General features: G+C 35.2%; 5 protein-coding genes across 7 annotated transcripts; 2 read left to right on the forward strand and 3 right to left on the reverse strand.

The window, feature by feature from the left end:
* Window positions 1-471: 471 nt before the first annotated feature.
* LOC137407996 (transient receptor potential cation channel subfamily A member 1 homolog) lies at window positions 472-34,579 on the reverse strand. Its single transcript, XM_068094385.1, has 17 exons — window positions 34,488-34,579; window positions 33,613-33,699; window positions 31,800-31,913; window positions 28,888-29,012; window positions 27,038-27,295; window positions 23,947-24,062; window positions 23,637-23,747; window positions 22,921-23,000; window positions 17,950-18,119; window positions 16,839-17,001; window positions 12,258-12,377; window positions 9,728-9,928; window positions 8,484-8,663; window positions 7,710-7,778; window positions 6,822-6,932; window positions 5,629-5,793; window positions 472-1,487 (listed from the first exon to the last, which is right to left on the reverse strand). Exons 1-17 carry the CDS (start codon window positions 34,563-34,565, stop codon window positions 1,431-1,433), a joined length of 2,205 nt encoding a protein of 734 aa, XP_067950486.1. The 5' UTR covers window positions 34,566-34,579; the 3' UTR covers window positions 472-1,430.
* Window positions 34,580-36,797: 2,218 nt separating this feature from the next.
* On the forward strand, window positions 36,798-77,761 carry LOC137408468 (uncharacterized). The gene is made up of 15 exons (XM_068095007.1): window positions 36,798-36,915; window positions 46,356-46,515; window positions 46,688-46,825; window positions 47,663-47,807; window positions 48,503-48,676; window positions 52,933-53,107; window positions 55,067-55,176; window positions 58,023-58,158; window positions 60,755-60,887; window positions 62,791-62,946; window positions 64,246-64,359; window positions 66,712-66,840; window positions 69,856-69,983; window positions 73,571-73,719; window positions 77,285-77,761. The coding sequence occupies exons 2-15, from the start codon at window positions 46,366-46,368 to the stop codon at window positions 77,392-77,394; spliced, it is 1,947 nt and encodes a 648-aa protein (XP_067951108.1). The 5' UTR covers window positions 36,798-36,915; window positions 46,356-46,365; the 3' UTR covers window positions 77,395-77,761.
* Window positions 77,762-78,358: 597 nt separating this feature from the next.
* Window positions 78,359-84,255, reverse strand: LOC137407997 (uncharacterized). The gene is made up of 6 exons (XM_068094386.1): window positions 83,995-84,255; window positions 83,549-83,653; window positions 83,209-83,392; window positions 80,987-81,130; window positions 79,089-79,219; window positions 78,359-78,587 (listed from the first exon to the last, which is right to left on the reverse strand). Exons 1-6 carry the CDS (start codon window positions 84,132-84,134, stop codon window positions 78,359-78,361), a joined length of 933 nt encoding a protein of 310 aa, XP_067950487.1. The 5' UTR covers window positions 84,135-84,255.
* A 14,349-nt stretch (window positions 84,256-98,604) lies between these two features.
* On the reverse strand, window positions 98,605-110,777 carry LOC137408518 (uncharacterized). Its single transcript, XM_068095074.1, has 7 exons — window positions 110,566-110,777; window positions 106,244-106,394; window positions 105,774-105,878; window positions 105,439-105,622; window positions 101,605-101,748; window positions 99,811-99,941; window positions 98,605-99,298 (listed from the first exon to the last, which is right to left on the reverse strand). Exons 2-7 carry the CDS (start codon window positions 106,381-106,383, stop codon window positions 99,070-99,072), a joined length of 933 nt encoding a protein of 310 aa, XP_067951175.1. The 5' UTR covers window positions 106,384-106,394; window positions 110,566-110,777; the 3' UTR covers window positions 98,605-99,069.
* Window positions 110,778-111,055: 278 nt separating this feature from the next.
* LOC137408558 (uncharacterized) lies at window positions 111,056-128,992 on the forward strand. 3 transcript variants are annotated; one of them, XM_068095130.1, is made up of 7 exons: window positions 111,056-111,196; window positions 119,419-119,569; window positions 119,912-120,016; window positions 120,188-120,371; window positions 124,182-124,325; window positions 127,237-127,367; window positions 128,512-128,992. In XM_068095130.1, exons 2-7 carry the CDS (start codon window positions 119,430-119,432, stop codon window positions 128,738-128,740), a joined length of 933 nt encoding a protein of 310 aa, XP_067951231.1. In that variant the 5' UTR covers window positions 111,056-111,196; window positions 119,419-119,429; the 3' UTR covers window positions 128,741-128,992. The 3 variants fall into 3 exon arrangements, with proteins under 3 accessions (XP_067951231.1, XP_067951232.1, XP_067951230.1); XM_068095131.1 differs by having other exon boundaries at window positions 111,089-111,206; XM_068095129.1 differs by lacking the exon at window positions 111,056-111,196 and adding an exon at window positions 118,200-118,404.
* Window positions 128,993-144,179: the final 15,187 nt, after the last annotated feature.

Consider the following 144,179-nt stretch of genomic DNA (forward strand, 5'->3'; position numbering starts at 1 on the left):
ATAAAAGTCACTAAGCTCTACTAACAAGAGACAACTGACTTTGACCAATAACAATGAGTTTAGCTCTTGCTTATATGTCACATGAATTCATGGTCCCAAATGAGAGATGCAAATGAAACATGTTAATTTTTTAACTGACAAAAATCAACTGGGAAGAAACCATGAATCCAGGCGGCTATAATCTGTGGGGTTATCTTTGGTGTGAATCCCTAACAAGAATATATGTTTCATATTACTTTTATTCAATTTACTTGTATTTTGCAATGCCTTAGGGAGTCCTGAAATCCATATTTCTATGATGATATCACAAACATACAAACCCTACAGAGTGCTCAACCCTGTATGTATTGCAAGTATGTATGTGATGATGGTATGATTTACAAAATCCTTTCATCACTTGCTGGCAGTTGTCACATGTGCAATAAACTAGCTGGTATCAGCTTGCATTGAGGAACAAAATAATCCAAAATATGACATACAATTATTGTATTTTGTATGCATATCAAATATAGTAAGCCAATAAAACAATTGAACTGCATGTTGTTACAATACTTGCAGTTGGACTAAAAAAAATGTGCATAACATTATACAAAAATAAGACACGTAATATGCATAATGTACCTTCTACTAAGTAGTTGTAAAATGCCAATAAGCGCATAACATGTTTTATCCTTGAACTAAAAAGAGAAACAAGCTTAAAAGAACAGAAAGTATATTATAAATGTTAATATGAAGATCAAGCAGAATGACCTGTAACTCATGATAAACTGGCAACTGTGAAGTTGAGATAAAATTTGAAGAGACTCAATAAAAATCAGCAGTAAACATCATATTTGTTTTGTTATAAAATACAACTCATAATCAACTAAAATATACAACTACTAAACAAGTATATAGATGCACAATGAAAACATGTGTACTAGAACTACAACAATGAAATGAGACTGCATAGTGAAGATAAAACACACACTTGCATAAGCATGCCAATGCATATTGTACAACAATGCAATGATGAGAGAAAATTTGCTACCCAAAGGTGAGCAAGATAGGTAGGACCAATAATCTATTTTCAAAAATTACAGACATGCCAAGCAACTGAATGCGATGTTGATTGCAGGGTTTTCAGCAGGTAATGGATGACGTCTGTCTTAAGGCTAAGCACATGCTCAATGTTGTCAGGATTGCAAATTTGAGATAGCCTAAGGCTTAGTGTCTGGTAAAAAAATATCTTCTACTTCTATGGAAAGCAAAAGCATTTTTAAAGAGGTACAGTTTCTAAAACCCGATAAAAGTGTAAAAAAACTAGAGTAAATGTTGCTGAATCTGAAAAATAACTGCTGACAAGCAAAACTCTAAGTCATTTAAAATTGAAACAGGTGGAAATATCTACAGTAGCTGATGATCTAAGTGAATAGAACCGAGGACAGCGCTCAAACGCCAGTATTTTTACAGGAAGAGAGTCTGTTGTGATCAAGCAGCTTCACCATCTACAATTCAAAGAGATGTTAGATAAAACAAAAATATGCTGCAGACCGTAATGACCAAAATACAGAAAATGATTAAAGTTAATTGAAACACCAGTCCTATCAATGATATATCAATGATATATCATTGATATATCATTCATATATCAGTATGATATGTATACATAATACTGTATATCATTGGTCCTATCACCAAATAAACGAATTTGGGCTCAACCCTTTTGATTAACAAACAAACAAACAAACAGAAACAGATGAACATGATCACTATTACGTATCCATAAGGGAATTGAAATGTACACGCACGTTCTATTTAGAAATGATACTATTGCGAATAGAGGAAGCAATGATAGCAAAACATGCATAACTAAAACAAAAAATTGTAAAATAGAATTTTGTAAAAGACCAAAGCAAAAGTAAGACCAAAATTATCCTAAAAAGGAATTAGACACCATGTACCCTAAGTAAATGAATAAGAAACTGAAAAGGCATGAGGAGAGGTTAGGTAAAAAAACTGTCCTTGACAATGGTAACATGCTTGTTAAAACTACAGACAAGCTTTTAGCATGATTCAGGTAAGAGCGATCATTGCATCTTCGCTAATTACTGATTAGCCTGGAAAAGATTACTAAAATGGACATTTTAAGAGATGCTTAATTAATAAGGTAGACAAGTACTATGAAAGATAATAGTGTTAGTTTATAAGATAGACAATTATTATGAGAGATACTAGTGTTAGTTTATAAGGTAGACAAGTACTATGAGATATACTAGTGTTAGTTTATAAGGTAGACAAGTATTATGAGAAATACTAGTGCTAGTTTATAAGGTAGACAAGTATTATGAGATATGCCTGTGTTAATTTATAAGATAAGCAAGTATTATGAGAGATACTAGTGTTAGTTTATAGGGTAGACAAGTATTATAAGATATACTAGTGTTAGTTTATAAGGTAGACAATTATTATGAGAGATACTAGTGTTAGTTTATAAAGTAGACAAGTATTATGAGAAATCTAGTGCTAGTTTATAAGGTAGACAAGTATTATAAGATATACTAGTGTTAGTTTATAAGGTAGACAAGTACTATGAGATATACTAGTGTTAGTTTATAAGGTAGACAAGTATTATGAGAAATACTAGTGCTAGTTTATAAGGTAGACAAGTATTATGAGATATGCCTGTGTTAATTTATAAAATAAGCAAGTATTATGAGAGATACTAGTGTTAGTTTATAGGGTAGACAAGTATTATAAGATATACTAGTGTTAGTTTATAAGGTAGACAATTATTATGAGAGATACTAGTGTTAGTTTATAAAGTAGACAAGTATTATGAGAAATCTAGTGCTAGTTTATAAGGTAGACAAGTATTATAAGATATACTAGTGTTAGTTTATAAAGTAGACAAGTACTATGAGAGATACTAATGTTAGTTTATAAAGTAGACAAGTATTATGAGAGATACTAGTGTTAGTTTATAAGGTAGACAAGTATTATGAGAGATACTAGTGCTAGTTTATAAAGTAGACAAGTACTATGAGAGATACTAGTGTTAGTTTATAAAGTAGACAAGTACTATGAGAGATACTAGTGTTAGTTTATAAAGTAGACAAGTACTATGAGAGATACTAGTGTTAGTTTATAAGATAGACAATTAATATGAGAGATACTAGTGTTAGTTTATAAGGTAGACAAGTATTATGAGAGATACTAGTGTTAGTTTATAAGGTAGACAAGTATTATGAGAGATACTAGTGTTAGTTTATAAGGTAGACAAGTACTATGAGAGATACTAGTGTTAGCTTATAAAGTAGACAAGTACTATGAGAGATACTAGTGTTAGTTTATAAGGTAGACAAGTGTAATCAGAGAAACTAGTGTTAGTTTATAAGGTAGACAAGTATTATGAGAGATACCAGTGTTAGTTTATAAGGTAGACAAGTATTATGAGAGATACTAGTGTTAGTTTATAAGGTAGACAAGTATTATGAGAGATACTAGTGCTAGTTTATAAAGTAGACAAGTACTATGAGAGATACTAGTGTTAGTTTATAAAGTAGACAAGTACTATGAGAGATACTAGTGTTAGTTTATAAAGTAGACAAGTACTATGAGAGATACTAGTGTTAGTTTATAAGGTAGACAAGTATTATGAGAGATACTAGTGTTAGTTTATAAGATAGACAATTAATATGAGAGATACTAGTGTTAGTTTATAAGGTAGACAATTATTATGAGAGATACTAGTGTTAGTTTATAAGGTAGACAAGTATTATGAGAGATACTAGTGTTAGTTTATAAAGTAGACAAGTACTATGAGAGATACTAATGCTAGTTTATAAAGTAGACAAGTGCTATCAGAGAAACTAGTGTTAGCTTATAAGGTAGACAAGTATTATGAGAGATACTAGTGTTAGTTTATAAGATAGACAATTAATATGAGAGATACTAGTGTTAGTTTATAAGGTAGACAAGTATTATGAGAGATACTAGTGTTAGTTTATAAGGTAGACAAGTATTATGAGAGATACTAGTGTTAGTTTATAAGGTAGACAAGTACTATGAGAGATACTAGTGTTAGTTTATAAAGTAGACAAGTACTATGAGAGATACTAGTGTTAGTTTATAAGGTAGACAAGTATTATGAGAGATACTAGTGTTAGTTTATAAGGTAGACAAGTATTATGAGAGATACTAGTGTTAGTTTATAAGGTAGACAAGTACTATGAGAGATACTAGTGTTAGTTTATAAGGTAGACAAGTATTATGAGAGATACTAGTGTTAGTTTATAAGGTAGACAAGTATTATGAGAGATACTAGTGTTAGTTTATAAGGTAGACAAATACTATGAGAGATACTAGTGTTAGTTTATAAAGTAGACAAGTACTATGAGAGATACTAGTGTTAGTTTATAAGGTAGACAAGTGTAATCAGAGAAACTAGTGTTAGTTTATAAGGTAGACAAGTATTATGAGAGATACCAGTGTTAGTTTATAAGGTAGACAAGTATTATGAGAGATACTAGTGTTAGTTTATAAGGTAGACAAGTATTATGAGAGATACTAGTGCTAGTTTATAAAGTAGACAAGTACTATGAGAGATACTAGTGTTAGTTTATAAAGTAGACAAGTACTATGAGAGATACTAGTGTTAGTTTATAAAGTAGACAAGTACTATGAGAGATACTAGTGTTAGTTTATAAGATAGACAATTAATATGAGAGATACTAGTGTTAGTTTATAAGGTAGACAAGTATTATGAGAGATACTAGTGTTAGTTTATAAGGTAGACAAGTATTATGAGAGATACTAGTGTTAGTTTATAAGGTAGACAAGTACTATGAGAGATACTAGTGTTAGTTTATAAAGTAGACAAGTACTATGAGAGATACTAGTGTTAGTTTATAAGGTAGACAAGTGTAATCAGAGAAACTAGTGTTAGTTTATAAGGTAGACAAGTATTATGAGAGATACCAGTGTTAGTTTATAAGGTAGACAAGTATTATGAGAGATACTAGTGTTAGTTTATAAAGTAGACAAGTACTATGAGAGATACTAGTGTTAGTTTATAAAGTAGACAAGTACTATGAGAGATACTAATGCTAGTTTATAAAGTAGACAAGTGTTATCAGAGAAACTAGTGTTAGTTTATAAGGTAGACAAGTATTATGAGAGATACTAGTGTTAGTTTATAAGATAGACAATTAATATGAGAGATACTAGTGTTAGTTTATAAGGTAGACAATTATTATGAGAGATACTCGTGTTAGTTTATAAGGTAGACAAGTATTATGAGAGATACTAGTGTTAGTTTATAAAGTAGACAAGTACTATGAGAGATACTAATGCTAGTTTATAAAGTAGACAAGTGCTATCAGAGAAACTAGTGTTAGCTTATAAGGTAGACAAGTATTATGAGAGATACTAGTGTTAGTTTATAAGATAGACAATTAATATGAGAGATACTAGTGTTAGTTTATAAGGTAGACAAGAAATATGAGATATACTTGTGTTAATTTATAAGATAAGCAAGTATCATGAGAGATACTAGTATTAGTGCTCAAGGTAAATAGAAATTAGGAAACAGATGAGGGCAGCTCTTAAGAAAAACAGTTGCTAATTAAGAGGTTAAAGTGTTCTCACCATCTTTTGCAGCTGAGACACCTGATCAGTAATCAACACCTCAAACTTATCCTGCTTTTCTGCTAGCTTTTCTGTTTTTTTGGCTAACTTGTCTGTTGTTTTAATAGACTGGTCAATACCTTCATGGATTTTATCTTGTTGATCCATAACCGCTCTGATGTCAGCCTAGTAATAACCAGAGTCAGCCAAAAAAATCTTTTATTAGCAAAAGCCAAAAACAGTTTCTTTAACCTACAGAAAAGTTATCACTCTTTTTCTATGAATTCAGCAGCATAAAAGAGTAACAAAAGATTTCTGAGAACTACAATCCTATAAAAGAATTAGATATTACAAACTTGGAAAATAAATATATAACTTCAGAAATGTAATGATGCAAATGTGCAGAATGAGGATACAGTTTTAGAAACATCAACAACAGAACTTTATGCCTATATTCAGGTGATCCGATATTGAATGTTAACCAATTTTTGACTAACAAATATACTATTTAAGTGACAATGGGCCTGATAATTATGATGATAAGCCTGAACTGGCTTTGTACTACATCTCACTATACTGTTTACACCATCGTTTAGTTTTTCCAACATGGATGGGTATAAATACACTTTTCCTACTACTAATCTCAACTCTATCTATAACGACCGCGGTAAGGGTAGCCCAAGTAACTCCTTTCTCATAAGCAATTTCCATTTTGAGCCAGACCTTACATTATAAGCTGACTAAAGCATAATAGATTTCATGACAGAGAATAAACCTGCAGGCAGAAATTTAATCATGATCTGTAGCTTTTTCAAATATAATTTAGACATCTATTTGAATATTAATCATTCCGATACGCTGATGAACAGCTTATGTACTCTATTGAGAGTTACTAGACAGGGAAAACTTTGTTGAAGTGTAGAACTAGAAAATGAGTCTGTGGGTTAACAAAAATGGTCAGTGGAAAAACTATACAAAAATGGTCAGTGAAAAAACTTTACATGCAACAGCTAGTAAACTAGAAAAAATGAAATACTCCATATGATCTATTTGATTGGTATGGCTTCAACACATAGACTGCACAGAGTTTTGGTGTCAAAGTACAAACATTGCTACTCCAAAATGTATCTTGAAAAACTACATAGCATATTACAATCATAGCCATTGCTATGATTCTTTTAGCTATTCTACAAAAATAAATTAAGTGGACTCACTTGTTTGCACTTCAGCTTGACAGGCTTTTTAACCTCTATCCCGGCCGTAGAACATGACCTTTTGGCGACGAACCAAGGGAGCTCAGTCTCCAAGGTCAGAGCAATACTTAGCTTCAAAGAGCAAGAGTTGACACAACTCAAAACTGACCTAAATAACTCAAGAGTTGACTTAAATAACTTAAAACTAGTTAAATACTGTCATGTAATGAAATGAGACGGCATACTGAATAAAGACATCGTTTCTAAACACAAGTATTGGCTGCAATATAACTTGACTTCCTACCAACAGTTCTGGCAAAAGTTAGAAAGCAAGCAATTTTTCTCCCATGGTAATCATGTTTCTTTTAGAAATTACTAATTTTGCATTCAAAGTTTTTGAAGATTTCTGCACAACTTTATTAAACTCATGAAATTTGATCTATACAAAGTTTTCAAATTATAATTTTTTCTAAGCCAGTAGCCAATTATTTATAACAAATCACTTTATCATTATTCTGACAGAGACACACAAGTTTAATACATTTCGATCCATTGATCCAAAAGAAAAATCTAATTGATGTCTATGGTTAGAAAGATAATGGTAGCATCTCAAGGCAATTTAAAAATCTAAAAAGCTGCACTGTGGTATATGTTTAGCTGATTTTTCACAGCTTGCTAGCAAAATTGACATAATTAAAATTTTTGCGTACTACACAAATACGTTTCCTGATTTGAGATTTTACACTATCCTGATACACAGACACTTAATAACACCGTGGTAATGATGCGCAGCATCTTAGATGAATTAAAAATTATGTGGGTTTTTAACAGCGCTATTCAAACTTTTAAATAATTTGGAAATTTGCAAACACATAAAAAAGTAACAAATACGCTTGACAGAGAACCAACCCGCATAACTTTAATAGTAAGTTTTGCTCTACTTTGTAGCTCCTTGATGTCGTCTATGGCGAGAGCGATCTGTAAAAACATAGAGCCATCTCAGACTCTGAAAAAGGAAACACAAGTACTAACTAGTTATAGAAATAAGATATAACTGCAGCAGTAGCCACCAAGTTTCTGAGATAGTTGTCGTTTAATTGCTGCTATAAAGCTTCTAACAATTGAGATTTTTATGAGAATATTAGGATCTAAATGTTTCTGATAATGGTGTTGTCTCCCCTACTAAATAATGCGGCATCACAGCATAAGTTACTGATGTGTCAAACAAGAACTAAACTTTGATGCATAAACTGTAGCCTGGTTCTTCACAAGCAATTATTATTAATGCCAGTACCAAGCATGTTCAACCTTACATAATCTAGACATCAGTTTAACAACCCAATGTAAAAGTTTAAGTTAAATGCAATATATTTATAAGATTTGGAATACCCATGACTCCTTTCATTTAAAAGCCTCAGATTTTCCAAGAACATCAGCTCATGTTAACATTCATAAAGCTTCTAGAACATCCTGAGGATGAGCCAAGGTTCAACCTACCACAATCAAAAGCTGAATCTTTCCAACGATTAGTTTCCATTTAATGATACAAACTAGTCATATAGTGTATTAAAACAACTAGTACTACAATAAACTGAACTCTATTGCTACAAAAATTAGTATTACTTCAGACACAGACAAGGCCAACACTGAGGCAAAGCTACTGACTCGACCAACAGCACTTACCAACAAGTTCATTACCAGAATGGTCATGAAGATGATAAAGAGTGTAAAGAGAATGTAAGTTGTGACGGGGTAGTAGATCTGAGCAGCCTCCTGTTCATTAAACACAGAATCATAGTCAAACTCTCCTGTCATCCACACCATAGACTCGAAAAGTGACTTTTCGATTGTGGTGAATGATGGCTGTAGAATAAAATCATGTAATATTTATATACATTTCAATAAAAGACACTGAAGTATTGTAAACACGTAAGTTGAAAGAGTTGAAAAAAAAGTTTGGAATGTTTGAAACAAAACTAAGATGAGCTAGACTACCTTCACGAAGGTAGTCTAGAATCAAATAGGCCACCGGAGGCTGTTCATTGAGAGAGGTTAAAAACTTCTAATTCATTTTTCTGACCAACTCCAGTCAGATGATAGCCTAATAAAGCTAGACTAATTTTCATATTAATCTGGCTGAGAGAGAAAGAGAGCGATTTGTTGTTGGTGGAACCATAGACTTCTAGGCAGCAGCTCCTCGTTACTAAAGGTGATATATTTCACTCTATGAATCAGATTGAAGCTGAAAAATACTGGAGAGACATTAAGAAACTTTGGATCAAGCTCATGATATTTACATTTGCAAGAGATCTATAGAAAATAACAAAAATAATAAGTAAAAATAAATAAAAACAAAATAATAGAAGTCAGTTTAAATTATAACTATCCAAAATGTAGAGCGATTGCAACAGAAATTATCCCAAATTTTATTGCTAACTGTATAATAAAGAGCAAAAGTAAGAAATACATGTAGATACCATTCCACATAAAATTTGAAGGTACGAATCGACTTATAGAGCTTGCTTATACAAGATGGTTTTTAAAATGTTGGATGTTGCTTCGGCTTCCGTGTACTTTTAATAAAAATAATTATTATGAATGCATAAGCAATAAAGGTACTCTTTCAAAATATTCAGTGTATTCAACATTTGTGTCTGCTGATAAAACTGGCTTGGTATTTACCGGTAAACTTTGTAATGAAAACTATTAAAAAGCTATTATCTAGTTATGATGTCACGAGATATCTATTAATTACGGGGTATATTTTTGATCGAGTTGAATATTGACTTAATAAATCAGACGATTGCAAGACAGAGCATTGAAAAGTTTAAATAAAAGTCTGTTGAAGTTTCACAATCGCTTTACTTGGCATCATGTCAAATTTCCTCACAACATCTAACCATTGTCGAAACTACGCTAAAACTCACTGAATTGCTCAAGGACATGTAGAAGCTTATGGCAAAGCCAATCATCAACCACAGGAGAGAGCAGGAAACATTTATGAAGGTCTTGAGAGTGTGAACAAACATGACTATGTATATTCCAAAAGATTCATTTGGCTGTGAGAACAAGGCGAACTCGAACCATGCAAAGAACATGGCTATAATACCTGCCGACCACTGCCAACGCTACAAAAACCAAACAAACGTGTCATGAGAAAGTTTCGCACACAAATGACCATTTATATATAGAAATCACAATGTTTATTTTTTTTGTTAAACTCTGTGTCCAGTTATGACAATTAAATCTAGCATTGAAAAACCTGCATGGCACAGGATTTGATCTTGGGACCTTTTGAGATAGAGGCGGCGAACTTAGCAATTAAAGGTTGACTTGCAACAAAAATCACATTACCGTTATTTACTATAAAAAGATTCACCATGTCTTACTCTGTTGAGTTGTATGTGCAAAATATGTAGAAAGGTGATTACAAGCTCTTAAAAGCTCAAAAACGGACAGAAAATCGCAACGACACGAGACCGCCGTAGTTTGGATTCGCTTTCCAAAACGGCTCAAATGTGATGTAGTTGTGAGAGATGGTTTCTGTTTACACTTTCTTGCAACCTTATTCGTCAAAATGTTTTCACAAATATACTTCACGCATTCAATAAAACTATGTCTATTGTTCTTACGCGTCTGTTTTATCGTCATTGTAAAGCTGTCACTTTTAGCACTGATATCTTATAACTTACCGTGAAAAATCGTTAAACTTTTTAACCTTAGCTCGAAGGAGTACATATCATTGTCTGATAATCATGATGAGCCTGTTGTTCACCTGTGATAATCGAAAAGTGCTGCAAAAATTATTTGCGAAGTATTGGGTCACATGATCAGATTACGACTTGACGATTGAATAATGCCGAAACAAAACTGTAAAGTAGCGAGCATCTATATTTGATACGGGGTCTTCGGTGAAACCCGAATTGTTTGTCATAAACAAATACTACGATAAGTTTTATCTTGAGCTTTGTAGTGGCCTTTCAATTCACGTGAGAACATACGTGACGAGACGATAACCAAATTTCGTTTCTACGTCATCGAAATAAAGATATTCCGTGAGAAAATTTGTGACAAGCCGATAACCAAATTTCGTGTCTACGTCATCGAAATAAAGATATTCCAATCTACGGCGGCTTTTCGTTTTTGAGCTTTTAGGAGCTTGTAATCACATTTCCACTTATTTGGCACTTACAACACAACAGAGTAAGACATGGTGAATCTTTTGATGCCAAATAACTGTAATGTGAATTTTGTTGCAAGTCAACCTTTAAGCTACATGGAATAAAATGGATTCATTGGGCAAATAGTCATTCCACTGGTTACGATACTCGCCCTTAAAGCGCTTGCTAGGGGTTAATAACTAGCACTGTTGACGACTGTCAAACTGGCTCGAAACACAGGTATTGTTTTAGCAAAGATGTTGGTAAAGATCTAGCTTTCCAGATAGGTTACCCAATTTCATTAGGCAATTATTCTATTACCAGTGCAACGCAGCGAAATCTGCTAGTAAAGTATAAAACGATAGTAATCTTTACTATAATAAGATTCGTGTCAGTACATATGTTTTTCTATCACCACGGTTTGTGTTCAGAAAAAAAATTCAATTTTTTAGCATCCTAACTCATGATATTCAGCTTAGCATCCTAACACTCCAGCACTTGCACCAATAGTTGTGCGCATAGTTTTTCTCTGTAATTTATTGGCACATCTGATGGTCTCTAACAGCACTCTAGACTGCCAGGGAACTAGTATGCTTAAAGTAAAACTTGAATATTCTTATCCCAGCACTAATCAGTCACAAGGCCCAAGCTTGATCAATAAAATAAAGAGAGCACAACTTCATAAACAACACATAATTTTAAGAGATCCACAAGCAATATTATTTACTTTTTCCTTGTGATTTATGAAATAACTGCACTATTATTTTACTATCCTACTATATAAAACTCCTCTGTAGACTTGGATTTAAGTAAGTTCATGTACCCAGGCTATATTTATGGTTTTGGAGAGTGAACAATATTTCTGTTTGTAGCCTTAAAAATATATTACAAAGTATGACTAAAAATATAATACTATAATATAATATAATAAAATAGTATAAATATATAATAAATGTAATAAATATAATAAAACTATAATACTAAACTAAAACTTATTTAAAGCAATTTTTCATTTAGACATCCTGTAACTATACAGATTAATCTGTATAGTTGATTTAGCAGGGAGAGCATTTAAGGTTGGAAGCCCTTATTGCTCCCATCCAAGGGAGCCTTTTTTTATAGCAAAATAGCAACATTTCACTTATATTTCTCCTTAATATAATATTGAAACATCCTGGTGAACAAATCACCTCAAACGTCCAAAACAGCCACAAATAATAAAAAAATACTGATACTTTTTGATAAAATCTACTGAAACTGTGTGCAAGTTCATTTTTAAGAAAGTCTTTAGGCTTACCTCATTGTAGATACTAAAAAGAACAGGAGTAAGAAATATTGAGCCTGAGATGAGCAAGACCCACGTGGGTATTTTCCTTAATGTGAAATAGCTCAACCTCAACCTGCTCATTCGTAAGACCTACAAACAATCAGAGAGACACGTATTAAAAAGGATATTTACACTCTTGGGCATTATGTGACACTTACGTGGCATAAAAAACCTTTCACAAAGTAGTGATGAAAAAATAATTTAATCAAAAATCAATATTTAAAATGTGTAAATAACACCAATTAAACGGTATGTGGAATTAGTAACTAAATTCATAGTGTCACTCAGCATTTCAGTAATACTTGAAATGGATGTAATAAATCAGTCTTCTTTATGTGAAAAGATGATGGAAAGTCTGTAAAATCTTCAATGGAAAACTGATATTAAAAATTAGACGATGTACGACAAAATTGCAAAAATGATTCTTTTATCAATATCAAAGTTCAAAACAGAAATGTATGTTTTATCATTTTTTAGGCGCTGCTCGAAAATTGAACAGTTAAACAAATCAAATTGAACTATATAGTTCATTTTAAACTTCACATCTTTCATTTAATGGTTGAGAAGATAACTTCTACAAATGACATTTTTAGTCTGAACTATATAATAGGAATATATTCGAACAAGAAAACGTTTACTAATGTTTGTTATTTGAAATGTTCAGCATAGCATGACTATGAAGCCTTAGATGATGGTGTAGAACGATTGGCAGCGCTGGTAAGCAAAATAAGTGGTATCACAAAGTGTATTAAAATTATTATTCGAAAGATTTTCTAAACTTTATGTGCAACTCATTTTTGAGGGCAATGACACGTCATGATAATGCTATAGCCTATGTTGCTAGCGCTTGCAACACTCTAACTCACTGCAGTCAAACCTGAACTCGTAACTACCACTATGTATGAACTATTTGACTGACCACATCAATTCCAAAAAATCTATGTCTCGAAATTCAATGTCATTTTCATTGTACATTACACTATAAATGACATCTGTATTAGTGATTAAACAAATAAAAAGCTAAACTCTGTCAAAGTACACCATCTAAAAGAAGGGAAGAGGTTGCTGGATATGCTGTTTTGACAGGCTGCAAACTAGTTGCTCTCTTTGCCGTTTGCCTAAAATTGAATAGTAAATCTTAAATTTTCAATTACCATTAAATTAATTAAATTTCAAATTCAGTAAAACATCAAGTTATTAGACGTCTTATAATTTCAATAAAGAAGGATGGGTTGATGAATTGAACATTTACACCTCTGAATGAGCAGAATCGTTGAAAGAAACCAGTTGTCATATATTTTATCTAGTAGCATATCTCTGCACCAGAACTTTGATCAAGCTGAAAGTATTAACACTACCTACGAGTCTACGACACCCTGGGTAAATTTGAAGCCCCACCGATGTTAATAGGTTGTACTGCTGTGGGTTATGAAATTTCCAAACTTTATTTCGTGATTTATCAATCATCTCACTATAAAGAAAAGTTGATCAAAGAGAATAAAGACATTTCCAGTCTCACTGTTCACTCCAACATCTCAGCACTTAATTCAGTGAACTTTTATAACACTTCAAGTAGAATACTTTTGAACAAACTTACGAATTTTCATGTTTTCTTTTCTTACCATGAACAGATATTACGCTGGCTGAGTTCTCAAACCAGTCATGTGGGACACAAAGCAAAATTCACAAAATGGATGACAAGTTTTGGTCTTCTGTAATTCCATTTTAATATTAGTCAGAATTTTCAAAATCCAGTAAACAATATCCTGACAAAGATGACAATGAATAAGTAAAATATTTTTATCCTATCAGTATTCATTGTGGCTAAAACTACTTTTCATAATTCCAGTTGACTGGTTTGTTTACAAACTAGTTTAGAAGTTAGAGCACAAAGCAGCCAACTGGTATATCATTGATGTATAACAATGCGTCTGAAGATGCACAAGCGCATAGAATTACATTGGTTTATAATAGGTCCTATATAATAGTTTACAAATACTGTATTTGCTTTCTCTAGATGAACAACCAGGTAGTTTTACGACATTAAGGTACATAAGCTCAAATTTATGATGGTAACCTTAGTCTATTTTAGGAGCGAATTCACGTATGATTTGTCTGTTTCTGCCAAAAAAGGAAGCATTGACTCGAGATCTTTCACTTTTGCTCCAGCTAACGTTATCACCCTTTTTGTCTACTGGAGCATTGGCTAATCTGATCTCAGATGAAGATCCTCTTGACAGGGTTTTACTTATAACAGAATCTAATTTTAGACTAGGCTTATTTGTGTGCTCACAATGAGAAATATTTTGAGGTCTAGCTGCGCGGTAAACAAGCTTCTTCACCTTGGTGTAGCATACCATATTATCATGCCCTGTTTTTGTCATTTCACTATACATTTTGATGGGTTTTTTCCAAAGGTGACTTCTATGGTTTTTGTGTTTGGTTTTATATTGAGTAGGTGGCAAATAACATGACATTCTTTTAGTTGTGTTGGTACCAACATCCTTGCAAGGTTTGCTACAATATACCATGTTTAATGATATATATAGAGAAGGAGAACTGATAATAATACGAGCACCATTTTTCGGTATTCAAAAGCAAGATTAATTATTGATGACGAAAAATGCTGTAAAAGTTTAGGTTTAGTTTTTTTTAAATAATATGGTTTAATGTACAAAACCTACTCACCTAGATATTTGGTTTAAAACTTCACTTTTTTCAATACAATTTTTGTTTTGCCTTTTATTTGCAACCTATATGCTTGTTCAAATCTTGCAACAAAGCAGTGTTGAGTTGTGAGTTACGTATATGCAACAAAGCAGTGTTGAGTTGTGAGTTGCGTATATGCAACAAAGCAGTGTTGAGTGTTGAGTTGCGTATATGCAATGAAGCAGTTTTACAATACACTATGTGCAATTTCTGTCTGAAACCAAGACTGCAAAGGAAAAGGGTATTTCCTCACAAAAAAACTTTACTAATTACTGATAAAAATAAAACAAATTCAATTAACATATCTCAACCGGCTTAGTAATAAATTTTTCAAGTTTCATCAGGACTTTACGAACACCCAGCACATAGTCTGTATTGAAAAAGCCAGTTGACTGGTTTGAGCTTTAACGACATTGTAGAATAAACCCATTTAGCTGATTTGTATAACTGAGATCTCAGAGAAAAACAAAAACTAGGCAAAGAAAATTTGTTGATATATTTGTAACCCTATAAACACCCAAAAACTGTGATAATCTCAAATTTTTTCGTTTTCGCAGTTAGCTGATTTGAGAACTGAGACAACGATTAACCAACTTTACAGAAGAGCAAAAGAAGGCCTTTACTGCGCTAACAAAAACAAAGTGCTTTGATGCTCTTTCGTATTGCTGTTTATCCAATTATTTACCACGGATTCAATCAGCACTCTTATGTCTGCCCGCAGTTAATCATGAAACTCAAACTGGTGGTTCAAACACAACGACTGCAAAATGTCTGGGAACATGAAAGAACAACTTGAAACCGTGTACTACAGTAGCAATTTTACTTTAAGAAGTGGCAGAAACGGAGAGAAAGATTAAAAAGCTACAAATAACATCAATTACTTCAGATAATCTTAAGGCTGAATTCATTAAGTATTAATACGGGCATCAAACAATTGGCATCATTGAAATAAACTACTGCTAAGAAAGTAATACATAAACATATATATCAAATCATTTGGATAGTAAACCGCTAGCCATGCAAGAAATCGTTGTGCTCAAGGAACAAGGAACAAGCTGCACATCTCATATAATCACCAAGGAAACTATTGGCCAATACTACAGTGGGTTCAAATTCAGAAAGTAAATCATATAGCAATCAAGCTAAGCCTTTGACTTCAGATCTTATCCTAATGACTGTTTATCAACATATTCCACTCACAGCTTCCAAGCAACCAGCTCAACCTAAACAGCATCAACGTGTGGTTTTAATATGGCCCAACTCTGCTCTACATGGACCATTTAACCAAGTCACCATTGATAACGCTACTAACAAGCAATATGAATCAACTATTATTAAACTCATAACTCATTATGCAATGAAGTCAAGAAATCTTGATCTAGCTCCAACCACAGAACATTGCAAAATGAGTTATGGATCGTCAGATCATTGATCTCTTTGATTGATTATCCTGCAGGCTGACCCTAAATTCCAAGTCGCACAAAGTGAATGTTGTCATTGTTAAGGGTGTGCCGCTTGATAGAAACACGAATGTATCAAGGTCACTAATGGAAATTCTTTCCTAAGTTTTTGGGACAAAACATTTCTAAAGATGACTATGACATCTAACGATAGTGCCCCACAGGAATATCTATTTATTTTCTTGACTAACCGTTATGAGTGCACAACTCTGAAAAATATTTCTGATTAAAATTAAATAATTGTCAATAAAGTAATATAATGGGGTTGGTACTTCTCCATTCATATTCCATAAATTAGACGAGCTGTCATCAGAAGAGTCACCAAAACAGTCATGTCAATCAAGTGCAGACGCTGATCAATAAAGAATTCATATAATCTCACCTCAATTAAGGTATTAAATGCAATAATAGAGAAGCCAATGATGCTGAAGTAACTTGCTGCCAGATTTTCATAGGATAATTCAGTATTCTCATATTCCTCTTGGGCAGAGTAGCTCATGTTAATTGCCGATAGGTTTGTAGAGTCATTAGAAGCTAAAGACAGTCTACAATAAGCATACCATAAGATAACTAGGGGCAGATAATCACTAGAGAAATATACCTTAAACATAGTGAGGGTAAAAGCAAAAAATAAAGAGATGTAGCTACCATAAACATAATAATGTTTTAAATAGAGATGTCATAGATATATTTACCTTAAACATAGTGAAAGTAAAAGTAATCAATAGAGAGGTACATCTATGTTAAGCATAGAGAGAGTACCAAATAACAACAGAGATGAAACTACCTTAGACAAAGTTGGAGTAAAAGTAGGAAATAGCGAGATATGCATACTTCAAACATAGCAAAGGTACAATTAGTGTCTAGAGAAGTTTTACCCAAACATGGAAAAGGTACAGTGAAAACATAATTCAAGGAAAACTAGAGAGATGCAGTCATCCCGAATCTGTTGGGAACACAAATAAGATCTATAGCCACCACTGGTAACGAAGGTGCAAGAGTATGGAACAACGTACTCGGCAATAAAGATGAGCTTACACAAAATTTAGGTAGATTTTATCGGAAAATACCAGTAATGTTCTTTCAAATGCGATTGCTTTTGATGTTTGAAGTGATCTGACTGCCAGCATACTTTAAGAATCAAATCGACAAAACACAATCATGGTTAAAACCTTTCGAATATACCGATATCTTTCTTGGGGTTTTAACCGCGATGAAGTTGATCTTGAAACATCCTGGCAGTCAGATCACTTCAAACATAAAAAAATCGCAAATGATGGAAAAATATCGATAATTTCTGAGAAAATCTACTAAAATTTTGCATCAGTTTATCATTAACTAATGGAGTAAATGGAGTGAGAGCATATTAGGGGTAAAGAGAAAAGATGGAAAAGATAACAACTCTATGCATAGCGAAGCTAGTTTTACAATTTGGAACAGTTAACTTGCAATGCATGCCATAAACATACCATCTTACCACAGAAAGGTCTTACCCTTCATAGGGGGAAGGCAAAACCAGAGCAATCAAAGTCATGCAGAACAAAAGAGTAAGTTGCAGACGAATTTGCATCTGGTGGAAGGGGCCAGCCAAGAGGAACCATTTACGATTAAGAAGACTGGTTACTAACGGATGAGCTAGCAATCTCTCCTCCTGCCCCTCTACCTAAGCAAAATACAGGCCAAGTTCCAAGACTAGGCAGCAAATAGATAACATGCAAACTGTAAACAGAGGTACGATTTACTATGATTGACCAAGGTAGAATATGTCATGTATGACTATGACTCACTACTACTGAATCTACAAATCTCTGAGCCGATACATCATTGTACTTGTTTCTATCATAATGAAAAAATAAAAATCTCTTTTAGCTGATTAGTAATATATTAATTTAGTTTTTACATAACATTGAGGTTTATAACTTTCAATAGTTTTTAAAATGTATGAATTTGTATAAATATATTTCTCAAAGTATGTTTTATGTCATATGTCTGTCTGCATTCCGCCCATAGCTATTAAAATCTTGATATTTAAATTCCCCATTCTGATGAATTTGAACTCACAACGGACCAACAAGTTTCCTATCCGGACGCTCTACCACTGAGCTACAACAACATAGTGATCAGAAATGTTTTCGTACACTGAATAGACCACGTGCATGCTATTTATTTTAGCCTTGCGTCCTTGAGTTAATGTTTCTCTGAGAAATATTTTGAGACATGAGTAGACGCAACGCAATGCTTATTTGTCCTTTTTTTGTTAGGGCTAATTTATTCGGGTCCACGATGTCGACAATAATTTATCTCAAACTTAAAAATTCTGCGCTTTGTGTACTGAGTATAGACAGTGGAACCTCGGCTTTTGGACGCTTCGGTTCTCAACCAACTCGGTTTTCGACCAAAGATTTTGAGATTGGTTCATCTCGGATCTCGAACATAATCTCGGTTCTCCACCAAACCGGAACATGCGCATTGGAATTGAAACTGCTCTGGAAACAACATGGAAACATTCATTAATAAATGGAAAAAACATTTACGCTTCATAAATTCTTTACAAAAGGGAGAACCATCTGGGACGACGTCTCCTTTACTAAAGACATTTGCTAAGGAGCTAACCCCTCCAGTTGAGTTACCCTAAATTGTTTTGGAAGAGGATCCTCCTTCAATGATGTGAAGTAAACGTGCCATTGCTGTTTATTTTTCATTTTTCCTATGATTTTTGATGTAACTGATCTGTTGCATTTTTTTGCTGTTTTATTACCAACTTTTGCCATTTTTGTTATTGTATCTTAACCTTTAAAGATGTGGTTGCGTCAAATTGGAGTTGATCTTAAAAGAAAGCATTTTTTCTCTCTATCAGTTGATATGTTGTTTTTTGTGTTACGCAATCTCATTGCCAAGATATTTGAAGACTAAAATCGAAAAAATCTGATCGCGGTAAAAACGATCAGGCCACAAAAACGTGCCCAGATTTGCCCAAAATGATGTCACATGTTATACAACCTGTCTCTATCTCTCGTATTCACATTGGCTATTTGCAATAAAAGTCTAGTCCTACGCGGCTCTATTGACATATATCTTATTTTGTATTTGCTCCTGTTGGCTCGAATAAAATTTTAAATCCAGCTACAGATGCATTATTATGAATGTTTCAAAGGCATCAAATAACGAAAATTGAAAATTTGTTCTACTCACTTTCTCCAAATGTTGTGTAAACATTTGGGTACCGACTACCAATTCTACCGGTCTACGGTAATTCTGTCAAGCAAACTATGTAGAATAAGGTCTTTGTATCAGCACAGTTCTGCCGCTACCCATACTAACGATATACAGCCTCCCATAAGTCCCGCCCACCTTATTTCCGTTGCCTATCCTTGGGGCGAGGCTGTATATCATTGCCTACACCGACTACTAGTTTCTTACTACCGTAAGTAAGCAAGCCGCGTCTTTGAAAAGAATATACATAGGGATAGAGTTTTAAGGATGAGAAGTCTGCTGCAAACTGAATTTGAACTCGCATTCTCCAGTTCTGTGGACATCTATATACTATATCCAATTCACTACAATATTCTGCAAATCATGTTTTGCATTATCTTCAACAATATTATTTTATTATATAATTTTTACAAGCAAAATATTTTCATCTCGGCATAAAGCTTTTATTAAAAATATTCATCAAGTCGTGGCCACTCACATAGTTTTAGCTGATACAATAAGACAAGATCATCTACTCTAACAAACTCAAACAAAACATCATGGTTTATGCAGCACACATTAAAGTCTCTTTCCCCTTTATGGCAGTTTCCACACTGACAAAGCTGCTTCGGCTGGTGGGACGACATAAACATTCTGTAATCAGTAAAACAAATGCAATAGATATATGTCATTCATAGATATGTCATTCTAAAGCGTATCTATTGAAAGCTTTCAAATTGGGAGTTAAATAGATTGTGAGTGTAATTTTAAAAACGAATAAACGTTTAACAAAAGCACAAGTACGCCAAGCCAACGATTCGAAGCTTTGGTTCTGGAAATTAAAGATTTGCATTGATCAATCGATTTTCTCCACTTTCTACAAGTGAAAAGTGAACATCTAATGTCAAATCATAAATCTAATTTACTAGATAAAGCTGCCACAGAAAATTTGAAGCAAATGTAGCTAGGTAAACCAATAAAAAATATAAAACAATGATTAGTGATAGCAAAAAGCTATAATTTTATCAATTAGTACATGTATTAATGAGTACTAAAATATTACCTTTAGTATATTCATCAATCTAAGCCATTGTATAGCTAGATGCTAAAGATTAAAAAGAAGTCGTCAAGAACTCACTGTACATACGTATCTTGCACGCGCAGGAAATTACATTTTAGCCTCAAACAGGGAAATATAATCTGAATGTAAACTCAACAGGAAACTCTATAGGAGACTCAAAGTAAAAGATAAATTTACCTCCATTCTCCGAGCTTCCTCCGTAGAACTTTAACTACCTGATGCCAAGAAAACTTGGAGTCACCTTCGCAGTAACTTTACAGCAATTTTACATTTACATGTATGTTGTTCACCAATAAAACGTGTTGATCGAGTAATTCATTAAAGTATCGATGTTAATTAATTTAGTAAATATCGATGTCCATGCGATTTAATAATAGAGTAAAATCCCTAAATTTGAGATCACAGACTACACGTTTTACGAGTGATAACATTTATTACGACCTATATAAAAAATTCGCGCTGATGATTGGCTAAGGAAGCGACCTCATATTTATCGCTCGTGGTTTCTTTTCAGATATATTGCTTGTGACGTCACGAAAGAAGCACCCGCTGAAACGTGAGCTTTTTAAAAGAGGGCCTCATTCAAACGAATATATCTTTAGACAGGGTTGGTCTACAAAGACAAAAATGGCATCAAATTGTAGCTGATGTTTTAGCCTTTTATGGGTCTTAATTTCATTAAATCGAATTCTTTGACGCAACCACATCCTTAATGTTTTTGATGTTTTAAGAGCAAAACATACAAAATTTTTACTTTTGTTTTCGTTTTCCATCATCATAAATAGAAAACTTTTTATTAAAATTAAGCACGATCTCCATGTATATCTACCCATTTTTATTGATAGTATGCCTTATACAGTACAGTTTATGGTGTGAAATACTTTACCAAAGTTGTTTTCTCACCTTGCAACAGATTATAATTTACCTATATTTATTCTCATGGAAAAATCGTTTCGGATCGTGAAACACTCGGCTTTTTAACAACCTTCTGGAACGGATTATGTTTGAGAACCGAAGTTCAACTGTACGTTATTAAAAGATATAGGTTGCTGAAAATCATAAACAACTTTAATTTACAGTGGTTTAAAAACGTTTACAGTTGTTTTATTTATTTTTAACTTAATTGTCCTGCACAAAACCTTTTTCTCATGATATGAAGTTTGAAAATTACAGTTGTTTGACAAAGTTTGAAAACCTTTACAGTTGTTTTCATTATTTCTTTTAATTTATTTCAACTACACAAAACACTTCTCTCATGATATGGAGTTTAAAAGTTAGAATGGCAAATGTTGTTATATGTTAAATACAAACCACTCTTTTATCTAAAGAACTTTTTATTACCTGGAAAACGCCGGGTATCACAGCTAGTATGTGATTACTTAAATGATTATCATTGCTTTTAGTGCTGTAGAACCAATTAGACAAAATACAGCATAGAAAATGCAATATACAACTTATATCAACATTTGTTCCAACGAGGTATGATTCAACATACACAACATAAATTGGACTGGACTAAATTTGTGTGTTGAGTTGTGTCTGCACTTTGATAGGTCACCTACTGACCAATAATGTTGTGCAGCCTAAGTAACATGGAAGTCCATTTTTTATTATAATTACGCAAAAATAAATTTATTGCAATGGCAGAGATACACTTAGCAAGAGTTAAATATCCAACAATAAGAGGGTGACAAAAATGGATTAAGAATAGAAACTAGTTGTTTGATTGCAAAGAGAAAAACAGCAAGATATACTGCTGCTTGAGCCAAAGTGTTCCCCCTCCCTGGAAACTACACGGATATAAAAACACCTTTTTTATTGTTAGCTACACTTTGTATCCCTCTCTAACAGCAAACCAAACAATGCTGCAGCCAGCTGAAGCACAAAAGTTGAAAGTAAGCCGATAGAGTTGTATGAAAAATTGTAACAACCAAAACTCATCATACCCATACATTAGATTAAACTTGATTCATTACTGTAATTTTTTGAGACTTAGATCTGATTGCTCAAAACACACTTCCTGTTGATTGGGGAGTACAAGTGACTCAAATGACAGCCCGCTGAATTTATGTATTGTAGCCTGTAAGCCTTAGTCAAAGACAAAAAGAATAGACTATAGAACTATAGACTTTTTCAGGTACATTTAGACAGCAACCTTTGACTTCTAAGGAAACTGAACGATTCAACTCACCATAATGGAAAGAGGGTGGTTGTCTCTGACTTTGAGTCGGTTATTAAGATATCTGTTTATGTCACTAGCGTGAGCTTGGCCTATCAATATATACACAATACTATACAATGCACACAGATATATCAGAAGTGCTGAATCAGCATTCAGTCTAGGTAAAGAGATATGTACATCCCTTAGAATACAAGTCCTGCGGCAAACTTTATCTGACGGCTTACTCTATGAAACTCAGGCTTTAGAGCCATTTTCAGCATTGTATAATAAAAAACCTAGATACTTGCCATGTAACATACACACATGTGATATAATCAACCTTTCTCCACTCACTTACCATACAGCATTATGTAACATACACTCATGTGATATAATCAACTACCGAATTACCACTCTTCATCATGTAACACACACTCAAGTGATGTCATCAACCTTTTCCTACCCAATTACCACACTTCATCATGTAATATACACTCAAGTGATGTCATCACATTTCTACTACCCAATGACCACACTTCATCGTGTAACATACACACTTGTGATCTCATAAACATTTCTCCACCCAATTACCACACTTCATCATGTAAAATACACTCAAGTGATGTCACCAACTTTTCTCTACCCAATCACCATACCTCTTTATTTAACATACACACCTGTGATCCAACCAACTATCCAATTACCCTACTTGATTATGTACCATGCACAATTGCAATGTCACCTACCTTCTACCACCCATTCACCAATAACTAATCGATCCTCCAGAAGCCCATAGCTGTATACTGTCAGTGTCTCACCACTTGCTACACATTTGTCGAACACCTTTTCAGCGACATCTATTAAAGGAAAACGTAGTGTTTTACCGCATGTGTCTTCAGCTCAAAACAGCAACAGATACTAAAGCATGTAAAAATGCAGGTCATAAAACACATAATCAGGAATCAACTGAAGGTGTGATCCTGTGTATAACTAATCTAAACTATGAAGTATCCGCAAAGTAAGCTTAGGTAGTGGATGACATCCTATAAAACCTACCAGGCATATCGCGGATTAGCTTTCTCATCGGAGTTATGAGGACTCCATTTTCAAGGTAAGCATGTGTCATAAGCTTCTCCCACTTTTCTGACTCAAGCAGCTTGAGAACCACCTTCCTATAAAAATACATGTAAAGAGCTAAAACAAAAACAATATGTATACCAAGCTTGGGAAGAAGGCTAGTAGGAATAGCCAATAGGAAATCTAGTTTTCAAGAAGAGTGAATGCTTATCATAGGTTAGTGGTAGCCAAAGCTATTTTATCATAAATTAATTTGTTGAGGCTAAAGTGCACAAAATCAAAGCATGCATGCACTCTACTAGTCAAAAAATGGTATAGCAGAAAAATAAAAATTTATTTTCCAACTCCTACGGTTTTTGTTTTAGTTCCATTCCATTCGTATGTTTGGGATAAAATCAATGCAACACTTATAATATTTTTAGAAGTAGGTAGTCACGAAACAATGTATACTGGCTAGTGAAGTGTATACATACATAAAAGAAGTAAGTTAATGTCTAGCAAATCATATGATGGCTCTTTCATTACCAAAAGGTATTTGTCAACACATGGGACCCGGGTTACAGCGTAACTGCCTTGTGTTTTTTTTTCGCCTTACAATGTGTAACGGGAAGTTTTTCCGGCCACTTGTCACGTCATTATACCTGCCACACGACATTTAGATTCTCCTCTGAAATTGAAATTTGAACGGCAATGCTCAGGCTTTCTTCTCAAATTATTTTGAAAATTATTCCAGCAAGGTCAGCTAAAAATTATAGCCAAGCCGGAAACAAGTAAAAAAATTAGGACGATGACAAAATTAAAGTCAAGTTACTAAACTATTAAAACTTACCTGTAAAAGTGTGTGTTTAATAAGCTAAATTTAATTAAGGGAAACTCAAAGTTGATGTTATGTTACAAAGCATCACAAAAGTATAGTGTCCCGAACACATGGCTGTCCTAATCTCTCTCTAAGCGATTAGTCACTACGACTGTCTCAAAAGTGAAAACTCTACACAATGCTGTATGTAATAATGTCACATATTTTTGCAGATCATACCTACTGATTTAATCATAACCCCTAACCTACCACTAAACCATAACACAACTACTACTAACCTACTGCTGGACTGCTACTAGACGTCTACTAAATTACTTTACTACTGCTATATACTATGTAGTACACATGTTGTTAGTAAAATATACAGAGTATGTAGAATACATGCTGTTAGTAAAATATACAGAGTATGTAGTACACATGCTGTTAGTAAAATATACAGAGTATGTAGTACACATGTTGTTAGTAAAATATACAGAGTATGTAGTATACATGCTGTTAGTAAAATATACAGAGTATGTAGTGAACATGTTGTTAGTAAAATATACAGAGTATGTAGTAAACATGTTAGTAAAATATACAGAGTATGTAGTGAACATGTTGTTAGTAAAATATACAGAGTATGTAGTAAACATGTTGTTAGTAAAACATACAGAGTATGTAGTAAAAATGTTGTTAGTAAAACATACAGAGTATGTAGTGAACATGCTGTTAGTAAAATATACAGAGTATGTAGTAAACATGTTAGTAAAATATACAGAGTATGTAGTAAGCATGTTGTTAGTAAAATATACAGAGTATGTAGTAAACACTCTGTTAGTAAAATGTACAGAGTATATAGTAAACATGTTGTTAGTAAAATATACAGAGTATGTAGTAAACATGTTGTTAGTAAAACATACAGAGTATGTAATGAACATGATGTTAGTAAAACATACAGAGTATGTAGTGAACATGTTGTTAGTAAAATATACAGAGTATGTAGTAAACATGTTGTTAGTAAAATATACATAGTATGTAGCAAACATTTTGTTAGTATAATGTACAGAGTATGTAGTAAACATGCTGTTAGTAAAACATACAGAGTATGTAGTGAACATGCTGTTAGTAAAATATACAGAGTATGTAGTAAACATGTTGTTAGTAAAGTATACAGAGTATGTAGTAAACATGTTGTTAGTAAAATATACAGAGTATGTAGTAAACATGTTGTTAGTAAAATATACAGAGCATGTAGCAAACATGCTGTTAGCAAAACATATACAGAGCAAAGCAGCACACATCTTCATTGCTAATAGATTACTGCTAGACTACCACAAGGCTACTATTAAACTGCTACTGAAGCTTTAATAAACTACTAATAAACTACCACTAATAGACTACTGCTGTAGTACACCATCAATAGCATTGTACACTTATAAGTACTAACATATTAATGAACCTGTCAAGTTAATCCTAATAAAAAATCAAAGAATTATAGGCTGGATTGCTGTAATAGCCAGTCTTTTACTCACACCCAACAAAGTACTAGCATGACTAACTATTACTAACGAAAATATACTCAACAAGATATTCGGATATCTTTTGCTTACAGTATCTAACAATGTGAATGCAGTTATCCATGAGGCAGGTTATCTGATACAGGATGTATATAAAGGTAGTATGAAGTAGGTAGGGAGTATGAAAGATAAAGTATTTTTTACAAATCCCCGAGCCACTGGTGACAAAACTGCACAATATTCAATATTAGTCCTCATATTACTAGTTAATTTAAAGCAGCCATTATGGAAATGTCTCATGTGCATCTGATATAATAATTGCAATTTTTTTCTCATTTCCATAAGTAATCTCTTGACAAAGATTTAATTTTGGAGTTGGATTTTTCAGTCAGCTATCATTAACACCCGAGCTAGCAAATAAGGACAGCAACCACAGCCTACCAGTCTAGACCGAGTGACTTGCAAACCACAAGTCTGGTTCAATTCCCCAAAAAGGTTATTGGTTGGGACAGCAATTGCTCTCTGCATTTGGGCATGCCTATAGTCATCGAGGTCTTTTACACGGCTACCAAGCATGATATTATCATGATTTTAGTTTTTCTGTTCACAGTTTTAACTCCTACAAGAAACTATTTAAAATTTTAATTTTTTTAACTACTAAGGTAGTTTAAAATCACCTTTGACTTGTTCACTCAAAGATGATGCTGCAGAAACAGCATACAAAGACTTCAGATGACAAAACATGAAGTAAGCAAACCTGTGTCCATTATCAATAGCGAGATCAATGCTGGTAAGCCCCTGGTTGTTAGCAAGACAAGGATCAGCTCCTGATTTGAGCAGCAAAGTCACGCTGTCGATGTGTCCAAACTGGCAGGAGAGATGAAGGAGACTTTGTCTCTGGCCCAGCTCTTCACCGAGTGATCCCCCTTTTATTAGGAGACACTCCAGAGCTTTCACAGCACCTTCTCTAGCAGCAAGTTCTAATGGTGTGAGCCGACCCAACCAGAGGCATGTTCTACAAATGCAAAAAAATCTTACTGTAAAATAAGAAACAAACTGGTAATCTAACTATTCTATAGTTTTTACTATTCACCATTTACTTTTGTCAAGTAAATATTTGCATTTGTCTCCCTTACCTTGATAACTGTTTATTCAATAATCATTGATTTGTCAAATCAAATCAATTCAAATTGAATCAGATTAGTTTACACCAACACAAACTCAGACTATTTGGGTATTTCTTGTTTAATAAAAGTGGAAAATTTCTCACACTGTATCTGTACAAGATGCAAGTGTGCGTTAGTAAAGATTATTTCATTTGCTCTATGGGTCGCTGACTTTCAAAATACCTAGTATCCCAGCAGTTTGTGACAATGGCAGCAAGTACAAGTAGAGTGAGACTACATTATTAAACAATACACAAAAAATGAATGAGAGTGAGTTGCATGCCCCTGCTATTTGGTCTGCACTGTTCTTCGCCCGACTAAAAACTCGTGAAACTATTTCTTAAACAGAAAATGCTTACCCGCATTATATATGTAATCTTTTAAAATATTGTTTGATAAGTAAATTACAAATATGTTTGCAACCAAAATTTTTACAAACTTGTGGCCAGTGTTTAAAATTGAACCTTTACCACTTTGAAAGTTTATCTTGTATACACAATCAAACCACCTGATCCTGGACCTTATTAGCAACTTTATACCGACTATGAAAGCACTTAAAAGAGCATTTTGGATAATAAAATTTCTTTTAAACTGAATATCATATTGAAGCTCAAACCTTGTCGAACTCAATGAAAAAACAGAAACCAAATCTAATAAGTAGTTTCCTGTTACACTCTTACATAGAAGTAATATTTTGGAGCTAAATGAAGAGAGATAACAGTTGGTAAACACTGAGCTTAAAAGAGTGTATATTTTTTATGAATACAAAACAAATAATTCTAGTGTGAAATTCTTGTCATCGAGTAGAATAAACTTTGTAGTCTTGTCTCTTTTTTATATCATCGCTAAAAACTTCAATCAGTATGTCATTAGAAACTAATGCTCTGAAGGCAGCCATTTATCATTTATCTGTCAGTTAGAAGTCTCCTCAGTATTTTGGTGATACTTGAAGAAACGCTAGCCCAATCAACTTAAAACTTGGAATGATGTTGAAATGAACATCGTGCAAAGTCCCTTAAAGCTACATTAACCGCAAGTAGGTAAAGCACTAATGTTCTGTCAGCTGGCATTTTCCATTTCTCGATCAGTTAAAAGTGCTCTCGGGATACCGGCCATAGTTCAAGAACTAACAGTCCAATCAACTTGAAACATTGGAATTTTGAAACTTATCCTGTGTGAACCAAAAATATGAAAACAAACTGAAACCGCGAATCCGAGTTTAATCGGGTGTGGAATCAGGGAAAAGCATTTCCTCAAAATATCTCAGACTCAAGTTTTGAAGTGTTAATACTAAACAGGTTTTGATATGATCTTTCTTGGATTGATTTATAACTCAACTACGACTGTGGTTACAGACACGTGCCCGGAATTTTATCGCAACAACTTTATGATTTATTTGAAAGTAGATATTAGATCAATAGAACCCGCACTGTGTGCTTACCTAGCGTTAAGGTTGGCTCCTCTTTGAATAAGTAACTCCACCACATCTGCATGGTCACCCGCCACAGCAAGATGTAATGGTGTAAGTTTCAGGCTGTCCTGGTCCTCAAGAATTGACTCGTCCAGCTGCAACAACACCCTCGGAAATGGTCTTACCATAACATGTAAGCCATATGACCACTGATGGCCTATATGAAAAGTTTCTTACTATCAAGATTAAGTAAAAAACATTGGATTTAATTCAGTCTTTTAAAGATCTCTTTTGGAATAGTCAATACAACCATATTTTATGGATAAATATATTTCTTAAGCAGCCATCTATATGCATTGCATCAGGTCAAGAGATAATAGATGGTAAGATGGCTAAGAGACAATTTATTCTACAATAAATAGCACAGCTTTTGATAGGTCAAAGCCAATATGTTTCTAAGGCTTTAAAATTGACTAGATTCAGGTCAATTCTCATCAAAAAATTAACATTCAATTTTCGATTCTTTTGCATCATTGATTGTGTAAGAAATTTTTTAATTCAATATTCAAGTGAAATACCACAATTTAATTCTCAATTATTTAGCCATCTTAATTTCAAAAGATCATTCCAATTCAATTCGCCTAAAAAGACAAAAATTATTTTTTGCCAATTTGACACATGCCAATTAGCTAGTCTGTCTTCAGCTTTTGTTCTGAATAGAAGTTGCTCACCCACGCAAGTGTAGTTAGATAACTCCTATGCAAAACAAAGAACTAAAACAAAACATTGTTGGTTACAGCTGCAATATATTTTATATCACAGGACAGGTCCACAACTTAAACAACTAGTATGTTATGTCAATGTGCTTGCCAGTTGCATTTACAAATCATAAGTTTGACTAGACTAGATATAGTGTAATAATAATATAGAATGACGGCTGTTGTTAGTTAATAAATAAATATTGAATAAATTACTCAAGTTACCAGACTACTTATCAGGTAAGGAAAATACCTCACTAACAAACCACGAAACTGAGAACAACCAATCAGTGAACTAACTAACCAACTGAAGCAACTGTATAGGATAGGATCTGATTATTGAATGAAATGATGTTACATTTTTTGCATGACAGTCAAAACAGTATAGCTAAGCTTATTGCCAGTGCAAAAGCAAACAATAGAACTAAACTACCATGTTAATTAGTACAAGTTATCAATGAGGAAAATATGAGCGGCGATATCGAGGTCTAATGGAAACGCTTGCGGCTGGCAACACTGGACTACTTTGACATATTCGGTTCAGCATGCATGCAATGACAGATTGGTTCACTTAGGATATCACTGCTTATGATGGATTTTTGCCAACGCAATAATAATCACAAAAGTAAAAATAATAAAAGGTAAGCATTGATGGATTTTGACTGGAGACGCTTCACTTATTGAAAACAGAGAATCAACTCAATTTGTGTATGATGACTGTGAAGAGAGCCAACTTAACTGGTACCATGTGCCAAGTCAATTATATTCTACAGTAAGTGAAATATACCAGAGAACTATACCATAAAACGATTGAACCATAATCAATTGAATTAAATTCTTTTGTGAGTTGAGCCTTAAAGCTTGCTCGAGCAAAGATGTTCACTTGAGCGCACATCTCTGGATCAAAGAAACTAGACAAATCGTAAAAAATCACACAGCGTATGTGAAAATTTAGAGAAAATATCAGCATCGTTAAAAACTGGCAAAAACAGATTGCTGGTAGGCTGGAATGACAAAATTCTTCAGAAAAGGCAACCATCACGCAACCTAAACATTAGCCAGTCTACTTGCTTTCGCTTGTAGTTGCTCCAAACAGAATTCTTTAGTTATGTCTTGTTAATAATTGGTGCTCAATGCAACACCTGGTAACTATTATCAAGTCGCATTTAAATTCATGGTAAAAATAAATTTTAGAATTTTGAAAAGCCAAGTTGAACTAGTTCAGTATGTAATACTTGCACCTGCTGCAATAAAAACCTGGGAATTCGATACGATGATCAAAATTACGAAATAAATAAAACTACGAGACAGAGAGTGTAAATCAGTATCATTGAAGATTTTAGTCTAAGAAGTGGTTTATGGTTACAGAGCACGATTTATATGTTTGTGCAGCTGATTACAATTTATAACATTGGCAGCGATGTAAGAACCAAAAACATTAGTGAGTTGGTGTCATCACAAAAACATTCTAGTAACCGTGCTTATCATGGCGCTGGATAGGCAGGTGTGCTGACCCTTTTCACAGTTATAACATTAATTAAAACCAATCAATTGAGAACTCAAATTGTTTCAAGCAATTGATTAGACGCAAGAGTCAATAGAATGAATCTAAATTGATACACATAAGTCAATGTAATAGCTCTATTATGGATACCTAACAGTCAATAAATTGAATAGAATAACTCTATTATGGATACACAAGAGTCAATATAATAACTCTATTATGGATACACAAGAGTCAATAGAATAACTCTATTATGGATACATAAGAGTCAATTGAATAACTCTATTATTGATACACAAGAGTCAATAGAATAACTCTATTATAGATACACCAGAGTCAATAGAATAACTCTATTATAGATACACAAGAGTCAATAGAATAACTCTATTATGGATACACAAGAGTCAATAGAATAACTTTATTATAGATATACAAGAGTCAATAGAATAACTCTATTATGGATACATAAGAGTCAATTGAATAACTCTATTATTGATACACAAGAGTCAATAGAATAACTCTATTATAGATACACCAGAGTCAATAGAATAACTCTATTATAGATACACAAGAGTCAATAGAATAGCTTTATTATAGATAAACAAGATTCAATAGGATAACTATATTATAGATACATAAGAGATTGTAGAATAACTCTATTACAGACATGCAACACTTACATTGAGGAAGTACTCAACGACCTCTATTTTTCCATTGAAGACAGCTACATGAAATGGTGTTAGGTTGTTTTTCATTGTTCTAGCACGCACATCAGCATCTTCTTCAACCAATTGCTGGAAATCATAAATCAAAAGTTCACAAGCCAATGTGTAATTCAAGTTGAATACAAGGACAGACATAAAGATTCTTAAAAAGTATTGATGATATCCTCCCATTGCTTCTATAGAAACTCCAAATGAGGAAATAAGCGGTTACCAAGACAGAAACTTATTGATAAATATCAGGACGAAAGCAATTGTGCCACAAAAAATATTCGAAAAAATATTAACTAGCACATTCGATGCTCTAACAATATCCATGCACAACCACTTGACATAAATATCCCAAACCATTGAAAATATGAATTTCCAGCTGATAAAACTGTAAAAAAATGTCTATTTACCTACAGAGCGCACAGTTGTAAAGAGAAAATAGCAATTCTCTCTAGCACCATGTTGAACAATGGCAATATTATGACAAGAGCATTCAACCCATGAATAACAAGTTACCATACAAGGCAAAAACAGTATTATCTGACATGTTATATTTGAGATTGTTGTATATTTTATTATTAACTATAACAATTTCTCATATCGAACTTTAAATAATGTAGCATATTTGTAATCTAATGAAGAAATATTCTAATTTGCCTTCATAGGAAATGCGACAACATTCAGTTTTATGCATTTGTGGTAATGATGACTAAACAGACCATCATATATGAGTTATTCAGCAAACTGCTAATGAAGTATTAACCGTGAATCCCCAACACGCAGAAACCGCTAGCGTCCCATCATTTAACATCTGAAGATTTATTGAAACTTTGGCTATGCTTTCCAACCACTACAAGCTTCAAATAATCATCAAGGTTCGTGTAGCCTCTCAATCTAAACCTCCTTTGATGTATATCACTGTTAAGCATTTTAGTGATAGAAGCAAATCGTGTTCTGTTGCAGTTACAAATCATTTTAATAATTAGCAAACCCCTTCCATTTCAATTATTTCTACATTTAAATAAAACACAGTTGAACAAGCAGAAAAGAAGAACAATCAACTAACGCCCATAAAGAATTAGGAAGCAGGCTTACAAGTTCTCACTGATCTTAAGCAGCTACGCATATGCATAACTAGCAACAAGAGGCCAGGGGAGATAAATCTAACTTTAATTTATGCATTACTAATCAAGTGAAATGATTATAGCTTTTTTAAAAATTGTAATTTGATAACTCGTGCCAGAGAATGAGATTTTAGTAGGTTAGATTCATTTTGTTTTATTAATAAATCAAATTGTTATGAAGAGTTTGTACCTTAGCAGAGAAGCAAAATAGCATTTACATAGAGATTTAGGCATATTCAACTATCTTCATGACTTGGAAATGACAAAAACTAGAGACGGCGCTAATTACCTTGGCCTTCCCTAATCTTTATCATTTTCTTACTTACATGTAAGTACAGTAAGAGAAAAGACGATATGCTTACGGCTAACTATGGTATCTCGCTATTCAAATCGAATTTGAGAACTTGAACTGATTTGACACTTCAAGTTATTTGGAATTTCTTACGTAAAATGAAGCAAAATTTACATAGATTTTTAAGTTAAATGGAATTTATGTATGAGGTGTATGTTATAGGAGCGCCTATCGCATTCCATTTTTAATACATGATTAAAAAGCAGTAGGTTTACCCAATAATTTTTAGAGTTTAAACCTTGGTTTTCAAGTGAAAAAACTTCAATGCTTTTGCAAGCAGAAATGACTGCCAATTTTGCCTCACCTTCACAAGGGCGCAGTCACCCTCTTTTGAAGCTGTATGTAGGGGAGTAACACTAGCATCTTTTTCGCCATTTTCGTAAAGACCAACCTGACATAAGAACAACAAGTAAGAGAAGTTCTCACATAAAATGAAACATACTTCTTACTGATAACCAAATACAAGCACCTTGATAAAATGTAAAAAGAGAGCCATAGCTCTTGTTCATTACCTACAATTGTGTTTAATTATTACAAATATGAAATCCTTATTACAACAGCGCTATTTCCACGTAACAACTTTTTTCATGAAAGCTGTGATTGAAAAAGTATTTGGTAGTTGAATTTTCCATCTTCTATTTAAAAGAATTTTAAATTTGTGTAAGAGGTGTTAAAACTTTTATAATTCTGAAATGAAATAAAAAAACAAAATATAACGATACTTTGTGAACACCATTCTAGATATAAGGAGAATAGTGCAGTCATTCAAAGACTATAGTGCAGACTATATTCAAAGACATCGCTTGAATAATTTCAAATCAATTAGTTATGTTACAATCAAAACAGTTGTAAGGATGCAAGAAAGACTAACTGGAAGCGAAAGTGTTGTGTTAGATGGCTGTGTTAACTGTGTCTTGTGAAAGATGGGTGTGTTAACTGTGTCAAACCAAGTATTCAAATATCAGAGTAGTTAACACCTTTTTGACCAAATAACTCTGAAATACAAAACCAATTGGATAAATATGAACTTAGTTTTTTTCAGTTCGGATATAAAAAATATCGAATGCACTGCTCAGCTGACTAATTGCTTTTGTTCACCAAATGCTCTTTTTGTTCTCAAAAATATCAAATCTTTGTTTTGCAAAGACGAAGAAATATCATGTTTAGAAGATATCTTACCTGCCTTTGAAACTTCTGGATGGGTATAATTGAGATGGACTCGGGTATCTCACAGAGAAAGTTTTCTGCTTCAGCCATTATAGGTCTAAAGGTGTTTCATCATCAGGAATATAAACAAGGTTATTTTTTGAAAATCTTATATAGCCTATATACTAGCTATATCTATACATATATATATATATACATTATATATATACATCATATATATATACATTATATATACAATATATATACATAACATATATACATTATATATATATACATTATATATACACATTATATATATACATTATATATATACACATTATATATATACATTATATATATATATACATTATATATATATATACATTATATATACACATTATATATATACATTATATATATCATATAATAATGTATATAGAGTATGAGTGTGTAGACATACTGTAATAAAATAGAATAATGGGGGTCCTACCACACAAAGTTGTCGTCAGAATAGTCACTTTTAAAATCACTGTTGTCACTTTTAAAATCACTGTCGTCACTTTTAAAATCACTGTCACCTTTTTCAAGTTGGCAACCAAATCAACTTTTTTCTTCACATTCGTTATTTTAATACAAATATCTATTCTGGTGGCACTGGGTTGCGTTAAAAATCTGAAACTCGCTCAGTTTGAACTTCTGCTAACCAAAAGCATGGCTCAACCAGCGACCTTCACAAACTTATTAGTGATGTTTGGGAGCGTTGCCGATTACTCCGCGAAAGGTGACAGCCGTGTTAGGTTTTTAGGGCTATATTTCTTGCACTGAAAATAGACCGAGATTGTCTTTAATAATCACTGTCAGTCACAGACTTGGAAACGGATTTGCTGTCAATGTCGTGGTTTTTCATTGCTTTAATTTTTTGGCAGTCTATAAATGCTGGGCCAGATGCTTCAAACCATAACTTGACCAAACTCGGTTGACCGTGGTGATTTATGAACAAATAAAAAGTTAGTTAAGGTACGGCTACACGTAACAAAATTTCTGTTGGTTCTAACCAAAATCACGAAATGATTGAAACACAGAATTATTCTGCGCTGCTAGAATCGTGCTAGCGAGCACGATTCCAGCAGCTTTTGCAATTAGAGAGAGACGTATGATGACGTCCAACAGACGTATAATGACACACAATAAAAGTATAAGTGCAATTCAACATAGTACACACGATGCAACTGCTTAGATTGCGTTATTGAATGTATTTATTGTTTGGACGCTATAGCTACAAATTGTTTATTTTTTAATTATATTTCCTTTTTAGCAGCAAAAGTTTTGCGGTAGAAAATGTTGACATCTCTAGCGCAATCAAGTCGGTTGCATCGTATTTACTATGGTAACTTTCTGTAATATTTTTCTTGTGTGTCGCATTATTTTCTCGGACTACATATATCTTAAAATTTGCTAGAGTCGTGCTCGTTAACCAGTAATAGCGCGACCTAAACAGTTACATCGTGTGTTCTATGTTGAAATACTTATGTATTTTTATTGTGTGTCGCGATATATGTCTTGGACTATACTAATTGCTAAAGCTGCTAGAATCGTGCTCGCTAACAATTTGTTTAATCTGTTAATTAAAAGCGTTTCGTCGACGAACTCGGTGGGCATGCACAGCTCAAATAATTCTTTGAATTTCGACCGATTAATTCTGCGTTTTTCGTGATTTCGGTCAGAACTCAGAACCGACGAAAAATTCGTTACGTGCAGCCGTACCTTTAGTAATCCTACTTACAAAATCATCGTCACCTCGTCACCTACATTGAAAAATGGTCGTCTCGTCTGTCACTTTTTAAATATCCCTGTCGTCGGGTCGTCAGAATCGTCCCAAAACATGGGAGGACCCCCAATAATGTATATAGACATCATATACATATGATGTCTTCAACAGACCTAACAGTATATTGAATAAAATTGCTTAAAGCGTTGATATGTAGTATAATCTGCTGGCAAGCATCGTGCGCTTGAGCAGTGGCATACTCACTATTCGTTCACTTACTCGGTTTGTAAGCGTAAATTGATAGAGCTTGCGAAGCTTTTAATCGGCCGTTTATATAAGTGCGTTAGCCAATAACGAAGCACAAGATAAAACATCTTTTTAATGACCAATGGTACACCGTCTACCAGTTTTTTATTACCGCAAAGTATATTTATGGAATCGCTAGAATTATATTAGCTAGATTTCAGGACAACTCAATTCATTACCCGTCCCATATTTATTAATAGTTTTAGAGTTTCCGGGCCGTTTGTTTAAAAACGTGAATCGGTGTACTTGCGAAATTCTGTTAGGTCAATGTGAATATAAGATGTGATTTTGCACTAGCACTAGAATTATGTGAACGGAGCAGGATTGGAAGAAACCACAGTTTTTATGAAAAAACCGAAAAGAACCAGGTTTTTTTGGTTTAAGCCGGTTTGTATGGTTTTTATTATTTTACCAAGGTTTTTGCAATTTTAAGTCTAATTAACATCACTTACTATACCTGCATGATTGAGTATTGAACATACATATGTGGAATCATCTGTTAAAGATGGTACTGTGGGAGTTGTTATGGGAAAAAGAGAAAAATTATGGAAATTTCAGAATGTGTATAAATCAAACGTGATCGATGTAATACAGAGCAGAAATCTTATCACATAAAGTGAATATTTTACATACAGCTCTATGTATACGTAGGAACTTTAATCCCAGTGATTAGTCGTGTGGTAGTGTAGAGCAGAGCATAATGCAAATGCATTGTGACTGTTTGGAGCAGTGGCAGATGACTCAGCTTCTATCACCTGAATATTAGCATCACTGTCTAAATTGGTGTTTTCAGCTTGACATTTTGCTACGTGAGCTTTAAGCCTATCTGCGCGACCTCGCGTTACGACAGCACACCTATTAAATTTTGCCTTTTAACCTTTGCCTTTTGCAGTTCAAGTGACAAACTGCCAAACGGGATCCTGCTTGCGAGGCATGTTGAAAGTTTGAGGCACAACTTTTACTTTTCAAAAAACTTGATAAACTGAATTCTAACAATCCAACTACTTTGGCTTGTGCCCAATAAATGAAATATTAGTTGGCAAACTTGAAGCTTGCCCAAAAGGATTTTATTGTTTTGATTTCTAATTATAAGTAATCATTTTTCACTGGCCAGACTTGAGAAAGTATTCATTCATTATTAGAGACAATGATTGGATTAGTATATTTCACATGGTTTTTATATTTCATCAGTAAAGAGATCTTCATATCACATGATAGAACCAGTTGAAAATGAAATTCACCAAGTCATTGTTGTGCTAGGATTTCATGTAGTTTCGGCTTGAGCTCTGCCATCGCTTTACTACTGTGTCCTAAATAAACTTTCACAGCTGATAATTACATATAATGGCATTTCTACCGCACATGAACCACTAGGAGCTTAAAATATTATGTTTTTCACAAAAAATAATAAAAAAACCATAATAACTGGTTTTTTCATCCTGGTTTAAACCGGGTGTAAACCACTCGGTTTAAACCATTGATTTAAACCGAGCCAACCCTGGCACGAAGTTACGAAATTCGTTGATTCGATAATCTTTTTAATATGGTTAAACAGGGGTTATCTTTGTACGCTCTAAAAATTACTGTTGTTATGTTCAGTTTTGGAAGACCTATGTTATACATAGGTATTTCACATCCACACGTACATCATTGTTGCGGATAGAATTTTATAATTATTATTTTGGCATATTGCGGTTTTGTATATTATTTCGGAATTTATTGTTTTGAGACATGCATACTGCTAATATATTAGCGGGCATGTGCACGGGCTTGTTTGGATTTGCCATGCCCGAAAAAGATCCCCAAATAAATGCTAAAGAATAAGGTTCAACTGTACCTTGCGTTTGTAGACTAAAAGACTCAACCTCACTTTTCATATCATAATTACACAATCATTGTTGAATTTCCTCTGCAATCTTATTTTATTTTTCACAATGATTTGTTTGTGCGCTTTTTCTTAGGCTGTTTGAACTACTTTATAGCTTCGTATTCATTTGTATAGTCTAGTATAGTCTAGTATAGTATAGTCTAGTATAGTCTAGTATAGTCTAGTATAGTCTAGTATAGTCTAGACCAGACTAGTCCAGACAAGCATAAGTAACAAATTAGTCGTTAGTGAATAGCTACAAACTTTTTTTGTTTGTTTTATATTTTTGTTCGACTTGATCTGACTACGGGTAAGCCTAGTATTTGAAAAAAGACATTTAATATTCAAAGATTAGACATTTAAAAAAAAGACAATTAATATTCAAAATAGGAGAGCCTCCATACTTTACTGAATTTTCCTTATTCTTTTGGTCATTCTTAGTGTTAAATAGCTTGTAGGTACCTGCTTATTTCAACCCTGCAGAATAAGACCACCCGTTGGGTCCTCTATTGTTTTTATGTCCCAAAAAGCAATGAGATCACAATAAAGACGTTAATCCTATACAGGGCACCCTCAGGATATGATGTTGATCCGTTCCAGGGTTGGCATTGTATGGTGAAAAATTCGTATGTAGGGGTATAGAGACCATTGTAATTATACAATGCAAACTTCCCCTGGTGGAATTGTCAAAATTTTATAAAAAGTGTACATATTGAAAATTAGTAACAAAATAGTATGTTAACTTTAGTAATTATAGTTACCTATAGTAACTGTATTGCATTTAGTGTATTTTAATGGTTATAATCTGCAATAGAATGCAACATTATAATGTGGTGTACCAAATGCAGTACGCATGGTAAGAAGTTCTTACCTTCAAGATGTATGTACAATATAAACTTTGAATTCATTTCAAATAAGGTTAGCTCATTAAAACACACACTTGAAGCTAATTTTTAGTATGTATTTTTAACTATTTTACTAAATTTCAACTTTGTATCACCAAAATTTTATCACTTATCAATTTTTCTTTGCGCTTTCAATATAATACTTAGCGTGTCTCGTTAAAAACTTTTTCAACCTAATTCAACAAGAAAGGCCGAGCGGTGCAGTTATCGAAAGCAGCCTTTTGCACACTTGGCTATCAAAAAGAAAAATGAATTTATATTTACTATACAGTACGTACATACCTTTGGAGTAACGTGACTTGAGCTGGTACATGTAGTGAGTAGAGCTGAGGAGGCAGACATATCAATGCTAATTCTGTTACTGTACACTTGACAATAAATTTAATACGCAATGAAATGTAATTTTTTAGCAGGCTTAAAGAAGTTGTCTAATTCTGTCCAATTTTTTTCCTGGTTTTAAAAGAAAAGGTTTACCACTTTTTGGGTCCTGAAAAGCAGAAATGGCCAGGAAGACACAGCTTTCCTACTGGTGCAGAGAGTGCTCTAAGAAAGCAAACATACTAGGTGCAATGTAGAATATAGCTTACTTGATAACCTATTGAAGATGCTCACTGTAAATGATGGTGCATTGCAGAAAATTGCTAGCTAGCTAACGCTTGTAAAAGGATCCAGAGAAGGTTGTACAGTAGTTTGTTTTGTGTGAAATGTGCACAAGAGTCAATGTAACCATACATACAGAAGTTTGTACGTATTTATACCCTAGAGGACAGGGCTTTAGCAAGTTCTAGAAAGTAATATGGATGCGTCAATTATATTGAGTAGCTAGTTATATATGAGTTACATACATACGATGATGTGTATTTACGTAGTAGAAAACAGGCCCGCCTGCAAAGACATGGTTAAACAAGAAAATAAAACATAAAATCAAATTGAAATAAATAAAACATAAAATGAAATGAATAAAACATAAAAACCATGCCACACAAAGAAGATAAATAATTATATACATTATACATGCATTGTAAAGTATTGATTTTTAATGTACCAGTCCACATCAGTAAATTAAATACTTGAGATTGTTCTGCCGATGTAGGTTTTTTCTGGCTCTGCTACTTCCTCGCCACTACTAAATGGTTGCTTCTCTTGACTGCTGATTTCGTGCATGGCCTTCAACTTCTTCAAGTCGTCAGTCGGAAGCTCCTCCTTGTGCTTGCTTTAATGGAGTTCTTGTTTTTAATAATAATGGCAATTGTTGATTGGTTGCGACCATATTCTTTGGCAATATTAACAATACGGGTGCCTTCTCCCTATTTATTTATGACCTCCAACTTTGTTGAATACGAAATCATTTTTCCTTCGTCTTGTAACACTTGTATCGGTCTCAGATTCCATAGCTAACAAATTAAATATACGTGTAGATACTAGTAGTTATATATGTATGCTGAATTAAAGTTTGTAGTAAAACGGAGCATAACGCTAAAAATGAATATTTGCTCTTGTTCATGTACTTTTCACAAAATTTCCCATGTGAAATGCTGACTTGAGAGAAATCTGTCATCGTGTCTTTTCTAAACATTGTGAAAATGTTTTTGGCGAACCGCATTTCAGCATCATTGTTATTTCGACGTACGTAATAAGCATACCGACTGCCAAATTTAAACTCGGGCAAACATTTTCTTGAATTCGTATGGTGAATTGAAAGTCTAATGATGAGGTGAAAACTTCACCATGTTCAACTTCGTAAGGTGAAAAAATCGTATATCAGGTTAATTGTATTCTGAGGGCGCACTGTACTGTCATAATCTGATAGTCTTAACACCGTCACGCTATTGCCATTGACCTTGACTCCTAGTAGTGTCTCACCATTGCCGTGGACATTGTTACACTACATAATACCTCTCAACACAATTACAAACCAAGCCCCTTCTCCTAGAAAAAGCCCACCTCAAAAGATCTTAATTTATAATTTCAGGTATTATAATTTCTAATAAGTCCAGACCATTCAAGCTACTAGCTACATATTTCCAAATTAAAACTACAAAATTTACCTCTCCTATACTTCATTTACTTATCCCACGACCAAACGAGCGGATGCGAAGTTTGAGAGTTTTTATGATAAATAGGAGTACTGAACTCGTTTCATTTTTGCCGATTTCAAAGTAACTGACATTTTAGACACCCTTGAGTGCTTTGGTATTTTAACTGATGTCCAACGCAGTGTAAGTAAAGGAAATGACAATGATTTTTTTCTAACGATCCTTATGAGGTTGTTACAATATTTAATTATAAGTTTGGATGACTACAGAACAATGGCTATGTAGTACAGATTTTCTAAAAATCTATATAAATATCACAACTTCTTGATATTGCTAGCTATGACGTTTTGAAATGTAAACAAATTTGTGCATTGGTTTTGTATTATTACTATATAAATAATATTGGTTATTCTAATAATATCAGTGCATTTTACTTCTAATATTGGCCAATATTGCATTTCTCCTATTGCAGGGGGAGAGATATAAACATATAATCTTTTCCTTTCATTATTGCTATTTGTTGTATATAATAACACCCAGTACATTACAGCTACCATTGCAGTCATCCTATTGCACTGCAGTGCCATTTGACTGCTAATATTGCATTTCTCAACCATCAGTACCCTTTCTTTTTTCCAATATCTCTTTGACAGTGGGCTGTATGACAGTGGGCTGTATGACAGTGGGCTGTATGACAGTGGGCTGTATGACAGTGGGCTGTATGACAGTGGGCTGTATGACAGTGGGCTGTATGACAGTGGGCTGTATGACAGTGGGCTGTATGACAGTGGGCTGTATGACAGTGGGCTGTATGACAGTGGGCTGTATGACAGTGGGCTGTATGACAGTGGGCTGTATGACAGTGGGCTGTATGACAGTGGGCTGTATGACAGTGGAATTTTTAGTTTATACTTTATTTGCTCACTTTGGATCCTCAAATTCCATCAAATTTTTTCTGTTTCCAACTGACCCATCATCATCTTCGCTTCCCAAGAACTCTTCATCTGCAGCTAGGTCAAGCCTCAGACTCCTCTTGACCAGTGTAAGCATGTGTGGTACTGATATGCTTGCTATTTTCAGACAACTCTGGAGACTCAAGAAATTTTTCTAGGGGATTTCCAGCAAAACCAACACTTTCACCCTGTCTTTTTTCGCGTTTAAGGTCTTCTAGCCGGAATCACCCTCCGGGCTTAGCTTGCGAGAGCCAGGTCTAGCAGCCTTTTTCACTTCAGCACAGGCGATGGTAGAAACACCATTTACTGCCGGCCTAGCCTTTGCAGATTTAGCTGTCTTTCACTTTGACTATCCCCAAAAAGAGATCTACCATGCCTTGGAGGGTGACAGATCTCTCCTATTCTTCTCTCAACTCCACTTTCTTTTTCTCTAACTCCCATCTGTTCCACAATTCTGTGCTATTATTGCTCTCTCTTTCATCAAATATTTTTCCTTTTTCATCAAATTTACTCTCATCTAAATTTGCTCTCAGAGGTTGTAAGTTTCTACTTCGTTCAAAAACTCACTAACTTTAATCAAGATTGACACATTCTAAACTTCTTCTCTGCTCCTCACTACACCGGCATACTTACCACAAAATTGAGAAGCCAACAAACTTGGTTTGTTCTCACCGAATTGCTCCACTTTTTTTCACTTCCATTTTTTCACTTCCGTTCTATAGAATCTATCACCTCGATTAGGGCACTCTAAGTAATGGGGTTCAAAATTCTTGGACCCTCTACATTTTATTTTCTAATTGCGATTTCTAGTCCAGTGACCACTTTTGCTACACTTACTACAAAATTTTTAGGACAAAGTACAGCTATATGATCTCTTTTGGAATTACATACCATGCACCATTTATCACCTTCATTACCCCAGACCATCTTTTTATCTTTCCCAATATCCTTGCTATTTGCTTTCTCACCACTACCACTAGCTTCTCCTCGTATCTCACTTTGTCTTTTTTGGGCCCTTCAGTTTTTAGTTTAGATTTCGATTTAACCACTGCCCCCTACCCACAATCTTAATTGTTCATGCACATTATTTTCATTTGATTTGTTTGCAACAGCATTAGCATTTAAATAATATAACATATTCAGCTCAACCTTTCTCTTACTCCATCTCCCATACCTCGGGACATCTACATTCTCTTCTACAGGCTACAAGTTTCTAGTTTCAGTAATATTGACAGCATCGTCATTAGTATCCCGACTTGATTTGGTTTTCAAATCAGTATCATCAACATCCTCCTCTAAATATCATTATCATTTTTAAGTCTGTCTTCAATTAGGCGAACTCTTCTAGGCTGTTGTTATCGCGATCCTGTTATAGAAAAAAAATTTCTATTTCTTCTAACTTAACTATTTTCCTAATCTAACCCAGTAACTGCAAGAGTTATGTCCTCTTTTCACTATTTCCTTTATCCCTAGGAATTCCTGGTGTCTTTACCGAAAATATATTACAGGGACAAAGTTTTGGTAATTTACCAATTCGGATTTTCACCACTTTTCTTTAACTACAGACTTCTTAAGTAAATCATTTTTCTCAAATTGTTCATAATTTATATCACTGTTATTCGGTACACCTAGACTAGACCTAATTTGTCTACTGAACATGAGTGTACTACGTGAGTACCCAGCCAATTTTGTTTAGAGTCTCTTTACAGTTTACACAGAGCTTTCTGCTAACCCATTAGATTATGAATATTTAGTGTTACTGTTAACTGCTTGAACTCCATATGGTTCACAAAGATTTCTGAATACGTTACTGCCACAACATAGTTCATTATCAGAACAAGCCACCCTTGGTATACCAAAATCTGAACATGTTCTTTTTATAACTGAAATAATTGGGTTAGATGTTTGAGTAGCTATTAGAATAACCTCAATCCACTTTGAATAATAGTCATTAACAAACAGCATTAACAACTATAATTCATGTTCAAATACAAAAATATCAGATCCAACTACTTCCCTCGGATTAGAGGGTAGTTCACTAACACCCATAGGTTTTTGTTTGATATCCATGTGCATAATACGAAGATTGTAATCATCCTACAAATTTTTAATACAATGCCTAAAAGCAAGCCCCAAAGATGCTGCTGGGCTCTCCTACTATATTTATTAACACATTGATGACCTTTATGACATTTTTAGATAAGAATGTCATATAGATGTAAATGCAAGAGGAGTAAAACAGTAAACCGTTGGAAATGCTCAACTCTTTTCTTCTAGAAAGTCTACTTATCTCTCCATCTAGGTTTGCACTTGACTCTGGCCAGCCATTCTCCACGTATTTGATCACAGTTTTACCTACTTCATCATCAAGCAAAGCTTGTCAAACTTTCACCACAAGATTTCTCAATTTTCTTAGAAACTCGTTAAACCGGCAGGACAGAACTATTGTCATCAGATTCACTTTATACTCTCAAATTGTCTACTTCAATTTTTTTTATATCTTTTCTTGTACCAGTGATAGTATACTCGGACTCTCCAACCAAATGTCTAGCTTTCAGTTTGTTAGATAAGTGATCCCAAGTCAAATCAGTCCCTTGCATTAACTTTTTCTTAGCATTAGACTCACGCGAACCATTCACTGCTAAAGCTACATTAAAGTGTTGCCTCAAATTTGCATTACTAGCACCAAAGTCCATGTCTCTACTCAACTGTTTCACTCTTGCCAAGTACTTTCTCTTTTTCTCCCCAAAGCCTGTGAAATCGTAAGAAATTTCATCTTCACAAAAAGCTCTTCTCTCATGAAGACCTCTCAGCAAATTTGAACCAGTCAGATAAGCATCAGCTGACTGGTTCGCAACATCAATCCATTAACTCTTTAGTAACTCCATTCTACTGCTACCAATAGCACTAAATAAAGCTAACAGTTGGGTCTTTCTTGCAAAAAATAGAGCACCACCATCGGTATTACTCATACGCAATGAAATAAGCTCACATGCAACCTCGAACTCACTTGGCCAACTCTTGAAATAACTAGAAAAATTTTCGCTATTCAGTGTCAACCTAAAGAAAGCACTAACGTAGAGTTGTCCAGCAGCTATTTCTGCGAACAACTATCGATAATAGTAATCACTTTTACCTTTTTAGACAACCCCATGAAACCCAATTGCACTGCTACAATAACACTACCGATACAATATAACAACACAAGCCTATAAATAATGATAATTACCTACACGAACTACACTACGAAACACAATAATATTACCACCCCTCAATTGATATACGTAATAAAACAACACAATATGAAATTTATTAACAATGCTAACGTTCTAATAGTGACTGCTGACGACGCCTTTTTAAATACTGTGCTGGTACCTACCTGTTTCAACATTGCAGAATAAAGCCGTCCTTTGGGTCCTCCATTACTTGTGTACCATTAGTCCCGCAAAGTCATGACGTCACCATGAAGCTTTTAATCCTATACTGTTGTAATCTGATAGCTTTAACGCCATTGCGATATCACTATTGACTATGACTCCTAGTAGTGTCTCACCATTGCTTTAGACACTGTTACACTACATATGACCTCGCAGCTCAATTGCACACCACTTAGCTTCTGTATCATGTGTAAAAGTATTTATGGTAGCTATTTGATGTAGGTCGTAAATTCAAATCTTATCTATGCGTTTGTACATCATTCAAGCTATAGCATAAAGGTTTATGATTTACTTTGTTTGTAAATGTTGTGTGACACATCTTTAAAGCATTACAGATATCAACTTTGTTACCGGTTCTATTCAAAGTAAGTTAGATGAGAAAAATAATAAAGAATAGTTAATTAAAGTTATGCCTTTTCTCCCGAAAAGGTTTTTTGCATAAAGCTGTGACATAATATGGATTGGTAAGGTCCTACCCGGTGTTTGGTATAAGGTGTAGTCTATTTCCTTGGAAACTGGAAATGTAATGAATTGTCAGGCATATTGGAGATGCGATTTGAGTATTTTAGACAGCAAATATCTGATAAAACAATTATGCATATAACTCGCTCTCATCATTTATTTTGAAGGTTCTATAAAATGTTTGATGTTAAGTTTTCACCGAAGTTTGCACGGTTGAGGGAGTTATTCAGGAGTGCATGTATGGAGAATAAGGTTATAGATGTGCACAAGCTTGTCTCTCATCTTCTTCAGCTCTATGTTCCTGATGATCAGCTCTTCATAAGTCTGGTAAGCTGCTTTACGACCAAAAGGAATGCATACACAAGTAAATTGATGTACGAACTCAGTCCCAGAACGCATTAAGCTCGCATGTCGAGGTATTTGAATATTTGTCGGTCTGCTATAGTTTGGTTGTAAGAGTTTATTAATTGTTTCTTATTTTCATGATACGTTTGTTTAGTTTTTCTACACCAGACAAGAGCTGTGGAAAGACAACTGCTCATTGTATCGGGCACTCAACATTCCTTCCTTTTCTCTCCTTCCTGAATACTTCCTGCAGCTGATAGAGTCTCTCAGGTTGCAAAGGTTCTACCAACAGGTGTAAAAGTTATATAATCCACTTCCAATTCCTTCTCATATTCTATCATGCAAATGCTTCTATCACTATTATATACTTATGTTCCATTCAGGATTTTATTTGACTCAATTTGAACTTGTCATGTAGTGTATTACTAGCCTGTATAAACAGGACCTTGACAACAAACATATTTGAGAAAGAGTGTAATGTAACCTCTAAAGGGCTACTGACAATAACATTTTGTTATGCCGACAGCTTTAATAAAACAAATATTGATAAGAGCTATAAGAATGTAAATAAAAAATTAACATATTTTAATCCGGCAGCAGTAATTAAACTATATTTAGATAATGATAAATCGAAAACTTAAATTAACTTCTCTGGTGTTAATCTCCATTCTCTCATTTTTATGACATCATTTTGTTGTCACATTTTGAAAATGAGTATTATTTTCTGGAACAATCTAAATGTTAAAATACAACAAAATAATATCTATGAGAAGATAAACATGAATTGAGATATTATTACTCAATATATATCATATGAATACAAAATGAGTATAATGGTATGGTGAAAGTTGTATAAAAAATAAAGATTGGTTGGCAGGCATTAATTCAACTAATTAAAGTGCACTAATATCAACATTATAAAATACTATCATAATATATTTTCTAACAGTGTGTTGCCACTCTATTTCTATCTGAAGCAGCAACCACCATCAGAGCAAGGCATTACTGCCAACAAACAGATATTTTACATGTAATGAAAGTTCAAGTTTACTTCCTGTCCGCTTTGTTTGCCAACTTGTAACACTTTGACATGTAGAAAAGTCAAAGTGCTATCTTTTATATGTTTCAGCTATTCCAACTACCAGTAACTGTGGCTCTTCACCTCATCAACATTGTTACTGAAGGAGAGATCAGCTATTTGTCACAGACTACAACCTTAGAGCTCATTGTACAAAGTCTTTTGGATAATAGTTCTTGCAATGACCTCTCTATCGGTGAGATACTTGTAAATTGGTTATATTAAAGTGACGTCTGATGCGGGTGAGAGGTTAGCTTCTTTCTTACAAAAGAGTTTAGTGTCGGTTAAAATTTCTGAATTTTAAATTTCTTGTTAGTTTTTGTGAATTTAATGCCTATTGTAAAATGTTAATTGAAATTTCAATTTCGCAACATTTCATTTCAATCACGGTAGTTATATTAAAATCTTGTATTTACAGTTTAAAACAATGAAATAATGTGGTGGTGGAGATGAATATTTAATGGGAACTTAGTAAAATCTCTCTCTAGTAATTCGACAGTAGAGAACTTGTGGGTATCCTAAACTGTTTGCTCCTTTTTCATATTACAAGTGGGAGTTTTATTCTATACTCTACAACTTTAGGTTTCAAGTAACTATAGATTCTCTCAGCAGTTGTATCTGAAACCCTTTTTATGAAAGGTTATGTCTTAGCATGTCTTTATCGCTTGAAAGGTAAATTCAATTTCAGGTTGTATCTCTCATACAGTTTTTGTATAGACCTGCTTATCAACTCTCTTTTTCCTAATGATTATTTGTTGGCTTCATCGCCTTGACTCCTTGTCTATATTATCTGTATTCAAGTACAGTTTGACTTACGACAGTATTTTTTGGATACCATGGATTGTGTTAGTAGTTCATCTGAGCTCTTCACGTGAATGTATTTGTTTGTAGTGCAGTTGTTGAGCAGACTAATAGCAAAGGCCAAGATATCATTGGCTCAGCTCTTAGACTCTGTTTGGTGGCTATCTGATGGAGAACTTAAATGGGAGGGTGAGCCGGTCTTGGCTCGTTTTATTCGGCTCAGTGGTGAAACCAACCATCATAAACACCAAATTTCTCACCAAGGTCGGGTTTTTACATCTTTTATTAAAATATTTGGTTTTTTGTTTCTCGAATTGCTCATTTGTGCAACGGAATTCAAACAATATCAATGTTTGCTAAAAAAAATTGAATAAATCGTTCAGTTTATTTGCCGGATGGAGTTGTGTGAGTCATTTGTACCCAATCAACAATTTTATATTCCCAGAATGCTTCAGGATGGTCCGAAAAATCCCAGAAACGTTTCATTGTAACTTTGTCACAAGATTATTTGTAGACACCTTTTCAACGTTCTAGTAACATCTTTGGAAATGCGATGGTGGAAAATATCTTCCACAACATTTCAGCGTTGTTGTGAGAATTATGCTGTTGTAACGTTCAGCAAATTATTTTTCACAACATTCCTACAAAACTGGAAAAACGTTACGTAATATTTACAAATTTTATTATTCCTTCCATGATGTTGCTTCAAAAATATTAGCTGACATCCCAGAAACATTGCGTGCAGAGCATTGATGAGATGTAAATGTATAGACATTTTTAAACATTCTAATAACTCTGTACAGAGTTTTCCTCTGACATCGCTATAATGTACATAACCTCCTCACAACATTTCTTCCAAGCTTTAATATATGTTTACATTAGCTGTACCACCCGGCGTTGCCCGGGTAATAAAAAAGTCTTTGGACAGAAATTTGATTTGTATTCAACATATAACAACGTTTCCTATTCTTACTTTCAAACTACATATCATGAAAGAAGTGTTTTGTGTAGTTGAAATAAATTAGGTGAAAAATAAAAACTACTGTAAAGGTTTTAAAACTTTGTCAAACAACTGTACCTTTCAAGCTAGTAGCCTGGCGTGTTGCCAATAAAAAATTCTACTAAGCTAGTTCATAAGGCTAGGCTTCCAATGACGGTAAGCCATGACTTTGCATCTGCATTGTTGTCCAGCTCCGCTGTGCTAATAATAGCTATAGCCGGAAAACCGACAGATATACGACGACACACGGACATACTTTGAGAAATATATATATAGAAGGTATAAGGATAAATGTCTATATAGTAGCATATTCTGCTGGGTGTGGTACCATTTACAAGTGTTTTTTAGTGATATTTTGAGCTCGCTCTATAGTATTTTATTGTTAGTGTACCATATGATATAATAAAATAGAGATAGAGAGAAAAAAATTATAATGTAGCCATTATAATCATTTGTGAAATGTTTATTACAGTCGAATGCAATAAATATCGCACAATAATCCATTACGCGTTCTAATGGAGCCTGGTCATTTTTGCAATATTTGTAGCGAAGCGCAAAAATTGAAGTTTGTAATGACCATTATTTTTCTGGGCGTAAATCATTTTAAATTAAAAAAAATTTGAACATTCTAGATTATTAAACATTAAATTGCAACATTCTAGCTAGAATGTTACAGGAATAGACTTTGCTAACGTTATCAGTGTTTTTAGAAAACATAGTTATTGAATGTCCCAGCAATGTTCCATGAAGGGTACTTGGGAATGTTTGAGCATAAACATTGATTTAACATTGACATGCAATGTAACTGCAGCATTATGTTGCGACATCATTTTTACTTTCAAATGAATGTCATAATACTCCAAAATGTCCTGCCTCATAATATCCCAATATTGCCCAGGTTACTTAGAGGTTTGCTTGAACTGTGTGAGTTATATGTGGAACATTACAACAGTACATTCGCCAGTAGTCTGCAAAAAGTTTTAATTGGTTTTACTCTTAATAATGGAGCTAAGCTAAAGGTCTTTCTAGAGACTCTCAGGATGTTGTAGGTTAATATCTAATGAAATAAAATACTTTTAGATGTAAATAATGAATAGAATAGTATAATACTATAATAATATATATTATATATAGTAATTATATATTATAATAGTCATAAATATAATATTTTTATTGTACGATAATATATAGCAATAATTGGTAGAATAATGTTATGGGCAGTATAAAAAGGCAAACAATTTTAGTTTGTATATGATTTGTAATCCCACGACCACACGAGCGGAAGTGTGGGAGTTTTTATGATAAATGCATGTGCACACAACTTACGAAAATTATTCATCAACAATGAGACGAACCCTTGGCTAGAAATTTCATCAACAAATTTAAGCATCGGAATGTAAAGTCGTTAAAGTATAATAACGATACAAAACACATTTAAACCTATTTAAATATGTTGCCAAGTCTTTGTAAACCGTCGGTATTATCTTTAAACTTACCCATCTGATCGGATTATACACAAATAGACAGATTAATTTGAACGAAAAATGCTACAAAACGCTTGAAAAGCTCGGTTTAATAAAAGTTAAGACCGAAAATTGAAACGCCAATAAAGCCGTGCGACAGATAGTAGAACTATTTAGCAGTGCGCATTCCACGAGAAAACCGTGCTCATTTCATCAGTCTATGGCATTTTTAATTGTAATCGAATTTATTCGAAGGTTTTTGTAATAAACGTAGACCGTTTGAGGCGTAGACTGATTTACAGGTACGAAATTGTGGTACACAGTTTATCAGCCTGTGTTTTTGGTCCAATCACCGAAGGTTTCATTATTTGAAACGTTAGCCGAAATTCTTTACAACTTATGTACAAGCTAGGGCCGAACTACAACGCCCCTTCATGACGAGAATATCTTTTATTTTGCTACAGTTTTATACGCGTGAATGCTACTACTCGCTTTCTGTTAAAGATCGCTTATCAAAACCATTCTACATTCAACCCAACCAACTTTCAAACTGTGTATAGTACACAGTAGCACATTTTACTTCTAATTTTGCATTTCAGAGTTATAATAAACATATTTCTTTATTGTTGTTGAATTACATACATTACAGTAAATGAGGCCTACAGCTTTATAACACTTTTATAACAGCTTTTATTTTGCTGCAGTTTGCAGAAATCTTCGAGACGCGTGAACGCTCATAGGTTTTCTATTATTGCTGTATTACTATATTAATAATATTGGTTATTTTAATAATATCAGTGCATTTTACTTATAATATTGGCCAACATTGCATTTCTCCTATTGCAAGGGAGAGATATAAACGTGTAATATTTTCCTTTCATTGTTGTTGTTTGTCATGACCAAACACTTTTTAAATAAGTTTTCTAAAAACATATATAAATACCACAACTTCTCGATATTGCTACCTATGACGTTTTGAAATGTAAACAAAATTGTGTATTGGTTTTCTATTATTACTATATTAATAAAATTGATTATTCTAAGAATATCAGTGCATTTTACTTCTAATATTGGCCAATATTGCATTTCTCCTATTGCAGGGGGAAAATATAAACATCTTTTCCATTCATTATTGCTGTTTGTTGTATATAATAACACCCACACCCAGTACATTACAGCTACCATTGCAGTTATCCTATTGCACTGCAGAGCCATTTGATTGCTAATATTGCATTTCTCAATCATCAGTACCCTTTATTTTTTTGCCAATATCTCTGGCCATCTCTTTGGTCGTGGGCTGTATGACAGTGGAATTTCTAGTTTATAATACTTAAATTTAAAAAAGAAATCGTGTTCAAGGTGTCAAGCAAGGCTTTATAACTTCATTTGTAGTATATCCAAGTTTAAGTATCTGTAGAGATGACAGAGTTCTATCTATAAAATTGCTTTAAAATTCAATTAGTTTTTGAACGATGAAATGGAAATATAAACATGCCCAACATGTTATTGTATATATCGTACATGTTATCATACATATCGTCACATATCATACATGTTATCGTACATATATATCGTACATGCTATTGTACATATCGTGCATGTTATTGTACATATCGTCACATATCATACATGTTATCGTACATATCGTCAAGTTATCAGCAGATTTAAGCTGTATGATATGTAACATTATTTAAGGAAACTTTGTAATAACTTGTATTCACCTAGATTCACTGCCTTTTAGTTCAGACAGGTATCATTTAAAGGATATTTTACAGGATTTTTTATATCATTACTTAGTGTTATAATCATTACTTAGCATTATAAAGTGTTTTTTTGTTTTAATTATGTTTTGTTAGTAAGAGTTTCTTTATTCGCGATTAAACCCAAATTCATATACTATTTACAATCACATTAAACTAATGTTTTTTATCAAATGAATAGACATAAGAGTCAACTTTCAATCTACATGAAAAAGGTTCTATCAATGCAATACATGAGAGTATATGTCATTATATGTCATTCTCTAGTCTGATTTTAATAGCTTATGGCATATCTAGGTTGTGTATGGGAAGAAGAGAGTGACACTGACAAGCGAGTCATTATGGAGCACGCAAAGGCGCTCATTGCTAAGCAGCATGGTCAGTGTGATAAGGAAGCATGGAAGCACTTATTTGCTGACCTTCTTGGCAGCCTATATCGTGCTCAGCAGGATGTAGACATCTCACAAATATGGTAATTGAAGTAATAATTATAAGGGTTTCCTGTTCTGACTAACAGGAAATTTAGCCGAGTGTGTAACTTTACTTTGCGTCAGTATTGACAGGGTGGTATAACTCTACCAGTGACAAAACTTCTTTATCATTGCTTGTTTTGTTGAATTAGCTTCACTTATTATCGTTCTGGTAATGACATACAGCAACATATAAAATATATTGTATTGTTTATTATGTCTGGCTATTGTCACTAATTTTCACTATTTTCAGTCTGGCTATAACACTAACCGGAAGAATGATGACTCGAACAGGTTTTATTCCTTGTATATATATTGTATATATATATATATATACAATATATATATATATTGTATATATATTGTATATATATATTGTATATATATATTGTATATATATTGTATATATATATTGTATATATATTGTATATATATATATTGTATATATATATATATATTGTATATATTGTATATATATTGTATATATATTTTATATATATATTGCATATATATATTGTATATACAATAAAGTATGGGCTAAAAGTCAGCATAAAGTGCTCGATACTAAAGTAGAGCTTACTATAAATTTGGTAAGAAATTTATTAAAATTTGACTAAGCATAAAAATTACTAAAAGTTTCATATTGCACAAAAGGTGTGTAGCACTCATCAGATAAGATGCTTAGGCATTTTATCTGATGAGTGCTACACACCTTTTGTGCAATATGAAACTTTTAGTAATTTTTATGCTTAGTCAAATTTTAATAAATTTCTTACCAAATTTATATTGTATATATATATTGTATATATATTTTATATATATATTGCTTATATATATATTGTATATATATTGTATATATATATCGTATATATATATTGTATATATGTATTGTATATATATTGTATATATATTTTATATATATATTGCTTATATATATATTGTATATATATTGTATATATATTTTGTATATATATTTTGTATATATGTATTGTATATATATTGTATATATATATTTTATATATATTGTATATACATATTGTATATATATTGTATATATATCGTATATATATTGTATGTGTATATTTGCTGTTTATACTAACATAGCTCAGTATTATAAAACTACTATAGCTAGCGAAAAAGTTGGCCTTTTCTTAGGAACTATAAATTAAGTTTATTAAGTCAATAACTCAATTTAAGTTACTCGGAAAGGCTCGATTGGTTTATTTTTGCCTATCTGACATGATGAGTGGCTATTGCATTCAGCAGTTTTTGCTCATAGAGCTGTTTTTATTCGATATAGAGCTGACTCCAAAACATTTTATCTTGAACCATATTTCAATTACATCCATCCATGCCGTATCATCTTTGCGGTTATTTTTTACTTTTATTGTGTTTATGTAACCTCTCTCCCTTGTATTCCTTCACTGCTCTATTTTTCACTTCTTTTTCTTCCTCTATTGTTCTTTCTTTTTTTTTCTCTCCTGTTCTAAATCTCTTCTCTCTCATGTGCTCATAGGACATTTCTCTGTGTCTTTATGGTGTAGCTGTAAAACCTCTTTTTATAACAACCATAGAGCTTGCCTCAGGAGAGTTGTCATAGAACACCTCTCTGCACAGTCTAGTCCTAGAACACCTCTTTCTATTGTAGCCATGAAGCCTTTCTCAGTGATGTGCCATGGAACATATCTCTATAGGGTTACCATCGAGCTTATTTCCGTGGTGTGCTCATGAAACATCTGGTTATAGTTATACTATATAGCTTATCTGGGCAGTGTGGCATAGAAGCCTTCTCTATAGTATTGTCATCAAACTTTGTCCGTAATGTCTCTAGGTTAGCATATTTAGATCTGATTAGAGTACATATTCTGATGAAAGATTTAGCTATGCCAGCATTACACTTCAACTGTATATTTCAGTCGAGGTTAATATATGCTGCCTTTGTCAACAGATTTTTATTTTAGTCAAAGCCATTGCAAGATAACAAGAAGGGTCAAAGGTTATCAGTTGGTATTTGTCGAGGATGAAAACTTAAAGACAGAAATTCAAAGTCTTTTTGAAATTTTACGTGAAGGTAAAATTTCACTTACTCTTTTAAATTATTACTACTCACAACTAAATGTTCACTCAGATTCAGACTCGTAGCTCTTTATCTCATCTCCCAATAAACCAGTTATTTGGCGTTTTTGTAGTTATTTGGTGTATACCTTGTTGAACCTTGGTGTATATCGTGTTGAACCAGCTAGTGTTATACGATTACCATAAAGTCTCTATTTGAACTCCACCTCTATTTGACTGCCACTATAGGAGAATATTTGAAAAATGCAGAGCCACCCTTTAATTGAATGCCACTTCCATTTGACTGCCACTTTGACATTCTGTGATCTTTACGAACCCATAATATCAATTGATCAGTAGAAAAGTGTCCACTAATCGAACTAATGATGACTCGGTTACATCACAAACAATTGATTTATTCGTTTTTTCTATTTGTATCAAACTCGATTTCCAAGCTCCAAAGCTTTTCGTTTTTTGTTAAAACTTTATCATCAACACCAAAGAAGTAATTAATAATAATATGTATAATATAATAATATAATAATAAATGTGTCAGGCTAATAGTAGATCCTTGTTTAGCGGGGGCTTGATGCTTCAACGTACGTGAAAAATGGTTTACATTTACGATTGTTATATGAATGACGAGTTTTAGGCTAAAGGTTGTGTTTATTGCCCATGCGGCTGAACGTTTATCGTTACATGTAATAGGTGTGAAATAAAACACATAAAAGTTTTGCTCTGCTAAAAAAAAATTTTGGACGATAATATCGTCAAGTTCAGCTGTGCAGAAAATTAGTTGAGGTCAGATGACATTGTGGAAAGTAATGAAAGTCCAAAGATGTTCGTTCCACCGAAAACAACAATTGGAACGCAGCTAGCCGAGCAAACAATGCAAATATTTTTGTTTTGAAAATATTAATTTTTGTTGCTACATGTATTATAAGTATCGTTCGATTATGTCACTTGTTTATGAACATATATATTTGTAGCATTTGATAGATTCTTATAATATAATTTATTAATTTGCAGATTTATAGCATATTATTTGATAGCATCATTGCGGTAATCTGAAGACAGCTTACACTCGATTGAGGCTCATAACTCCTCTTCTATTGTACATAAAAAGCCAGTTTTGACTGCAAACTATAGCAAACATATCAATGAGTGTAATGAGCTATCATGCAACATTGTTAAATATTCATAACTATGAAGTAAAAATATGCCTTCAAATTTAGAAGAAAATAAAGAATTGAAAGCTTTAACAAATTGCAAAGCAGGGCACTGGCTATAACATCATCACAGGTTTATTGCAAGCAGTAGATATCAACTGCTAAAGATATTTCTCGGCTTTTCAATGCATATTTATTTAGAGATCTTTGACAAGTTGGAGGTGAGTTAGCAGATTTATTGCATCTAAAGGGTTAATGTCGCTCCGCCCGAAGGAGAGTGTAAAATATAGGTGACATTCGCTTCACCCGTAAAGGGTTAAATCTATCTTCTTGAAATTCTGACAAGCTTATTTAAAAAATACTACGCCAGCCTCTATTTGATTACCACTATAAGGAAAGGGTTGGAAAATAAAGCGCCAGGCATTTAAATGGAGGTTTTACGGTATATTAAATATTGACAATGTTCTTTCTGACTTCGTTACTCCTTTTTGTCTGTCAGCAGCAATAACATCTCTTAGTTAATGATCGAGATGTGAACATGTAATCTGCTGGAATTCATCTTTAAAATTGTTGGCTACTGTTCCTTCTGCTCAGCCTTTTGCAGACGTTATGGTTCTTTCTGCAATGTATTACCTCATTACTCCATGTATAATTGCTCTGCCTAGTTCCTTGTTTATGCCTTGAGATTACATCCCATCTAAATAAAATATGTGCCGTATCAGCCAAATGCAAATGAGCGTGCACCTCAGAATACGCATGCTAAACACCTTTGAATTGCTGCTAGTGATTGCTTAAGTATACAGTATTCCATGTCCCCGCTGTACAATTAATACATCTAATAAGGTTTGATATACAGAATGTTACTAGTTATTGACTTTTGAATGTGTCAGCTTAACTTAGATGGAATTTAAAGGTGTCAGGTTTTATCAAGTAGTGTGGAGGTGGTCACTGCAAATCCAGTCTTGTTCAACAAAACATTTCGTAGAGGAAACACAACTCCAATATATCTAAATGAAGCCACTTCGGAATGAAGGGCGTCAAGTTCAACCTCTTACCAATACAATCTTCCACTCCCACCACACATCATTTAGAATCTTTCTACCAGTTTTATCAACTCTTTATGCTGAAACACAAAAGATTAGTTATATTATTTTAAAAATAGCGATGATATGAATAATGCTACATTTTATTAGCTTGTATGAAGTGTTTGAAGCTAAAACATTAAACGGGAAAGGCTCTGGAGAATATATGTGACGACTCACAGCCATCTTATATAAATCAAGCTTTTGGCGAGGCAGAAACAGATATTTCCAAATGAACCAAGTATGATATAAATAGCACAGCTCTAATATAACTATCACATAAGGCAGTTTTGTTGGTAGAGCCTATAAAAACTGACAAATGATATTCAAGAATTGCCCCATTCAGGTTTCATATGCTTTGAGAGTTATACTATGATGAGAGGTCCCACTTGGACACAGAGTTGTTATGCTGCATTGGTTGACTCCTCTTTGGCTCTTCGGCTGGCGCTAGGGTTTTTATTTCAGACAAATGAGAATAGCACTTTGTGGCATCAACTTATGCAGACTAGCAATAACAGGTGGCATCATTGATTCATGTTTGGATGAATTGCTAGATTGCTTATTTACTAGTTGTTACTCCAGTTACTGTAGACTTGTGTTTCTGCTTTTAGCCTCAGATCTAGTGGTTCACAGCGACACGTTCACATTCTTTGTCATCCACCAAGCTTTGTTCGATACTCACCAGCCTGGTGTGAACTATCTCAGTTACATCACCAGTAATATCTTCACATTTGTCGGCAGTCAAAGGTATGGCATTGAGACACTGAGGCTTGTCCTCTAGAAGCACATTGGACGCCAGTAGAATAACGCTGTCAGAATGCTGTCATTGTTTTTAAATTTAGGTTTGTTTTGAAAAAAATGAGATTCTGAAAGATATTTTGATTTGAGGAAGTGCACTTTTTAGTGAAAACTATCAAAATTACAAACACTAGTGCACTGGCAGTCCTATGCACTATGAGAGATTGTCAAGTGTAGTAACTATATGTACATTTATTTTATGATGCAGGAAGGTGGTTGACTGGTGCAGATTGTAGCTCACAGGGCTGGGATTTATAATATCTGGGTTCAATTTCTGTATGATGCAGTTTTTTGTAACACTCGTATTAGGCACAGATGAACGGACCCAGCTTTGATTACAGTAAAGATTATTAGAAAATAGTACAAGGATTTGTCTTTCCTTCTTGTGTAGAAAGTCCCAACAGTATACATAAATCATGTAGTCTGATCATGGGTTTACTTTTTAGCGTTTTTGGGTTTTAAAATATTTCTAAGTTTTTGGCGCTCTTTTAGATTTCCTACCCATGCGTACCTTGAACCATAACTGTCACGAACAACTTTTATCGTATTCACTAGGTAAATCAGACACGCTGATTCCAATTTTGTACTCAAAATAAAGATTAGTCCACTAACTTTCCGAGTAATGAAGGCTTTTTTACAGCGTTTTAATATCGGTCTCGAAAACAACACGATCGGCATAACAAGCTCCACCCATAAATACGTGACGTAACCTAGCTTTTTAGGAACAGAAGTTACGTAGAGATGTTTAGACCGATTTAGAATAATAGATATGGGTGTTTTAAAATCCATTAATATCTAAATTCAGCCTTAACAATAATATCAGTCTTTTCTGAAAGGTAGATGAGCTATTTAACATTGCATATTTTAAAAAAGCGCAATAACAGCGCTAGCTTGTGATAAAACCGCACTTTTTGAGCTCATTTTTCTCGGCGTCCAGCCCATTTAAAAGTCATGTAACAAGCTACCAGCAATTTTAAATAGTTTATATACCTTTCATAAAAATTTGAAATTATTTTACAGGCTGGATTTAGATAATAATGGGTTTTAAGACACCCATCTCTATTATTCTAAATCGGACTAAACATTCCTAACTTCCGTTTCTGAAAAAGCTAGGTTTCGTCACATATTTATGGGCGGAGCTTGTAATGCCGATTGTGTTGTTTTCGAAACGGATATTGAAACACTTTAAAAAAGCCTAAATGACTTTGAAGGTTAGTGGACTAATCTTTATTTTGAGTACAAAATCGGAATTAGCGTGTCTTATTCACCTAGGAACAACGATAAAGTTGTTCGTGACAGTTATGGTTTAAGGTGTATGCATTACAAAATAACAACGATTGTTTATTACCAAATGGGATAATTACTCACCTAGTCCATATGTACATCCAGAAATTTTGAGTTATTTTCTACATGCCATTTTTAGTGATAGTTGATCGATACATTAGTTACTGTATCGATCAGCTGTGAGTCCGATAAACACCAAACACGATTGCACTGAGGCTAGTATTCAGTTATCGCTGCCTATCAGCTTAGCATATTTGTAAAAATCTCAGGCTATGGGTTATGCTGATACATTGTCATGCATGTCCTTATTCACTGTCAGCAGAACTCACCTGGCTCAGTTACTATGTACCCTTGTATACTCAGTTACTATGTACCCTTGTATACTGAGTTACTATGTAGCCTCGTGTACTCAGTTACTACGTAGCCTCGTGTACTCAGTTACTATGTACCCTTGCACACTCAGTTACTATGTACCCTTGTGTACTCAGTTACTATGTACCCTTGTATACTCAGTTACTATGTACCCTTGTATATTCAGTTTCTATGTACCCTTGTGTACTCAGTTACTATGTACCCTTGTGTACTCAGTTACTATGTACCCTTGTGTACTCAGTTACTATGTAGCCTCGTGTACTCAGTTACTATGTACCCTTGTATACTCAGCTACTATGTACTCTTGTGTACTCAGTTACTATGCACCCTTGTATACTCAGTTACTATGTACCCTTGTATATTCAGTTTCTATGTACCCTTGTGTACTCAGTTACTATGTACCCTTGTATACTCAATTACTATGTACCCTTGTGTACTCAGTTACTATGCACCCTTGTAACTCAGTTACTATGTACCCTTGTGTACTCAGTTACTATGTAGCCTCGTGTACTCAGTTACTATGTACCCTTGTATACTCAGCTACTATGTACTCTTGTGTACTCAGTTACTATGCACCCTTGTATACTCAGTTACTATGTACCCTTGTATATTCAGTTTCTATGTACCCTTGTGTACTCAGTTACTATGCACCCTTGTATACTCAGTTTCTATGCACCCTTGTATACTTAGTTACTATGTACCCTTGTATATTCAGTTACTATGTACCCTTGTGTACTCAGATACTATGTATTGTATGTGTATTTCTTTACTCAGTTCCTTTTAATCATGTTTTTATTTTCTAGTTTACTTTTAATACTTGTCATATTTTTTGAGTTTAATTTAAATTTAAAGAATATAAACTGTTATTTCATCATTTGCTTTTATTCAGGTCCAGGGAGCTACTTCTCTCTCACAAAGCTGAGTTGCTCTGGTCTCAGGATCAGATCGAGCAACTTCTGGAGCATCTTGACTCATCTGATAGACTAGAGATCTCTCAAGAGGCTCTTATATCTTTAGAGAAGGTCTGTGTTAGTTCCAAATTTGCTGTACTCTGGCCCTCTGCATGTTTTTATTTGCGACTAAGAAGTACAAGTTCTGTACACTAGTCAGTAGTTAGGAGTACAAGCTCTGTACACTAGTCAGTAGTTAGGAGTACAAGCTCTGTACACTGGTCAGTAATTAGGAGTATAAACTCGGTACACTAGTCAGTAGTTAGGAGTACAAGCTCTGTACACTGGTCAGTAATTAGGAGTATAAACTCTGTACACTAGTCAGTAGTTAGGACTACAAGCTTGGTACACTAGTCAGTAGTTAGGACTACAAGCTTGGTACACTAGTCAGTAGTTAGGACTACAAGTTCTGTACACTAGTTTGTAGTTAGGACTACAAGATCCGTACACTAATCAGTAGTTAAAAGTACAAACTCTGTACACTAGTCAGTAGTTAGGAGTACAAGTTCTGTACACTAGTCAGTAGTTAGGAGTACAAACTCCATATGCTAGTCAGTAGTTAGGAGTACAAGCTCTGTACACTAGCCAGTAGTTAGGAGTACAAGCTCTGTACACTAGTCAGTAGTTAGGAGTACAAGCTCCGTACACTAATCAGTAGTTAAGAGTACAAACTCTGTACACTAGTCAGTAGTTAGGAGTACAAGTTCTGTACACTAGTCAGTAGTTAGGAGTACAAGCTCTGTACACTAGTCAGTAGTTAGGAATACAAGCTCTGTACACTAGTCAGTAGTTAGGAGTACAAGCTCTGTACACTAGTCAGTAGTTAGGAATACAAGCTCTGTACACTAGTCAGTAGTTAGGACTACAAGCTTGGTACACTAGTCAGTAGTTAGGACTACAAGCTTGGTACACTAGTCAGTAGTTAGGACTACAAGTTCTGTACACTAGTCAGTAGTTAGGAGTACAAGCTCTGTACACTGGTCAGTAATTAGGAGTATAAACTCTGTACACTAGTCAGTAGTTAGGACTACAAGCTTGGTACACTAGTCAGTAGTTAGGACTACAAGCTTGGTACACTAGTCAGTAGTTAGGACTACAAGTTCTGTACACTAGTTTGTAGTTAGGACTACAAGATCCGTACACTAATCAGTAGTTAAAAGTACAAACTCTGTACACTAGTCAGTAGTTAGGAGTACAAGTTCTGTACACTAGTCAGTAGTTAGGAGTACAAACTCCATATGCTAGTCAGTAGTTAGGAGTACAAGCTCTGTACACTAGCCAGTAGTTAGGAGTACAAGCTCTGTACACTAGTCAGTAGTTAGGAGTACAAGCTTGGTACACTAGTCAGTAGTTAGGACTACAAGCTTGGTACACTAGTCAGTAGTTAGGACTACAAGCTCTGTACACTAGTCAGTAGTTAGGAATACAAGCTCTGTACACTAGTCAGTAGTTAGGAATACAAGCTCTGTACACTAGTCAGTAGTTAGGAATACAAGCTCTGTACACTAGTCAGTAGTTAGGAGTACAAGTTCTGTACACTAGCCAGTAGTTAGGAGTACAAGCTCTGTACACTAGTCAGTAGTTAGGAGTACAAGCTTCGTACACTAATCAGTAGTTAAGAGTACAAACTCTGTACACTAGTCAGTAGTTAGGAGTACAAGTTCTGTACACTAGTCAGTAGTTAGGAGTACAAACTCCATATACTAGTCAGTAGTTTGGAGTACAAGCTCCATATACTACTCAGTAGTTAGGAGTACAAGCTCTGTACACTAGTCAGTAGTTAAGAGTACAAACTCTGTACACTAGTCAGTAGTTAAGAGTACAAACTCTGTACACTAGTCAGTAGTTAAGAGTACAAACTCTGTACACTAGTCAGTAGTTAAGAGTACAAACTCTGTACTCTTAACTACTGAAGTGATTGCAAGTTCAAGCACTTTATAGTCTACTTACTAGTCTGTAATAGTTTTGCTTGCAGCTGGTTGTTGAAGCCTTATTGAGACTCCCCACTAGCTCTCCTCTTATTCAATACGGAGCTCTCAGTCAATTCTCTCACTGCTTTAATAAAACGCCATCTGCAACTTTGGCCAACCTTTCCCTCAACAAGATTCAACCTCAGAGCCTAGATGAACAGGTGGGTAGGGCTTGATGGATGGTTCTTTTGGCAAGATGGTCAGGTGAATGAATGGGAATGACAGAAAGGTTCTTTCAATCGCCCCCCCCCTCCCAGTTGCGCTATATTAGCAAGATTCTCAAGCTAGAGTCTTTGAAGTAGAGGTTTTCACATATACTTGTTTCTTATGGTGTCAGGGATGTGAAGTTAAGTTTAGAATAGATTCAAGGCTACTGTAGTAAAGTATTACACTTGATTTGACCGTAGCAGACCAAGTTAATATGACTCTGATTTCTGGTTGTTCGTAATATTTGGTTTACCAAAGTCGGGAATCTCTAACCGGTTGAAAACTTTTGGTTTCAACCATCATCTTTCAATAACATGTGATAACATAAGCCTCTGTGGTGAGGAGTGTGGTAATTGTTCTCTTGTGGCTTTCAGATTCAACTCGATTTGACTCAAAAAGAACTCATAAAGATTGTTATTTTTTCTACTTTCATTGTTTTAGTTATCTGAAAGAGGCTGTCTCAAATGGCTGTTGTAAAAATCTCTAGTTAGAGTCTGTTCAATGATGTCATAAAATTGCAGCTGAACTGTTTCAACAATATAAAAGCATTTTGTCGACTTCAAATATGTGATGATGCCTTAGATGACTATGCTGGCTAAATATAGTTAGATATAGTTAGATCTTGTAGAGATCACTCTTAAAACCAAATATGTTTTTTTCCTCAGTATATTGAAGATGACTAAAATGGTTATTTCTCAGTTTACTGGTTCATTATTCATATACAGATCTACTCAATATGTTTACTAGTTTTTTTATGTGACTAGATTTGAAATTTCATATAAAATTACCAAACCTATTAATGGTCGGGTTCCAAGGAGGAAGGGCACTAATAATAAAGCTACAGATGTGGAACCTGGGCTATTCTGTTAACTTTATAAACACTGTATGATATATATTATGGTTATTTGTTATAGCAGTAAGCCCTTTTTGTGGTTGCTGCATTTGAAGATGAGAGGTAGCTATTAACTTTATGGTTCATTTATGACTGATTTTAACCATTTCATTTTTTATTATCTACTGAAGACCGACATGCAGAATCATTGGGTGGTTTACGAGTGATTGCTGATTTATATTTTTAAGAATTTCCAGCATTCCTTAAACTAAAAAAATTTTTTTAATTTGTCAGCGTCCTTAAACTCAGCTTTTTATAGCATTTATTTCACTAATTGTCATTCAAAGTATCTCAATACCATAATATTATATACGTTGTTATCATTCTGTTGGTTTTATTCATTCTATTTGATTTTTCACAGGCTATCTGTACCCTTCTCACAGTCATGCTCTCTCTCAACCCAAAAGATGTTATCAAGCTATTTATCGGGCAGATTCTGAGATCCAAGTCCCAACTCGCTGTCGTCATGTCAAAGGTCAGCTAAACATTAATTTAATAAATCTGTTGTTTGTGTGGTTGTTGCTACACAAATCTTCAACTACAAAGCTGTGTGATTTTGGTTCACTCAGTCTAAGAAGATATTTGTAGTCTCAAAGTTTTTGGTGACTTCATGTTTAATGTTTGCTCTCTGTTATAATACAGAATAGGAATTGTCTACACAAGGCCAGTATATGCAAAGTCAGCATGCACTAGCTCAGCATATACTTGGTGAGCATACACTTTGTCAGAATTGTTAATGCTTTTTGAGCTCAGGTACTGAACAACACTCAACAGAGTCTTTAAACTTAACAGGCAGTCACACTTGTTTACATTTGACAATTACATTGTTTTGCTGGTTATGACATCATCACTGAAGAACCCACATGCTCTGTTCAATGTTTTACCTCTTCAAGTGGTAACTCCTTGTTGAATTTGAGTACATATGGACATGTGTTGATAATACTATCAAAGTACAATAGCTTAGGTGTTGGCAACATTGTTATATGACATGAAAAGTTCTTATAGACATCGTTCATGTCACAGCAGTCGTGTTCAAGTTCAGGTTATTGAGGTCAGAGCTTGCTTGAAATAATGCTTAGTGCATTTTCACCTCGCAAAACATTGCATATATGAACAACTGGAGATAATCGCAAAATTGTCAAGCACCCACGTTCATAAAAAGACAATGTTTTATCTTTATATTTGTCTCAGTATTCAGGTTACGCATTGTTAAAATGTTTTACTTTGTGAAGCGCTCATGATTTATAATCTGACCTAATTAGATTTACCTTGACCTATTTCTATGACCTTTTCCATAAAACCCAAAGTTCATCAGTTGCAGTAAAATTTATAAAAGTGAAAATCCACTAAGCGAGCTGAGCTGCCAGTAGTAATTTTAGACTACTAGCGTATTGTGAACAAAAGTGGAGTAAAACAGTTTGCAGAGAAATTCGAACTGGCATATAAGCGCTTCTTGCACCAAGTTTAAATTCTCTTCAAAAGTGCTGCTTTGTGCAGCTATTTTTGTACGATATAAACTTGTTTACTAGTCGATCTGATGATTTTTTAGGGCTCTACCTCTAGGTTTTTTTGTATTCATTTTGCACTATATAACTGTGCAATAGTTTGTTAACATTTTTTTCAAACTGCTTTCTTGTTATTTTAATACTTTTAACAGCAAAATAAACTTGTTAGCATTTAAGCAATATGAACTAACAGACAGTTGTATTTATTTTTCTAGAAACATGTTTTTTGTATTCAGCGCCATTTAGTTTTCTATAAGGTTTTCCAAGTCAGGTACTATTGATCATATTCTGTAGTTGAAAGAGTTTTAATGATATGTTAGTTTGTGCTAGCTTGAAAAGATATACCAGACTAAGGCCCAGAACAAAATGATGCATTTTTGAAGGAAAGAATTGCGGCACTGAGGCACTTGGAGCAAAGAGTAATGGGACTGTCGAAAGGCTAAATACAAAACCACTAAAAACTTCATAATGGTGCATTAATATAAGTAAGATCTGTGAAGATTAGCAGCCGTTGTGCAGGCCATTGCACTCGTGATTACCAAATGGCTGGCTGGCAGTTAGAGCTTCGCCATAGGATGATATGAAGGACAACCAGTCTAGTGCTGCACGATAAAGCGATATAATTTGATGTGATGATATATTTCAGTGGATGATTTTATATTGGGTCAGTTTTCAAATCGATATGATTATCCAAGCTGATATTTTATTGAAATATCGACATATTTTATTTTGCGAAACTGGAGTTGTCTGTTCTCCTTTTTGTGATGAGGGGACAACTGCTGTTTTTCAACCGATATTAACCCATACCCTCTCATATTGTTCGTGTTAAAGCCTAACACTATATATCGAAAGAAGACAACTCCAATGTTAAATATTTTTCGATATTCCATATTTAAAGACCAAAAAATCAAATGCACATGCAAAGATATCATGCAGCACTAAACCATTATTCAATTGCTCTCGTGCTAGAGTAGACAACCTCTGACAAAAAAGCCTGAGGCAGACGACGGTGAAAAAACCACCCCAGTACCCTTCGAAGAAACTTGTTTTCATGCATCTACAGTATTGACTTTTGCATAGCTAGGCTAATATTCACACAGTACTCAACATATTTTAATAAGAATGTTGCAAATGCCAAAACTACAGTAGCTGTCCTTAAAATGACAATATTTGTAATATGGCTAACATGAGAAAGTAACTCAAAATATCTCCACTCGTGGTTGTAACAAAAAGTAACAATCAACCAGTTCTCAACATTATTCTAACAGCACTCTGTAGTCCTTGACTTGCTTGTCTTATCTTACGCGGAGTAAACTTTGTAGGTTTTCATGTCTGTGATGTGCGTGTCTATGCTGCCTATTGATGTGTATGACGAGCACATGAGTGAGCTCGGTCTTTCTCAAGATCAAACGGATGATGTACTCTCCAAGTGTATTCTCTTCCTACCGCAAGTACGTTAAAACTAAGGCTAGCTTTATTCATGAGGATTCTTTCAAGGGGAATTTAACAAACTTTTAGTAGATTTTATCAGAAAATGTCTGCATTTTTCTACCATTTGTAATTGTTTTTGATGTTTGAGGTGATCTGACTGCCAGGATGTTTCAAGATTAAAATCAATCAAACTTGATCACTGTTAAAACGCTTGAAAGAAAAATACATGCGAAATGACATCATTAGCTATTATTGTTGCGATAGTTGATATCAGCTCTTGCAGAGTTATGCGCCTCTTTTTTTTGGTCTTTTTGCAACTATAGGTGTCCTAATTACACTTTTCCTTGATCTGAGCGTTGTAACTCTAATCAAGTTTTATCGATTTTAATCTTGAAACTTTCTGGCAGTCAGATCACCTCAAATATCAAAAACACTCTCCAATGATAGCAAAAAACTGATATTTTCTGATAAAGTCTACTAAAATTTTAAAGGTTGACTTTCAACAAAATTCACATTACAGTTATTTGGTACCAAAAGATTCACCATGTCTTACACTATTGTGTTGTAAGTGCCAAATATGTGGAAATGTGATTACAAGCTCTTAAAAGCTCAAAGACGAAAAGCGGTCGTAGATTGGAATCTTTTTATTTCGATGACGTAACCACGAAATTTGGTTATCGTCTTGTCACGTATGTTCTCACGTGAATTGAAAGGCCAATAAAAAGCTCAATATAAAACTTATCGTAGCACTAGTTTATGACAAACACTTCGGGTTTTATCGAAGACCCAGTATCAAATATAGATGCTCGCTACTTTACAGTTTTGTTTCGGCATTATTCAATCGTCAAATTGTTCTCTGATCATGTGACCCAATACTTCGCAAATAATCTATGCAGCACTTTTCGATTATCACAGGTAACCAACAGGCTCGTCATGATTATCAGACAATGATATGTACTTCGAGCTAAGGCTAAAAAGTTTAACGATTTACAAAAACATCAAAAACAATCTCAAATGATAGAAAAATACGGACACTTTTTGATAAAATCTACTAAAACTTTAAGTAAGTTCATTTTTAATTTATTTATTGATTTTTTCATACTTGGGCCACTCATTTTTTATTATTAGGTTCACGGATCCGCCGACGGAGATAAAAACTACCGCTGAAAAAATAAAAAGTCTATGTGTACTTATATTTTTATTTGAACCGCCGAAACTTGCAATTTGTTGATTAATGTTTTTTTTGAAAACGTAACGTTAGCTTTCTTGTAACCAGGGCCGTATTGTTCTATGAGGCAGCCTCTGCAAAATTTCAGCACCCAGAACGGCCAAACGGTGATTTTCTTGTTGTTTAGTGTCGACAATGCTCGGACGAAAGGTGCGAACGTATCGTGCAGAGCCCGTTTTCAGGATATTACTAGTGGTTGCAAACCTAGCGAATCCATTTCGACGCCATTTTTCCTGCTAAGAAAGGAATGGAAAACAGACTTATCGGTTTTGTCTGTTCTGGATTCACATATTTAATAATAATGATTAAGCTGAAATGTGCTAGACGCTGTTGAACTGACGAAGAGTTTTGATTTTGACGACTGCCATAAATTCTGGACTTTTAAAACGTTTACTTCCACTTAAGATGAATATTTTGATAGTTATGGGAAGCCAATTAGGGGATAATGTAGAATAATTCTTGGTTGGCTTTACTAGCCTTATTGCAGTTTGACGAATTATTCTGACGATAGTCACTTGACTGATTACAATTTGCAAATTGTATTTGAAATGTTTTCTTTATCATTACTATTATTGTTATATCGACGCTGTGCGAAGCAGCCGTGTTTAGAGGTATCTTGAAACTTTCAAGAAAAAAAGAAATTTGTTGTGAGCTTTCTTCTTATTGCTCATATATCGAGTATGCTTTACTATCTTTACGTGAAAACATCTACTTCGTTGCAAGGAAATCAACTCGGTTATTTTCTGGGGCTGCATACATGTAACAGCTGATTTAAACTTTTTGTAATTTTGTGTGTTTCTTTTTTAATATCTGCTTGACAAGCTCTAGTCACGTAGTATATGTCTATAATTTGTTTGTTTAGTGATCTATGTTATTATCTATATTTGCATAGAAATATTTATTTGTATAGTTTTTTGTATATATATAGATATATATATATATGTGTGTGTGTATGTATGTCTATTTTATTTTCTAATTTCGACATTGAAAATTTGCCATTGAAAAAAATGAAAAATCAGACATTGACACTTTTATTTTTATTTTTATTTTGACCGACATACTCTAAAATGTGTTGAAAAAATCCGTGAACCTAAAAATATAAAATGAGTGGCCTTAGAATTCAGTTGTTTGGTTGGTCAGACTTCCTGTAGCAGTTTCATGTCAATAATTGTATGCAGCCAGTAGGTGGGGTGATGAAGTGTGCTTCATGGTTGCTGTTCAAGACTTGGAGAAGGAATATCGTTTTTCTTTCTGAAAAGCTTCATTTTGGCTATGGTTTTAAATGTCAGATATGCTTTTCATGTTTGGTTGCAGTGATGTTGTGTTTTTACTTGCATTTGTTTGGACTTACAATCAGTTTAACTGGAAAAAACTGTTGAAAGTATGCATAAAACTGGTAAACTAGTTCATCATTCTGAACAGAGTAGCAATAATTGTTGTTGATGGCAAGTCATAAAAACGATACTTTTGGATGAGAAATGCTTGGTTTCCTACCTTTAAGAATAATGAATGATTTATGTTATTCATGAAAGGTTGGTATAAAACAATTCAAGCTTATAATTTCCAGTGAATTTTCTATGTATTGCTTGTGCTTTTTTGTAATGAATTACTTATTTTGCTTGGCACTAATAAACCCAATTTCTTGCATTGTAAGTTGTTTCGACTTGTGGAACAAACAGATTGACGTATGTAAAGACAGCATTTTTTCAACAATGCACAATTTTGTGTTTATCAGAATCCGCAATCTGTGTATAACTCCAGTTTTTCAACCACTGTATCACTATTCATGTCATACATATTGTTTCAGTTTGCCTGTCCTGTCAGCTCAAGCATTTCTGAGGCCTGCATGCAGCGATTCAACCTTGACAATGAATATCTAACAGAAATGATGACGAATATATATTCCTGCTTAGACACAAATAAGGATATTAACGTGTGAGTTTCATGACTTCATAGCACTTGTTTAGGATGCACTCTACATGTTGAAGCAGGTCTAACAGAGACAAGGTTTATGTAATCTATGAAATATTGGATAGGCAAATCAATATCTTCATAGAGTGATTTTCACTTATTTAGAATGTCCATGCAGGAGCTGCAGTTCTGCGCATTCTTGTGATTGGTTCATTATAATGATCGCTATGTGCGTGCGTGCATGTGTGACTGACAATCAAATAGGTTTGCTTGGAAATTTGTGTCATGCTTAGCATATTTTTAATTTTTGTTTAGCTCGTCAGTGTTATTTTCTTAAATTGGTTAAATTCTTAAATAGTTGCTCAAATGTTAAAAACAGTGTAGAAGTTATGATTTTATCAGTCCTAGAAACATAATCCAAGTTCAAAGTTTTAATCTTTACGATTCTCATGATTCGTGTATTCTTGAATTATTTTGGAGGTAGTTGAGAGGTTTTAAGCAGTTTTAGAACACTTGATTTAGCAAAAAGTAGATAAAGCAGCTAATATAATTTTGTTTCATAGTAAAACTAGATGTACTACCCCGTGTTGCCCGGGTAATAATAAAGTCTTCGGACAGAAGATTTATTTTTATTTCTATTTTACACACTGTATACAATATTTACCATTCTAACTTTTAAACTTCATATCATAAGAAAATATTTTTAAGCAGTTCAAATGAATTAAGAGGAAAAAGAAAACAACTGTAAAGATTTTCAAGCTTTTTCAAAAACTGCAACTGTAAAATTTCATACCATGAAAGAAGTGTTTTGTTCAAATAAATTAGGAAGAAAAATAAAACTGTAAATGTGTTTAAATGTAAATGTGAAATCATTAGCAAATAATGGCTAAATATAGTCTGTTTAGCTATGATTACAATGAAAAATTATTTGGTATACGATTATATGATTTTAGTCTGTTTCAATGTTGGCATCATAAGGTGAAAATATCGTATAGACGTATAAATTGCTATAGTAATTATCTAATGCAATCACTGCCTGTTAAAAGTCATCAAAATCATCATCATTAAAAATAGTAACGAAACAATATGTTATAATGCTAACCTTAGTAACTATAGTTACCTACAACAACTTTGGGTCATTTTGTGGGTACGATCTGCAACAAATTTAACATTACAATGTTCTACGTGCTGAGTTCTTACCTTCAAAACAGTGACATAAACGTAACATACGTAACAATACGACAATACGTAACATAAACGCTGAATCTAACTTATATGAATTTAGCTTACTAAAAACATACTTGATAAAGGTTTTCGTATGCATTTTAGTAAACTTTTAACTAAAATTCAATCGCTGTTCATCATCTGTTTGCGAACCATTTTTATTTAATCGGATGACGCCGAACTAAGATATAATCGCCAAATTTTAAATGTCGAGAAGGATTATTCTTGATATCATTTTGCAGAAAAGAAATTAGCCCTAGTACGGCGAAGACGAAAAGGCATCATGTTTCATAGAGTTAGTAGAATTTAAACAGCAAGTATGTAAACTACGGAACAGATGATTTTGTAATAATGCAATTAATACAAACGGAGAAAACCAATAAATATCGTTATTTCATCGTAATCGGTACAACAATCGCTAAATTTTAATTTCGAGATGATTTATTGTTGATATCGTTTTGCCGCAAACAATTTAGCCCTAGTACGGCGAGGATGGAAAAGCATCGCGTTTCATAGAGCTAAAAGTAGTAAGAGTGAGCAATTGTATGAGTTTTCGTGGTCTTGCGGTTCAAGTGTTAGATCATCAAACTGCACTCGCCATCTCTGAGTTCAAGTCCAGCAATATGTGGAATTATAATCCCAAAGTTTTAATAGTTATAGCTGGACAAACCAAAAATAGATGACCGATGACAAACTTTGAGAAATATATATATAAACACAGTAGAAAATATTTATGAAATAAAAACTATAACAGATACCTTTAATTATAATATCAAATTATAGAAAATGTTTAGCCAGAATGAATCATAGAATACACAAAAAGAGCTCAAAAAACATCTGGTGTTATCAATTTCATACAGTGACTCTTCATTGATCAGTTATATTCTACTGAATGCTCTTAAAAGTCCACTGGCATTCTCCGACAGTTACTCAAATACTCAAGTAAAACTTTTTTGTTCTTCAAAAGTTGAGAAAGTCTCTGTATTGCACAGTTATTAGTCACAGAACTGAATGTTTCCTGACTTCAGCTGTCAACGTATAACTAAGTTTGAATTAATCAGCTCTCTAGCTAAGCTATGACTTGACTGCAGCTATGACTTGACTGCAGCTATGACTTGACTGTAGCTATGACTTGACTGCAGCTATGACTTGACTGCAGCTATGATTTGACTGCAGCTATGATTTGACTGCAGCTATGACTTGACTGCAGCTATGACTTGACTGCAGCTATGACTTGACTGCAGCTATGACTTGATATCTAGTAGCTATGAACAGCTTTTAGGGTTAGACTGGCTGCACGTACGTGCATAACCCAATAATCAACAAATTTAAGCTGCCCTTAAAGCACATAAATTACATAATTTTTTTATTGTATATTTCAATACATCAGAGTCTTGGCTTTCGAATGAGCTATTGTTTGCCATGGTGAGACAGACATTGGTTGGTGTTTATAGGATTTCCCCAGAGCTCTACCGCGAAAAAGTTTACTGACATAGTCTCGAAAATTGTGACATCACAATTCTCATATTAGTTGTTGTGTGCTCTTACCACTTATTTATCAACTACGATAATGACACTAGTGGCAGGCGAAAGTAGGACAACTTCAGAAAACGAATGAAGATGACAAAGGAATCAGCGTCATTAGTTCTCCATATACATATTATTTCTATGATAAGTACCTCACACTCCAAGAACCATACTATATTTTCCCGATGATATTATGCACTAGCTATTTATTTTTAATGTGATGTTGAGGGTGACAACTGAGACTAACTAATTTCAAGCATTGCGTGATCTCGCGAAAGTGCGATTGACATTTAGTCCTAGGTCCACGCAACCGCAGGTCATAATTTAATCGATGTGATTTCATTACCTTTATCAACGACAGTACATTTATTGAAGCATAATTAATTAACCCAGAACATGTGTTTGTATTGGTCGGACGTTAGCACATTGTTGATTATCTAGAATCTTAGTTTATTATTAGCGCTCTCCGGGTTTAACAGCACCGATTGTCACAGAAAAACGCAGCCTCAATGGCAGCGAAAGGGATCGACGACCTAAGGCTAAATGAGAATTACGACGTCACATTTTGAGTACCTGAACCAAGCGTTTTTTTGCAGGACATACTTTTGACACCCCGTTTTTCATAGTTCTATTATTCTTTGTGTATTGATTATAGGCTCATTCGAAAGCCAAGACTCTGATGTATTGAAATATATAATAAAAAAATTATGTAATTTATGTGCTTTAAGACCTAGTGCATAACACAAGTAGAGATTCTGTAATCTTAACTGGTTTTTTGTATGAGTTGTTCACAGTTTTAATCAATATGGTATCTAATTGTTAAAGTGCAGTTATACACTTTGCTACTACTGCTACTATAGGTATGAAGTGAGAATGCTTTCTACAATTGGTCTTTTTACCCTGAGTGTCATAGACTCACAACTTATGACTGGTTCAAAAGGGCAGACTAGGCTGGCTAGGCTGGCGCTGAGGCTTCTCTCTTCTCCTGCTCTCATCCGATCTTTCTCAGGTATGACCTTTCCTCCAAATGTAAACTTGCTTTGTTGAGCAATGAACATCGGTGTTGTCATTCTAGTGCTCAGGTTAGCATATAATAACTGTTTTAGTATCTGGTTTGGGATGTGTGGATGGCGACAATGAATGTGTTCTCGTAGGTTGAGAGTTGCTTTATTCGTTTAATTGTGCCCTCTATACAGAAAAATGATGTTCACAAATGTTAAGAAAATATACAGGACGATTAATAAAAACCAAAAACAGGCAAAGGCATTAGTTGAACTGAACATACATGTATGGTACCAACACTCGCAATAGTTGGGAGATCCTCTCCAAATACTAGCACAACTTCCCCAGAAAGTGAGATATTTTAGCTGTTGTGATAGATAACTTACTGTTGCTGAAAATAACAATGAGGCTCATTTTAGCACGTGTCCAAAAGTCATTAAAAAAGTTCAAATTACATGTAGTAGAAAAATTAAACTTACTGTTAATGCAGGTGTTCTCACTCTCAAGTGATCCTCACAAACTAGCTAATGAACATTGTTTGACTATAGACTGCTTATATTAGCTGAAGTGATAAATAATCTCACAGTTTTTGATGAAAAGCCTGGCTTGTTAGTTTGAGCAGAGATAATACTATTGCTTGTTGTAGCAAACCTGAAACAATAACTTCTTTAGAGAATGACTAACTTTGCAAATATGATAGGAATATGCAGACCTGTATGTATTGTCTCTTTGTCTTTGAAGGTCAGATACATTGATGTGATATACGATGACAGTAATACCTGGTTACCCAATGAAAGAAACACATTGAGCTTTCATAATTTATGAATGAAGAATTATTTATGTATACTTGATTGGGTGAAATGAGTAGTCCTGACAGGAAAGGACAACACCATTTTTGTTGTTATTCATTCGATCTGAAGTCAGCTTCATTTGATATTCAAGTGAACTCACAGATTTCGTCGGGAATAAAACAGGACTTTAAAACTCGCGGTTAAATTGCCAGAAATGGTAATGGGCATTATGGATGTCATTCTTTAAGTGATGTGGTACAATAGCAGCTGTTTCAAATGTGTCAACTTTTAGGCGGTTACAAAATTTTGTGCAAGCAATAAATGAAACGAATAGAATGTTAATCAATATAGGGTTTAAACTCATGACACTAAATTTATAAGTCTGGCATTTATTAGCTGAGACAATCAGCCGTGATAAGAATCCTCTGAATAAGTGTGCCAATCTTGATTCTCTATGCATTGTGAGAGAAAAAGTGAACAGAAGTAAAAGGAAAATTGTCAATAATAATGCAGGTGTATTTAGTAGTTAGCTAAAGTAGGAGCAGACAACTCTACGAGCAACATGGCTTGCATTTTATTATTGTTATACATGCAGTTTTAGCCATACATTGCTTCTCAGCAATGTTGACCCTTTGCCGGGCAAGTTTATTTTCAGAGTTTCCTCCCCTGTGGACGAATTAATTCAACGGAATGGATTTTGTTTTGGGCTCACAAATTTAGTCATAACTCAAAAACTGTTGATTTGATCTTTGTGAACTATGCATATAACTCGATCAGTAGAAACTTTTCTAACAAAGAATGCTAATAATAACTAAATTACTTCAACAAAAATTCCCTTTTTTTAAGAAAAAAGTTCTTCGAAAACATTGTCGATGCTTTGGGTTCACTATTTTAGTCAGAATTCAAAAAATGTTTGTTTGGCCTAAGCATAAAAACCTAAGTTTTATGCTTAGTTTTTATGAACTGAGCATAAAAATGATCAGTAAAAAAATCTCTACAAAATTATAATAATAGTTATTAGAGTACATCAATATAAAAAAACTTTTTAAAAAGATGGTTTGGTCAAAATTGTCTATTCTTTGCATTCACTATTTTAATCATAACTCAAAAACCATTTGTTTGATCTTAGAGGAACTATGCATAAAAATGCTCAGTGAAAAGTTATCAACAAAGTAATAAAAATAATGGTTAAATTACTTTGGTATGAATTAACATTTTAGAGATTTAAATAACTGTCCATGCTTTGTGCTCACTGTTCATGTCATAACTCAAAAATTATTTAGTTGATCTCCATGAAATATCCATAAAAGATGATCAATCGATAGTTCAGTACAAAGTGATATAAACAATGACTAGTTTACATTTAAATATGCATGAACTTTTCAGGGATGCAGTTGGTTTCACCGCATTTTCGAATACATTATTTTCGAATACGAGGCTTCTCAGTCCTAGAACGTTGTCAACATCTGCATCTTGCCAAAGTTCATTTGTAAAATTATTAATAACTGGAAGCATATCCGCATTTAAATTATTATAATTAGTTTATAACCACTGCAACAATTGGTTATATGCATCACTATTCCCTACTAATGGGTGTGGTTGCTGCGATAATAAATAAAATCATGGTCCTGAATACTAATTGTCAGAATCATAGCTACAGTCCGAACCAAAATCACCTGCGTGTCAATCTGATCCATTGTCTTCAATTCCGTCCATATGCAGGTTCACAACTTCATCTGAAACCGTGAATCGTTTGGATAAGTCATTACAATTCTCTTCAGTAGTGGTGTACGAAGTACTAACACCTGAAGAAGCCATTTTTATTGCTTGCCAAAATACGTGTTCAAACTCGACAGCTTTTTTTTAGGTTTTGCTCAAAACTTGGAAAGTAACACTATTGAGATTAGTAAGAATTTCATGGGTCTAATATGTGCTTAAATAAATAGTCCCTTGTTTGACTCAGTCTGATGCTGAACATGTATGCAAAAGCGATTTTAAAAAACGCTAACCAAGGTGAAATTAATATCGCTATCCCTGAATTGTTTGTTGCATATTTTAAAACTTTGAACGTAACACTATTGAAATAAGCAAAAAATCTATCTGTTTAATATATATATACAATATGTATTATATTTCACACAAAATAAATTTATGTTTGACTCAGTTTGAAGCTTCAATGTATATGAAAACTGATTTTAAAAAATGTTAATACAAGTGACATAAATGACACACTGCTCGTGGGAGGGTGAAAATTTTGTCGATATCAACGATGTTACGCCCTGTGAAGGGTTAATCAATTATGAGTTCTCCTTATAATAAATATTGAGATAGCATTAACACTTGCGTGTCGCGATGTCAAGTTATATGGTTTTTCGTTCTTACGCTGTAATGGCATAAAGATGTGATTGTTTTTGAAATTTACAAATTCCCAACAATGTACAAGCTAGCAAAGTTTGTACCTGGTAGTTAGCCTTGATGTTTTAAATGGTTTTCAGCTTTGGTTTTTTTAATTAATGTGTGTTAGTGGGTATTATAGATAACCCTGACCAACTTTTATGTTATATCTAAAGATAAAATTAGACATTTTAAATGTTGTAGATTACTGGACAACCATCAGGGAAATTTTGCAAGATTGAACACATAATCAAATAGGAGTGAAAGCGAATGTTTTTTTGACTGTTGGTAGTTTCCTCTGTGTTTTGAGGGGTAACATGTGTCTTTACATATATCCTTATGCAGTCTTTTAATCAAACAAATGGACTTCTGTACTCGCTTTTGTAGAAGTGAAAACGGTAGTCGCTGAAGTTATCCACTCATTGCATCCAAACTCACAAAAGTATCTCCTATCTGAAGACTCTCTGAAGGAACTTTGTATTCCTTCTATCATTTGACTCATGCCTTTTTTAGATATATATTTTTATTTCATGTTTGAGGATATTCTATTTCTGCACCACAGAAGTTTAGAATGGTCAGAGATATGTTCTTATAATACAATGGATTTATATAAAGGTTTTTAATGGTGCAAATGTTGTTCATTCTTACGATGAGAGTTCAACGAGTCCATCATGCAATGAAGATTATTTGATATGTTGATCCAGCTGTTAAATTCTGGGCTATGGTTTAGCCTTAGAGCCCAAAATTGTAGGTGGAATGTCAGGTTAGTAAGTGCACGTACAAAATTCTGTTAGAAATTGACTTCGGTTTTTTCACTACAATTGTATGACAGTAACTTCAACAATATAAGAACAAAAAACTGCTTCAGTATGAATTCAATATTTTGTGGATTTCGTGTTGAAGGATTTCATCTGATGTATTAGAACATGTGTCAGAAGACGGATACCAGCAAAAATAATTCATAAAAAATAAAATGAAGCAACAGAATGAAGAGATCAATTCATTGTCGCACTGCTTGCTGAAGCAGTTTCGCAGAGTATGTGGTAATCAATGAATTCAAAAGGCAACCATGGTTTCCATGGTAACTCCATCACATAAGCTAACTATTTATAAAGCCAAAATTAGTGTACAAATTTGGATCACTGTGTCATTTAAACCCTGTTCCAAGTAAAAATGACATGAAAATGTAATTTGTGAAAGTATAACGCATCGAAAAAAAATACTAATACAAAGTAAATTGTATCTATAAGGAGAAACCTTACCTTGACTCTCGTGCAATTATACCATACTGATCTTAAAACGGTTGTTTTAAACAACATTAAATGCATATTTTAAATTGGAGTATAAAAACACTAGCTAGGTTCATATGCAATTCAATAACAGCTCAAGGAATGCTCACTCACTGGAAGTCAAATCGATAGTATCAACCTTGTACAGTAAAGTATGCACAAGGTCATATGTCTATGCAACAGAGTTCACCATCTCACGAAGAGTTTGTAGCATTAGCTTCTGGTTCTCCTTGACAGCAACTTGAACATGGGGAGGTCTAACGGCTCCCCTCACATAAAAAACCCCATTTGTTGCACCTTTTGGTGTGTCAATAATGTCGACGATGTATTGGCCTCCATCATGGTTACTCTTGTTTCCAGAGAAACACTTCATACAACCAACTATGCATTTAATTTTTCCTCTACAAGCAAGAAAATGACCATTCAACAAGCAGATGAGTTTTTTGATGTAAATAACCTTAAATCTAAGACTCCTTGTCTTTACTTGTAAGTACTTTGAAGTAATTGCAAAAATTCCATAAATAGTATGAACAATGTGGGATTGTAAGAAAACAATGAAAAGAACTTTACCAATCAAAAGCAGTTGGCAATTTGTCAATGAAATTCTGATTGGCTAGAGCTACCATCACATCTTATCAACCCTATAAACCATCTGCTTTGCTGTATTCCCTTATAGTCACGATTAAAATCAATCGCTTTACATTAGTGAATAACATTACAAATGTGAAACTTTCATAAGAAAGTATTTAGTCGGATAAAAATTGATTCAAATATATAAAAAAGTGAATATTTTGGTATACATTGAAGCATATCCGTGCAATTAGACTCCATGCCACTAAATACTTATCTGAATAATAATAGTTATAAGAATAATAGGTTCACTATCATTGTCATCTGCTTACATCATTTCCTGTTGCGTATTAGTAGAAAAAATGTTAGTCCCCCCAATTATTCCTGGGCACATCGAGTTAATTCTTACATTTGTTCCATCCAATTCATCGACCATGGCTAGTGTAGCCATCATCAACACCATCTGCAATATGGTAAAAGTTGTCTGCTCATCATCAAAATAATAATAGAGTACAGGTTGAGTTGTTTGCTCACAACGAATGAAATGGGTAGATGCAATGCAACAGGGATTACAGTAGATATGCAGTGATTTGGCGCTGATCCTAACACAATTGGCTGCAGATAAGGATTTTGTTTACCCATCAACGCCAAACATCATTTAATGTGATTGTTGATCAACGAGTTAATGCAATTAGTAAGCAGTTTCTCTTCTTGTATAAGTTTGTCTTTGCTGGTCAATGTTTTAAGTATTCTGGATTTGCAGCAAGGATATTCTACAGGCTAAAATTTGTGTAACGAGAATTTTCATCCTATTTAAGGGCTATCAGTTGTAAACCGATAGGGTCTTCTTCAAGTTGCTAGCTGCCTTCAAAACATGTCTCTATGACAGGCAAAGAAGGCAGCTTGGCAGCAGAAGGCAGGCAAAAACAGATTGGCAAAGAGCTCCCAACTGTACTGAAAACTTCAGTCAAACATTAATTGAAGCTTTTCTTTTAGAATTAGACTCGAACATCTAGTCTGTATTCCAATTGGTAGCAGCTGTGATTCAGTGTTTAGAGCCGGGCTATTGCTTACGATTAATACGAGAGTGGTTCAAATCACATAAGGACCATTGGTGATGTTAGGGAGTGTAGGAAAGGTTTATTAGTTTAGCCGAGTTCATGCCGAGTCAGAATAGCCTAATCCGTGCTGACCAATAACAGTTGCCGGCATTGAGTCATAAGCTAAGGCTGTGCTTAACTCATAGCGTGACGCTTCTCTAGCTTCTGTAGAAGGCAGCCAGATTTGAATTACGACTCTTAATTATTAAGTTGTCAATTGCTATGGGATTATTTACTAGAGATTACAGGTTAGTTGCATATGCTGTTTTATTTTATTATATCATTTTATATTGTTTCTTGTCACATTTAATTTGATGTTTAGTACTTTTACTTGCTATCATACTGTAACCTTTTATATTTTATTGCACTCATAATTATTGTGCTTAACAAGTTGGTATAAAAATGGTACTGAAACGTACTTAAGGTTTCACTGCACTTAATAAAGATTGTGACCTGCGTAATAACCAGTGAAATCACCTCACATATAATCCCATGCGTTAAATAAAGTTAAGAGTTTTCATCCAAACTCTACAGGGAGGACATCCAATCAAAATTACTCCTGTGCCAAATCTGGTCAGGTTGTCGGCGACTAAATTTGCTACTTAACTGCACTCCAGCGTGGATGAAGAGTTCGGCTAGCAACTCTACGGGATGACAACCAAAATCTGGCAAAGGGCGGAAGAGCTTTTCTGCGAGCCAATGGCCAGCTAGCTAGAGACGGTGTCTCAAAAAAACACCCAACAGAAAGCAAACCACTGTCGACACCTGCCAAGAAATGTTGTGGCTATAGGAAGTAGGAACCATGACCGCCTATGCCCTCACGAGACTAAAGAGTACCAAAGACCACAGGTACCAAAGAGATATAAATCTATTACAAATTGATGAATAATCAGGTATCATCGCTAGTATGTTGCCAGCAGGTGTCAAACCTAACTTACTGAAAGACTGATGGGTTGAAGATCTATTCTCTATTCTGAATCTTTTCAGATAAAATCTGACCAACACACAAATACTCACGTTCAGCTAGTGTGAACACAATTTTAAACCAGCTGTCAGTTTTATACAGAGCAGCCAAAAAATGACTTTTTAGTATCGAAAAAAATGATTTACCTGAGGAAACCATAAGATACCTTGGAGAGCTTGTAAGTTTGAGAACCATTTTCATAGCTGCCAGGTTTTTGATACATGAGGTCATCAAAATCTACTGAAGACTTGTTATACCACTCATGATCTGTAGTTATAGAACTGTTTACCATCAGCACTCTAGCCTCTCCCTTCAGAGGTGCAACAATAAAATGTGATATGGACTAACAATGAACATTGATCTCCCTGAATTAATAAATACTGTACATAATAAAATGTTTTTTAAATATTTATAAAATTACTTTATTTAATGCTTATTGACATATTTGAAGATTTCAATAAATATTTGGCATGCTAATAAATAAAATAAATAAATATATTCAGCCATGTTGAAAATGCTTTAGTTTTCATATAGACTAACAATAGACGTAAGTCTTTTTTAAGCTAATCTTTATTTGATGCTATTGGGATTACTTTGGATAGTTTGTCATTGTTGATCATGTTGTATTTTGACTTAATTCCTTGCTTTTGTACTCTTGTCTTTATAAAGTGTGTAGGTGTTATGTTTAGAATTATTTTCATTTGTTTACTAGCTTAAGATTTTTTTTACTTCTGATCAAGGACATACTTAAATATAATCATAATAATTATTGCTGTTATATAATAATAATTAGGTATAATACTTAGGTATATAATTAAATAGGTATAATTACTTGGAACAACTCTTTCACCCATTTTTTAAATGACTTTGTTGATTCCTGACATTTAAAATACTTAATAAATACAAATTTTATAGTACTTCCGATCTGCATCGAGGCTAGTATTTATTTTTAAACTTCTTGCGTATTTTATTTCATCAGGTAAACTAATGACAGGTAACTCCTCTGTCAATTTTTGATATTTGAAAAAGCACTGTGACTGAATTAGAGTTATAAAAACAGATGATTAGAGTTCTATTATTGAACTTATCAAATAGCTGAAAGGTGCCTAGATAATCAATTTAAAAATGTGAGTAAAAGTCTGACAAAGATTTGTAAAGATTCAAGTTGATCACACTGATAATTATTTTTCAATTCTGCTGTAGCCAATTGGGAATATAAAAAGTCTAAAAAGTTTTGCCCAAGTTCCTAAACTACATGTAAGCTCGGGTAATTTGGGTTATGTTCAAAGTTTAAATCTACTACTTATTTTTTGATTCAAAACTAGTTTTTGGATTTCAGTTATTTTAAAACCAAGATTGATTATGTTTAGCGAAAGCTACAGACATCAATGAGGCAGCTCCCAATAAACGTTACTTTTTTCATTGTGCATAAGTGGCGTGACAATATTAATGGTCATTGAAGCAAATTTATTTAAAACAAAAAGTCTGATGGAAGTTGTTGCCACATGTATATAGTTTGTAAATCAACTTCGCTATGCAAAGGCAGATTGTAACAGAATAAACTCTGGCGGCCAATATTTTTACATACCATAGTTTGAGAGCTATTGCACTAAGCAGTAACTTTGGACTTTTGTTTGGGTTATGGTCAAAAGCAGTGGTTACCAGTGCTGCTTTATTTCTCAGACTTTCATGATCTAGACTGATTAGAAGTAGTATAGGATACAGACATCTTGTAGCCTGTCTTGACAAACTGTTTTTTTTTGGGGAGTTGTCTCACTGCGAGCGCGGCGAACAAAACAACAGCTTGTCACAAGACGCACTGCACCGGTGCATCAGCTGCACTGAAAGGGAGTTGTTCTCTTCCGTCTATGCGGTTTAGCCGCGATGTTATATCGGTCGCTCTATTGGTAATCATAACGGGTTTCGCGCAAAAATTTATGTAGAAAAAAATAAGATAAGAACGTTTAACCAAAGACCAGTCTCTGCGGTAAATATCTTATTTTTGTCTACACAAACTTTTACGCAAAATCCGTTATGATTACCAATGGAGCGACCGGTATAACATCGCAGCCAAGTCGCATCGACGAAAAAGAACAACTACCTTTCAGTGCAGCTGATGCTTCAGGTGCAGTGCGTCTTGTGACAAACTGTTGTTTTGCTCGCCCAACTCAACGGGGGACAACTCTGCAAAAAAACAGTTTGTCAAAACAGGCTAGACATCTAGCAGACTGAAAACAATGTTAAATGCTGCATGTTTGATTTTTGCTGGTTTGACTTCCTCCGTGAAGCACTAAAACATGGCCAGTTCGCTCGGCACACTGATTGTGCATAATAATTGCATCTATTGTGCTCAATAAAACATATATTCCTACAATTATGTAATCTAACCTTTTCGGCAGCAGTTTCTTTCAAGCTGTCTATCAGCAAGTCAGTTAAATAGATGGGTGCTAAAGCATTAACAACCATTGTCTTCTCCCATTTAGGATTGACTTCTGCTGATTGCATTTCTGGGTAGATAAAAGCAGCTCCAGCGTTGTTTATGAGAAAATCAAGTTTTCTTCCATCCTTCAGCCTGCAAATACATAATAATGAGTGAACTGAAGGCTAGATATATCTATGTGTAAGTTTTTAGGTTTTACCATTTTTATCGTGTTTATTTAAGCAGCTTAATTCAGCTGTAAGAAGCAACAAAATATAAAGAAAAGTTTGATAATTATCTCCTCCTTACCATTTTGTCTTAAATTCTTCAGCAAAACTTTTGATAGATTTCGGATCAGACATCTCACAGAGTAGGTAGTTGATGTCTGCATTTGGGAATTTCTCTTTTACCTGGCTGCATAGATAACCTTAATATTAGACTGGATATTTAAATACTGTCATCATATGAAAACAGACTACAGCATCTGCTGATGAAGCAAAAACACAACAAATTTCTTCTATACTGGAATAACTGATATCCATTTATTCAACAAAGTTATGTTCAGTGGCTATTAATGTCAAGAAGTAGGAGTGATAACTAAAAAGAGGCCCTCGAAGTAGCCATTGCCAATCTTACACTAAACAGTTTCTGTCAGGTGTGACTGACAAGATAGGAATTCTTAATATCTATGAAGTGAACTAGTATTGGTCAGCAATACACAGACCTCCTCTATGATACATACAATAAAAACTTACGCTATCATATCTCCACCCTTCTCATCAGTCCTCACAGATGCTACGACTGTGTAACCTCTACCACAGAGAATTTTACATGCTGCCAGTCCAATACCAGCATTTCCTCCAGTTAGTAAAACAAGCTTGCCACTACCCTCCATGATTTCTTACTCTGTAAACAATCCAGTTAATTTAGAGAACAATTTGAAAGTAGGTCAGAGTGAGAGTGGGTTTAAGACGTGATGGTCTTGTTTTTATGAAAATGCATCTATGGATCAGGCGAACTATAGATCTCTACACCTTTATTACTAGCATAGATTACACTATCATCTATGCTTGAGGTAAGTGGACTTGTATGGTTCAAGTGAATAGATGTTTATGAGAAAGCGATGCCTGCGGTATATAACTTTCGCTATTCTCTGCAGGCGTTTTAGAGGTTCAACTAGCATTGGAGCATCAAGAATTGTCTTATGATCATACCTTGGCCCTAAAAACTTTTTGAGTTTGTTAGTATAGCATTAAAAGCAGTTTCAGCAATAAAAAAAATGATTTGATTCATGTTTAGTTGCTAAAACTACCGTAAAAAGTTGAAATACCCAAATCACTTACATCGACTGTTAATATTTTTTCTTTTTACTACTGCTGCTTGTGTAGTTGCAAGTGACATCCGTGTTTTTACAATTGAGTGATCGTTAAAAAATTAGGGAGTAAGTAAAAGGCAAGCCTAAGGCGTAAGCCGGACAAAGATTGCGGAATATATACACATGTATATATATAGTATATAGTAGTAATATGTTTATAGTATGTATAACATGTATATATTGTAAATACTATATGCATATTATATATAGTATATATATAATATGTATATATATACAGTATATATTACTTCATTGGCAATAAGTTCATTCAAACAGAAATCATTTCCAAATTATACCATACAAGAATGATAGTGTGAAAAAGTACTTATAGAACATGCTGGCTGTTTTTTAGCTTGTCTATTAAATTTGGTAGCAGAATGACAATAAACTAAAACCCGATAAAAACAGTCACATATGAAGATATGTCAACGCATAGAGACAAGCCCGGCATCATCTCTCGCAAGGATTAGCAACTCTTGAGCATCTTTGAAGAAAGGAAACACGGTGAATCAGAGACAGTATTAACAACAGCAGGCATGACGCTAGCCTTATTCCATCATCACTAGACTATCTATAAAATTCAAACACGACACCAAATACTCGTATATGTGCACTAGATTTTTATAACATATGTAAATTAGCTGCGATAAGCTTACCGAAAATCTTACCTTACTCGGATTTGTTCCACAATGTTGAACTCAGTAATGTACACACTTTCACTCAAGTGGGCTATTATCTCCAGGCTTCTAAACCTACTATGTACGTAACAACAATAAGCAAAGTGAAACTGTTTTGTCTAGGCAACAACTAGGCCTATTGATTCTGGTCTCATTGGACAATCATGCTTGAATGAATAAGCAAGTTTGCTTTAAGACTAACAGAGCTGTATGCAAGACTTTGAATGACTTGGCTCTTTAATGAAAATAAAATCTGAATGCAGCCTAACCAAGCGGAAACCTGAAAGGGTATGTCTATAGCTTGAGCTTTGACGAACATTAAACAGGTGCTTTAATATGCAAGAGGCTAGTTAGGAATCTTTTATTTTGTTGGTAACAAAATACCAAAAAATTATTGTAAAAAATATAAACTAACACACCGCAAGTGAATGAGTCTCACAGACTGCCCGAAGATCTGGACAACTCTCACATTTCTGAAAGCTAAACAGAGAGATATTGTAAAGGTTTTGTGCGACCTTCACTTTCCTCTACTAGTACAAGACTCGGTGCATGAGTTTATACATATATTTTCTGCTTAGTTCATAAGTTGTACAAGAATGCTCAAGTAACAGGCAATGAACAGGCCCAAAGCAGCTCTGCTCTTCTACACAAATGTTCGAGCTTATATAGCTAGTAAGCTCCGCCTCCGTTCTACTTGGCTGGACCCGGCACGGCTCGGCCTGGCTCGGCTCAGTCTTGACTCGACATGGCTCGGCCCGGCTTGGCTCGGTCTTGACTCGGCATGGCTTGGCTAAACCTAAGGGGATGCCATCCGTGATACACTCCCCCCATTGGCGACTAAGGTTTCCAATTTATGTTCTGAGGGAGCACCAGTTGGGCCAGGGCCTCATGCTGGTGGGCTCTGTAGCGGAGGTGCTCCACCTCCTCCAGCAGTAGCTGGCGCTCCCAGCCTTTCAGGTGTCCCTGGCGGAAGACCGTCTGCATTGTCTCAGCAGCCCTCGTCCACTCCTGGGCATCTTGTGCTAACAACCGGGTTCGGCTGCGCTGGGTCTGCAAGAGGATCTGGCTAGCTAGAGTCCGTCCCACTATCTTGGCCAGCGTGCATGACCCAGCAGGATCTAAGACCGTCCGGCTCCTCCGGGTCGAGGCCAGACAGACCCGGGCTGGGGGCACAGCTGTGTTCTGGCCTGCTGGACTCTTCTTTGCGGGCTACGGTGCCTCCTTCCTCTAGTAGTTGGAGTGCAGGCAGCCATCGTCAGAGATCCCCGCCTGTTCTCCTGACAGAACTGCTCCCAGGAGCCTGGTTGACCAGATACCTCACCGGCTCCATTCCTCTCTGTTGGTGAGTAGCGTGGTGTAATAGCATTTGCTCTCTCGACACGTGCTGCCAGTCACAGGGGCACACAAACACGGCGTAGTGTTGTAGGACATGAAAGTGGATCCGCCGGGTGCTGGTTGTAAACTGGCAGATACGGCAACTACCGTCCTTATCCTGTTCCTCTGCTCGTGAGATCGTCCGAGAAAACAGGTATTTTGGTAGTCCTTACTATCATCTTTTTCCGCGGGTTTGTTTCCTCTGGTTTCGGTTCTCTTACTGGCGTGCTTTCTCTAACTGTAACAGCTGGTGGAGAAAAGGACAACTTTGGTGAGGGGAGGCTGACTCGTCTCTTCTTAGTGCGCACAGCAGCCACCCGGCACTCCTCTTCCACCTCTTCTCGCATGGCCTCGTTGAGCAGATCCTCCACTCTCTCCTCGGTTAGGGTTGCCTCTAACAAACGCCTCTGCTCCTTCTTTGGTAATTTCTGAAACAGCAAAGTCCAGTTGTCATGTCATATCCAGCTCCGTGTTGTCTCCTTTGTAGGCCACCACGTTTGACCATGTGTTGGCCTCTCCATTCCTTCTCCAGCTTCTTTCAAGCTAAATGTGACTGAAGTCAGTAAGTCCTGTAGTGTGTTGCCTTTGCTATCCATCTTTTACAGCGCTCTGATGTTGTCCAGAGAAAAGAGTTGGCACAGTTCGGCCATCAGTTGGCTCTCAAACTGCGTCCCTGGTCCGTGTGCATCTGCTCGGGTACCCCCAAGTAGCAGAAGACCCGCTCATCCAGTGCGTTTGCAACCACTGCGGCCGTGGGTCAGGTAGTGCCAGTGCGTCTTGCCATCGGGTGAAGTGGTCGGTGAGAACCAGCACCCACTTGTTCCCCCTAGGCGTGACCAGAAATGGCCCCACCAGGTCCACGGCCATTTTCTGCCAGGATCATCCGGCGTAGAGCCTTCTTTTCCCTCCGGCCGTTTCTGTCCCTCCATGCTTTGGGGCCTTGCACACCTCACAACTCTTGATGAGCCGTCTGACTGTGGCCGTCAGTCCGGGCCAGTACCAAGTCAGCTGGAGGCGGCTTATCGTTCTTCACACCCCAGAGTGAGCCAGGGCTGTGTTTACCACACTGTGGTCTCTCGCATAGCCAGGGGGCAGATGGCGCACCATCTGGCATGGTCCCGCGGGGCCACATGTGCTTCTAGCACAGCGTCCTGTCGTATGCGCAGAGAGCCTCGCATGTGATGCAGGATATTCACCTCTCTGTTCCCAACTTCCAGGTGTTCCGCTGGCACCTATTCCCTGTGGCAATGGCACAATACATGATGGCCACGGGTCCTTGTCCTGTGGCCTGTGTCCTTGCCAGCTCGCCCTTTGGTCCTGTTATCCCTGGTGTGGCCGGTAGCCCCTCGGAGGAATCTTCGGCACCCAGGTTCAATCCCCCCACTGTTGGGACGGGAGTCCTGTGCGAGTTGCCGGCCGGCCCTTCGGGGTATGCCACGTTGCCCAGGGTCGATCCCGCCCTGTCGAGAGCGGGAGTCCCATCCAGGCAACTGGTCGGTACCGCACGCGGCTAACGGCCCTTGTTTCCTTGCCATCTCCTTCCGTGAGGGGCTCCGGTCCCTCTGCTCAATGCTTGTGCATTGCCGGCAGTCCTTGCAGGTTTGCCTGCTCAACCCATCTGCGTTCCCGTGGCGAGTCCCTGACCGATGCTCCAGGACATAGCGGAACTCAGCAAGGATCTCTAGCTACCAGGCTACTTGGTTCTAGGGTTCCTTCTTCCTGCATAGCCACCGGAGTGACGCGTGATCCGTCCTTAGGAGGAACTCCTGGCCATACAGAAACGGTCAAAAGTGCTTCACTGCCTATACCTTCGCAAGCAGCTTCTGTCGAGTGATGCAGTAATTGCATTCCGAGAGGGTGAGGGTCTTACTGTAGTAAGCAATGGATCTCTCGCAGCCCTCCTGTACTTGGAACAGCACGGCCCCTCTTCCACATCCGCTGGCATCTGTGTCCAGGATGTACTGCCTTCGGGGATCAGGATAGCCCAAGATCGGGGTGGTGCTGATACTATTCTTCAGTGCGTTGACGGTGATCTGTTTCCCTTCCGTCCATCCCCAGGCCTCTTCTTTTGCAGTCAGTCAGTGCAAGGAATGCGATATAGTGGCAAACTCCGGGATATATTGTCGGTAGTAACCGGCTGTCCCGAGGAATCCTTAGAGTTCTTTCACTCCGCGCGGGCTCGACCATTCCGTGACTGCTTTCACATTGTCGGGGTCTGTAGAGACCCTGTCCTGGCTTACTATGTGGCCCAGGTAGCAAACCTGGGGTTGCAATAGTTTGCACTTAGACGGCTTTAGCTTCAGTCCGGCCTTGTGAAGTTTCTGGAAGACCTCCTCTAGCCTGTGCAGATGTGTATCAAAGTCTGGGGCGATTACTATAATATCATCCAAATACAGTAGCAGCGTTCTCCAGTGGAGGCCGTGTAGCACACGTTTCATGAGTCTTTGGAAGGTGGCGGGGGCAGATGTCAGTCCGAAAAGCAATACCTTCCATTTCCATAATCCGGACTGTGTCGAGAAGGCGGACTTCTCTTGCGCCTCTGCATCCAAGGGTACCTGCCAGTACCTGCTCACCAGGTCAAGCGTGCTGAAATAGCGGCTGCCGGAAAGGGCATTCAGGCTGTTGTCGATCCTGGGTAGAGAGTAGGCGTCCTGCTCGGTGACGGCATTTAGATGCCGGTAGTCGATGCAGAAGCGCCACTTCCCGTCCTTCTTCCGGACTAACACCACGGGGGAACTCCAAGCTCCTCCGGCTGGCTCGATCAGCCCCGGCTTGAGCAGATCCTGGACCTGCTTTTTGGCCTCGGCCTCCTTCTCTTGTCCGAGTCTGTGGTGGGGTTGCCGGATTGGCTGGGTGCCCTCCTTAAGTAGAATAGAATGTTCCACCTCGGTGGCCCTTCCTACTTGTCATCACCTGTGTTGAACACGGTGGCATATCGACTCAGCAAGGAAGCCAACCTCGCTGTTTGACCCGTCTCCTCACAGTTTGGCTTGGCCGCTTGGAACAGTTCCTCAAAGTGAGCCGGCACTCCATTGATTAAAATCGGACCAGTGTGAAACAGTACGGGATCGTCCTCTTCAATCTGCCGGGTCTTCACTCCCTGTAAGTGCCGATAGTGGCTTTGGACCGGAAAGTCAGTGGCCACTTCGTAGCATCCAAGCAGTGGGTGATGACCTGTCTCCTGGGTCCCGGCTGATTCAAGCTACTTGCTATTGGAGGTTCGTCAAGAAATCCTTCGATCAGTCCCATGGGGCAGTAATTCCGGGTGGTGATTTGACAGTGTATTGCCATCTCTGTCCGGGCGGGAACTGCTACCCCCCTTATCACCTTTACCTTGCTCTGTAGCAGCCGCCTATGTCGATCCGTGCAGACTAGCTGTCTGCCATCCACTCGGACCACCGGCTGCTCAAATTCGAGAGCACTGATGGGCCATGAAGAATGGCATTCCGAGTATAGCATCCTCGCTCAGACGGCTAACCACAAAGACTTCCTCTGTTTTTACATCCCTCAGTCGGATGACCAGACGGATTATCTCGTAGAAGGGGAGCCGTGTTCCATCAGCCAATAGTCCATGGCTGTCCCTCCCTTCGAGTTGTTCCTATACAGCTCCTGGCAATCGGTCAAAGACCTGCTTATTGATCAGGTTTGTGGTGCATCCTGCATCTAAAAGAAACTGGATGGGCCGCCCCTCCACTCTTCTTGGGAGGAAATAGCTGGTGGAGTGAGGTCGGCTGAAGGCTTGCGCCCTAAAGGTGTTTTCCAAGACATATTCCGGGAGGCCTGAGAGCCTTTCTTTCTGCTGTGAGGCGGGGTTGGTCCCTCGGGCCATCCTACGTCCGGGGTAGACCCGCGGCTCCCGTGATTGCCATCCACAAGGTAGAGAAGGTGTCGGCCCTGCCGCCTTAAAGGCATGCTTCCAACCATCCGGTTTAGTGGGTGTGGTTCTCGCTGTCTGGGGTGAAGGGGGTTTGGGGGTCACTTTTCTTCATTTCTGGCTACGTCCTTGCCATTTGCACCAGGGACGTAGGCGGTATCCGGGACACTGGGAATGTCCAGATTGGTCTCACTCAAATACTTGTAGTAGTTTCGTGTTTCCACAGGCCTTTCCTGTGCACAAACCTTTTTTGGCCTAGTCTTTGCTGGTTGAGACCAATCGTCAGCTGTCACTGAATCCCGTGTAGTCTTATTGTCTTTCTGGGGTTGTTTGGCTTTGGTACAGCTAGTAGTCGGAGCTACTGCTGTGGCCGTTTTTCATTTCCCAAAGCCGGTTTGGTGTAGCGAGAGCAACTCTTCCGTACGTGCCCGGTTGCCCACATACCCAACAAAGGGTAGCTGGCTGGCTCCTCCTCTCGGTTGGAGTGCGAACCTGCTCCTGGAGCTTTTCCATCTTGTCCATGAGAGTTTAGATCAGCCGGGCTAGTCGTCTTATAACATTGGTTTCGGCCAAGTTCGCCTGGTCGGAGGTTCCTCCCTCCAGGGTTCGTACCAAAGATTCGGTGGATTTACGCTCGCCTCCTTGGATCTGGAGGTAGTCATTCCCAGCCCGTGCAGCATCCGCCGGCGTAGGCTTATGTACGGCCAACAGATGTCGCTGCAAGGCAGGGTTCCTTAGTGAGCTGCAGAAGGTCTCCATAGCCATACTAATTTGATGTCGATTCGGCAGGTCCCCGTACGCAATGCGTAATAACCTCTCGACCTCCATAGCTGCTCCTGAAGTGTCGTCATTTCCTCTCACCTAAAAGCGTTGAGCTGGTTTAGTGCCTGCCTGGCGAAAAGCCCAAATCTTGCCCGGAGGGCATTGAAAATGGCCTCTTGGTCCTCGGCCCGTCCGCAGTCCTCAGCCTGTTCACCCAGAGCTTCCCGGAGGTGCTATAGGGTTGCTCCTTCCGTCCACTAGTTGGCGTCGGCTACCTCCGTGAAGCGAGAAATGAAGAACTCCACATCTCCCTTTCTAGTGTACTGGGGAGTCCTAAAACGTGGTGCCAGTTCCTGAGCCCTTGGCATCAGTAGTACCCGTTCTAGTGTTTCGACTAGTCGGTCGGGTCCCGGGTCAGCACTTCTTGTTCTTCTATTGGCCATATCTGGCATTCAGTAGGTTTCTGCTCTCTTCCCAGAGCAGTGCCTCTACTGTGTCCATGGCTGTCGGCTCTTTTCCGTGTTTGTTTCTGTAGGAAATTCTTCCTGTAGGAACTTCTTCCTGTAGGAAATTTTTCTGGTAGGAGCTCCCTGCCTTTTCAGGCAAGTCTTGTCGGGGCCTTTAGTAGGTTTCTGCTCCCGGAGCAGTACACCCACTGGGTCCGATACTGCAGGGCTTTCCGCAGCTCTCTCTGGGTTTCTTTCCATAGGATGTTCTTCCAGTAAGAGCACGCTGCCTTTTCAGGTAAGTCCTGTTGGAGCCTTTACTAGGTTTCTGCTCCTGGAGCAGTGCATCTACTGGGTTTGATACCGCAGGGCTTTCCACAGCTCGCTTTGGGTTTTTTCTTGTTGTAAGGAAGTTCTTCCAATAGGAGCAGTGTCACTGTTTTTCAGGCAGCCCAGTTCATCCAGAGTCCAGTAATTCTCCCAGTGTCCAGTGATCCTGATGCGAGTCCTGTGGTGGAGTTCTTGGGATCGTTAGCGATCTCACCGCTGTCACCAGTGTAAAGGTTTTGCGCGACCTTCACTTTCCTCCACTAGTACAAGACTCGGTGCATAGGTTTATACATATATTTTTTGCTTAGTTCATAAGTTGTGCAATAATGCTCAAGTAACAGCAATGAACAGGCCAAGAACAGCTCTGCTCTTCTACACAAATGTTCGAGCTTATATAGCTAGTAAGCTCCGCCTTCGTTCTACTTGGCTGGACCTGGCACGGCCTGGCTTGGCTCAGTCTTAACTCGGCACGGCTCGGCTCGGTCTTGACTCAGCACGCCTCTAGCTTGGCTTTGGCTTGGCCTGGCTAAACATAAGGGGATGCCATCCGCCACAATATCATATATATATATATATATATATATATATATATATATATATATATATATATATATATATATATATATATATATATATATATATATATATATATATGTATATATACATATATATATATACATATATATATATATATGTATATATATCAAAGAAACAGATATAGCAACTCGTAAACTGCTGACCATGCATGGAGCACTCCACCCGAAATCTGATACTACTAGATTGTATCTTGATAGGAAAGATGGCGGTAGAGGACTCAAAAGTGTACAGCAGACAGTAAAAGAGAAGGAGCAAAGCATCAAAGCATATGCAGCCTCCATGGCCATTTCAGATAAGTTGCTAGCTGAATTTCAATCAGCTGCTCTTACAACGGACCTACGCCCTGATGATGAGGAAATTGACTGGCACACGAAACCTCTTCATGGTGCTTACCACCAACAAATATCTAAGGTTGGCAATCTTCACCAGACATATATGTAGCTGAACAAAGGAAACCTAACGGCCAATACAGAGTCGCTAATCATGGCAGCCCAGGAGCAAGTGCTCCCAACAAGGCTACTCCAAACGAAAATCTATCACACTAGAAACGATCCTAGATGCAGACTGTGCAAAGATGCACCTGAGACCATCCAACACATCATCAGTGGATGCAAGCAGCTTGCAGGAAACGCATACACCGAGCGGCATAATCATGTCGCAGGTGTTGTGTATAGAAGTCTATGAGATGAGTATGGCCTTAATAAACCACAACACTGGTGGGAAGCTCCTGGTAAGGTCAATGAAAATGACCGCACTAAGATTCTCTGGGACTTCTACATCCGAACTGGCAAGCATGTCCTAGCAAACCAACCAGATATAGTGGTGGTAGACAAGGAGAACAAGAGGGCTACTATAATAGATATAGCAGTACCCAATGACTACAATATAGCCAGTAAAGAAAAAGAAAAGGTAGAGAAATATCTCCCTCTTGGAGAAGAGATTGAAAAATGCTGGAATGTAAGAACAACTGTAATCCCAGTAGTCATTGGGGCACTGGGCGCAATAACACCGGCGCATAAAATATGGCTTGCCCAAATACCGACAACAATCAACTCAGGTGAGTTGCAAAAATGTGTGCTATTGGGAACAGCTAAGATCTTGAGGCGAGTGCTCAAACTCCAGGTCTCTGGTAGGAGACCCGAGTTAGAGCAGAATTTACCACCCATACGGGATATCCGGGGTGAGGAAACAATTATTTTTCATTATAGATATATATATATATTTATATATATATGTATATATATATATATTTATATATATATATATATATATATATACATATATATTTATATACATATATTTATATATATATATACACATATTTATATATATACATACTTGTATGTATATAAAAGAATTGTTACCTCACCCCGGTTAACCCGTATGGGTGGTAATTTCTGCTCTCACTTGGGTCTCCTACTAGGGACCAAGAATTTGAATACTTGTCTCAAGATCTTAGCTGTTCCCAATAGCGCACTTTTCTGCAACTCACCTGAGTTGATTGCGATCGGTATCTGGGCAAGCCACATTGTATGCACCGATGTTATTGCGCCCAGTGCCCCAATGACTACTGGAATCACAATTGTTCCTACATCCCAGCATTATTCAATCTCTTCTCCAAGAGGGAGATATTTCTCTATCTTTTCTTTTTCTTTGCTGGCTATATTGTAGTCAATGGGTGCTGCTATATCTCTTATAGTAGCCCTCTTGTTCTCCTTGTTCACCACCACTATATCCAGTTGGTTTGCTAGGACATGGTTGTCAGTCAGGATGTAGAAGTCCCAGAGGATCTTATGAGGTCATTTTCATTGACTTTACCAGAAGCTTCCCACCAGTGTTATGGTTTATTAAGGCCATACTCATCGCATAGACTTCTATACACAACAACTGGAACGTGATTATGCCGCTCAGTGTATGCATTTCCTGCTAGCCGCTTGCATCCACTGATGATGTGTTGGATGGTCTCAGGTGCATCTTTGCTCAGTCTGCATCTAGGATCGTCTCTAGTGTGATAGATTTTTGTTTGGAGTAGCCTTGTTGGAAGCCCTTGCTCCTGGGCCGCCATGATTAGCAACTTTGTATTGGCCATGAGACATCCTTTGTTCAGCCACATATATGTCTGATGAAGATCGCCAACCTTAGATATTTGTCGGTGGGAAGCACCATGAAGAGGTTTCGTGTGCCAGTCAATTTCCTCATCATCAGGGCAAAGCTCCATTGTCACAGCAGCTGATTGAAATTCAGCTAGCAACTTATTTGAAGTGGCAATGGAGGCTGCATAGGCTTTGATGCTTTGCTTTTCCTCTTTCACTGTCTGCTGTACACTTTTGAGTCCTCTACCGCCATCTTTCTTATCGAGATACATTCTAGTAGTATCAGATTTTGGGTGGAGTGCTCCATGCATGGTCAGCAGTTTACGAGTTGCTATATCTGTTTCCTTGATGGTTTCCTCAGTCCACTTTATTATGCCTGCTAAATATCTTATTACTGGCAGTGCGTAGGTATTTAATGCCATTACTTGATTCCTGGCATTGAGCTGGCTCCATAGGACCTGCTGAAGATGTTTCTTGTATTCGGTAATGGCTTTGTGACGTACCTCGGCTTCGTGGTTGATGTTGCTTTGCATAATCCCAAGTACTTGTACCCTTTTTCTGCACATATATATATATATATATATATATATATATATATATATATATATATATATATATATATATATATATATATATATATATATAAGTAAAAGCGTGAGATCCGAGCAGAGTGCTCGGATAAAATCAGAGCAAGTTAAAATCAATAAAACAGACTATAACTTCAGATAAAACACTTTATTACTATTAGTTTCTTGCTTGGTAAGAGCAATCCTGAGGATTGCTTTTACCAAGCATGAAACTAATAGTAATAAAGTGTTTTATCTGAAGTTATAGTCTGTTTTATTGATTTTAAATATATATATATATATATATATATATATATATATATATATATATATATATATATATATATATAGAGTATATTTTCTAACTAGGAGGCTTCTATCAACATACAATCCATGTTAAAAGTTTCTAAAAAATTAAGAGGCGTCTAGGGAGCCTCCTAATTCTAGTAGTGATTATAGTGCTCAACAGCTCTATAGAAGTATTTTAAACATGATTCCCATAAGTGCCTTATGTATCTATATTCGTATATATATATGGAAAAGAGGAGACAACTCTAAAAATTATATATAATTTTATATCAACAAATTATAAAATCTCGGAAGCTCTTATACATTATATGGAACTAGGAGGCATTTATCAATTTTAAAACATTCTTACTTTTAAGTGTTTTGGTGTCGTTTCAGTTAATATCACAATCTATTAAAAATAATATTGCAATAAGCTTATGACTAAGCATCAGCCAATACAAAGAATTAGCAGCTATGTTGGATACAGTCAGTCTTTCTAATATTCTAGACAGTTTTATTAGATTTGCGAAATAAAGTTATATATTAACAACATACAATACATTACAATTTATTTGCTGGTCTTCTTTATGGTGTTCAAGACTGCCATTCAAGCACTCCCTTTCTTTTGCAATGTTTCTCACTGATCTGCTTTTTTTGTGAAAGTTCACAATGATTGCACATTTCATAATTTCAACGGAATGGATTTTGTTTTGGGCTCACTAATTTATTCATAAATCAAAAACCTGTTGATTTGATCTTTGTGAACTATGTATATAACTCGATCAGTAGAAACTTTTCTAACAAAGAATGCTAATAATAACTAAATTACTTCAACAAAAATTCCCTTTTTTTAAGAAAAAGGTTCTTCGAAAACATTGTCGGTGCTTTGGGTTTACTATTACTAGTCATAGTAAAAAAAATGTTTGTTTGACCTAAGCATAAAAACCTAATTTTTATGCTTAGTTTTTATGAACTAAGCATAAAAATGATCAGTAAAAAATTCTCTACAAAATTATACTAATAGTGATTAGAGTACATCAATATAAATGAACTTTAAAAAAGATGTCTTGGACAAAATTGTCTATTCTTTGCATTCACTATTTTAGTCATAACTCAAAAACCATTTGTTTGATCTTAGAGAAATTATGCATAAAAATGCTCAGGGAAAAATTATCAACAAAATAATAAAAATAATGGTTAAATTACTTTAATATGAATTAACCTTTTAGAGATTTTTTTAAATAACTGTCCATGCTTTGTGCTCACTATTCATGTCATAACTCAAAAAATATTCAGTTGATCTCCATGAAATATCCATAAAAATTGATCAATCGAAATTTCTCTATAAAGTGATATAAACAATGACTAGTTTACATTTAAATTTGCATGAACTTTTCAGGGATGCAGTTGGTTTCACCGCATTTTCGAATACATTATTTTTGAATATGAGGCTTCTCAGTCCTAGAACGTTGTCAACATCTGCATCTTGCCAAGGTTTATTAGCAAAATTATTAATAACTGGAAGCATATCCGCATTTAAATTAATATAATTAGTTTATAACCACTGCAACAATTGGTTATACGCATCGCTATTCCCTACTAATGGTTGTGGTTGCTGCGATAATAAATAAAATCATGGTCTTGAATACTGGTTGTCAGAATCATAACTACAGTCCGAACCAAAATCACTTGCATGTCAATCTGATCCGTTGTCTTCAATTCCGTCCATATGCAGGTTCACAGCTTCATCTGAAACCGTGAATCGTTTGGATAAATCATTACAATTTTCTTCAGTAGTGGTGTACGAAGTACTAACACCTGAAGAAGCCATTTCTATTGTTTGCCAAAATCTGTGTTCAAACTCGGCAGCTTTTTCTAGTTTTTGCTCAAAACTTTGAAAGTAACACTATTGAGATTAGTAAGAATTTCATGGGTCTAATATGTGCTTAAATAAATAGTTCCTTGTTTGACTCAGTCTGATGCTGAACATGTATGCAAAAGCGATTTAAAAAAACGCTAACCCAGGCAAAATTAATATCGCTATCCCCTGAATTGTTTGTCTCATATTTTAAAACTTGGAATGTAACACTATTGAAATAAGTAAAAAATCTATCTGTTTAATATATATAATGTATATACATTATATGTATTATATTTCCCACAAAATAGATTTATGTTTGACTCAGTTTGAAGCTTCAATGTATATGAAAACTGATTTAAAAAATGTTAATATACAAGTGACATAAATGACCACTTGCGTGTCACGATGTTAAGTTATATGGTTTCTCGTTCTTACTCTGTAATGGCATAAGGATGTGATTGCTTTTGAAATTTACAAATTCCCAACAATGTACAAGCTAGTAAAGTTTGTACCTGGTAGTTACCACCATGTTTTAAATGATTTTTAGCTTTGATTTTTTTCAATTAACGTGTGTTAGTGGGTATTATAGATAGCCCCGACCAACTTTTATGTTATATCTAAAGATGAAATTAGACATTTTAAATGTTGTAGATTACTGGACAACCATCAAGGAAATTTTGCAGGATTGAACGCAATCAAATAGGAGTAAAAGCGAGTGTTTTTTGACTGTTGGCAGTTTCCTGTGTTTTGAGGGGTAACATGTGTCTTTACATATATCCTTATGTAGCCTTTTAATCGAACAAATGGACTTCTGTACTCGCTTTTGTAGAAATGAATACACTAATTTTTGCTTTATAAATAGTTAGCTTATGTGATGAAGTTACCATGGAAACCATGGCTGCCTTTTGAATTCATTGATTACCAAATACTCTGCGAAACTGCTACAGCAGGCAGTGTGACAACGAATTGATCTCTTTATTCTGTTGCTTCATTTTATTTTTTATGATTTATTTTTTCTGGCATCCGTCTTCTGACACATGTTCTAATACATCAGATGAAATCCATCAACACGCAATCCACAAAATATTGAATTCAAACTGAAGCAGTTTTTTGTTCTTATATTGTTGATGTTACTGTCATACAATTGTAGTGAAAAAATTGAAGTCAATTTCTAACCAAATTTTGTATGTTCACTTACTAACCTGACATTCCACCTACAATTTTGGGCTCTGAGGCTAAACTATAACACAGAATTTAACAGCTGGATGAACATACCAAATAATCTTCATTGCATGATGGACTCGTTGAACTCTCATCATAAGAATGAACAACATTTGCACCATTAAAAAGTGTAATATAGATACATTGTATCATAAGAACATATCTCTGACCATTCTAAACTTCTGAGGTGCAGAAATAGAATATCCACAAACATGAAATAAAAATATATATCTAAAAAAGGCATGAGTCAAATGATGGAAGGAATACAAAGTTCCCTCAGAGAGTCTTCAGATAGGAGATACTTTTGTGAGTTTGGATGCAATGAGTGGATAACTTCAGTGACAAGGTACGCACAAGGTCATATGTTTATGCAACAGAATTCCCCATCTCACGAAGAGTTTGTAGCATTAGCTTCTGGTTCTCCTTGACAGCAACTTGAACATGGGGAGGTCTAACGGCTCCCCTCACATAAAAAACCCCATTCGTCGCACCTTTTGGAGTGTCGACAATGTCAACGATGTATTGGCCTCCATCATGGTTACTCTTGTTTCCGGTGAAACACTTCACACAGCAAAGTATGCATTTAAGTTTTCCTCTACAAGCAAGAAAATGACCATTCAACAAGCAGATAGGGTTTTTGATGCAAATAACCTTGACTCTAAAACTCCTTGTCTTTACCTTATAAAAAATAGTAATCAAAAAGGAGGTCATTGCAAAAATTTCATAAATAATATGAACAAAGTGGGATTGTAAGAAAACAACGAAAAGAACTTGACCAATCAGAAGCAGTAGGCAACTTGTCTATGAAATTCCGATTGGCTAGAGCTACCGTCACATCTTATCAACCCTATGAACCATCTGCTTTGCTGTATTCCCTTATGGTCACAATTAAAATCAATTGCTTTACATTAGTGAATAACATTACAAATGTGAAACTTTCAAAAGAAAGTATTTAGTCGGACAAAAATTGATTCAAATATATAAAAAGTGAATATTTTGGTATACATTGAAGCATATCCGTGCAATTAGACTCCACGCCACTATATACTTATCTGAATAATAATAGTTATAAGAATAACAGGTTTACTATCATTGTCAGCTGCTTACATCATTTCCTGTTGCGTATTAGTAGAAAAAAGGTTAGTCCCCACAATTGGTCCTGGGCACATTGAGTTAATTCTTACATTTGTTCCATCTAATTCATCAACCATGGCTAGTGTAGCCATCATCAACACCATCTGCAATATGGTAAAAGTTGTCTGCTCATCTTCAAAATAATAATAGAGTACAGGTAGAGTTGTTTGCTCATGACGAATAAAATGAGTAGATGCAATGCAACAAAGATTACAGTAGATATGCAGTGATTTGGCACTGATCCAAACACAATTGGCTTCTGCTCATTCCATCAACGCCAGCGTTATATAATTGTTGATCAATAAGTTAATGCAATTAGTGTTCTGGATTTGCAGCAAGGATATTCTACAGGCTAAAATTTGTGTAATGAGCATTTTCATCCTATTTAAGGGCTATTACTCCTAAATCGTTAGGGTCTTTATCAAGCTGCTAGCAGCCTTCAAGATATGTCTCTATGATAAGAGATAGTTGACAATTCACTCCGAACTGCTCTGAAAACTTCACTCAAACATTAATTGAAGTTTTTCTTTTAGAATTAGAGTCGAACATCTAGTCTGTATTCCAATTGGTAGCAGCTGTGATTCAGTGGTTAGGGCAGGGCTATGGCTTACGATTAATACGAGAGTGGTTCGAATCACATAAGGACCATTGGTGGTGTTAAGGAGTGTAGGAAAAGTTTATTAGTTTAGCATTACTGGAGTTCATGCCGAGTCAGAATAGCCTAATCCGTGCTGACCAATGATAGTTGTCGGCATTGCGTCATAAGCTAAGGTTGTGCTTAACTCATAGCGTGACGTTTCTCTAGCTTCTGTAGAAGGCAGCCAGATTTGAATTACCACTCTTAATTATTAAGTTGTCAATTGCCATGGGATTATCTACTAGAGATTACAGGTTAGTTGCATATGATGTTTTATTTTATTATACCATGTTATATTGTTTCGTGTCACATTTCATTTGATGTTCAGTGCTTTTACTTGCTATCATACTGTAACCTTTCATATTTTATTGCATTCATAATTATTGTGCTCAACAAGTTGGTATAAAAATGGTACTGAAATGTTATTTCAGGTTTCACTGCACTTAATAAAGATTGTGACCTGCATAATAACCAGTGAAATCACCTCACATATAATCCCATACGGTAAATAAAGTTAAGAGCTTCCATCAAAACTCTACAGGGAGGACATCCAATAAAAATTGCTCCTGTGCCAAATCTGGTCAGATTGTCCACGACTAAATTTGCTACCCAACTGTACTCTGGCGTGGATGAGGAGGTCGGCTAGCAACTCTGCAGGATTACAACAAAAATCTGACAAAGGGCGGAGGAGCTTTTCTGCGAGCCAACGGCCAGCTAGCTAAAGACGGTGTCTCAAACAAACACCCAACAGAAAGCGAACCACTGTCGACACCTGCCAAGAAATGTTGTGGTTATAGGAAATAGGAACCATGATCGCCTATGCTCTCACGGGACCAAAGAGTACCAAAGACTACAGACACCAAAGAGAAACAGACCTATTCCAATTAGATGAATAATCAGGTATCATCGCTAGTATGTTGCCAGCAGGTGTCAAACCTAACTTGCTGATATGATGAAGATCTATTGCCTCCTCTGAATCTCTTCAAACAAAATCTGACCAACACACCAATACTCACGTTCAGCTAGTGCGAACACAATTTTAAACCAGCTGTATGTTTTTATACAGAGCAGCCAAAAAAAGAATGTTTAGTATCGAAACCAAGGACTTACTTGAGGAAACCATAAATTACCTTGGAGAGCTTGTAAGTTTGAGAGCCATTTTCATAGCTGCCAGGTTTTTGATACATGAGGTCATCAAAATCTACTGTAAACTTGTTATACCACTCATAGTCTGTAGTTATAGAGCTGTTTACCATCAGAACTCTTGCCTCTCCCTTGAAAGGTGCAACAATAAAATGTGATATGGACTAACAATGAGCATTGATTTTCCTGAATTAATAATTACTGTACATAATTAAATATTTTTTAAATATTTAATATTTATAAAATTATTTTATTTAATGCTTATCCAGATATCTAAATAACCCAATAAATATTTTTATCGAAATAAATTCTTGTATATTACTGTATTCCCACGACCAAACAAGCGGAGCGAATGTTTGAGAGTTTTAATGATAAATGCATGTGCACACAACTTACGAAAATTATTCATCAACAACGTCCCAAACCCTTGTATCGAAATATCATCAACAAATTTAACCATTTTTTTGTAGATTCGTTTAAGTATAATAACGATACAAAACACATATAAACCTATTTAAATATATTATCAAGTCTTTGAAAAGTGTCAACAGTATTTTAAAACTTACCCATCTGATAGGATTCTACATAAATAGACAGATTAATTTGGCCAAAAATTGCCACAAAACGCTTGAAAAGCTTAGTTTAATAATAGTTAAGACCGGCCTACGATACGCCAATAAAGCCGTGCGACAGATAGTAGAACTATTTAGCAGTGCGCATTTCACGAGAAAAACGTGCTCATTTCACCAGTCTATGGCATTGTTTACCTGCTAAGGTTTGTAATATTTTTGTTAGATTTAATTATAAGAATAATTAATCGAATTTATCCGAAGGTTTCTGTAATAAACGTAGACCGTTTGAGGTGTAAACCGATTTACAGGTACGAAATTGTGGTACACAGTTTATCAGCCTATGTTTTTTTGTCCAATTACCGAAGGTTTCATTAAATTACTTAAAACGTTAGCCAAAATTCTTTACAACTTATGTACAAGCTAGGGCCGAACTACAATGCCCCTTTACGAGAACATTTTTTTATTTTGCTCCAGTTTGCAGAAAACTTCCAGACGCGTGAATGCTCATACTTGCTTTCTGTTAAAGATCGCTATCAAAACCATTCTACATTCAACACAACCGACTTTCAAACTGTGTATAGTACACAGTAGCTTGCCATTTTACTTCTAATTTTGCAATTCAGAGTTATAATAAACATATTTCCTTATTGTTGTTGTTAAATTACATACATTACAGTAGGTTAGGCCTACAGCTTTAATTAATATTTATTTTATTGTTGTAAAACATAGGTTTGAGATAGTAGTAGATTAGTTGTGATTTTTTGTGTGATTAGGTGTGATTTATTGTTGTAAAACATAGGTTTGAGATAGTAGTAGATTAAGTGTGATTTTTTGTGTGATTAGGTGTGATTTATTATTGTAAAACATAGGTTTGAGATAGTAGTAGATTAGGTGTGATTTTTTGTGTGATTAGGTGTGATTTATTGTTGTAAAACATAGGTTTGAGATAGTAGTAGATTAGGTGTGATTTTTTGTGTGATTAGGTGTGATTTATTGTTGTAAAACATAGGTTTGAGATAGTAGATTAGGTGTGATTTTTTGTGTGATTAGGTGTGATTTATTGTTGTAAAAAATACTTTTTGACAATCACTTTTTCAACAACCAGCACTGCCATTTCTTTTTTCCATTATCACTTATTTCATTATCGGGTCGTGGGCTGTATGACAGGAGACTTTCTAGTATATTGAGCGTGAAATTATAGTTTTATTATCATCATTATAGTACAAAAAAGTAAAAAATAATAAAATGGATTTAAATGTATCATATCAACTGAATGTATACCGCTTTACAAAAAAATAGAAACATTTCAATTTCAAGTAAGTTGGTCAAAGATTTTAATGTTTCTAAGATATTGCCAATAGAAAATTGGCTGATGTTTTTTTGTTACATTTTTAAATAGCCATGTTGAAAATGCTTTAGTTTTCATATGGACTGACAATAGACGTAATTCTCTTTTAAGCTAATCTTTATTTGATGCTGTTGGGAGTACTTTGGATAGTTTGTCATAGTTGATCATGTTGTACTTTGTTTTAATTCCTTGCTTCTGTATACTTGTCTTTATAAAGTGTGTGGGTGTTATGTTTAGAATTATTTTCATTTGTTTACTAGCTTAAGATTTGTTTTACTTTTGATCAAGGACATACTTAAATATAATCATAATAATTATTACTGTTATATAATAATAAATATTACATAGTTATAACTACCTGAAACAACCCTTTTACACAATTTTTAAATGACTTTGTTAATTCCTGACATTTAAAATACTTATTAAATACAAATATTATAGTACTGTCCAATCCACATTGAGGTTAGTAATTTACTTTAAACTTCTTGTGTGTTCTATTTCATCAGGTAAACTATCTCTCTTCGGTCAAGTTTTTAATATTTGAAAAAGCACTGTGACTGAATTAGAGTTATAAAAACAGATAATTATAGTTCTATTATTGAACTTGTCAAATTGCTGAAGAGTGTCTAGAAGATCAATTTAAAAATGCGAATAAAAATCAGACAGAGATTTGAAAAAATTCAAGTTGATCACGCAGATATTATTTTTCAAGCCGGCTGTAGCCAATTGGGGATATAAAAAGACCAAAAAGTTTTGCCCAAGTTCCTAAACTAAGCTCAGGTACCTTAGGTTATGTTCAACGTTTAAATCTGCTAACCATGTTTTGATTCAAGACTAGCTTTCAGATTTTAGTTTTTTTAAAACCAAGACTGATTGCATCTAGCGAAAGCTACAGACATCAATGCGGCAGCTCCCAATAAACGTTACTTTTTTCATTGTGCATAAGTGGCGTGACAATATTAATGGTCATTGAAGCAAATTTATTTAAAACAAAAAGTCTTATGGAAGTTGTTGCCACATGTATATAGTTTGTAAATCAACTTCGCCACACAAAGGCAGATTGTAACAGAATAAACTCTGGCGGCCAATATTTTTACATACCATAATTTGAGAGCTACTGCACTAAGCAGTAACTTTGGACTTTTGTTTGGGTTATGGTCCAAAGCAATGGTTACCAGTGCTGCTTTATTTCTCAGACCTTCGTGATCCAGACTGATTATAAGTAGTATAGGATACAGACATCTAGTAGCCTGTCTTGACAAACTGTTTTTCTTTTGGGGAGTTGTCTCACTGCGAGCGCGGCGAACAAAACAACAGCTTGTCACAGGACGCTCTGCACCAGATGCATCAGCTGCACTGAAAAGGAGTTGTTTTCTAAGTCTATGCAATTTGGCTGCGATGTTATGTTGGTCGCGCTATTGGTAATCATAACGGGTTTCGCGCAAAAATTTATGTAGAAAAAAATAAGATAAGAGCGTTTAACCAAAGACCAGTCTCTGCGGTACATATCTTATTTTTGTCTACACAAACTTTTACGCAAAATTCGTTATGATTACCAATGGAGTGACCGGTATAACATCGCAGCCAAGTTGCATCGACGGAAGAGAACAACTCCCTTTCAGTGCAGCTGATGCATCAGGTGCAGTGCGTCTTGTGACAAACTGTTGTTTTGCTCGCCCAACTAAACGGGGGACAACTCTGCAAAAAACAGTTTGTCAAGACAGGCTAGACATCTAGCAAACTGAAAACAATGTTAGATGCTACAATTTTGATGTTTGCTAGTTTAACTTCCTCCGTAAAGCACGAAAACATGGTCAGTTTGCTCGGCACACTAATTGTGCATAATAATTGCTTCTATGGTGCTCAATAAAACATGTATTCCTACAATTATGTAATCTAACCTTTTCGGCAGCAGTTTCTTTCAAGCTGTCTATCAGCAAGTCAGTCAAATAAATGGGTGCCAATGCATTAACAACCATTGTCTTTTCCCATTTAGGATTGACTTCTGCTGATTGCATTTCTGGGTAGTTAAAAGTAGCACCCGCGTTGTTTATGAGAAAATCAAGTTTTCTTCCATCCTTCAGCCTGTAAATACATAATAATGAGGTAACTAAAGACTAGCACCATCTATCCATGTGTATGTTTTTAGGTTTTACCATGTTTATTTAAGCAGCTTAATTCAGCTGTATGAAGCAAAAAAATATAAGGAAAAGTTTGGTAATTATCTCCTCCTTACCATTTTGTCTTAAACTCTTCAGCAAAACTTTTGATAGAATTTGGATCAGACATCTCGCAGAGTAGGTAGTTGATGTCAGCATTTGGAAATTTCTCTTTTACTTGACTGTAAATAACAAACCAAAATATCATGATTAGTACTTAAATACTGTCATCATATCAAAACAGACTACAGCATCTGCTGATGAAACAAAAACACAACTTAGTTATTTTATACTGAGATAACTTATATATTTATCCATTTATTTAAACTAAACAGTTGTTTTTCGAAGTTATATTTAGTGGCTATTAATGCCAAGAAGTCGAAGTGATGTTTAAAAAAAGGCTCTCGAAGAGCCATTGCCAACCTTACACTAAACAGTTTCTGTCAGGTGTGACTGACAAGATAAGAATTCTGAATATCTATGAAGGGAACTAGTATTTGTCCGCAATACACCGACCTCTTCGATGATGCATACAATAAAAACTTACGCTATCATATCTCCACCCTTCTCATCAGACCTCACAGATGCTACGACTGTGTAACCTCTACCAGAAAGAATTTTACATGCCTCCAGTCCAATACCAGCATTTCCTCCAGTTAGTAAAACAAGCTTGCCACTACCGTCCATGATTTCTTACTCTGTAAACAATGTAGTATAGTCAATTTATAAATAAGTTTGTCATGAGAAACTGGGTCCAAGACAAGGTGGTTCTGTTTTCACGAAATGACCTCTACCGGCTTGGTAAACTAAATTGACCTCTACCGGTCTGGCAAACTATAGCCGCTCATTACTGGTTTAAGTGTGTAGACACCCCTAGCTTGATGTGGTTTGGCAACCATGATTAAGGTGAACAAACATCAATAAAGCAGCAAAATCAACACTGCAGATCTGCTAGAAATGTATGAGGATAACTGCTTCAGGAATTGCCTTCTCGCTGTTACAGTTATTTCAGTAGCCACAAACTATTTGCTATGATGTTGCCCACTGGCTCATCAATAGTTAGCAACAACCCAAACATTTACCAAAGCTGCTACAAGCAGAATTTGGAAAACTCAATCTAAATTACAATTTATCAAATTGAGTCAATCTGATATTAGACATCATTTTCTGTTTTGGTAATTTTTACATGAGCATCTTTGTTTTGTGACATATCTGTACAACTCATGTACCATTGACCATCTAATCAATCTTTCTGATCTTCAGAAAATTATTTTTTAGCAAAAGCAATGTCGGTCAATGTTGAGCCTAACTAACTAAATAAAAAACCATCCAAACATGAAGTCTGTTGACAACCAATGCTGATAGGGCTGTTTACTTTGCCTCAGCTAAACATAGGTGTGTGATAAAAGCACCCTAGTCCTAATGGATATTGCATGTACATACACTGGCTGTCATGATTAGATAGGAGAAAAATGGCGATATAACCATACACATTAACTTTCAGCTTTTTTCTACCAGACTATGATGACATATGATACATACGATGGCTTATTGCAATTGCTACTATTCAGTCAAGTCAAATCAATTAATCGCATTCGCCCCATAATGGGACATTAGAGCGATATCTTTATTAGGTAACATGAGTAGATTACTCTTAGTTTGGGTTTTTTGCTTCTTATTCTTTTTTTGATGGTGATTTTTAAATTTGGTTGGGGCAATGTTGTTATTAAAGTTGGGGGTAGGGATTAGGCAGAGACAAGAACTTTCAATAAATATTGAAGGTTCTAAGTAGGGTTGCGTAAAAAAAGGGTTAGCTATTAAGGGTTCGCACAAAAAAAGGAGTGTTTTTAACATTGGTGTTAGTTGCACCTTTAGTGCTTTTGTGGCGTGTATTGTGTAAGTGAGCATTTGAGAAAAAATGGGTTGGTATTGCAATTTCTTCATTTATTATTTTGTTTTTTAGATTTTGGTCGGCCATCTTCCGACGCTCTGCAAAAGTGACCCATGACCACTCAGACATGAGGTCAGAAATTATCTAATTTTTAAAGGTTTCTAAGTTAGGTTAAGGGTTAAAGGTTTTCTAAGTTTAAACACCCACCTAAAAGCTTTTCTGTTCACAGACTCGAGGGAGTCTATGTGCTTGGATAAAAATGGAGACCAGACAGTGGATGAATATTCAAGAACTGGGCGGCAGATGCTTTTAAAAGAAAGGGTTTTTGTTTTGGGTGAGCAACTTTTGGGAGACCTCATGAGCATGTATAGTGTGGATAAAGATTTGGTTATAGTCTTTTCTACGTGAAGGTTAAAGTTGAGTTTATTGTCTATAATGACTCTGAGGTATTTAAAGCGATTGACATAAGTTAGTTGTTGGCCTTTCATAAGATATTTGCTAGAGAAACAAGGCTCTCATGACACCTAAAAAGAGAAGTTGTCTCACATTTTGTGATGTTAAATTCCATCTGCCATTTATAAGCCCAGTCTATGAGCAAGTCAAGATCTCCTTAAAGATTTGCACAGTCGCTGGCTGACTCAATCTGAGAATATAAGAGAGCACCATCAGCGAAAAGTCTGAGTTCAGAGGTTTTGATAGCCGCTGGCAAATCATTTATAAAAATCAAAAAGAGGAGGGGGCCTAGAACAGAGCCCTGGTTTGGAGTATGTTTCATTTATAAAAATAGTTTGTGTGCGATCCTTCAACCAATCCTTGACCGAGGCGATAATTGTTCTGTCTAGATTAGTTTGGGTAAGTTTGAATAAAAGTTTGCTGTGGGACACTTTGTCAAAGGCCTTAGAAAATCAAAGATAATGGCATCGGTTTGGATTCCAGTATCAAATGATTCAATGAGTTCATGAGTTGTGAATATTAGCTGACTTTCACAGCTTCTCCTCGAGCGAAAACCATGTTGGCAGTCATGGAAAAAATCAATAGAGTCTGAAAAGTTGTGGATGGCGTGTGCGACTATGTGTTCTGTGGTTTTTGAAAGTACACATGTCAGGGAGATTGGACGATAGTTAGTTGGCAAGAGCCTGCTACCTTTATTTTTAAAAATGGGTATGACAGTAGCAGTTTTCCAATCCTTAGGGACAGTATGGTTGGATAAAGAGTATTGCATTATTTTGGTAAAAGTGGGTGCAATATAGGAGGCTAGGAGTTTCAGCAACAAAGTGCTCAGTTCATCCTGGCCATCAGCCTTAGAAGGGTTAAGTTGTTTTAAAAGTGTTAAGACACGATCGTTGGAAACAGTTATTGCCTTGGTCTTCTGTTTGGTGGAGTTTGCTACAGTTTCGTTTGTTGGGGGAATGGGATAAGCACTATTATCAACTGTGAAAATGGAAGAAAAAGTGTCAGCAAAAGTGTTGGCTATATTATCAGATGGTTTGCCAGTGTTGTCGTGCAAGGTTTTGACTGTGTTACTGGAGCCTCTTTATAAAGATATGAATTTAAAAAGAGGTTTATTGCTGCCTTCCGTCAATTCATGGCAGATAAGGATATTTAGAAAGTTATCATTGTCTTGTCTAATTAGTTTTTTACATTTTTTAATCTGAAGCTGGAGCATCTGTTTATTGTCGGTGGTCGGGTACTTTTTAAATGTTTTAAACAATCTATTTGTTTTATGAATCTCTTTAATGCTGGTGTGTTTAATCCAAAATTTCTGTTTACATTTTTTAAGGGGAAAATGAGGGATAGAGGCCTCAGCTGCTGCCATAACTCCAGTTTTAAAGAATTGCCAAATGGCGTTAATGTTGGATTTGATTGATATGAGATTAGTTATTTGTCTGTCAAGGGCTTGGGATTGGATTGTTAGTTCAGTGTTATTAGTTTGGTTATATTTAAATTTAAAAACGGGCAATAGTTTGGAGAGGTTTGCCTGTTTGGGACTATCAGGTATGCTCACCTCAAAGTGCACATAAAAATGGTCAGATGAGCTTGGCTCTCCATGAGCATTATTAATTTCCATGGAGGATAACACAAGGTTTAGGGTGTTTGCTTTAATACGTGTTGGAAAATCAACAGGTTGGGAGAGACCATGTGTTTGAAGGAGGTGAAGAAAATCAGTATAAATTTTCCTGTCTCGACTGAAATTCAAGGTCTTACCAGGCCACTGTATCTCAGGTAAGTTAAAGTCACCGGTAATGACAAAAAATGGGCTGGCAAGGGATTCAACCCAGTCGAGTAGGCCATCAATGTTTTTTACACAAGGTTGATGGTAAAAACAAGAAAAATGGAAGGTACAATTATGTATATTAATTTTGAGAGTAAGAATTTCAGAATCTACAAGTTCATCTACACATAATACGTTTATAGGGTAACTGTCTTTGATGGCTATAAGGACACCACCGCCTAAGCCTTCAGTCCGGTCTAGGCGGAAGATTGTTTAAAAATTTGTTAATTCACCATCTTGCACATTGGTATCAAGTTTGGTTTCTGTTATAGCTATGATGTCAGGGGAATAGATGTAGATTAATAGATTAAGTTCGTGTATTCTATTTCTTAGATTATTGGCATTCCAGGTAATGCATTTAATAGATTTTAACATTGAATTAATTCATCCCCTGAGACCTTATATAGTTTATTATTTTTTATCTTATAATTGATTTCTGGATGAGATACCGATAGTTCTCTTCTGTTTTGGCGCAAAGCAAATGCTTCTACGCGCTCTGCCTTGGTCATATCATTAGTAGCAAAAACGTTGGGGTTAGGTTTGTTAGTTAGAGTTTAGCCTTCCTAAAAAGTTATTTTTATTAATTTCAGATTTAAAACCTATTCTGACAGGGCGAGTCAACTAAACACTACTATTGTCAAACAGTACTATTGTCAACTGAAAATTAGCAATATTCTGACAACACTTCTGAATGCCTGATGCTTACTGTTACAAAGCACCTCAAAAGTTTCTCCAAAGGCTGGTTCACACTCAGTGTTCGAAATAGGGGGATACGCAGGGATACAGCGTATCCTTAAGAAGAAATTATGGGGTTCTCTCTGGAAAGCGTATCCCCTAACATTAGTTTGCTCATATACGATGAAATAGCTATGAAATAAAATAAAATAGCGATAAAAATGACTACATAGCGATAAAATGACTATGAAGCCAACAATATAATATTTACATAACTTTTTTTCTTAATCTTTTAACCCGAGTGTCTCTTAAACCGAAAACAGTAAGCACTATCGGAAGGGATGACCCTACGTCCGCGCTACTTATTATTGAGCAAGTTCCTCGTCTCAACGGATCAACTATGCTACTTTGTGAAAAGCATAAATTCCTTCAACTTTTCTTCAAGCAACACAATCAACGGGCGTCCTTGTCACCTGTCCAAAGACATAATCAAATAGCTTGAGATTATTCCAAGTGCAGGCATTTTTTGGTCTTTAGCTAACCGAAGTAAACTTTCTCAAAAAACTTATCTAATTTAAGTTCTAAAGCAAATTGTTCCTTCATTATCATTCTTATGTGATTAATGATGAATTGTCATGGACCAATTGATAGTTACTTCAAAGGTGAGTGAGAGTATGTGATGATTGATTTACCTTACTAACATTCTAGGCCTACATACTATCTACCTTTTGCACTAGAAACTTATAAATCCCTTACTTATCATGAGCTGAACTAGAAACAGGGTTGGAAAAAACCACGGTTTTTATGTAAAAACCGGAAAAACCCGGTTTTTTGGTTTAAACCGGTTTTTATGGTTTAAACCGGTTTTTATGGTTTTTATAATTTTACCAAGGTTTTTGCAATTTTAAGTCTAATTAACATCACTTACTATAGCTGCATGGTTGAGTATTGAACATACATATGTGGAATCAATCATCTGTTAAAGATGGTACTGTGGGAGTTGTTATGGGAAAAAAGAGAGAAAACATGGAAATTTCAGAATGAGTCTTAAATCAAACATGATCGATGAAATACAGAGCAGAAATCCTATCACATAAAGTGAATATTTTACATACAGCTCTATGTATAAGTAGGAACTTTAATTCCAGTGATTAGTCGTGTGGTAGTGTAGAGCAGAGCAATAATGCAGATGCATTGCTAGTGTTTGGAGCAGTGGCAGATGACTCACATTTTTGCACATTGGCACATTCTGAATTAAAAAGCTATGTTAAATCTAAGCCAGATTCACCTTATGATACCAGAAACTCTCAATTTTCTCTTCCCTTGCCACCTTCGACCTCCGCTGTTGGCCACAGGCGTTGTGCTTACCAGCTGGCGGCTGCCTGGAACGGACTGCCGGTCGGATTAAGGCGGATTGGAAATCACACCGTTTTTCGAACTACTCTGAAACAATGGCTCCTTGACTCTCTGACATAGCTTTTTTTGCAGTAAATGAACTTTTGTTTTTGTTGAATGTCTATCCGGGCTCTGCACCTCGACTAGCTACGCTATTGTGCACGTGGGCCCTCATCATTAAATATAGATTGATTTTTCTATTATGTTTTTTTGATTCTTTGATGAAAATACAGACAAACAAACAAACTCAGCTTCTATCACCTGAATATTAGCATCACTGTCTAAATTAGTGTTTTCAGCTTGACATTTTGCTACGTGAGCTTTAAGCCTATCTACGTGACCTCGCATTACGACAGCACACCTCTTACGTTTTGCCTTAAAACCTTTGCCTTTCAAAACTTTTCAAAACTGAATTCTAACACTCCAACTACTTTGGCTTGTGCCCAATAAATGAAATATTAGTTGACAAACTTGAAGCTTTTGCCCAAAAGGATTTTATTGTTTTAATTTCTAATGATAAGTAATCCTTTCTCACTGACCAGACTTGAGAAAGTATTCATTCATTATTAGATTATTATTATTATTCACATGGTTTTTATATTTCATCAGCAAAGAGATCATCATATCACTTGATAGAACCAATTGAAAATGAAATTCACTGAGTCATTGTTGTGCTAGGATTTCATGTAGTTTCAACTTGAGCTTTGCCGTCAATTTACTACTGTGTCCTAAACAAACTTCCACAGCTGATAATTACATATAATTGCATTTCTACCGCACGTGAACCACTAAGAGCTTAAAAGATTGGGTTTTTCACAAAAATTAATGAAAAAACCGAAACAAGTATAAAAACCAGTTTTTTCGGGATGGTTTAAACTAAGCCAACCCTGACTACATATGATATAGCTTATCACAGCCCTGCCACTAAAAATGACGGAATTATGGCAAAGAAATGGTAGGATCATTTACCTTCATTGTGATGCCAACTTGAATCTCTCAGTTTATTTAAAAGTGTACCCCAAATAGCTCTCAAGTGGAAGGGATAGCATTTTCACATCAGGTGCACAGGCTATTATGAAACTTCAATTAATCAAAAAACTGTGATATAACGGTGATATAGTGTGAATCACACTATAGCACCGTATCTCGGCGTTGATGCCACAACACTTCGGTGATCGCCGTTTGCATCATCAAACACTCCATAACGTAGTGTTCTCAATTTTCTTTTTTACGTTTTTTTACTTTAAAAATTTTTTTCTTGTTTTTGCATGCTCCAATCAAATACTAGTTACACAGCAACCTTTACAACCGGAAATAAATACCTGGTAAATTAACTATCCGTGACCATGATAACTATTGTCGAAATCGTTCACATTGTAAAGGTGATCATCAATGCTCGGCAAAATATCAGGAAAGTTTAACAGCTACGTACATACTTTCTTCGTCGATGCCATCGGCTTATGGTTCAAATAACGACCGAGGATTTACTCCGAAATTAAAACGGCGACATAAAACGCTATTAATAGAGCTAACTAGCGTTTAGTATTAACACGCTTTTTAGCATCGATTTATCACATACTAGCTTACAGCCTTACACCCTCATATATCTATGACATTAATAATTATTGTAAGTTAGTTTGTAATCTTTTATTTGGTTGATAACAAAATAACAAAAGCTTCTTGTAAAAAATATAAACTACCACACCACAAGTGTATGGGTCTCACAGACCGTCAGAAGCACAACATCTGGACCCCCATCTGGACAACTCTCACATTTCTAAAAGCTTAACAGAGAGATATCATATATATATATATATATATATATATATATATATATATATATATATATATATATATATATATATATATATAATTGTTTCCTCACCCCGGATACCCCGTATGGGTGGTAAATTCTGCTCTAACTCGGGTCTCCTACCAGAGACCTGGGAGTTTGAGCACTCGCCTCAAGATCTTAGCTGTTCCCAATAGCGCACTTTTCTGCAACTCACCTGAGTTGATTGTTGTTGGTATTTGGGCAAGCCACATTTTATGCGCCTGTGTTATTGCGCCCAGTGCCCCAATGACTACTGGGATTACAGTTGTTCTTACATTCCAGCATTTTTCAATTTCTTCTCCAAGAGGGAGATATTTCTCTACCTTTTCTTTTTCTTTGGTGGCTATATTGTAGTCATTGGGTACTGCTTTATCTATTATAGTAGCCCTCTTGTTCTCCTTGTCTACCACCACTATATCTGGTTGGTTTGCTAGGACATGCTTGTCAGTTCGGATGTAGAAGTCCCAGAGGATCTTGGCGCGGTCGTTTTCATTGACTTTACCAGGAGCTTCCCACCAGTGTTGTGGTTTATTAAGGCCATACTCATCACATAGACTTCTATACACAACACCTGTGACATGATTATGCCGCTCAGTGTATGCGTTTCCTGCTAGCTGTTTGCATCCACTGATGATGTGTTGGATGGTCTCAGGTGCATCTTTGCACAGTCTGCATCTAGGATCGTCTCTAGTGTGATAGATTTTCGTTTCATATATATATATATATATATATATATACATATTATATATATACATATATATATATATATGAGCAATCTTCATTGTGGTAGTCAATAGTCATATTCACAGCATGTTTTCCACAAGGTACCACAGCAAGTAAACTAACTAAAGAGCAGTGAACAAAATCTGTTAGTCATTCTTAAAAAGAATGCAACTCCAACATGATGATCTGCTTAGGGTCAAGTAGAGCAGCTTACCAATAAGATAGAGCTGTAGCGTGACTTAGGTAGAATTTTTTCACTGTTATTAAAGCACAGTCATCTGGTGAGTTGTCTGCACATTTTCTCTAAATATGTAGATTTTTGTCACACTGTACACAGTAGACAATTACATCTTCACCCTTTTGCATAACTTCTAGCATAAATAGCTTTCTAACTAAAATGGATATCAGTAGTCTACTTAATGGTACTGCTGAAATGTCGCTACATCTTTCAATAATCTTTACTATAATAAGAGCCGTCTATGTCCGTCTTTTTGAAGCCAAGCTAAGAGCGTTAGAAAAAAAGATAATGCCCCGTATGGGAATCAAACTCATATCCTTTGCCTCTCAGCCAAGCGTACAACCATCTGTGCCACTCAACTATTTTGCTGCATCATCAAATAATTGTATAGATAGTTAATACACATGCGGATCTCTCGCAGCGCTTGGGACTGTCAGCATACTAGTCTAAATAATATTAAGACATGGTAAAGGAAATTATGTTCTCATTCTAGAAATTCCACCCTTCCCATCCAAAAGACTATCTAAACTCCAATTTTCAGTCAGATTAAGCTTCACTTTGTCAAAAAATAACTCATGAGGACAAATACTGGCAATTGCTGTGTTAAACCTTTAAGCATCATGTTTTTTGCTGTCAATTGTGCATTGGATGCTGTTGGTTTGAAGCTCAAAGAATTCATTTATATTTTACCAACAAAAAACCGTAAGTATCGTTTATAAGGTTGTTTATAAGTATTTCGTATCGTTATAACTGATGTTCTATAAGCATGTGCATACAATCAAAATCAGTTCTGAAAACTTGCTTCATGTTATAATTGATCGTAAAACTAAAAAAATATTTTTACAAATGTTTTGTTAAATTATTTTATTAAAATGTTAACTATTAACTTGGCAACTCTGGGCACTTCTGAAAGTCTATCAATAAACTAAATACAATTTAAAATAATATTTTTGAGCAAAGCTGGATGCAACTTATTGATATCCGGGCAATAAAGCCAACAAGCAGCAACTGTTCTTTGAAGGGTATATAAAAGATCATACAATCGTGCTGGCTAGTTTGTCCAAAGTATTTTTGCAGTTCTTTTAAAGTGCTTCTTAAACTTGTATGTTTCTAAAAATTTGCATAGTTTTTACTAATAGACTTGGTTAGAGTGCAGCTGTTATAGGGCTTCAGTCATTGCAATCTATCTTTATACGAGAGTAATCTATGTAGATCATCTGACTCAGCTCGGGTTGATAGCATAGAGACTAGGTCACTTATCCAACGTCCTCTCTATGTAACTATAAAAAGGCATGCCTTTCCCTAATCTGATCCACTATGTTGCACTCAGCAGGGTACACACAGAATGGGCTTTTATTTCCAGACCTCCAAATCTTCAATTCATTTAACTATGATAAGAGATGTAAAAACATTGTTCGATAGCAGGCACTAACTAGGCCTCTTAATTGTTGTCCTTTGAAACTACTACGCTGGAATGGCTACGCATGGCTGCACACCAATAACACTTTACAAAAATAGGTTAAGCAGCGCACATCTAAACCCATATTGAAATCAGAATTTCTATCTTATCTCAAACCATATTAGCCTGAACTACCATAATTAACGCTACTGCTGCCATTTCTACTATTGCTACTACAACTACTACTGCTATTACTACTACTACTACTACTACTGGTAATGCTATACTGGTACTACTACTACTAATACTGGTGATACTACTACTGCTACTACTACTACTAGTACTACTACTGCTACTCCTACTCCTACTCCTACATCTATATCATTATTCTCATGCAAGCTCACATCCCTCAGTCGATGATGTGTATACATATAGAGAAGCAGGCCTACATGCATATTCCTACATTCATGCTACACAGCTACACTCATGAAGGACTGCATTACTTGGTCCACAATGTGTGTATGAAAACTTATCTTCCTATGTCTATGATATATAAATACATGTATGTTCAAGCGAGCTTATGTCCTCACTCAATGATTTTCATCTGTATTCGTTTGGGTTCATCTGCTTCATACTATGATATAAATATATAGATATAAGCTCATATTCATCACTCTATGATATTATAAATATATTCATGTTGGCCTATATTTATCACTCTATGATATTATAAATATATTCATCTAGGCCTATATTCATCACTCTATGATATTATAAATATATTCATCTAGGCCTATATTCATTACTCTATGATATTATAAATATATTCATCTAGGCCTATATTCATCACTCTATGATATTATAAATATATTGATATAAGCCCATATTCTTTACTTTATAGTATTATAAATATATTTATATTGGTCTATATTTATTACTATATGATATTATAATTATACTCATTTAGGCCTATATTCATTATACTACAATGTTATAAACAAGTTAGTGAAGGGCCATAGTTGTCATCCCATTCTGTTACAATTATTTACTTCCACCTATATGCATCACTTGATAATAAAACAGATATTTTGCAAGCATACAATGATAACTTTATAGATTATGAATTTATATTCACGTAAGCCGTTGTTTCCCACTCCGGCTTATGCGAATATAAGCCGGAGTGAGGAAAAATGGCTTCGTATATTTGTAATACTCACTTGGTATTATGAAAATACACATAGTACTCACATAGAGTTCTATTTGTTACTATAAAATACTTGTACACTTGTTGGTACCGCGCACTTTGAAAGCTCATCATGAGTAATCAGTACATACATAATTATCCCAATGAGTGATAAGGTGGCCAAGTGGGCGTAGTGGTAGTCCGCTTGCTTTTAGGATCTGATGCCCTGGGTTTGATTCCTGGGTGAGGTAATATTTTTTCCTAACACTTGTAGCTTGGCTTTGGCTAGACGAACAGACAGACACTGCTGTTGTTTCAGTTAAGATTACAAACTACTTATGTCAACCTTTACTCATCACACTAGAATATTATGCATATGTATGCCATTGTTCATAACGCTATAATAATAAAAATAATATACATGTATAGTGCAATGTAGATTACTATAATATAATGTGCATATAGCTTTTTACTTTTATCTGCACAAGAAATTAGAAAACCGTCCAGTTATGGGAATTGAAGTATTACTCTATACTGATGGTGGCATTAGAAGTCACTATTGTACATAATACCCATGGTATAACTCAGAATCTGAAATAGCCTGGGTGAAATTATCTACTAGTATATTTCAGACTGTTATTTTAAAACAAAGTGTTGATATGTCATTTTACTACAAATGCTTGAGTGACTGTCTTGTCATAATCATGCTTTCCTGTGTGCAGCCAGGCGTTTCGTAAATGTATGGGGTCCTGCATGTTAAAGCGTCTGTTTAATGTTCATCAAAACTCAAGCTATTATAGACATACCTTTTTAGCTTTCCGCTTGGTTAGGCTGCATTCAGATGTTATTTTCATAAAAGAGCCAAGTCATTCAAAGTCTTGCGTACAGCTCTGTTAGTCTTAAAGCAAAATTGCTTATTCATTCTAGCATGATTGTCCAATGAGACCAGAATCAATAGGCCTAGTTGTTGCCCAGACAAAACAATTTCGCTTATCATTGTTTCGTGCGTAGTAGGTTTAGAAGCCTGGAGATAAAAGCCTACTTGAGTGACAGTGTGTACATTACTGAGATCAACACTGTGGAACAAATACGAGTAAGGTAAGATTTTCAATAAGCTTATCGCAGCTAATTTACATATGTTATAAAAATTCTAGTGCACATGTACGATTATTTGGTGTCGTGTTTGAATTTTATTGATAGTCTAGTGATGATGGAATAAGGCTAGCGTCATGCCTGCTGTCGTTAATGCTCCCTCTTTGATTCACCATGTTTCCTTTCTTCAAAGATGCTCAAAAGTTGCTAATCCTTTGAAGAGATGATGCCGAGCTTGTCTCTTTGCGTTGACATATCATCATATGTGACTGTCTTTATTGCGTTTTAGTTTATAGCCATTCTGCAACCAAATTCAGTTGACCAACTAAAAACTGCTTAGCATATTTTATAAGGTTTTTTTCGCCTTATCAGGAACAAATTGAAAAATATTTCTGTGTAAAATGAATTTATAGCCAATGAGGCCAATTTGTCAATATATCTTCCACAATCTTATCCGGCTTATGCCTAGGCTTACCCGTTACCCACTCCCAATTTTCTTAATGATTGCACAATTATAAGAGCATTGATGATGCTTGCATCTACACCAGTAGCAGTAGTAAAAATAGAAAATATTAACAGTTGTTGTAAGTGATTTGGGTATTTCAACTTTTCACGGCAGTTTTATTAACTAAATATGATTCAAACCACTTTTTATTGCTCAAATTGCTTTTAATGCAATACTAACAGACTCGAAATGTTTTTTAGTACCAAAGTACATACGATCATAAGACACTTCTTGATGCTCCTATACTCGTTGAACCTCTAAAATTCTTGCAGCAAATAGCGAAAGTTAACATTGGCCTCGCTTTCTCATAAACATCTATTCACTTGAACCATACAAGTCCAATTACCTCAAGCATAAATGATTGTATAATATATGCTAGTAATAAAGGTATAGAGGTCTATAGTTCGCCTGATCCATAGATGCATTTTCATAAAAACAAGACCCCCATGTCTTAGACCCACTCTCACTCTGACCCACTTTCAAATTGTTTCCTAAATTAACTGGATTGTTTACAGAGTAAGAAATCATGGAGGGTAGTGGCAAACTTGTTTTACTAACTGGAGGAAATGCTGGTATTGGACTGGCAGCTTGTAAAATTCTCTGTGGTAGAGGTTATACAGTCGTAGCATCTGTGAGGACTGATGAGAAGGGTGGAGATACGATAGCGTAAGTTTTTATTGTATGTATCATAGAAGAGGTCTGTGTATTGCTGACCAATATTAGTTCACCTCATAGATAATCAGAATTCCTATCTTGTAAGTCACACCTGACAGAAACTGTTTAGTGTAAGGTTGGCAATGGCTATTTCGAATGCCTCCATCTTAATCATCGCTCCCACTTCTTGAAATTAATGGCCATTAAACATAACTTCGCTGAATAAATGGGTATCAGTTATTCCAGTATAGAAGAAATGTGTTGTGTTTTTGCTTCATCAGCAGATGTTGTAGTCTGTTTTGATATGATGACAGTATTTAAATACCCAGTCTAATATTAAGGTTTTCTATGCAGCCAGGTAAAAGAGAAATGCCCAAATGCTGACATCAACTACCTACTCTGTGAGATGTCTGATCCAAAATCTATCAAAAGTTTTGCTGAAGAGTTTAAGACAAAATGGTAAGGAGGAAATAACTTCCACTCTTATTCTTATATTCTATTATGTACTTATTTGTGGGTATAATCTGCTTTGACTCGAGCCTATAATAAACAGACCATAGTGAAAACCAAATGCCTAAACATGGATAGATGGCTCTAGCGTTCAGTTCACTCATTATTATGTATTTACAGGCTGAAGGATGGAAGAAAACTTGATTTTCTCATAAACAACGCTGGAGCTGCTTTTAACTACCCAGAAATGCAATCAGCAGAAGTCAATCCTAAATGGGAGAAGACAATGGTTGTTAATGCATTGGCACCCATCTATTTAACTGACTTGCTGATAGACAGCTTGAAAGAAACTGCTGCCGAAAAGGTTGGAATACTTAATTGTAACATCTGTTTTATTTATTATTTAGCAGAAACAGTTAACAAAGCAAACTTATAATCAGTTTTGATCGGGAAAGCCTGCAGAATAGATTAACATCTATACCATCTACTTTTTGTCCTAAAACAAACCAAAATCTATATTTAGCCCGTAGTAAAAGAATTTACAGCAGATTAACGCTCTAACGAAAACTTCAAATAAGCAAATTTTCTGTACAAACTTTTTATAAAAAATTTATTAAAATAATTTACAAATAACAATGGCAAGTGTCATACTTATCTTTCTAGACAAAAAAACATAATGAAGCCATCAAATAATAACAATAATAAAACATAATAATTCCACCAAAGTACAGTCATACTTCAACTTACGAGCTTAATGCGTTCCGAGACTGAGCTCGTATGTCAATTTACTCACATGTTGGTGCAATTTATTTATATATAGAACAATTAAATATATATTTATTGGTTTCCATACTCTGTAAAATGCAAATAAAACACTCAAAACAAGATATTGTAACAGAAAGAACATGTTGGTTATTGTCCTAACTTACCACTTGCTTTCAAAAAGCAACAAATAAAAATAATGCAAGGAAATGTGTTAAATTAAAATGTAAAATTAAATACATACAATAGCAGCTAAAGCTAGCATTTGCCAGAGAGATATATATATATAAGTTATCCTTCATTACAACAGTTGACTTTGATAAATTTGGATTTTATCAAAGTGTTAAAAGACAAACTTAGAAGCAAATCTAAAAGCAAACTTTCATTTTCAACTTAACGTAATTAAAATTTCTTCGGCGTTCATAGTCTGAAGCTTCTCGCTAGTTAGCTAATTTTTCCTTTGTTTCGCTTTCACGACTAGCCGGCCGTTTTAAGATGAACCTATCTAAGGACGTTTGCCTTTGTCGCCCTTTCAACATGTCGCGATTAGGACGAACACATGTGTCGTCACAAAGGTTTAATGCACGACCACTAGCCAACTTGTCCGAATGTCTATTTGTATAGTTTTGATAGAAAGCAATGGCCTTTTCAAATAGCGTCGTTTCAGTTATGCTGTCACCGGCCAATTGTTTATCTTATATCCAATGCCTGAGCGGTCTCTCCATCAGTGGTGGTGAAGATCGCCGCGCCGTTTAGAAACTACGGTTAGTACTTTTGCGAGCTAAATGCCCTGAATATAATCCTTCTGTTTGATAATTGTGGATGTATTTCTGTCATATTGCTGAGCTAGCTCAATCATACATACACATTTCGCATATTTTTCAATAATTTTCCGTTTAATATCAATTGTTATCATTTGTTTTTTCTTTGCATTATTTTTCATTTTACTGGCAAACTTTCGGTCTACGCACAGTACTTTTAATTCACATAATTCTGCACTGAAAAGCGTGCACAAAAACACGGTACAAAAGTATAACCTGTGCAGTTGAAAAATACAGATTGATGCTGTTGTCATAAAACACCTCTGGCATACTTGGCAACTGACTCACGTGCTCGTATCTCAAATATGGCTCGTATGTTAGTGCTAAAACTTGCTTAAAAGCTGGCTCGTATCTCAAGTTTCTCGTACGTTGGAGCACTCGTAAGTTGAAGTATTACTGTATTGCTTTGAAATAATTGGAGTCTCAGCAAACATTTTGCTAGTTTTTTATCACATTCAATAAGATGCTTTTAACAGCTCAAAAGTTTTGATAACATAGTTCTTTTGTCGACAGATGTCCCAGTTATTAGTAATGACTAGACAATCTGGGATAACAAAAGGAAACTTCTTATTGTTACTTAGAAAGTAGTTGTAGCTTGATAAATTATATTACATAATATTAATAATCAAAGTCATAGTTAGGTATTTTGGATTTCAACAGCATTTTCCAATGGTATTTATTGCCTAACGAATTCAATAAAATGTATCGATTATTTTAAACTTGAGCATAACAGCTCTTACTCATAATCACACCAATTGGTGACAGCTTTATTATTTAAATCCTGCTGACTTCAGGTGCTTTCAATCCTCACGTGAGGCCTCTGGAATTTAATCCCATACTTGTCAGTCTCAAAGGAATTATAGCAGCTTTAGCTTTGACTGAGGGTACCATCAATCGCTAACAGTCGGTAAGGAATGCAATAAGTCGGTAAGGAATGCATGTGTGTATCAGTTACTGCTGCGGTATAGAGACGAACTTACACAAAATTTTAGTAGATTTTATCTGAAATTATCAGTATGTTTTATCATTTGCAATTGTTTTTGATGTTTGAGATGATCTGACTGCCAGGATATTTATATATTAACATCGATACAACTTGATCATGGTTAAAGCACTCAGATTAAAGAAAAGTGTAATTAGGACACACAATTAGTTGCAAAAAGACGGACAGAATAGAGGCGTGTAACTCTGCAAGAGCTGATATCAACTATCGCAACAATAACAGCTAATGATGTCATTTTGCATGTATTTTTATTTTAAGTGTTTTAACAGTGATCAAGTTTTGTTGATTTTAATCTAGAAACATCCTGGCAGTCGGATCACTTCAAGCATAAAACACAATCTTAATTGGTAGAAAAACACGGACACTTTCTGAAAAAATCTACTAAGATTTTATATAAATTAAAAGATAGAAAAATATGAACACTTTTTCTAACAACTAAAATTGAAAAACTAAAGTTTTTTAACCACTTTTGAACTAAAACTTGGTGTAAATACATTTTTAAAAAGTCCTCATGAATAAAGCTAGTCTCAGTTTTAACGTACTTGTGGTAGGAAGAGAATACACTTGGAGAGTACATCATCCGTTTGATCTTGAGAAAGACCGAGTTCACTCACGTTCACTAATGATAAAAAATATCTATAATTTCCAACAAAAATCGTTTAAAATTGACATTGTCCTTTTAAACCAAAACAAAGTTAAACCATTTTCTATTTTCTAGTGATCGTTGCTACTAAGATGAGGCAGACACTAAAACAAGTTTTGAAAATAGTAAATATTTTTAGGCGTTGTACAGATGCATAACAAGAATAAGAGTCAGGTTGTTCCAAGAAATTTAAAACTATTTAATAATTATTATATATGAGTAATAGTTATTATGATTATATTTAAAAATGTTCTTGAGCAAAGATTTTAAAAAGATTTATGATAGTGAACTAATAAAAATAATTCTAAACATAACATTTACCCACTCTATAAAGACAGTTATACAGAAGCAAAGACTTAAGACGAAATACAACATGATCAACTATTGTTATCCAAAGTAATCCCAATAGTGTAAAATAAAGATTAGCTTCGGAGAGACTTGTGTTTATTGTTAGTCTATATGAAAAACTAAGGCTTTGTCAGAATGTCTATGGAAAAATGTTACAGAAAAACTATCAGCAAAACCTCTAAGAGACAATGCCTTGAAAACATTTAAATCTTTGACCAACTTATTTAAAATTAAATTGTTTTTATTTGGTTCTTGTAGCGATGTATACATTCAGTTGAGACGATATGATACATTTAAATCCATTTTATTAATTTTCAGTTGTTTGTACTATAATGATAACAATAAAATTATAATTTTGTGCACAATACAATACAGTAGTATACGAGAATTAATGTCGATAAAAGTATTTATTGAGATATTTACATATCTTGATAAAAATATCGAGATATATCTCGATATCTATATAAATATTAAATAAAATGATTCAAAATTATTTTAACATTTAAAAAACATTTAATTATGTACATTAATTATTAATTCAGGGAGATCAATGTTCATTGTAAGTCTATATCACATTTTAATGTTGTGCCTTTGAAGGGAGAAGCAAGAGTGCTGATGGTAAACAGCTCTGTAACTACAGACTATGAGTGGTATAACAAGTCTTCAGTAGATTTTGATGACCTCATGTATCAAAAACCTAGCAGCTATGAAAATGGCTCTCAAACTTACAAGCTCTCCAAGGTAATTTATGGTTTCCTCAGGTAAATCTTGTTAAGATACCAAAGATTCATTGTAAAGGTCTATATATGGCTACAGCTGGTTTAGAATTGTACGCATAGCAGATGCTTTGGCTGCAAGTATTCATCAAGTGATTTACAATACAAATAGTCATAATGAAGAGAACATCGTCTAATGAATATATATTAGATGAGTTAGTTTTTTGTCTACTACTAAGCATGATGCTAGCAACTTACATTTATCTTATTTATTGCTTTGCATCACCCGACATAAATCAGAGCAATGCTTTTTAACCTGATCCTACGGCTGAGTAAAACTGGCGGCGTAGTTTCACTTTGAGTTTTCACATTTTAAGTTTATGTAAAACTAGCTGAATGCCCGACGTTGGCCGGTTAATAAAAAAGTCTGGACAGAAAATTTATTTGTGTGTAACATATAACAACATTACCATTCTAAATTTCAAACTTCATATCATGAGAAAAGTGTTTTTTTGGCAGTTTAAATGAATCAAGAGAAAAAGAAAACAACTGTAAAGGTTTTCAAAGCTTTTTAAACAATTGTAATTTTCAAGTTTCGTATCATGAAAGAAGTGTTTTGGTAAAATAAATTAGGAGGAAAAATAAAACCGTAAAGGTGTTTAAATGTAAATGTGAGATCATTAGTAAGCAATAGCTAAATAAAGTCTGTTTTGCTATGATTACAATAAAAAATTATTTGGTATACAATTATATGATTTTACTTTGTTTTAGTGTTAGCATCATAAGGCAAAAATATTGTATAGGTGTATAGAGTGGTAGAGAAACTTATAGTAATTATCTAATGCAAATGCCTGGTAAAAATCATCAAAATCATCATCATTAAAACATTTAAAATAGTAACAAAATAATATGTTAACCTTAGTAACTATAGTTATCTATAATAACTCAGTGCATTTTGTGGTTATGAACTGCAAAAAATGTAACATTACAATGTACTACGCACAGAACGTACCACGGAGGGTTTTCACCTTCAAGACAGACGTGTAACATAAACACTGAATCTAACTTAAATGAATTTAGCTTACTATAAACATACTTAAAAGAAGTTTTAGTATGTATTTTAGTGAACTTTTAACTAAAATTTTATCACTTATCTGTTTGCATATCCGCTTCGCAAACACATATATATATATCTTATATCTATATATATATTTCGCAAAGTTGTATGTATGTCCAGCTATAGCTATTAAAATTTCGCATGCTGATGGATTTGAATTCAAGGAGATTACAATCCACATGCTCTACCACTGAGCTATACATGGTGTATTAATCAAAGACATTATCATATACTCTATAGCGCATGCACACGCTAAATGATGTATTATTTTAGCATTGCGGCTACGCATCACGATGCCCTTGTTATGAAATATTTTTGGCCTAACTTTATGAAACACGATGCTTTTTCGTGTTTTCTTGAACTTCCAATTTCGGTTTTTTATAAGGTTCAATTGCTATAGCACGGTCAAGGCCAGTTCTTTTCACGTGCACAACTGTATTATCTCTGTCAGAAGAGCTTTGACATTATCTCTCCATTCGGTCAGACAAAGACTTTGTACCATATCTCATTTTTACATTTGTACCAATATCGAGAAATACCAGTATCGTCGTATTCAAAGTTTTGATGGATAGCTTCTGGTGGAACAGTAACCTTTTTCAGTAACACACCGGCCCACCCACTTACACGCATGCACACACACACACACACACACACACACACACACACACACACTTCTATGCAAGAATTGCTATAATTAATGCAATGATATATTCAGGACTTTAATTTTTTTCAGTTCATTTTAGTTGTATCATTACCGAGTCATCTTTTGTAGTAGTTGTAGCAAAACAGATTTAATTTAGCTATTACTTTGCTTATTATTTCACATTTACATTTAAACTTTCTTATAATTTGTTTCATTCTTTTTAAATTTATTTGACCTGTACAAAACAGTTTCCTCATGATATGAAGTTTGAAAGCTACAGTCGTTTGAAAAAGTTTGAAAACCTTTACAGTTGTTTTTATTTTCTCTCTTAATTTACTTCAAATACACAAAACACTTTACTCATATGTAGTTTAAAAGTTATAAGGCCAAATGGCGTTATAAGTTAAATACAAATCAATTTTCTGTCCAAAAACTTTTTTATTACCCGGGCAATGCCAGACATTCACCTAGTATTAAATACTCTTGAATAAATCATTGTCATGTTAGAAGGCATGTACTCTGTACATGAAGGTGGACTGATTGCCAAATTCTATCATATCGTTAAAAAGTGGTCTCAAACTATTCTCATAAAAGATTTATTTTACCACTGTCATCAAACAGCTCATTGCTAAGAGAATTTCTTACCAATAGGCTGCCCACCCGCATGCATTTTTTGATGATTGGACTGACAGTGTGCTGCTATACGTATCCAATTAACAGTGTGCTGCTATACGTATCCAATTAAGTTCATGGCAGGTGATGAGAATGCTTTGAAGTCACCTAACAACAATAAATGGCACCGTAAGAGCTTCGATTTGTTTATTTAAAATCAAAAAATTACTTTTAAACATGAGTTATCAAAATTTAATTCAATTGAAGAAAGTTGAGTAGTTGCAATCTTTAAACCCCCACGATGCAGCAAACAGTTGAAGTCGCCAAGTAGTCGGTGTTACTATATGACAGACTGCGTCAGTACTAGGTAAACTCTTTGTTTATCAGAAAATTAATAATAATCAGGTATCCTTTTTATGTTGCAAATGTTATCAATATTGAGCAAGCATATTGTAGCAACGATTGAGCAGCAACTATTTGTTTGTTTTCGCGAAGAGCAGACAACTCTTTACCTATTGTCAATAATTACTTTTTGATGGGCAGACAACTCCTCAAATTTTGCAGATGGTATTGATGATGGCTACACTTGCACTAGTGGATGAATTAGAAGGAACCAATGTGAAAATCAACTCGATGTGCCCAGGATTAATAGCTGGAACTAACCTGATTTCTGCTAACACAACGGAAGCAAATCTGTAAATACATGCACGCATATCCTAATTTTCTCTTTTTCAAATCGATTATGCTATCAATGGTAAAAATATTGCTTTAAGTTAGTATGAGTACATTTACATAAAGATGACTGGGATTAGCTATAAACAACTTGAAAATTTTTTTTAACGCATTTTCACGTTTCATGGGCTATTTCCATGTTCAGAGTAACTGATGTTTCTATTTAATTAAAAGGCAGTGCAATTAGTCAACCAATTGACATAAATAATGCTACCTGTAAATCATGTTAGCTCAGTTAAAACGAGCGTTTTACTCGTAAGTGCAAAAACCAGAACATTACAAAATTACAAGAATAGATTTAGCCAATCAGAGTTCTATAACAAAAATCTAACGACTTTCAAAAAGTAAAAAAAATGTTTGTTAATTTTTCCTTAAATGTGCTTTGTTTATACATTATAGTTATTGTAAATTTTTTAGTGTTTCTACAAAAACAATGAATTCTGCTAAAAACAGTCATCTACTAGATTTTCGAAGAACAACAATTTGCATACTTTGTTGTATCAAGTATTTCACTGACACTAAAAAGTAACCTTTGCGAAAAACAATACAGATTATTATGACAACTATAAACTCCTGATAAAAACTCTTGCACTCTATTAACTCTTGCTTTTGGTCAGTGAAATATTGTTTCTATTTATGTTTGCCTACATATGTCATGTGATAATTCCTTATGACTAACATGCTCATAGGATTAAGAAGAAAAAACAGTTCTGCTAAAAAAGTTTATACACATGCTCATTGGAGAACAATGAGATGCTCACATGAGTTTATTAAGGACACAATAGTAACTGTGATAGAGGTCAATAAACCTTACCTGAAAAGAAAAACTATGTCTTAAATGGCATTTTTAAATCACAAAATTACTTCTAATAAGTTGACCAACAAAACTGCATGACTTCATTACCACAGTTTTTTCTGGTTGCTCAACTTTTCTTCGCTGTTGTTGTTCATCAGCTAGGCTCTGGTTTTTTATTTTTCAAGTAATTGTTGACCAAATATATTTAACAGCCATGCTCGATGTGGTGGAAGCAAAAGTGAAGAAGTCCTCTCAATCCCCAGAGGCCATTTGAATGCTAAAGCTCACATTCTTATTGATTATACTTGTAGGAGCTCAATGAAGTGCCTCGTATGTTGCTTGAAGTGTTTCACGGGAAACAAGAGTAACCATGATGGAGGCCAATACATCGTAAACATTATCGACACACCGAAAGGTGCAACAAATGGGGTTTTTTATGTGAGGGGAGCCGTTAGACCTCCCCATGTTCAAGTCGCTGTCAAGGAGAACCAGAAGCTAATGCTACAAACTCTTCGTGAGATGGGGAATTCTGTTGCATAGACATATGACCTTGTGCATACTTTACTGTACAAGGTTGATGCTATTGATTTGACTTCCAGAGGGTGCGCATTTATTGAGGTGATTGTATCAGATTGTATATTGACTTACTCAGTGTTTGCTACTACAAGTAAACATATTATATTTATTCACTATTGCATATTCTAAATTAACTCATGCCTTTAATTTATAGTGGTTGCCATGTAAAATTTTTATTTTGATAAGCCATTTGCAAATAAACAATTATTGACTTTATTAGTGATGTCTTGCATTGTCATCATAGCAAAAATCAAATTTCGTCAGTTGAAACATGCTGAAATCTTGGTTTTGAGTCTAACAACTTCGATGTATCAGTTTTGAAGCTAGCGGCAGCAGCAAAGTTAAAACTATCACAAACCATACAAATAATAATAATAATAATAAGGGTCGAGTCAAATTTCCTGTGAGTAGGGAGTCTGCAGCTGTTGCACAATTGTGCAATTTAGATTCCAAATATGTAATGCTCAAAATCTTTGAGAAATATGTTATTGCTTGTCTTGATAGTGGAGTCTAGTAAAGTCTGTAGACTGTCATTAAGCACAGTTGTGGCAATACGTGATTCAAAGCTGCTTTCAACTTCCCTATGCATAGAAATACATGTATTTGATTGGGCAGGCATGGGCCCTTTGAATTCCAATAGGAAATCCATCACAACTTTATGAAAATACAACAGTTCTGATAGGTTTGCAAAACAGTACATAGTAACTGAGTATACAAGGGTACATGGTAACTGAGTACACATAGGTACATAGTAACTGAGTGCACAAGGATACCTAGCAACTGAGTACACAAGGGTACATACGTAGTAACTGAGTACACAAGGGTACATAGTAACTGAGTATACAAGGGTACATAGTAACTGAGTACACATAGGTACATAGTAACTGAGTACACAAGGATACATAGTAACTGAGTACACAAGGGTACATAGTAACTGAGTGCACAAAGGTACCTAGTAACTGAGTACACAAGGGTACACAGTAAATGAGTACACAAGGGTACACAGTAACTGAGTATACAAGGGTACATAGTAGCTTAGTACACAAGGGTACATAGTAACTGAGTATACAAGAGTACTTAGTAACTGAGTACACAAGGGTACTAGCATTAACTACAGACTAGTGTACAGAACTTGTAGTTGTCACCACTGACTAGTGTACAGAGTTTGTGCTACTGGCTGGTGTACAGAGCTTATACTTCCAATATAACGATTTTCTAGTGTATGTGATGGCAGAAGACAGCCGAGCCCAGGGCCAAGGAATTACATTACGACCGGCTGGCCTTTGCGAGCACAAGAGGACAACGAGGCCTTTTTGAGCTACTATGAATTTGGACCAGCCCCACCAGACCAAGGCCAGAGGGAACCAGGCTAACCCCTGACCCAACCAGAGCCAAGGCTGGCAGGCCACTGGCCAGTAGAAACACCCGGGCCTACCATCAAACCAGCGGAGGAGAGAACGACCTGTTGCCCAGCTGGCAACTGAATGGACTGACCTGCTAACTACTCGGCATGAAATAGACCGGCTTGTTATCGAGACGGCACTCAAGGGACAGACCCGTCCCTGAGTTGGCCTTCTGGAGAAGAGATAGAGCTTGTCAGTGAAAGCGCTATACAAAGAGCCCAGCAAGCAGAAGATGGCAGAGCAAGGGAACGCCTTAATATATATGGTTACTTGTTGCACATACATTGACTATACTTTACCGTGTATTTGCTGAAATATATGTGTTGCTTAATATACTCCAAGTGGTTTTGTTCATTGTTGAAGAGTAAAGAGTAGCAGTAGATTCTTTACATGTATATCGCTTGTACACCTAACTGCCCACGAATATACACATATTATAGCCTTAATTGTTTGTTCATGTACAGAGCTTGTAGTCATAACTACTGAGGAGTACAGAGAAAACAAATTGCAATAACGAATTGTATTGCAGTTGTTGTTATGCAGCTTTAATTAAAAGGAAGTCTATTAATATATGCAATAGCTATTCAAAGTATTTTATTTTTTAAAGTTGTTTTGAAAAAAGATTAACAAAAAGTATCTTTGTGGCAGACTTACTGTTTAAGATCATTGATTGGTTGATAATTTGACTAATTATTCTTCATAATCTAATGAGCAGAATGTCTGGCATTGCGTGGGCATTACAAATCAGCTTATAAGGAATGAGAGATAATGTAGTTGCCTGCCACTCACTATTAGCCTGGCACATTGCCAATGGCTAATTTGAGTAAGCTTACTAGTAGGAGCTAACTACTTGCTCTCACGAATGAGCGCACATAAAATTGTGCTACCGCTCTCCATGAAGTTGCACCATCATGTTGCGTCGTAATGAAGAGCAGTAACGTATTTGCACCCATATAACAGCATATATTGCCTAATGAATCCATCAAGGTCGTGTGGCTTAATTGGTAAGGTATTGGATTGGTGAACAGGAGGGTCCAAGATCAAACCTTCTGCAATACGGATTGATTAGACATCCATAGTTGGACATACACAATTACACAAAAACACAGACAAACTTTGAGATCTATATATATATAGAAAATAGAAGATAATTATGATTATGTTATGACAGTGCACCGTGACCAGGGCTGGCGAGGCCAACTTCACGGGTGACTTACCAAGCCTAGTTTTCCTACCACAGTGGAAGACTCGCCCACCAGTGAACTGATTCGGTAGACTGAGGAGAACAAAGGAGAGAAGACGGGAGAAAATAGAAATATCCTACTGGGATGATGTCGATTATATATATATATATATATATATATATATATATATATAGGTTGCACAGTAAATATATATATATTTACTGTGAAATACATATATACTGGTGATTAAACACTCGGTGTATTTATTTGCTTTGCTGTTTTGTGGAGAGTAAAGAGCCAGGCCAAGTCCTATACAATTATACTATTTTTGCTAAACTATTTTTAGCTCAGTCGGTATTATATAAAATCAAGTACTTGACAATTTCTTTAGCATGATGATTTTGATACCAATTTTAACCAGGGGAGCAAACAAACCAATCCCTTAGAAATCAGCCTCTTAAACTGTAAATTTAGGAACATAACTTGCTATTTCTATTGTGTATGTTTTCTGCTGTTCTCAGTGTCTTTTGTTATATTGATGTATTTGTCTCTGCTCGAGTCCATGCTTAATATGTAATTAATTTCCTATGCTGTTGTTACATATGGTGTTAGCGCATGCACATCACACTATTTGCAGATGCAACTTTGCAGCACGCTCGGCTGATATTGTTGTACCTTCATTGTACGGAGATTAATTTAAATTACATTAATCCCTATATCAATATATCCGCTAACATAAAATTATAGCTTAGCCTTAATAGCTGAGAGTGTCTCGTAGGTACTGGATTATGGCAAAGCTGTAGGTATTGCACGGTTAAACAAATTGACATAGTTAGAATTTTTCTAAGGTTGTCAGATTTAATAGCTCTCATTATAACCAATCACTAAACCCAGGCCTCCTGTATTCCCTGGTTGCAAGTTGGGGCTGCAAATATTAGGTGACTAGTTATGAACACTTTGGGGTTTAGGGGGCGGTGTTAGCCTCCTCTTCAACGGGATACGGGGCAGCGCCTCTGGGCTCTGGACCGTTTAGGCATCAACAACCCTCAAAGTATGCATAAATGCAATCAATTGTAAGCATCGAAGTCTACACAAATATATTGTTTATGGTTCATGGTAGGCAAAACTTTTTCTTTATTCAACGAACGATATAAAACTCATGACAATACAGATTTCTGTAAAAAACATTGAGAGAAAAAGAGCTATTACTTCTTTATTGCAATAGCTTTTGTTCTGTCAATGTGTTCATGGCAGAAATCTTTCACATCTGATTCTGTATCTACATGTATTTCAACATCTTTATATATGTGTGATATTAGAAGATTACTTAGACGAGCCTGCCCGATAGTGCTCCTCATCGAGGTTTTGATTTGCTTCAATGCAGAAAAGATCTCTCACTCACTGCATAGTGGCATTAGTGGCAGGCAAAACCAATACAAGTGTACTAGATTAGTGAGCCTCATCGCTAGTTGCACTAGAGCGCAACTAGCGCTCATTATTAGTAGTTGGAAATTCCAAGTGAATGAGCTTAGACTGCAATTCTTAGTACTTAGCCGTTAAAAATTACTAAAAAGTTAGGGCGGCTCAGCCACCTAGCCGCTCCAAGGAATACGGGTCTGACTAAACCTGAGGATTTGCCTTGAATTTTAAAAAGTGGAGCTAGCCAGTCCATCCCTTAGTAATCAGGCTCTTAAACTATAATTTTAGGAACATCTCTTGCTATTTCTACAATGTATGTTTTTTGTTGTTTTAGTCTCGCTCGTTATACTGATGTATTTGTCTTTGATCAAATCCATGTCAGAAACATGAGTATTTTTCTACATAATTATTATACATGTACTTCTGGCTTTACATGTATTTCATCCCCTTTATATTTTCTGTAGAACTTTGCAATATACTGGGTAAATATGTATGACTGTACTTTCATTGGACCCATAGTGAACACATATACACGTACTTATATGGTAATCACTTAGGATTATAAGGAGTTTTCACTAAAGTTACTCTAGAGCAGTAAGCATGACAAAATACTACAAAAATATCTATCATTGGCTGTGGCACATGATGAACATTTGCTCAGTTGTACGCGTTTCCATTAACTTGATGCATTTTCTATATGTATCTGACCTAGATATTGTATCTGACCTAGCTATTGTATCTGCCCTAGATAATGTATCTGTCCTAAATATTACATTTACAACAAACTGCATACAATTATTACACTTGTTATTAGACAAATAATTGGTTACCATAGCTTAGAAATATTTAAATACAATATCTATATAGATCTCAGGCTATGGCTATTAATGATGCTGTTCAGCTGTCAATGAGCTCTAAGAGTTCATAAGTTAATATATATATGTATGTATATATATAGTACTTTATTGGCAATAACTTCATTTCACAAATAAAAAATTTTTTCAAATTAGGCCATTAAGTTAATTTGAATTTAATTAAGTTAATGAATTTGCACTCTATCATTTTAATGGTTGGGTTGCACTATATACTTGTAGATCTTTCCAAGATTCATTATGTATCCATCAAAATAAAACTAGTTAAAGTGGACTCGATTTCTTGCAGCAAATGCCTTTGCACAGATTTATTGAAGTGAAATGGCATTGAATGCGTTTGGATTTTACCGTTTCTATGATTTAAAGCGGAAGCAACTCCGAACCCATTCAAAGTATTTAAACACAGTGGTTATTAGCTTTGAGAGCAGCATTAAAATACCAGTGTAGAAAAAACTACCCTCTATGCCAAATCAGAGGCAGAAATCAGAACCGGTCTGTTCATTACTTGTACTAAGAAAACGAGCAATCTCTTCTTTTGACAAGGTGCCAACATGACAAACTGCCCGAGTATTTCACGTAAACCTTTTTTTTAGTACTCCTAGTAGTCCCATGTGCCGAGATAGATCATCATGTGTAATAACTATGTGCCTAATTATTCCGAAATGAAGCAAGGTGACTGAGTGGTGAAACCGATCTGTATAGCCGAGTTCAATTCCTGTGTGATGCATTGTTTTCTAACGCTCTGAACTCGACTTCAAACAAATGGATGAACACATAATGGTATAATTTGAAAAACAGGTTTGTTTGAAATAGAATTATTATTGCCAACAAAACAATAAAAAGCAAAACTCTTATTATCATAAAAACTTACAAATTAGTTTTGAATTTGATGTCTAAGTTATGGCTATCATTGATTAAGACCAACACACATTGATTAAAAGTGGCCAGTCGCGGCTATTTTGGCAATAATTGATGCAAGACAATTTTTGCTATAATAAGAGTTGTTTCAGTCTGCTCATTTGCTAAAAGCCATAGCTGAGGTTTGGGAAAACAATATTGCAACAAGAGGGAGAGTATTCAAACTTCAATCTTTTGGCATGATCAACAAACGCTTTATTAACTGCGCCAGTCAATTACCTACAAAAGGTTAAAATTAATTGTGCGTATAGTCAGTATACCTGATCATCTCTCGCCGCGCACGGTGCACTCGCGCGATTGCCAGGGTACTAGCATTTTCTATAATCTTTATTATAATAACGGCCATGTCTGTCTGGAACCACATTTGGAGACTAGGATTAAAGACTGTCGAGGAGCCTGGTAACTGTCAGCATGAGAAAGCCATGCTAACACTTGTGCCACCTAACCACATTTTTGCTCTTCACAATAGTATTGTAGGCAGCTATTCTCGGTGTTTTATCGGCAAGTGTTATCATCTCTCATAGCACGCAAGGCTGCCAGGGTACTGCTAACAAAAACTATAACAGCATAAAATTAATTATAGGGTAAGCACTAACAAACATTCAATTGCAGAAATGTTTGGCTAAGCATACACATAATAAATGGCTAACTCAAATTTTAATTATATGTGCGTTAGTTTAGCAAAAATAAGTTCTTCCAGCTTTTTAACATGAACTAAGAATGAGAAATTAAAGTGAAAACATTATTCCTTGTTGCTGCCTAAAACAGAGTTACCTAGCAACAAGCAAAGCTTTTAAAGCCAGCGGGCTAGCGAATGATTATTATATGGGTAAGATTTCTTTTTATGAGAATCGCTAGATTTCAGAACCTCCTATTGAGATTTGACTGAAAATATACCGTAACATGTAATTTTACAACCAAATTTTTTATTTTCATAATCTTCACATTTTACTCTACTATAAACTGTACAATATAAGGAATATTACCTTGAAAATTAAATTAAAATACACGTGTATATGTTTTGTTGGTTGTTAAGGTGACGATGGTAATGCATATGGAAGTATCATTAAGTTTTATCGTTGTTGGTTTCTGGCTAAAAATAAAATATAAAGTGCAAAATATTCTCAAATTAAATTGAAACAACTTTTTTTATAGTTTAAAAATGTTTTGCGAGAATTTTTCCACCTCCGATCACCAGTTTTACTGCTATTAACATTTGAAAAGCAGTGTCACGCTTGTCATTCTAAATGCGCTGCAGTAAGTAGTATAGTGAGAGCAGATCTACACACCTATGCACTTAAAGTTGGATTTTGGGTACATTTTAGCCCGAGAACCTCGGAGAATGGTGTTGTCTGATGGAAAGTTTGGGGGGGTAGGTGCGTGAGTGTTGGGAGCTAAGGTTATGAAGTTTGAGAGGAATTGTGGGAAGGATGCGGTGCTGGTCGAGAGGAATTGTGGGAAGGATGAGGTGAAGAGGGCGATGGTTTCGGGTTTCGATGCGATGGGTTTGGGGTTCGGGTGTCGACGAGTTGAGCGATCGATCGTCGAATGGTTGGGGTCGGGTTGGCGACCGGTGGGGTGAACGGTGTTATGTCGTTTCGGTTGAATGAACGCTGATGTTGGACGAGTTCGGGCGTGTCTATTCGTGGAATTGATTAACTGTCCATTCACTATTTATAAGTTAAGAGTTTTATATATATGAACATTATATCATTGAGAAGTTCAACTAGAAGGAATATAAAATTATGGAAACTATTCATAAGGATAATTCTAAAGTTTACAATTCTTGTGAAGAAGAAAAAGATGAAACAGATGGATTAGTTGAAGAGGCTGTATTATTACATAATCATTTTGATAACATCACTAAATCTACATCAAAACCGCTTCGACAAAGTTTGCTTCAATTTTTTGGAGTGGTTTTAATATTACTTGCAATAACTGTAGCTTCATCTTTGATTGAATATTTTTTTATTCGGATTACAGGAGAAAAGATGAATGCTACTGTGAACTATGTAGAAGTTTTTTTTCAAAATTTTGTGAATAATGAAAGTATGATTTTTGAAACATCTCCTCATCATTATAATTAGTTTAAATGAAAACTTCAAATGTTAGTAATTATCAAAACATGGAGAAAGACGGACTACAATCAATTGATGTGAGGTTACATTCTCCTTTCACATCTATGATAACAGGACCAACAGGATCAGGAAAAACTCAACTCGTTAAACGGTTGATTGAACAATCTCAATTAATATCTACTCCTCCTCCAATCGAAATTATATATTGCTATGGAATATGGCAGGAAGCTTTTGAGGATATGAAAGGAGTGGAATTTCATGAAGGATTGAAAGATCCGAGTACTTTTCCCAAAGATGGAGAAAATAGATGGATGATCATTGATGATCTAATGGAGGAATTATCATCAAATATCAAGATGGCTAACAATTTGTATACTCGAGAAAGTCACCATCTAAATATTAGTATTTTTACTATTACACAAAACTTATTCTTTGGTAAACTTAGAACAATTTCGCTGAATAGTCACTATTTTTTTATAGGAAAAAACCCCAGGGATTCTACATCAATCACATTTTTAGGAAAACAAGTTTTTCCTGGACAAGTTAAATATTTTCAGGAATCCTACCGAGATGCAACATCTTCACCATATTCCTTCATGAGACTGGACCTCCGACAAGAAACCGATGATACAATGAGAATTATGGGAAATTTCCCTCCTGTTGACTCTACGCCTATGATTATTTATAAGCCTAATTAAGCAAACGATTTTGTTTTGTATTCCATAATTAAATAAAACAAGTATATATTCCAAGTTCTCTTTAAATATTCACCATACCACTTCTGTATCTTCCTCTGAGTGATTACTATAACATCACTAAAATTATCACATAGATATGGCTGAAACAAAAAGAATTCAACGAAATTTACTAACTTTATTATCTCTAGTTGGAGATTCTATTTCTTCTCAACAATCGATTATTAAAAATGCTAAAACGGATTTAATTTTAGCAATTATTGATTGTGTGAAATTACTCATTAAAAGAAAAGAACGACTAACTGATGCTCAGTATAAAGCTTTGAGTCGACAAAGTAAAAACATCGCTCGACTGATTAGTCCTAGAACATCGAATTTGGAAAAGAAACAACTTTTGCAAAAAGGAGGGTTTTTATCGGCTTTACTAGGTCCGATCGCGGGTGCTATACTCCCAGGATTAGTTGAACCATTGCTCGGAGGATTGTTTAAAACACGAAGAAGAAAATAATTAAGTTATCATGGATAATTCTCCACTTTCTAAGAGAATGAAAAAAAACAGAGTAATTCTGCAAATACTGAACAGTCTTACCGATGAACTTGCAAGTTCTGCTTTACCTCATATGAAAGAAGAAGTAATTAGAACATTACTTGAAATTGTTAAAAATATTATATATGGGAATGTACCTTTAACGAAAAATCAATACCATTCTCTGAGTCAACATAAAAAGGAGTTGATGAATATTATCGATGAAAACAAACCTCTTAAATATAAACGAAAGATTTTGCAAAACGGAAAAGGATTATTGAAACGGATTATAAAGCCATCCCTCAACTTGTATTAATCATTCAGCAGGAAGATGAGCTTTCCTAAGTATACAAAAAAATTTTTTTTGGTATCTGAAGACGAGTACAAAAGGAACCAATTTAAAAGTCAACAGGATTCAAAAATTATCAATGATGGCTATAGTTCGTCACTTCGTTTCAATCCATTAGAAAATCCAAGAGTAAGTAAGGTTAAGAAGACCAGAGATAGGATGCGTCAAATTAATAACGATAACACTATTTCAGACTATAACAAAGTTAATTTGTATGCAGCTGAACTTCAAAAATTTTTAGATGAAATGAATTCAATTCGGAGTTATCCAATTCAACAGTCTCCGACTATTCGAAATCCGATTTCAATGATGTCACAAACACCTTCAGCTCCACAAAATTCAAAAGAAACTCTAAAGAAAGATACACCTGAATTACCCGAAGATAATTCGTCTCAAGACTCTACAGTTTTAAAAGAATCGCCAAAAAAAGAAGACACATTATTACCACCGAAGTTAAACGAAGAAGAACCATCGTCAAATTCTTCTAGATCTTATTCCATTTCTTCAATAGTTGAAGACTTCGGTTCGATTCAGGATCGAACTAAAGCGAAAAATCTTCTGGAAAAATTGAAAAAGTCTGGAAATTATGATTCTTTAACCGGGAAAATAACAGGATCTACAGGAGAGATTAAACCTGAGAACTTACGAAATCTTCTTGAAAGAAAGATTCGAGTTAAAGATAGTTCAATTGTATCTTCTCCCTTTTCTCCAAGTTCATTTGAGAAACAATATAACTTATTTGAAAAAATTATCAAGGAGTCGAACTCGAATTTATCAAATAAATCAAAATCCAATTCGAATAGATCGTCTTCACGAAAACCTTATGTAGGAACAAGAGGAAAATGGACGACTTACTAAATGAATTCTATTATACCCCGGATCTACCATCTTCATTAGGTGGAGCACGAAAACTGAATGAAGCACTTCGGAGAAAAGAAAGCGAACAAGAAGTTAGAGATTGGTTAAGTGGTGAAGATGCTTATACGTTACACAAACAAATAAAAACGAAATTTAGAAGAAGACCTACAATTGTTGCAGGAGTTGGTGAACAATTACAGGCTGATTTAATGGATGTTAGATCTCATCGAGCTGAAAATGATGGAATTACATTTTTACTTACAATGATTGATGTTTTTTCAAGAAAAGCATGGGTAGAGCCTCTTGTTAACAAATCAGGTATATTGGTAGCAAAAGCCTTAAAAAAAGTATTGGATGGAACTAATTATAGAGTTTTTCAAACAGACAAAGGAAAAGAGTTTAATAATCGAGATGTCAAAAAAGTTTTGAAAGAAAATAAAGTAAAATGGTTTACATCTGAGAATGAGACAATTAAAGCTTCCATCATAGAACGATTCAACAAAACATTACGGGTGAAGATGTATAGATTCATGACATATTCGGATGATCGTAGATATATTGATGTTTTACCACAAATGGTAAAAGCATATAACAATACTATTCACACAACATTAGGAATAAAACCGAATGATGTAAATTATGAAAATCAAGAAAGAATCTGGAATAGGATTTATGAAAATGGAGAATATAGTTCTGACAGTACTCCCAAATTCAATATTGATGATTACGTTCGTATTAGTAAAGCTAGAACAGTTTTCGAAAGAGGTTTCACAATAAATTGGACAGTTGAAGTTTTTCAAATTACAGAAGTGCTTGATTTTGAAAGACCGATTATCTATAAATTACGTGATTTAGCAAACGAACCGGTTGATGGAACTTTTTATGAAGATGAACTACAGAAAGTAAAAAAACCCGCATTTTTTCGAATTGAGAAAATTCTCAAATCTCGGAAACGAGGAAGAACAAAGGAAATACTCGTTAAATGGATGGGATATCCTGATTCATTCAATAGCTGGGTCAATGAAAGAGATTTTGTTAAATAAAAGAGGATGATAAGCAATTGAACTTCATTGAAAGAATTGAAAATGTCGGAGTTCGTAACTCTTCCTTCTGATGCTAGTTTTAGTGACTTTCCTAAAAATACTAATTCAAACTTTACAGTTAGACTAGCCAGATATGTAGATTTTACAGAAGGACAATGGGAAGTTGCTCTAAAAGATATATCGTTTTTAAATAATTGGCCAAATGTAGTAGAAGGAATAATAAGCATCACAAAAGCGGAACTTAATGGGAGATTTCGTCGTTTCGACATAAAAATTGGAAATGGAAGATACGAAGATATAGATGAAGTAATTCAACGAACTCATGATGTTCTAAAACCCTTCAACCTCCATCCAACTATAGAATTCGAATACGACAAAATATCCAACAAATCTATGTTGTATGTAAGAGATTCGAGTGTTCAGGTTTCGTTTTCACAAGATTTCGCAAATATCTTAGGATTAGATCCGAAGATAACTTATAATGTGGGAAAACACGGAAACATCACATCTCCGGATATCAACTATGGATTTACATCATTATACGTATATTCATCAATTGTAAGTAACAGACTCGTTGGAGATGCAAATGTACGATTGCTACGAGTTGTCCCAGTAAGTGGAAAGAAGTTCTCTCGAGTTTATACAGAATTCAGTCAAGCGCATTACGTTGAAGTGGATAAAATTTCTACTGATGTGATAGAGACCCTTATAACAAGTGATGATGGAGAAAAAGTACCATTTGATGGAGGGAAGGTTATACTAACGGTTCATTTCAGAAAGAAACAATGAATTCCATATTAATTCCATATACTCCAGAAGACTCAAAAAACTTTTACATTCAATATTACACGTCTAATCAATCAGGAAATGGCGGATTGACACCATATAAAGGAAAGAGAGTGATGGGAAATGGACGACTATCAGGAATATTTAAAAAATTAGCAAAAGCTGTTGCGCCTCTAGCAAAAAAAACGGCTATCTCATTAGGGAAAAAAGGGTTAGATGCTGCATCCAATTATCTTAATAACATGGTAGAGAGACCAAAAGAAGAAGAAGAAGAAACAGATGAAGTAGTAATTCCAAGAGTTAGAAAACCTGGGAAAAGAAAATTAAATAACCGTAGCAAACCTGCAAAGCGACGGAGAAAAGCCACTCCAAATATTTTTTAAAATTTGAAAATGCTTTATATATTATTATCTCAATATTTTTTAGTTCATTTCATTGACATACATCAATAGTGAAAGATGAGTTCTGGAGAGATTGGTTCAACAGGTTTAAAAATATCGGGTTCTCCTTTTACGATAAACGAAAGTTTGGGTATATTTGATGTTCCAGGCACACATAGTTCGGTGGAGCGCGGATATTATAGTGAATTAGCTCCGTCACGTCTCAGTGAATATGGGCCAATTGAAATTGAAATACCTGGAGATGTAGATCACTATATCGATTTAAGTAATTCATATTTGCAAATCGAAGGAAAAGTAGTCAAGGACGATGGTTCCAATTTAGACAATACTGCTGCTAATGTAAATGTTGTACCAGGTGATGCGTTTTTTCATTCGCTAATCAAAACAGCAACATTCAAAATTAATGGATCTGTTGTTGAACATTCAAGTGATTATCCTATGAGATCGTTCATAGAAACCCTTCTCAATAATAGCAGAGAAGCAAAACAATACCAATTAAAAGCAGAAGGATGGTTTCAAGATGATAATCTTGCAAAAGATGGTGCGGAATTCGATAATAGTGCGGCTACAGCAAGAAAGAATCTTATTAGAGGTTCAAACTCATTTGAGTTTTTTGGACGACTCCATCTTAGCATTTTTCAACAGGAAAGATATCTCATTCCAGGATTGAATTGTAAATTAGAACTAGACCGAAGTAAACCAAGTTATTGTTTGATGGCAGCAACAGCTACTCCTGGAGGAGGGGGAAAAGTAAAGTTGACGAAATGTGTACTTCATCTTCGAAAATTAAAAATCAACCAAACAATTCAGCTTTTACATAACGAAAAACTACTTAATGGTGTTAATGCAAAGTATCCTCTTTCTCGGGTATACACCAGATCTTATAATGTGAATACTGGATTAACCCATACTCAAATAAAAATTGCTGATAACACACTTAGACCAAATTTAATACTTGTTTCACTTTCATCACACGATGGAGAAAATGGATCATACAATCGTAATCCTTTCAAATTTGGTCATTACGATGTGAGTCATGTAGAACTACAAATTGATGGACTACCTTTTGGAAAACGATATACTCCAAATTTTGTAAATAGAATGTATACTCGACCATATGTACAACTTCTAAATGCAATGGGAAAAGATCTTTCTTCTGAAGGAAGTGGAATTGGACTGAGTGAATATGAAACTGGACTTGCAATATACGCTTTCGATTTGACAGGAGATCTCTCATCCGAAGGATTTCATTTAATGAGACATGTTTCACTAACAATCGATATCGGTTTTCGGGTTGCAACACCAGAAAATGTCTATCTTAATACATATATACAAAAAGATGGAATGATGGAAATCGCTTCTGACTTTAGTGTTCGACTCAGTGGTGGAAGCATATTCTAAGGATGAATACAGCAAATATTTTCGATGTTCTTTCCCAAGATCACATGACTAATAATCATTTTTTTGCTGTCTGTGCAAGAAATGAATTTATAGAACAATTTTTATCGAATGAAGGAATATATATTTTTAACACACACTATTCTTATCAACCAGGAGAACACTGGATAGGAGTTATTCGAACAAAATCCGAAATTAATTATTTCGATTCAACAGGACGAGATCCTTCAACATATCCAGATGTCGCTCAAATCTTAAAACTTTCTGGAATAAAGTTAATTAAATGGAATGATGTTCTACTCCAAGGTTTTCTTTCAACAACATGTGGAGATTACTGTCTTCTCTTTGCAATATTTTGGAGCAGAGGATGTTCAATAGAAGATTTTCTAACAGTTATGCTAAAAATTTCTGAAAAAGATACACGAGATCATGTAGTTCGAAAAACTATACTAGATAGATATGATTGGAATGGAAAAATTAGTAAAAGTCTTAATAACGAAGAAAATGAAGGTATTGACAATGTACATATTCAAGGAACTTCCCAAATTGTTAAATTACTAGAAGAACTGACATAAAATTTTTTTCTATATTTTACAATTGAATATACATATATACTTTATATCGAAATAAACTTGGTAAAAAATACAACCGAATGTTATTTACTTTTTTGTTGAATATGTGTGTAGTTAATGCTGTAGAACGTATATTATGAATAACGAACAATAGTACATGTGAATAAGGAATACAATACAAGAGCATTAGAAAAACGTGTAACGCATCCTCGAGGATAAAAACAGAACTGCGTGCGCATGCACTAACCGGAAACGGCAAAGTCAACGATTCAATAACGTAACATTTTTGATATAAGTTTTATATATTGATATACTCACGCTGAGTTGGAGTTATCCTCAAAATAATCCACATATTAATCCATGTATGCCTCTTTACTAGTTCATCATCTTCATCTATTTACTGGTCGAGAGGCTGTTATGGAATGGTTAAGCCAAACCAAACAGGAGAATTCCATAGGTAAACCTAGGAAAACAATCAGGTCGAATGCCAAGGCGCTTGTCCACACAACAGCCCCTGAAAACAGCGACACTCAACGAACTTAATCGTGAGTAGCCGACTAACCGAATTCTAGCTGAAGCATACAAGCCTTATGGTATCAACGCTCGATCGACCCAAATTCTCAAATATAAGTAGGCATCAAGAGATGGTTAATGAGGCAGAATATTCCATCAGATCATGCAATGCTTATATAGTGAATTGAAGAATGATGGGTGTGTCCAAAGGAATTAATGAGGCGAAAATAGCAAACAGATTTTCGCGAAATTGAATTTCGCGAAAGTTGACTATATAATATATATGATGTGAAATTTCGCGAAATCCAATTTCGCGAAAGTTGACTATATAATATATGATGTGAAATTTCGCGAAATTCAATTTCGCGAAAGTTGACTATATAATATA

Source organism: Watersipora subatra, chromosome 11 (genome assembly GCF_963576615.1).
Source record: "Watersipora subatra chromosome 11, tzWatSuba1.1, whole genome shotgun sequence".
Classification (NCBI taxonomy): Eukaryota; Metazoa; Bryozoa; class Gymnolaemata; order Cheilostomatida; family Watersiporidae; genus Watersipora; species Watersipora subatra.

Bases quoted from the DNA above. Each gene is read 5' to 3' on its own strand.
- LOC137408518 (XM_068095074.1), bottom strand. From the start codon at position 106,383: ATGGACGGTAGTGGCAAGCTTGTTTTACTAACTGGAGGAAATGCTGGT. The intron at 105,879-106,243 runs GTAAGTTTTTAT...TGTTATTTACAG, and splicing joins AAGGGTGGAGATATGATAGC to TCAAGTAAAAGAGAAATTTC. The intron at 99,942-101,604 runs GTAATTTATGGT...ACCATATTGCAG, and splicing joins AAACTTACAAGCTCTCCAAG to ATGGTGTTGATGATGGCTAC.
- LOC137407997 (XM_068094386.1), bottom strand. From the start codon at position 84,134: ATGGAGGGTAGTGGCAAGCTTGTTTTACTAACTGGAGGAAATGCTGGT. The intron at 83,654-83,994 runs GTAAGTTTTTAT...TTATCTATGCAG, and splicing joins AAGGGTGGAGATATGATAGC to CCAGGTAAAAGAGAAATTCC. The intron at 81,131-83,208 runs GTTAGATTACAT...GCACCTCTGAAG, and splicing joins AAGAAACTGCTGCCGAAAAG to GGAGAGGCTAGAGTGCTGAT.
- LOC137408558 (XM_068095130.1), top strand. From the start codon at position 119,430: ATGGAGGGTAGTGGCAAACTTGTTTTACTAACTGGAGGAAATGCTGGT. The intron at 120,017-120,187 runs GTAAGGAGGAAA...ATGTATTTACAG, and splicing joins GAAGAGTTTAAGACAAAATG to GCTGAAGGATGGAAGAAAAC. The intron at 124,326-127,236 runs GTAATTTATGGT...CAAATTTTGCAG, and splicing joins AAACTTACAAGCTCTCCAAG to ATGGTATTGATGATGGCTAC.
- LOC137408468 (XM_068095007.1), top strand. From the start codon at position 46,366: ATGTTTGATGTTAAGTTTTCACCGAAGTTTGCACGGTTGAGGGAGTTA. The intron at 69,984-73,570 runs GTGAGTTTCATG...CTGCTACTATAG, and splicing joins ACAAATAAGGATATTAACGT to GTATGAAGTGAGAATGCTTT. The intron at 73,720-77,284 runs GTATGACCTTTC...TCGCTTTTGTAG, and splicing joins TCTCATCCGATCTTTCTCAG to AAGTGAAAACGGTAGTCGCT.
- LOC137407996 (XM_068094385.1), bottom strand. From the start codon at position 34,565: ATGGCTGAAGCAGAAAACTTTCTCTGTGAGATACCCGAGTCCATCTCA. The intron at 33,700-34,487 runs GTAAGATATCTT...TTCTTATGTCAG, and splicing joins TCCAGAAGTTTCAAAGGCAG to GTTGGTCTTTACGAAAATGG. The intron at 27,296-28,887 runs GTAAGCACACAG...TTGCATTTGTAG, and splicing joins GGAGCCAACCTTAACGCTAG to AACATGCCTCTGGTTGGGTC.